This window comes from Acomys minous (genome assembly GCF_964271855.1).
Source record: "Acomys minous genome assembly, chromosome: 1".
Lineage (NCBI taxonomy): Eukaryota > Metazoa > Chordata > Mammalia > Rodentia > Muridae > Acomys > Acomys minous.
Window position 1 is genome coordinate 11,741,163 of NC_140483.1, and position 123,195 is coordinate 11,864,357.

Below are 123,195 nucleotides of genomic sequence, written 5' to 3' on the forward strand. Positions count from 1 at the left end.
TAATGGACAAAGATATGGGATTCCTAGAGAGTTCTGTAACTTTCCGAAGAGCTGAGGCCTGTTTAAAGAATTGATGCTGCCATATTTCTTGACTGTCAGTTTTAATAATAAAGCTCTCTTCTGTATATCCATCCGCCTAGAGAGCTAGCGTGGACCAAGCCACCAGGGCTTGCCTAGCATCACAATTACAGGCTGTCCTTGGAAGGGGGCTTTGCCGAACAGCAGAAATGAATGGAGCCGCAGTGTCAAGGTCAGTGATGGAAAACCCCATTTGCACAAGGGCTTCAATTTTACCTCAGACGACAGCAGGCTCCCTTTTCCATCTGCTCCTTCATGTACTGCTGTGTCTTTCCTCCTATAACTCAGGCCCCCACTCCCAGTGAGAGGTAAATAAATCAGTTACAGCTCTGCTGCCCCGGGCTCACAGTGTATGTGTGTCTATGTGTATGTGTGTGGATGTATGTGTATGTGTACACATATGTATGTGTAAGTGCATGTGTATGTGCACACGTGTGAGCATCTTCCACTTGTTTGCTGATGTCTGCAGAGGCCGGAAAAGGGCACATCAGAGCCCTTGGAGCTGGAGTTACAGGTGATCGTGAGCTACCCAGTGTGGGTGCTGGGAACCCAATTCAGGCCAACAACGCTCTGAACTGCTGAGTCAAGTCTTTAGCCTCCTGAGCTCATGATTCTCCACCCCCTCCCTGTTCCCAGCCTTGGCATAAACCATCCCAACATGGGGACCCCCAACTTCCAGCTTTTAATCTAATCCCTTCAGTGTAGAGAACAGTGACATTAGGGAACCTGACAGAAAAAAAAAACTGCTTCTGGGGACTGGAGTGTGAACCAGTAATAGAACACTTGCTTAACCAAGCACAGGGTCCTGAGTTCAAGCCACCGCACTGTAAAAGAAAAGCAAACCACGTCTACCCATCAGTGTTTTCAGTTTGTACTCAGGCTGCCTCCTTTTTTGTCTTCTTTCTTTCTTTGCTCACTCTGTCCATCAGGGTGTATGTATGCAAATGCAGCAGGTGGAAAGAAGAGTCCATAACTGATTCCCCCCAGGGGACAACCCTTAACTCCTGACTCAAGCCTGAAGAAAGAGAACTGCAGTATTCTAATCAAGGGCTCCAGGACAGCTCTTCTGTGCTGAACCACGACAGGAAGCAATTTGTTGGAGTCACCTGGGCCCCTTTTTGCCTTTCACACTGTCACTAGCTCAAACCCTATGAGCAAGGACAGATCACAGACACCGTGGGACCCCCTAAGTGCTGGATTCTGTTTTCACGTCATTTCTCACCTTCCTCTTGAGGAAGAACAAAGCTTGGCTGGGTGTTGCATGCGACACACCTGCCCTCCCACTCACCCAGGGAGGCTCTCCTAAAGCCTCATAAACAGAGACTGGACGCTGAAGAAAAGCGGGCAGAAAAAGAAACTCTACTGGTCACCGTTAAGGCATATCCAACCTGTGGCCCGCAGGCTATACGCACCCCCACAACATCTATGAGAGACTCTCAAAGCAAAATCAAAAATAGTATGGGAAATTTTCTGTAATTTTTAAAAACTCAATTGTGTAGTTCTCAAGTGTGAATTTCATCAATACCATGTCATGGTGTCAAAGGTGGTAGACACGTAGCTGTACATCACTAAAACCCCTAATGTGTCTACCTTGTGTTAGAAGTGGGAACAAACAGCAAAATCTTCCCTCAAACCTGCAGTTATACAGGCGAGCAGTTTAGAAGGGAGAGGGAAAGATGGGGAAAAAGGAAACTTTGCCTCATAAAACTACCACATCTGGTGGAAACCCAGGTGGATCTTTGCACAAGTTCCTGCCCGTACGCCTCCATCATAGCCTGGGGCTTTAATAAAGAGTCCTAAAAAAGAAAATGTACTGCCTTCTCCCCACACCTGGCATTCTGGAAGCTACCCTTCCCCTTACCCACTAGGGTCATACAATTTGAGCTCTGTACCCCTCTTTCCCACCTCCTGTCTGCCAGCCATGTGGTACCCCAGCTTCCTCCTTCTCTCCTGCCTCTAGTTCACAGCCTGTATGATCGCTGCCTCTATCCACCCAGCCTCAATCTGCTCCTCCCCACCAATGGCCTTGAGAACCACTGCTATTTAAATTGCATGAAACAGTTAGTCCATCAGGCTGCAGAGCTGCTGTGTGCGGACCTGGTCGCTGGCTCTCTTTGCAATACATTTTCCTATCGTTGTTCTAGAGAAACCCTGAAGAAAGTCATGGGATGATTAAGACAAATAAGAGAAAGTAAGCAAAACGCCCATGCCTCCTACACTGGAGACACAGGCTCCTTGCAGGCCAGGCTTCTCATATGACCACCAGAGCCTGGCCCAATTGGAAGGCCTTTGAAAGGCTGGGGATTTCGTAAGGCAAAGATGGATGAGGCCCCTGTGATCAGTTTGAAGGTCAGCGAGTCATGCTGTCCAGCTTTCAATCCATGGGGTGTGACATCTTGGCAGATATGGAAATCTCCATTATTTTCTTTTTGATAGCTACCCTGGACGGATTGCAGCCTACCTCGCTATATATATTCGGGTCCTGACAGTCCTGGAGAGTGCCTTTCCCTACACAATGGAGGCATTCTCCATCTCAGCCAGTGATCCAAAGCTGGGACAGGGCTGGCATTCAGGCACAGCAGGAAGGCACTCAACCATTGCTGGGGAAAGGGGGCACTTGTTCTGATCTGAAGGTTCAGGAGAAGCAAGCACCCTGCACCCTCTCTGTGCTGGCTGCTTCAGATGCTGGGCACTTTCAGAACTGCTGAGCTTCAGACACCAGCCCAACTGTGAATGACCAGACACACACACACACACACACACACACACACACACACACACACACACACCCATCGTCCCCTCCCTGGCTGTCACTCAGGGAAACAAAACTAAAGGCTGGACATGGTGGCATAAGCCCATAATTCCAGCGCTCCAGAAGAATGAGATAGAACGGTCACAGGTTCCAGGCCAGCGTGAGCTACAGAGGGAAATCTTGCCTGTGGAGAGAGGCCACAAAAAGAAGAAGAGGGAGGAAGGGGGAGATGGGACATAAATTCTAATCCACATTCCACACACAAAACCATGCACAGATTCTCTTCAAAAGATAATTAGCTCCCTACCGTGACCCCAGGTACCACGGATTGCACATAGGCAGCCGATGTGCTCAAGCTTTTTTCCATGTACTATGTACCCTTAGCTGACGGTCTTCCCCTCTCCTTTCCCACACATAGGCTGACCTCAAGGAGCTAGTAGCCACCACCCTCCCCACCCCCCATGCTCCCCACCCTCCCCAGGGGAAGCCCCTCCTGACTCAGCCTAGACTTAGAAACCTAACTGCTCTTGCCCACTACATCTGCCTGGGGTGTCCTTTCCCTGTCCTTGCCTTTTTACCCAACAAGAAATTCCCTCTGTGAGGTTGAGGCTGGACTAGTCTACAGAGCAAGTTCCAAGCCAGGCCCGACATAGTGAAGCCTTGTCTCCAAATAAATAAATATGAGAGAGAGGATGAGAGAGAGAGGAGGGAGAGAGAGAGAGGGGGGGGGAGGGAGAAGTAAAGAAGGAAGAGGAAGGAGGAAGGAAGGAAGGGAAGAAGGAAGGAAGGAAGGAAAAGAAGGGAAGAAGGAAGGGAGGGAAGGAAATGGGAAGGAAATATTAATTCCTGCTTCTGGCTGGAGAGATGACTCGGTGGGTGAGAACATGGGCTGTTCCTGCAGAGTTCAGTTCCCAGAAACCACACCCATTGGCTCTCAAGAGCCTGCACCTCCAATTCTAGAAGATCTGACACTCTCATCTGGCCTCCACGGGAAGAGTGCTCATGGGTACAAACCCACAGTTCACACACACACATACACACACACACACACACACACACACACACACACACACACACAAACACACACTTTTAAAAGCTTTACAAACTACTCCTTTAAAAGGCCACATGAAGGAAACCGTTGTCAACTGTGCTGCAAGGGCAGATTTGACAGGAAACACCTTTTTAACACAGGGAGTGTCAAGAATATGCAGAGAGGAACAGGGGTGAGCACAGTAGGGCTTCAGGTTCTGACTTCATGATGACGGTGCTGTCCTCAATTGTCTGGCCTCCATCTTCATCCTGAGGACCCAACCCTGTAGGCAGCGCTATTGAGCCCCAGACCAAGCCCTACCCCGCTGGCAACCCCTGGACAGAAACACCTCTAATATCACAATCTGGGGACCGGTGCCCGCAAAGCCCTTCGTCAGACATTTTCTCCCGTTGGGTTACAGTGGCACCCCAGTAGAGCACGGAATACGTTTCCTAGCCCTCCAGAGCTTCAACACACACAGAGGGGCAAGGACTTCCTCAAAGTGCGAGTGCCATAGCGAAGGCCATAGGCTCCCCTACCCCGTCTAAAAGTCACGACGCGCCAAGCCCAAGGACAGCCAACTCTTTCTCATAGTCACCTTTGAATTTATGGCTATGGGCCTGGCCGCTTTTCAAGCATTTCTCTTGGCAGAGACAGATCCCTGCAGGTAGATGATCTTACTGTGTCCATAGGAAAGAGGGTGCTAAACTTGCACCCGACTTGACTGAGCCCCTCTGTTTCACACCTCATTCGCTCCTGCTTATTGGTTGAAAATGGGAGAGGCAGACCAAGACTGAAGTATCAGAATCAGAACCACCATTTACTAACTCTGCATGCTTAAGCTTGACCTTGCTAAACTGCAATCCTTGATCTGAGAAACAGAGATTAAAAAAAAAAAAAAAAAAAAAAAAAAAAAGCATGTTGCTTGGAAAACTAATGCCCAGAAAGTTCTCTCTATAAGTGCCTGGCCAGGTTCCTGCAAAAGAGCTCAATTGTACATCTCGTTATTTAATTCAACTTCCCCAGATGTAGGTACTGTTTGTGTAAAAGAGAAAATTACAGTCAAGTTTTTAAAATCTTGGGTTAAGCTAATTGACGCCTGGTGTGACAGCAAAGTGCCTACAGGCCTAGCACTCTCTGAAGGTGGAGGCAGGGAAATTAGATAGCTCCGGCTGGCCTGGAACGCACAGGGACCTTGAGTGCTGAGATTAAATGCCTGCTCCATTGCACCCAGAAGAACTCAGAACTTTTAACTTGTCAATATATTATCTGTGATGCTCCAAGAAGTGTCCGTCTTCAGGCTATTTGGGCCACCGCCAGCACGGCCTAAGCACCACAGAGCATCACTAGGAGGCAGTGGATGATGACGGCCTTGAGAAAATGTTGCTTAAAATGAAGAATGTATCACTTCCGTGTCAGTTTCCCAGATGGCCTTTGCTCTGGAGTCTGCATGGCCCTTTTCCCCACCTTGAGAATAACCATCACCAAGAATTAAACCCAAATCACATCCCTGCTTCAAGACAAAAGGCCCGCTTACCCCTCTTCTTTCTAACATAGACCTCAGCATTACCCACGCCCGCTACCCTCACTCTTCTCATCGCTGAGAACAGGCACCTAAAAGAAGCAACGCAAAAAAGAAAGGGTGTCTTTGGGATCGTGGTATGAGTGGTGTGAGGCTAAAGCCCGTCACGGAGGCCGGCATGGCCGAATCGAGGCCTGGAGCTGCCGATGGGAGCATGAGGCTGCCTGTTCTGCGTCAGACCAGCAAATAGGAATAAAAGCGGAAATGGGTCCCCGGTAAGCTCAGGTCCGTCTCCCAGAAACCTGCCTCCCGCCGATAGGCTCCACCTCCCAAAAGGCCCACAACCTCCCAAAACAGCGCCACCATCTGGCAAGCAAATGTTTAGACATGTGAACCCGTGGGGGTCATTCCTGCTCAAAACCCAGCGGCCCACATCTCTGTTGATATTAACACTTGCTTTTCTGGAAAGACCTGAACCAAAAAATAAAATAAAATACGCGCGTAGGGAAGATTTGTTTGGCAGTCTATCAGATTTGTCTGCCTGCGTCTACGCACCCTCCAAATTTACGCTCAGTAGGGGTTCTTGTGCCTACTGTGGCTGTAGAACTTTCAAGCATTTTGACTAACTTCGCATGCTCCTCTAATGGGAGCAAACTGACGACTCCCATTGCTTTCTGCCAAAGAAAGAAACTGAGAACAAGGACATTCGAGCCAGAATAGAAACAACGGTCAGAGTTGTTCCTGGCCCCCCACCCCCCCTCACCCCCACCCCCACCCCCAGACTGAATCCTGTGATCGTGGCTTCACTTCCTCACGTCCTGGCAGACTGCAAAACAAGCTGATTCTGCTTGCAAGGGGTTTTCAGGCTGCCAAGGGAAGGGATTAACGGGCATAACGGGCATGGCCTGCAGTCCTTCCAACTCGACCTGGCGTGAGGAGCCACTACAGACACTTTTGCCCAACAAAGCCTCGCCTAGAGTCTTGCCTAGCAGCTCTGTGCTTCAGTTTGCGGATTAGATCCGAGGACAGTTTATCCCTGCATGCAGGTGAGGATGTCAGCGGACTCCCCTTCACGCCTGTCTCCTGGACCTGGTGGCACACTTAATCCTGCTGCTAAAGTCAAATGCAAAACACAGGGAGAGCAACTCAGAGGGGTGGCCGTGCTGGAGACAAGGAGCTGTGAGAGAAAGAATTAACTTGCCCTCGACTGTTCCCTGCTCCTTCCAGCTGCTGTCCTCGCCTCTTCGGAACACCTGGCTGCAGCCACCTGTCTCAGTGAGGCAGCTGGTTAGTGCTTCAGAGCAAAAAGCCATCTTCTGGTGGCTCAGAGGGTACATGCGTGTGCTTCCAGGTGTGGCCATTGGAGTTCGCTCCCCCAGACCCACGTGGTAGCAATAAATGACACCTGTGGGCTATCCTCTGACCTCCACGTGTGTGCTTTGTACCCACACATAAACTCACACAAATAAACAGATAAGTAAATAAATACATAAATGTAAAGAAATATTGTTTAATTTCTTTAAAGAACCACCTGCTGAGAGTCACACACTGAGAAGCTTGTGTGGGATATGACCTCACACCACCTCTGGGAATTGCAGCTTTCCATTGGCCAGAGATAAAAAACCAAGCCCGACAGGTTAAAACGTACCCAGGAATACCCAGGGACAGCACTCATCACCCAGGTGAGGCCAGAAGTGACTGAGAATGACACAGCTAACCTGAACTAGATGGCACAAGACTCAGTCATTGTCATGTCCAGAGCCTGTTATTTCACCGGACGTGAGAGGTGTGCTCCCGGCTCTGTCATGATCTTGCGTACCTAAATCCTCACTCGCAGACTGCTTCCTGGCACATAGCAAGCATTTGGATGACGAGAAGCAGTCTCTGTAAGACTCACAGGATTACGTTAGGCCTCTGTAGGAGCAGCAGACATGTGTATTGGTCACTTTTCTTTTTGCTGTGATAAAATCCCATGACCAAGGCAACTCATAGAAAGTTTATTTGGACTTAAAGTACCAGGGGCATAAGGAGACATGGTAGCAAGCAGCAGGCTTGGTGACAGGAACAGGAATCCGAGGGCTCACCTCTTCAAACCACAAGTGCAAAGCAGCAGAAAGCAAACTGGAAGTAGGCAAGGCAGTTTTCCTCTCAGAGCTCACTTCTAGTGTACTAATTCCTCCAACAGGCCACACCCCCTAAACCTTCTCAAACAGTTCCATCACCTGGAGATCAGGTCTTGAAATTTCTAAGCCTTTGAGGCACATTTTCATTCAAACCATATCTCGTCAACTGCCTCATATGTACATTAAACTAGACAGTCAGTCAAAGCCTCACATCCGGTCACTTTTCCCTAGCCAGGGCCTCTGGATAGCCAGGCCTTATCCTCAGACTCCACATCAGCGTTCCTGAGCATTCTTTGCCCATCTCTGACGTGTGAGTAATTCATTGCTACGTCTGTCTCCTCTGGTCAACAGGAACCGTCTGGACACGATGCAGGACTTAAGCTTCACGCTTCTCCAGCGCATCACATCCCTAGCCTACGGCTGGTCTGAACATCAGTGACCACTGTTAAAGGCCAATCATATAGCCAACTTGAACAGCATCGCCCGGATCTTCAACGTAAGCTGTTAAAATAGACATCAAAATATGTACAGCCATCTCCCTGCTTCCCTTAACACGAGGCCTTAGACGCAGCGCTCCAGGTCTCATTTCTTCCTCCCACTTATCTATTGACTTCACACGCCGTGGATGTACTGCAGGAAACTTAAGCCTCCATGTCGTCCCTGCATCTCTGGCTCCTGTGCCTCAGGTTCTGGGCTACGGATGCATGATAAAGCATCTTCATCCTGTGCTGCTTCCTATTAACGCAGACAGCCAGAGAGGCCTGCTCATCTCTGTGGGTGGAGAACTAGACATGAAAACAGAAAACTAGCTCCCAGCCCAGGAGGTTCCCGGGGCTCTGCACTACCCAAAGCACACTGCCATTCTGCCCATCCTGTGGTGTCCACAAAAATCTACGTTCAAAGCCGGAGAGAGGCGGGAGGTGAGGCCCAGAGCCACCACTGCTGCCGTTTGCTGTTCCGACTCAGTGCCCATGCCTGTACTGAGCAGTGCAGAAATTCCCTATGCTCCACAGGGATGCTGCGCAGGCTACCTAGTGCCACCCACAGGCCACGTGCAGCCTCGGGAAGAAGAGACTGGCCATCAAGTGGATGGTGTGGGCTGGGAGGATACAGGTGACAGTGAGCTGAGGTGGAGGCCAGAGCTGTAGGTACAGGCTGATGGTAGGGTATGAAACCCTAGAACTCCTTTATTTGCCCTTCCAGAAAGAGTAGGCAAGGCTCAAAGCGTAGCTCCCCTATTATAAGCTGTGAAACTTGAGACAGCTCCTTTACTCTCTCCAGCTCTTTCTTTATCTGTAACTGGAAGCTGGTGGCCCCTTGTCGCAGGACTGCCATGAGGATTAGGCTAACAAGTACACATACATGTGTTGGGGCAAGACCTAACACGATGTAGTAAAAATTTATTGTTGTTGTTGTTGTTGTTGTTGTTGTTGTTAATCTATAGACAATGGTCTTTCTGATCATCTGACCAGGGGACACACCACTCCATCCACCCTCATTCACCTGACTCTCAGCCATTTCTTCAGTGAACACCTGTTGTGTACACCTTGACCTCTGTGTGGCTCAAATCAAACTCTTTCACAGCCCCGCTGTGTCTTCTGTGAAGTCCTCCTGGCTGTCGCCCATCACCGGCAGGTATGCCCACCCCTCCTTAATCCCCAGAGCACTTCCTGCTTCCTCTCTTACAACATTCTATACTTTCTAACTCAAACCATTCTTCCAAGATCCCTCAAGAAAGAAGCAGTGGCTGAGCCATATTCGTGTTTCCCACAGCAGAGGGGAACCAGGAGAGGAGAGCCGGGCTGCTCACTAAAGCCTGCTTGAGAAAGACAGACAGGAGGCTCTCAGTCAGCAAGGCGTTGTGCTGTAGCAAAGATATTTACAAATGTTTTATAATGTGCATCTGTGTGCATGCGTGCGTGCGTGCGTGCGTGCGTAGGTCAGAAGACAACTTGTAGGCGCTGTTCTCTCTCTCCACCATGCGGTTCTAGGGACTAAACTCTCAAGCCATCAGTTTGCATCTTTACCTGCTAAATTATCTTGCCGCCCTCTAGAATTATTTTAGTCAAACAAGCAAACAAAAAACCCTGTCACTGTAAATACAATTGAAAGAAAGAGGAAGGCCCCAACCCCAGTACTCTCCTCGGCCTTGAAAACCTCTCTCCCACCTGTGATCCAGGGTAGGCAGGTGAATATAAGTCATCAAACCTCCAGAGAACACGCCTGCACCCAACTGCAGCCCTGAAGGGTCCTTCCTGCCGCATAAAGTCTCCGTTGTCCTCCTTAAAATGTCCCCAACACCACCAAAGCCAACCATCTCATCCCACACTTCACAGTGACCTGTGAGTGTTCTCACTTCCCCCCCACTCCACCCCCACTCTCTGCCCATCTGACACCTCAGGAGAGAGGCAGGCCCTGCCTTCCAAAGGCCAACTGTCCTGCCTCAGGACTATTCCTTTCAGACCTAGATCTGTTCATTTGATCTCTTCTACACTAATTAAGTTCAGTTGAGAAGAACTCGCTTCTCAGATCGTATGTGTGAGAGGGTCCATAGAGTAGAGGGCCTGGTTTCCTGAAGGCAGTGTCCCTACTTTTGGTCCTGCTCAGATGATCCTCGGTACCCTGAGGTAACATGGTGTAAAGTGGGTATCCACAGATGAGAGAAACATCAGAAAGATGATGGCAATGTCCCAGCATGTGGCACTCAAATGCCCACATGGATTTCACTTATTAGTTTATCTCTACATGAGAGTGGGCGACTTGGGCACTCCTCACTCAACCAGGCATAAAAAAAAGGAACTCTGATTTTTAGAACAGAGGTCTTTCGGGACCATGGCTAATGTGGCATGACCTGGAAAACAGCAGTCCATCCACGCATACCCCGCCCCACGTTCCTGGTAGCTACAGCTGGAGACTGCACTGTTGGGTGTAGCTGAGAGGCACAGGCATCATCAACTTGTACAGACTTGCATTATGATCATCCACGAGGCAGCACTTGTCACCCGCAGAACCTGAAATGTATGCTGTTGTGGAATGCAAATTTACTGATTCCATTATTCGGGTATATAAATCCCATTTATAGTTTGCTGTACTGACTTACTGCTTTCACTTGTCTGTGAGCAGTGGGTCTCTCCAGAGACTCCTGGGAACAGAGCATGGCACACACCCAAAGGTCATTCACATTTTTAAGGAGCAAACTTCTTTGTTTTGGAACACTGTCTTCTAGGCATAGCTCACAGCCGTTGTCATGACCTGCACAGGACAAGGCCATCAGCCTCTCAGGAGAGAAGAGAGCTCCAGAGGCCCAACTCCTCCCCAAGAAGCTATGAGCAGCTAATGGCTTCTGGGGTAGGGACAGTCTTTCTTCAGTGTACAGCCACTGCCAAGTTGCCTGTGCTCCAGCAAACAACCTTTCATCCACACTTCTGTAAGCAGTCCCAGTGAAAGGCACTAGGGCAACAGCAAGACATGAAAGTTCAGGGAGAATATATTGAGAAGAATGAGGGGACCAATAATGTTGAGAGGGAGACAAGAGAGGGTGAATATAGTCAAAATGCTTTAGATACATGTGTGGAAATATAATGAACCCCGTTACTATATAAAATTCATATATGCTAGTAAAAGTCATTAGTCATTTCCTACCGCCCTTCTGCCTACTTAGCCCACCATCTTTCTCCATACTTTTCTTTCAGTCAAATCTCTGCCACAGTGACCGCCACTGAGGCCAGTATTTAACACTTCCAAAATATCACATTCTGCTCAGCAGCATTTTCCAGCAACATAGCTCTCAATATTGGGGGGACTTTTTCTGAAGCATTTCAAACTGCTACCCAGCCCCTTTTTTTCTTGAGTCTTTTGCTCAGCTCCCAGGCAAGGAAGCACAGACCAACTATCAGAAACAACCCGATCATGTTACAACTGCACTTTGACAAAACAGCCACAAGCTAGAATCCCAGCCCCAGGACTGACAGGGAAAACAGGGGCCTGGGTGACAGGGTCATTCCATCTGAACCATCACTTCAGACAACAGTCACCTGGGCACCAGATGGCTCTGATTCACCTGTGAGGCCAGGCCTGCTGATTTAATTGTGTGTTTTGATCATTTGGAGTCTGCCCTCAGAGCCTCTGGCAGCAAACATCCTTTCCACCAGTTCAAGGGGGGAAAAATGGACCTGCTGTGGCCATGTTTGCTTCACTGGGCTGCTGGCTTATTTTAAGAACGAAACCTTTCCTGTCACTCTATTTTTCTCTCTCAGGAGTATGTGTACTTCAAGAGTGACAGGAATAATTTGTAGCCAGGGCAGGGATCCTTTTATGTGGTGATCTAGCGCCACCTAGTGACTACTCATTTAACAGCAGCCAAGAGGACAGCAGGATACTCTTGGGAAAACAGTTTTCTCTCCGGTAAGTTTCACATTAAGTTTTCTCTACTTATTCACCAGGCACACTTTGTCTGGCAGCCTTGTGCTTTTTATCTTTAATGTAAATAAACTAAGACTCATGTTACCAACAAGGAATCCTAGCGGGCTTTTTATTTTCCAGTCCTCCCTCACCCTTTCTCCTTGGCAGCTGTCATGACAGACAAGCTAATGCTGTCTCCAGGTGTCCCAAGCACAGATGTGAAGAAAGATGGCCCTCCCAAGGGGCCTGATGCAATCGTCTTGTCTTTATTTAACCTTTTAGACCAAAGTCTCTAAACTTGGAGTACAAGATTACCGTCTCGGTACCATGTGACCATAGCCTGTCACATCCAAGAGGTAGAAAATGTTTCCACGGTAGCCTAGAATAGATAGGCTGCCCCATGCACGAAGCACAAGCTGGTCGCCCTCATTTGCAGCTCCAGAGTCCCAGCCCCTGACAGACTTTTAGAAACTGGGATTTCTTGCCCTTGGCACCACCGAGTCAAAGCAGTCTGTGGGACTGACCATTCGCCTGTCGTCCACCCAGGAGATAACAGTAGCATCCCCTATCTCACCGCATGTGTGGAAGCAGTTTTGGCCACAGCAGTGGAACTATGGGCCGAAGTCCCATGGTCTCTCTCCCTTCCTGCGCCTTCTGTTGTCACTGTTTGTACAAGTGACCCTCCTCCAGCAGGACGGCTCCACCTACAGTTTGCAGGAACAACTAATAATAAAAGAATTTCACGACCCATGGTTCACTAGGACCTATACAAATGCCTCCATGAACATCTTCATCATCTTCCATCCAAAAGCATTTCGATTAGAGGGGACAGTGGAACACAGGTGGCATGAAAAGGTGCAATATAATAAGGGTTAAAGAGGTCAGGGAGTGAATTAGCCAGAAAGATAGGTACATAAAAACACCTTATGAAATCCCACTAATATAAAGATTATATACTTGTATATATATTTAAAATCTTTAAATTAGTGGGATTTCAAGTATATATATGAAGTACATATATATAATATATGTGTATGTATGTACATATGTGTATGTATATATAAATATATATGCATGTATATTATATATATAAAACAAACATACCCTGCATGAGTGAATAATGCAGCTCCCAGAAGACATAATTTATAAATGAAGGTCTCTGTTCCAGGCAGGCCATCCCTCCCTATGAGGTGTTGGCTAAAGAGGCCCCAGGGGCACCCAGAACAACACGGGCTAAGGCCATCGCTCTTGGCGACCTTGTTGCTGAAGACATCGTTCGATTTTGATGCAGAACGTAGAGAAGGCGACCTTGAGCTGACTGGGAAACTGTTAGCTAGCTTACACCGTGCCAGCGGTGCTATGCAGGCCTCAGGAGGAGAGATGTCACCAGAGATCTCATACAGCTGTGAACCTTGCAGGCAACAGCGCTGACCTGGTGGCCAATCGTGCCCACTGGAATATAACGGCACAATAGCTAAGCAGGTAACCAGCCACTTCCTGATTGGATGCAAGGCCTGCTCCACAAAGAGGAATTTCGTGCCTGATACCGTAAGGCTGGCCCAAAGCTCATGACTGAGGAGATCATAGGCCCTGTAGAGGGGTGGGGGTGGGGTACTCACTGTTGGGTATTTTGATTTGTTATGTTTTGCTAAATGGTCATACTCTCAAACTACCCTCTAAATGTGTTTATGCCCATAGATTTGTGCTGCTCTCAACTTTAGTCAGAGACGCCTCCTTTTGCAGCAGATCATGGTTCATGTAGAAACATGCAACAGGTCAAAGTGCCAAGTATAAATATCTGAGTGCTCAGCTGTGGACACATTATCTACACCAACCTCCTCCCATGAACCAGTGCTGGGGTGGGGGTGGGGCTTCGCAGAAGGGGCAGACAGAACGTAAGAGCTGGCCACTGGAAGGAGAGCTGTGCAGCATTGACTTTGAGGCACAGCGTGGCTGCTGCGTGCATCAAATCTCATTAGTTGTGATTACCTGTCCAAAATTAAGCCAGTCGAAATAACAGCATGGATAGGGGAGAGGTCCCCAAGGCCCCACCATCCATATGGGAGAGGTTATGGGGTAGCTGCTGAGAGAGGAGGCGTCATTCTCCTGGGGGACGTGGCCACTGACAGGTCACTCATGCCCTAGTGGATGGCCCCACCCCCACGTGCATACTGGCACTGCTAATTGGGTTCAAGGGGTAATCAATAACAAAAAATAAAAATAGAAGACTTGAAGCTGGCAGGGAGAATGGTCAAGGCACTGTATAGAGCTGGAGGCAGTAGGTGAGCGGGTGTAAGCAACAGTTGCATACGTGTATGAAACTCCCCGAGAACAATGTGTCGCTTAAAACAAATAAACAAACAAAATTTGCAACTGGAAAGGGATTCCTAAGATGTTAGCTAAACTGGGGGTGCTTCTAGAGAAATACACATGGTTGCCAGGCATCCTTGCTATGTTTTAGAAGTGGCTCGGGAAAAAGAAAAATCCTGGAATGCAACGAAAGCAAGAAGAGGGCAGGGGGCGGGGGTGGGGATTTACCGGTAAGCTAGGGAAAGTACTTGGCCTCTCTAGCAGCCCGGAGGTTTCCAGAGCTGCAGTTACGCGGATCGGCCGGTGAGAGGTGCTGTGGAGCCGCCCAACGGCGGCTGGGAGGAGGAGCCGCTGAGCCTCCCACACTCGGCCTTGGCCACGTGGCACCGGGACCCGGACACCGCCCTGCGCTGTGGCCGACACGTGGCAGTCTCAGTCGGCCAGCCCAGCCTTGGTCCAAAGTACTGTCCTCCTCAAGGGCCAAGGCGGGGGAGGGACTCCCGACTGCTTTCCCGGTTAGAGCCATTCTTATCCAGGATGCTAGAATTCTCTAGGAGCAGAGGCACTTGGGATAGAGGACCAAGAATCTTTCCTGAACTCATGAATTTTTACCCAGACTCTCGGGGCCAGGGCTTGATAATTGACTGTACTCCAGAGACACCGACTGAAGGCCACTTGAAGCATGACTGGACAGAATTGAGACGTGTACAAACACACCTCCGCTTAGAAAACTTAGACCCCCTCTCCCACCCAGATCTAGCCAATGGACAGGACATTCTCCACAGTTGAGTGGAGAGTGGGGTCTGACTTTCACACATACTCTGGTGCCTAATATTTGACCACGTCCCCTGAATAGGGAGACCTGGGGGCACTCAGAGGAAGGATAGCAGGCTACCAAGAAGAGACTTGATACCCTATGAGCATATACAGGGGGAGGAAGTCCCCCTCAGTCACAGCCATAGGGGAGGGGAGTAAGGGGAAAATGGGAGGGAGGGAGGGATGGGAGGATACAAGGAGGAGATAACCACTGAGATGTAATATGAATAAATTAATAAAGTAAAATTAAAAATAAAAAAATAAAAGATTTAAAAAAAAAGAAAATTTAGACCCAAAGAAGAAAAGGACTGTAAACCATATCGTCTGGAAGGTTTAACTTCTTAGTCTGTTTGAACATGCTGGATGAAATAAAAGTTATAACTATAATTAATTTCCCCTATTTCGTCAGTGCGGTTTTAGCTTGTCAGAATGTAATGCTATCCAAGGTGCCTCGGAAACTCTGTGAACCCTTCTACCAAACGGAGAAGAAAAAAAAGAAAGTTCCCAAGAACACTTTAACGCATTTTCAGGAGCCACGGCAATCGTGCGCACAGCTGTAACTGACACACCCGGGCACACCTCTCTTTCCCTTCTCTGGTTAGCACCAATGCTTTAATCTGTGATTAAAAACCTCTTGATAATAAACTCCAGCTCTAGGGTCTCTAACCAGAACTCCGCGAGGCTGCTGTGGGTGCAGCGGAGCCACCGTGCCCTACACCGGCATCACCGCAGCTGTCATGACCAGCTTTTCATTCTGCCGCCGCCCCGCCCCCACCTCACCCCACCCCCATCCCACCAGTTGGTCTGCAAGCACCTGTGCGCCTGTTTTCGTTTTCTTTCCTTTCTGAGCCTTTCAACTCCATAAATTACATGGAAGCTGGCCTCACTGTGCATTTTAGGCTTTTAACAGTCCTAAGACCTCCGTTCCATGAAAGCTCACTGCTTGGCTAGTTCATCCACAACTCTGGGCCAGGAGAACTCTTCTGTCCCTTCCCGTCCATCCCCCCCCCCCCGTCCCCCCCCCCCTTCCCAGAATTTCAGAGTACTCATTCACTCCTGCTCTCTAGACCCACCCACCATCCTGCCATTCAAAAGAATTCAGAACTGGGCTGCAAATGACCCAAGTTCAGTTGTCAGCACCTGTAACTCTGACAGCAGGGACTCCAAACGCCTCTTCTGGTGTCCATGGGCATTGTATTCAACACATACGGGTAGACACACATGCCCATAATTAAAAGCAAAAAATAATTTTTTTTAAAGTAGTTCAGAATGCCTTAAATCTGGTTAGTTTAAACACTACCAACCTAGACTTCTGCTTTGAACAGAGACTGCATGGGCAGGATAAAACAGCATCCGCTCAGATGTTCACTTCAGGGGTCTCAGCCAATTCTTCCGAACAGATCCAAGACCTTCAGCCATCTTCGAACCGAAGGGCACAGGGTTTGAATCCCTTCCATCTTTAAGAGGAAGTGGTCAGCAGGTGACTTGGTGCACGCCTGTAATTCTAGCGCTCTGGAGGCAGAGGCAGGCAGATCTCTGTGAGTTCAAGGCCAGCCTGGTCTACTAAGCAAGTTCAGAGCAGCCAAGGCTACACAGAGAAACCCTGTCTTGAAAAACCAAATAGGAAGAGGAGGAGGAGTGGGGAGGAAGAGGAATAGGAGGCTGTCATCTGAAAATTAAGAAGTTTGAGGACTCAGAGCTACACCCTAAAGTTTGCAGAGGGGGTGGGGACAAACCTATGGTGGGGGAGAGGGGACAAACAACCTCTGAAAATAGACTTCCAGAACTGATGGGTCATACTGTGAATCTTCCATAAAGATGAAACAGCAAGAATCAGAGAGGCTCAAGGGTGTAGATCAAGTGAGTGTACCTACAGAAAAGAAAAGCGCAATGTGTTTCTGTCAGGGGGGAAAAAAAAACCTGGGCAGTGCACATTCCGCCTCAGTAGAGAAGTGCCCACTTCACTCCCAGAGCCCTTCGCTGCCCCAGTGGCTTTGCTTTGTTCTCTTTACACACCCACAGTGTGCTGGAACTTACTCATGACTTGGAGAACCGTCAGAACCTCATTTCCTCTCTAGGATTTGTTGTTGTTGTTGTTGTTGTTTTTAATGGCTATGGGTATTTTGCTGGCATGTATGTATATGTACCACACCTGTACCTGATCCTCAGAACTGGAGTTATAGGCAGTTGTAAGCTGCTTTGTGGGTGCTGGGAACTGAACCCAGGTCCTCTCGAAGAGCGGCAAGTGCTCTTGGTTTCTGAGCTACCTCTGAGCACCACCATCACCCCTACACATTCACACTTTTAGTTCTTAACTCCTCCTGTGGGTCAGAAGCCACAGCCCTTCGCTGAGGCCCCTGCAGGGGCAGGTGAGATGGAGCACTGGTTGGCTGGCTGGGCCATTTCCTCACCGCCAAGTCGGGTCAAGGAAACCTCACCTTCCTTATCTTCCACAGAGTTGTACAGCAAGGCTACGAAACAAGGCCAGGAGATTGCAAGACGGAGCATACAGAGGTGGTAAATGGAGGGCCAGATGGAGTGTAGTTGTGTTTGTTAGCCATTTGCTGAGCTTGGAGTGTAGTTGTGTTTGTTAGCCATTTGCTGAGCTTGGAGTGTAGTTGTGTTTGTTAGCCATTTGCTGAGCTGAAGTAACAGGTGCTGGGGATCAGAGCTGAGCCTGCTTGTCTTCAGTTCCTGGGCTTCTGTCTGGGGGAAAGGGGCCATGCATCTCCATCATCCAGAGCTCATTAGCAGCGTACAGGCAGGAGTGCAGAGTGGGCTGCCGAAGCAAGCTGCCTGAAGCATGCTAGAGTCCCCAACATGCTAGATTGCCAAACAGTGAGATCAAAGGATACATCGGTGTAAGCCAAAGGTGATTTATTGCCCCGGATTGAAGAGATGTCAAATGAGATTCCTGGCAGGTATGCACATTAGAGCGTGTCATAAGCCAGGTGTGGGGTCGTGCAGGCTGTGGTCTCCCCCACAGAAACGCTGCCCACAGACCAGGCTCGTATTTCTTCAGTAGACAGCAAGATTTCCCAGAAAGAGAAAGACCACACACGTGGAAGTTAAGCTCGGCCCGCCCTGCCCCCACCACCCAGGCTTCCTGCTGATCCAATAGCCGATTCTGTGAGGTCTTCCCCTATCTCAGGTCTTATTGGTCAACTCCACCAACCGGTCATGGGCGACTTCTGCCTGGCGACTTCCGTGCTGCCTGCCCTATCCCACCGCGGCGTCTGTCGAGAGTCGGCTTCCGCTTGCCATGGGGCCCTGGGAACCACACTCTGCCTTTCTTCTTGCTACCAGGCCCTCGCAATGTTTTCTTGCTGCTTGTGGGAGAAGCTGGCTTCTCGGAGGAGCCCTTCTGAGATGCAACCCGGCCTGAGCTAGAAGCTAAAGTTGCATTGGATGATCTTCGAGCCGCCGCTTTCTGTGATTCCTCCTTAAGCAAGTCCAAGACCGTGGCTGGAAGGTAAGTTTAGTTCAGTGAGAAACCTACACCCACGAGGAAGCTGTGAAAGAGCGCTAAGGAGCCTCACAGCCTTCTAAGAGATGCAGCCCGCCAGAGTTCTCCCGGTTGACCTCCAACTCTCTGGCTCAAGCAATCTCCCTGCCTCAGCCTCCTGAGGAGCTGGTACCTTAAGTGCCACCACATCCAGCTTGCCATGAGGGTTCTGCGATATCAATTCTTTTTATTGATATTATTTTAATGTCCCGCTCTGGCTTTGCAGTAAATGCCTTCCTTTGTGCATTGGAATCAGTCTGGAGGTAAGTGGTACTGGGACATCTGCCTAAGGCAGTATCCATCCTCTTAGAAGCCTTCTGTGACTCCCGTTTTACCATGGAAAGGAATTTCTCACCTTAGGCTCCCTCGCAGTGCCCTGCATGTCCTCTGTACCAGAACCTTATAGCTATACTGTTTCTCTCTGTCCTCTCCTCCCCGCCATGTGACTTGGGATTTGTATAGGTCAGAGGTGTTGAGCACTCGTTGCTGCATCCCCAGGCTTAGTACAGAACCTCCCACAAAGTAAGTGCTAACTAATTATCGCCAAATGAAAGAATACACAAACAATCACATGAATGGATGGATGAGTGAAGAGAAAACAACAGATCAAGGTAGAAGCAGTATCTGTCCCGTTAATTCTGGTCTGCAGAAAAGCTGTATGCACTGAGCTGCAAGTTAATAACCCTCATAACTCTTAAGAGAGAAACTGTGAGCCTTGGAGCTCAAGACGGCTCAGCCATTAAGAGCACTAGCTGCAATCGCTGAAGAGCCAGGTTCAGTTCCCAGGACCCACACAGTGACTCAAAACTAGCAGGAACTCCAGTCACAGGGGATCTGAAGCCTCATTCTGGGCTCTGTAGTCTCCTGCATGCGCGCGCGCGCGCGCACACACACACACACACATATGCTGGGTATTGCCGTCTATTTGCTAAGGATGTGGCTGCACCAATGACTAACCCATAGCTCAGGAAGGGACTCACTGGCAAGTGGCCGGAACCGGATCTTCTTGCTCTTGGTTTTCACCGGCACTGGCTTGTATTTGCACTTGCCTGGCGGGGCTCGCCTATAAACATGGGCAGAAAGGGAGATGACACAAGACTGGGAAGACACAGTCAGGAAACCAACTCGGGGTGTATATTTATAAGAACTGGGGTTGGTCCTCTCTTGTCCACAGGGCTGGGTAGCTGTGGTAGGAATGTAGTCAGTGGAGAGGAGAGAGGGCACCCAGTGCCTTCAGGAGGCAGTGAAGAAGGATGTTAGCACGGCCTTGGTCTTCTGTCTTCTTGGTACTCTCTGTCAGCCTGTGTGTGCATAATGCTCCCTATGGTCCCTGGCACACAGCGATAATAATGACATCATGAAAATAGGTGGAAAAAAGAAAGCCCAGCTTTGTTACTCACACCTATAATCCCAGCACTCAGGACACTGAGGCAGGAGGACTACCTTGAGTTTAAGACTACATAATCATAATGAGTTCCAAGCCAAGATAGACTATAATATGAGACTCCCCTCTCAAGAAAAGCAACCACAAAAGTTTACCACTGGTTTCTGGTTCTGTCTGGTCTCTCAGGGCTGTTCTTGGGAAAGAGGGGGCTCAGGTCACTTCTTAGCCAAACTAATCATAAAAGTACCAAAGGATTGTGGGCTGGAGAGATGGTTCAGAGGTTGAGGGCCCTGACTGCTCCTCCAGAGGTTCTGAATTCAATCCTCAGCAACCACATGGTGGCTCACAACCACCTATAATGAAATCTTGATGCCCTCATCTGGCGTGCAGGTGTACATGCAGGCAGAGCCCTCATACATAAAATAAATCTTTAAATGTACCAAAGCAGAGAACTCCATCTCCAGGCATATTATCACCCCACCCAGTGTGCTCTAAAGGCTGGACTGCACCAGGCCGGAGGACAAGAGCTGTGCACGGCAACAGAGTGCAGTGGAGGCGGCCCAGACCAGGCTCACCCTGTGCCAATCCACACGCTACCCTAAGGTACAGCCTTGGGGGCCAACTAAGCCTCTCCCAGGAACTTCTGAGACCACACAGACAGACGGCCCAGTTGTCAAGTGAAGCAATGGCTAGGCCTATTTGTCACACATCCACTGACTGCCGCCCCAGATTGGGAAGCAGCCTCAGAGGGAAGCACCACTCTGTAAGTCCATCTGTGAGCTAATTCCTGAGAAGAAAATGACACCAAATCTCACCTTGAGGGGTCGACAAATTTGTAAATCGATCCATGTGGTGCATAGGCACTTGGGTAGGAGGTGGCCAGGAAATACAGCTCCCCTAAGGAAACAGAAGTTAGGAACAGGAACACCATATCATCAGAACTGAGGCACGGCTGGACACACAGAAAACAGTGGAATGAAGTGATGGCGGCCCTAAAACACTGTGAGCACAAAGGACTCCTGACAGACAGACAGCACCTCCCTGGCCTGCGGGCTTCTTGAGGGGAAAGTTCACCTTTGAACCCCCAAAGACTATCTCAGACAAGGCCCAGTGGAGGCCACTCCACACGTGTGCTGCTGGACCCAGCAAGCTTTTCTCTATCACCTCAGTGAAGCTCCGCTTCATATATGTGACATGCACATGTATAGATCAGCACGCAGAGGCCACAGGTTGATTTTGAATGTCTCTATTTTTTGAGACAGGTTCCGGCTAGGCTGGCTAGGTCCACCTGCCTCTGCCTCTGCAGCACTGAGGTTACAGCTACGCACCACTGCACTCAGTTTTTACCTGAGTGTTGGGGAACTGAACTCAGGTCTTCATGCTTGCTTACATGGCAGGCACCTGACTGAGCCATCTCCCCATTCTTTCTTGTCTCTGGTGCAAGCACCTCCTCAGCTTTGTCAACCTGACCCAGTGCTAGCAGGTTACACTCTAGTAAATTCACTTATACAGCTTACATGACTTCCTGTCAGCTTTATGGAAGACAGTCATGAAGTTGCAAAAGTGATGGTTCCACAGCCTTATGCAACAGCTTTTGTCCTCAGATCTGTGGAGATTAGTGGCCATACATTTCTCTGCAGAGTGTGAGGATCTTGGGCTGCCCAGCATGACAAGTATTGAAGACACCATGGCTTCATATACTGATAAAATGTGTTTATAACTGTTCTGGATTCAACTGTACTATCTGATTGGAAACACCAAACACCATCCAACATCATCAGATAAATGATCTGTGAATGCAAGCTACCATTGGCAGGGACCCTCCAAACCACACAGAAGCCCTAAAGTTGGGGATGGGGATGGGATGGTAGGATGAAAAGTAGATTATTGAATCTACTAGTCTCGGATATTATACATCGATATAGTTTACTGTACATTGATAGAAACTTAAGATTATTTTGTTCAGCTCTTGCTTAATGTATTGTACATATGCAGCTCATCTGAAAATATGATGTAAAGTTCTAATCTTATGAAAGCTAACTATTGCAAACTGTTCAATGTGATTAGAAATACAAGTTAGAAGTTAGTCACCTATAGGTAATCTTATTTGTAGTCTTGATAAATACTAGTTGAGTTAATTACAGAAATAAGCTTTATTTAGTCTCTTGTGTATGTTTTCAAGGTTAGGCAGATAGTACATAGCTAGAAACAGGCAATGTTTGTCTATTTAGATACGCCAAGATAGACAGGTGGTCTTCAAACACTTCAGAGATCTGCAGAATACGGCATTTAAAGATGCTTTAATAACAAAAGGCTTTTCTGACAGAGACGCGTCTGCACCTGGCAGCACCCCTAGTATACTTCAAAGAAGGTGATGGGCATCAAGAAACAAGTGTGGCAAGATAGCCACTGGACAAAAAAAAAAAAGTTCTTACTTCAACTGCTGACAGTGGCTATCTGTCCAAACTGTGAACAAGCAGGACACTGGGAAATTGACTGTCCAACTTTGCAGAGTCAAGGTAGGCCAGTTAAAAATTCCTGCTTCGCAGAAAAGTCTGTCAGATACTCGGCTGGTGCGCTAAAGATTGGATGCCTCAATGACACAGAGAGACCTCTGATGGCTGTCTGGGCAGTCAGATGTCTCTGTCACTTCTATGGTTCTGGAAACTGTTTGCTCTATGTGTCCTACATACTTAGCTAATATTATTTCCTTCTCAAGCCTTTGATAGGGTTGAAGACCAGACAGTCATTAGTCTTACTACAATTAAGCTCAGTTGTTTGGGAACTGAGACAATGTTATAGGTCTAAAAAGATGTTTCTAGGTTGATAAATGCAAGTTACAAAAAAGTGATTTAGGTATAGAACTTTGGACTCACCAGGATAGGACAGATAGGAGAATACGTTCTAAGATTGCCAATCACACAGGGACTGAACACTGTAAATGCAATTCTTACCTGATAATTCTCATAGTTAATCTTATTGTATATAGCTTATTGATGTTAAAGAAAAAGCCATTATTTTTAATAAAAAGGGGGACATGTAGTAGAATTTTCAGTTTCTTTAAAAAAACTCAGTTATATTATGTAAACAGATAGTTGTTTTTAGTCCCAAGTGTGGGATATGGGACTGACTTAGTTTGTCCACCGCTGGTCATTGCCTTGTGCTGCTCAGAGAGGGCCGTGGTCTTGGCCAGCTGTGGTTGCTTTAATTCTGAGGGCTCTGAGAGGGTATAAATATCAGAGCCCAGAGAGGGGAAGGATGCTTCAAGGAGGCAGATGGAGAGAGAAGAAGGCTGCTGCTTCTGCTGGACACTGCACATCCTCATGACAGAGACTGGTATGTACCCAAAGAACTTGACAGCCCTAACCAGCCAGAACTGAATCTAAAGATGTCTGTGTCCGCCTTTCCTTCTAACCTTCTTTCACTTCTACCTAGGGTTGAGGGTTTGGAAGGGAGGTAGAGGCATAAGATACCCAAATAAAATAGAGTTTAAAAAAGTAACACCTACAGGTGGGGCTGTCTTACTTTACATGACTACAGCTTGTGTGATATGTATGTTTGAAGATGCCATAGACTTCCGGTTCTATATTTAGGAGGAAAATACAAAAGGAAAATTTTATCTGATCCCCAGCTAACATTCTGAGTATCTGATTTACATCTTACTTGTATGAGAGAAGTGTGTATGCCACAGCACATATGTGGAAGTTGGGGGACAAGCTGCAGGAATCATTCTCTCCTTGGGTCCCTGGATGGAACTCAGGTTGTCAGGCTTAGTGACACCTTTACCATCTTTCCATCCCCTTAATATCTATTTCATGAGAAAGATAGCTCTCCTGCAGTGGGACTTACTTGCTGCAAGCATCCTTGCTTAGGCCAGCCCTTACTTGGGTCAGCCAGCAAACTGGGCCATGGATAAAGCTCTGGGCCAGCCATTCACTCAGCCTTGCTTCAATAACACCAAAAGTCACGTCTAAGAGCTCCACTACTAATATGTGGCAAGAGCCAAGGCAGTCTCATTCCAGTGGAAAATAGTGTGTTCAGAGCTGATGGAGGAAACAGTATTCTTATCTGGAAGAGTCCCTGTGGGACAGAATAGCAAAGAACACAATGTGGAGCCTGCTTTGCTTTGTTTTTTTGTTTTTTGTTTTTTTTTGTTTTTCGAGACAGGGTCTCTCTGTGTTAGCCTTGGCTGTCCTGGACTCACTTTGTAGACCAGGCTGGCCTCGAACTCACAGCGATCCGCCTGCCTCTGCCTCCCGAGTGCTGGGATTAAAGGCGTGTGCCACCACGCCCAGCTGAGCCTGCTTTGCTAAGGCACAAGAGGAAGGAGCTTACCTGGGGCAGCTCCTCTGCCTCAGGGCAAAGCCTTGGCCAAGTCCCTCTTCCCAGAATTCACCCAGGGATACTAGCTTTGTTGACTAGGAGTGGCTGTTTTCCCTTCTGACAGATGCCTATAGGCTCTGCAGCCAAACCTCCAAAGCCAGGGATCTAAGCTCTGCTGCAGAGAAGCAAGCCGCAGAGATGTGCCCCTCTAGGCGGGCCAGGTCTGCGCTTTCCAGCTCTATCTACCTTTTTTGGGGGGGGGGCGTCCAGCAGAGGAGCCCCATCGGGGTGCACGAATAGCTTGCCCTGCTCCATCCTTCTTCCCTGAGCAGCCTCTTGGCAGCCTGGGGCTTCTCTGCTTCTTTATGTGTTTGGATTCCCAACTTGCAACTCACAGACCTTTTCTATTTAAGATTCTTGAATTTTCCAAAATAACCCTCTGCTCATATAGAATGTTCCTCTCAAAGTGTCTATCCAGCAGCGAGCTGAGAGGAAAAGAAAGGGAGCAGAGTGGATTTCTTTATTATATACTCCTGGGCAGCCACCTGGAGGCTCTGAGTGGAAAAGCCTAAAGTCAGGGACTCACCCAGCCCTGGCTTCACACCTATAGAGAATCTCAGGTGTCTGGGAGACTCAGATACTGGGTTTTGCTCTTTTTCACTCTTTCTGTCTCTGTCTCTCTGTCTCTCTGTTTGTCTCTCTCTCTCTCTCTCTCTCTCTCTCTCTCTCTCTCTCTCTCTCTCTCTCTCTCTCTGTGTGTGTGTGTGTGTGTGTGTGTGTGTGTGTGTGTGTGCATGCCTGTATGTTGTGTTGTGTTTTGAGATAAGGTCTCATATAACCAGATCAGTCTCCCCTAGACCAATGATGCCCTTGAATTTCGGATTCTCCTACATCCTCTCCTAAATATTGGCACTACAGGTCTGTACTGAGGGTCCTAGGTACTCTAGCAACTGAGCTACATCCCCAGCCCAAGACATCATCTTATTACTTTTTGCCACTTAAAAGCATGACTAGACAAAACGATCCTATGCATACTTAGGTAAACAAAATGGAATTTCTTTAAAATTTGAAACTTTAACCTTTCAAAACAAAGCATTAATTAATGGGATTCTGATATTTAAGATGAATCCTCTGGCTACATCATTTTAGGGCCATACGTGTTCCTCAAACATGAGTACATGCCTTGGCTTCAATGGTCAATGCTACCCTTAGCATGTACCTGGTGTCTTCTGTTAAGTAATCATTTGCCTTGTTGCATACCCCCTGCCTACCCCAACCCATACTCCTTTACATCCACGTCTCTTTCCTCACAAACTCTTGGCAGAGTCAGGAAGACCCTAACCCAATCAGTGACCACACACCTCTTCCCAAACCACCAAAGAGCCTGAATGTTTAGTCTGCCCCCTGGGGCTCTGCTCACACTCTCATCATTGTTTTAGAATAAAATCAGCACTCGGGGAGGACATGAGCCACTCCGAAGTCAGAGACGAGAGCACAGACCTTGAGGTGCCCCTCACAAGGCCAAGTGCTCTTTCACCACGGCAGGGTGAAATCAATAACCAATGTTTCCTCCCTTGTGACACTGGAAATATGGCTGCATCACTTGGGCACTGTGGTTACTAATTACCCCATGTGTTATGAAACTCAGCTCAAGGATCACCGTGAGAGAAGTGACAGTGGCTGTTTAAGTGGCGAGAAGTGTGTCGCCAATGCCCTCGTGGTTATGGAAGAGCAGCCAAACAGGGCTCGCACACGTTACCTGCTTCGTCTTCAGCAAAGGAGATGATGAACTTGTTGTATGCGCTGATCAGCCCAGGGAAGGCACAGGACGCGTTGCCCAGGCAGATGTCTTGTTTCATCCATTTGTTGGTTTTCCTGTCTTCCTGCAAAGCCATAAGTCGGCTAGATGAAAAAGAAAACCTTATGTTGTAGGAATCTGAATTTCCACTCCACAGATTATTTTCCCACCTACAATCAGGGATCCTTGAGTACGAGCACTGAGCCTTAACTGAGCGTAGTGAGGTACACCTCTAAGAGGCAAGGGGATCACCACAAGTTTGCGGCCATTCTGTTCCACATAGAAAGCTGCAGGTCAGTCAGGATCAGCAGTACCCTGTCTCAAAAACAAGCAACCACTTCCTTACCCGCTCATGAAGTCCCCGAAGATGTAAAGGCCATTGAGATTGGGAGATTCACACCCACGGTAGACATACCCTCCAGTGACCGACTTCCCCACAGCATGGCCATAAGCATAGATGGGCAGAATGTCATCTGTGGGGACCAAGGAAAAAAGAGTGACAATCATGACCCGAGTGGAGAGTTCTAAGGAATCAGACATGGACTTATTAACTCAGTTGTCTGATTTAGCTTTTTTTGTTTGGTTTTGGTTTTGGGGTTTTTTGTTGTTGTTGTTTGTTTTGTTTTGTTTTTCGAAACAGGGTTTCTCTGTGTAGCCTTGGCTGTCCTGGATTTGCTTTGTAGACCAGGCTGGCCTCGAACTCACGGCGATCCGCCTGCCTCTGTCTCCCCAATGCTGGGATTAAAGGCGTGCGCCACCACGCCCGGCTTGATTTAGCTTTTAAACCCTTTTTCTCAACAGACTAGCCACAGTATGCAAGCTTCCCATTAGACCCCCAAGTCCCCCAAATCCCCTCCCTGACACCAGGCTCATCTGCCCCTCTCAGGACAGATACTCAGGTGTTATTGTCTTGAGACTCAGGTGGAGGCAGAAGAGTCAATGAGCATAAAGCCATCCTGGGTTATGTGATACCCCATCTCAGGAGGGGGAGGGGGAGGGGGAGGAATAGGTGGAAGAGGAGAAGGAGGAGGAAGAGGGGAGGGGGAGGAGGACAAAGAGAAGGAGGAGGAGGGGTAGGGATAGGAGGAGGAAGAGGAGGGGCGGGGGAGGGAGGGGAAGGAGGTGACCGACAGTGCTCAACTTTGAAGCAGGTGGAGCTCTTCAATACTCCTTGATTGTTGATTTTCAGAAACTGCTTTCCCCTTCTTGCATATGTGGAATACCATTTTAGTGGACTGTTCCAACTGGGTGACTGTTTTTAAAGCCTGAGCAGCCACCAAGTTTGCTTGCCCAGTGATTCTTAAAATAGTATGCCTAAAAGCCACTCAAGGAACTTCTTTAAAGTCCTAGTTAGTCTCTGTGCCCCAGATTGCCCAAAATGTAAATGCATTATGTCTGGCATACACCATATAAGTCAATCTTTAAATATAAATATAAATAAATAAATATATAAATAAATATATATATTGCATTTATTTGTGAGCATTTGTGAGAATGGCTTTTGGGAATTGGTTCAAGTTTTCCACCACGTAGGTCCCAGGATCAACTCAGGTCATCACGTTTGGCATCCAGCACCTTTGTAGTCTGAGCCATCTCACTGGCCCCAAATCAATATCAATTGCCTTTATTTTCTATTCCGGAGTTGGTCAACATTCCATCCCATAAAGCAGGACAAGTGTTCCAGTGCTCCAAGCAAAGGAGGTCGCTATAGGGAGAAGGGTTTTGTGAAAACAGAAAAGGCTGGGTGTTCCCAGCAGTCATTTGGCTGAGGCTGGAGGATCATGGGCTCAAAGTCAAGGTCAACTTAGGCGTGTTCAGACACTGTCTTAAGAAGCAGAAACAAAAATGAGGCACACAGTAGCAGTCAAAGCTCCTGTCGCTGTAAGGCAGCCCCAGAGAGATAGAAAACAGCTGACCCGCTAACCTTAGGGAGCTACTCCCCGCCCCCTGCAGGGTACGCACTGGCCTTGAACCACTTATGGAGCCCAGGTTGGCTCTGAATTCACATTTTTCAGCCTCTGCCTCCAGTACTGGGATTCTAGCCAAGTACTACCATGCCCAGTGGGGATCAACTTTCAAACAAGCATCGCCCAAGTGTCTTTGGTGTGACTGTCTGGGGCAGTATAGGGGTACCATCCCATAGCCCACCAACAAGCCACCATGGAGACAACCTTCAGGACACTCAGTTTGGCTTTCCCTATCTCCACCCAGACAGCGTCTTACTTACCCAAGGAAGCATTTTGACAAAGTTTCTTGTCATAACAGGCAAACCCTTCCTTTGCCCTCCAGCCATAGTTCCCGCCTTTAACGATGAGGTCAACTTCTTCAAACTTGTTCTGCCCCACGTCTCCACAGAACATCCGACCTCGGCCCTGCCGTGTGATGGGGTCCCCTCGGTCCACAGCACAGCGCCACATGTTTCTGACCCCGTAGGCATAGACGGCAGGGTGGGCGCCCCGCTTAGAAATAAAAGGATTGTCCAGGGGCACTCGGTACCGTTGGCCACCCATGCCTGCCCCATTCACATCAATCCTTAACACTTTTCCCAGCAGAGAACTTCTGGAAGACAAAAGGCCAAGAAATAGGCCCAGGTGAGCGAGGGCACAAGTAAGAAAGGCAAAGGGCCAGAAAAGAGAACCAGGAAGGCCACTGTGAGCTGATGCCAGGAGTCAGCTAGGAATCCCACAGGGCGAAGTAACCCACTTGGTCCTTTTAGAAATGTACAAGATGTTTAAGAGTTCCTCATCTCTGGCTCAAGAGGGTCTACTAGCAAATGTGACATGATCCTGTACCATGTGACCCTGAGTAATTTGAAGCTTTTGTTTTCTATTTTAATGATGGGTGGTCTCCAATTTGGTCTAATGTTATAAATCTGGAAGTAAATAATGGTTTTCTTTTTCCCCAGATAGCAGTGTGTTCTGGAAAAAGAACAGACTTTTTTTTTTTGAGAGGCCCTCCAGTGGGTTTGACTGCTGGGCTGTGATGCTGCTGCGACAATACATTTTAATGAGCTGTTATGTGCTCAGTGACATCCCTGAATGAGAGCATCCAGCAGATACTAGCTTAGTGTGACAAGAGTTAATATTTTACTCCTAGGAATAGTGAGAACAAGTGCTCCCAAGAGCAAAGGGGAAAAGGAGCCCGTGACCCTGACAGGCAGCACAGATGGCATCGATGGCCTCTGATGCCAGCGTCCAAGTCCCAGGCTCTGCCACTTACCTACTGTGCCCTTTTCCCAGCTTTAAATGGAAACCATGATCCCTATACTTCATAGAAGAGAGATAATTAAAACAGATTAAAATTGTCTTGCCCTTTCAGTGTGCCATACATTCTCAAGTATAGGATAAGCGGCAGGCACTGTCAACACGACAGGCACTCAGTTTATATCAGCTCTCATTAGCTGACTTCTCATGTGTCTCTGGGCCTAACATAGAGACTAGGATGTGCCCGTTTACTCAAATTTAATGGCTGTTGTTGTAGAGCGTCCTGCTAACATACACTTAACTTTTAAGTTTTTCTCTACACCGCACTGTGACAGTAATAATAAGCATTTCTTTGTTTATCTATTTATTGAGACAGAGTCTCACTCTGTAGCCCTGGCTGCCCTGGAACTCACTATGAAGACCAAGCTGGTCTCAAATATGCAGAGATCTGCCTGCCTCTGCTTCCTAAATGCTGGGATTAAAGGTGTGTATGACCAAGCCTGGCCACATTAATTGTTTGTTTGTTTGTTTGTTTGTTTTATGTATCTGGGTACTTTGTCTGCATGTTCATCTGCACACCAAAAGATGGCATCAGACAGTTGTGAGCTGTTTTGTGGGTGCTGAGAATTGAACTCAGGACCTTTGGAAGAGCAGTAAGTGCTCTTGACCATGGAGCCATCTCTCCAGCCCATTAAGCATTTATATTAGCTAACACATTGATCTGTATGTGTTTTGATAGGACAGTAATCCAAAGGCTCCTCTCATTGGCTCCAGGGGAGGGATTAGATCCTCTACATTTGACTCCGTGAAGAACAGTGTACCAGAGATGCTCTCAAAAGAACAGAGAGGGGTGCAGCCTCTACCCAGCTTACAAATTCTGCGCATTTCCAAACTTGCCGAAGGGATCCCCAGCCTGGCCTCCATCCCCAGTGAATATATACAGATAGCCATCCAGGCCAAAGAGAAGCTGTCCACCATTGTGGTTTGAGGCTGGTTCATCTATCTCCAAGATGACCCTGGAAGAGAAAAGGAAACCCCACATTGGCTTTGGCATGGCTGAAGCTGCATGTTCTTGAGACACCCAGAAGTTGCTGATCCTGCCACCAAGGTCTGCAAAGCTAACCAAGTTGGGCTTCAGTCTCCAAGGACTACAAAGTAGGAGGTTTGGGGCTCTGAGGGGGCCCCAGGTTTCTTGGTGTCATTCTTTTTTTTTTTAATTTACCTTTATTTTATGTGCACTGGTGTTTTGCCTGCATGTATGTCTATATGAGAGTGTCAGATCTTGGACTTAACAGTTGTGAGCTGCTGTGTGGGTGCTGGGATTTGAACCCAGGTCTTCTGGAAGAACAGCCAGTGCCTTAACCACTAAGCCACCTCTCCCACCCTCTTGGTGTAGTTCTTGTGTGAATCTTTATTTCTTTTAGTAGTGGGGATTGAACCTAGTGCCTTTTCACATGGCAGGCAAGCAGTCTACCACTGAGCCACATCTCCAGCCCTTTGTGGATCTTTCTCCTTTTGTACCATGAGCTCACAAGCTGAGTTAGGGCCAGGGTAACAGCCACCCCTCTCTACGGTTTGCCTTTACCCTCTGTCCCGCCAGAACTCCACGTTCCTTCCTTACCAGTCCTTTAGCCTTTCTGTGATTGTGTGGTGATTTGAATAAAATGGCCCCATAGCTCCATAGCAAGTGTGACTGTTAGCTACTAGGAGGCGTGGCCTTGGTGGGGTAGGTGTGGCCTTGTTGGAGGAAGTGAGTGACTGGGGGTGGGCTTTGAGGTCTCAGAAACTCAAGTCTGGTCAGTGTGTCTCAGTCTACCTTCCTGTTGCCTTCAGATCAAGATGTAGAGCTCTCAGCTCCTTCCCCAGCACCCTGTCTGCCTGCACACTGCCATGCTTTCCTGCCATGACAACACTGGATTAAACCTCTGAAACTGTAAACCAGCCCCAGTTCAATGTTGTCCTTTATAAGAGCTACCATGGCCATTGTGTCTCTTCACAGCAATAGAAACCCTAGCTAAGGCAGATGAGAAAAGAGCCAGGACCAGAAAAAGGGGAGAAGGCAGAGTGAGAGAAAGACAAAGGATGCTCTTGGAGCCAGCTAGAAAGCTAGCGCCTCATCTGTCCTGGTGATCAGCTTGACACAGTCTAGAGTCATCCGAGTGGAGAGTCTCATTTGAGGGACTGACTCCTTGGATTGCCTTGTGGGCGTGTTTGGAAGGGACTATCTAGATTGTTAGTTGATGTGGGAGAGCACAGCCCACTGTGGACAGACCATCCTTAGACGGATGGTCCTGGGCTCTATCTGGAAGCTTGCTGAGTTATAACCCAGCTATGGAGCAGCGTCCACTGTTGTTCCTGCTGGACCTACTGCCTATGAAATGAGTTCCTCGGCTGGAGGTAACGCTGTATGCAACAACAAGCAGGCCTGCCTTTAAGTTCCTGCCCTGCTTTCCCTCAGTAATGGACTGTGGCCTGAAGTATAAGCCAAGTAAAGGCTTCCCTCCTCTGACTTGTTTTGGTCACAGCCTCTGTCACAGCAACAGAATGAAGCTACAGCGCCATACACCAGCACTGTATGGTCTTGTGCCATTGCTCCTGTGCGGTGAGAAATCCCACGCGCACCTAGTGGCCACACAATTAATTAGGGGCCAGTACTGTATTTAATATATGATCTATACTCACTTTTAAATCCCCTTAGGCTGCCAGCCCTGGCTTCTCTTTTGTAAACACAACAAGCGTGACTCTACCTAGGCGAGGTAAAGTGAGAACTATACTCATAGCAAAGCTTTATTATAGAGCTATCCAGGTTGTCCTCATTCATCAGAAGTGACTCTTTCCTCAACGTTTTTTACATGTATTAGTTTTTTTCCTGTAAGTAATGTATATGCACTACCTGCATGCAGTACCTGTAGATGCCAGAAGGGGAGCCATATCCCTGGGACTGGAATTAGAAAGGGTGAGCTACTGTGTGGTGCTGGGGACTGAATACCAGTCCTCTGCAAGAACAGCCACTGCTGTTAGCCCCTGAGCCATCTGTCCAGCTTGTTTTCTTACCATTTTAGGCAAGTGTTCCAACACCAGGCCCATCCCTTTTTTACCACCCCAGTAGATGGGCATCATTGGGGAGCACAGTTCCAGGTTCTCATAAGATTGCCTCACCTCTCTGATTTGGGGTCTGCTTTGTTAGGGTCAGAGAGGGAAACCTTCATCTCACTAATCCGGATTTTCTCCACCTTCCTCTTGCCCAGGCATGAATAATAAATATAGAACTTGCGGTTGTGGCGGAATTTGGGATGAAAAGCCAGCCCCAAAAAGCCTCTCTCATCCCCGATCCACGGTGTGGTCAGCACCATGCTCTTGAGATCCAGGAAGGGCTGTTCCAGGCGGCTCCCGTCAGGGAGGTAAACCCACACCACTCCTACTTGTTCCGCAACAAAGAAGCTGTGGGTGCCATCCCCAGCGTGGACCATGGACACAGGGTTCCTCAGCCCATTGGCCACCTCGGCCAGGCAGAGCTGCAGGCAGCCCTGGTGGTCCTCGGCCACCACTCCCAGGTTACGGTTGAGCTGATCGTTCCTCAGCACATTGGGGAAGCAGTAGTCCTCATCAGGAAGGTTGAGGAGGTGGCAGAAGCGAGCGCCATCTTTTTCATGGGACCCCTGGAGGCCGCGGTCGCTGGTTAGCAGGGAGATGGCAGAATGGCAGTTGTGATGGAAGGCAGAGCAGTAGTCAGAGCAGAGACCAGGAAGGTTCCGGAGCGGTGTCTGGGGGTTCTCGGCGTCGTAGAGATGGGCTGCATAGGGAGAGCACTCCTGGAGAAAGAACAGAAAGCTTGGTCTCAATTCGAGCAAGGGGAAAAAGAAAAAAGCAAAAAATGATCTTAGAGATTTTTCTGGAGACTTGCGTACAAATTGCTGTTAATCATTTCTCTAGAACCCAAATTTTTGATATAGTTAATGCGCCTGGAGAAAAATCCTCGCATATTCACTACACTGTGTCTAGCATTTCAATAACTTAGTTCTTTTTCAAAATGTGTATTGGCATACGTTAAGCCGTATGTAATGATGGGTTTCATCATGACATTTTGTGTCATATTTTTGTCATAATTCATCAGATGACCTCTCCTGTTCCCTTCCCATTCTCACTGATCTTTCCAACTAGCACCCCATCTACTGTCGTGTGTGTATATATGTATGTGTGTGTGTGTGTGTGTGTGTGTGTGTGTGTGTGTGTGTGTGTAAGAGAGGGGGGAAGGAGGGCAAGGAGTTTTATTAGCTCTGTATGCAGAGAATGGGCAAGGGCTGGTGTATAGGAACAAGACACCTTGTTAGTGATTACACCACTGAAGAAAATGCTTCTCCCTCTATGACCAGCCATTAGCCAGATATGAATCCTCAGGGGCTGGAGTCCCCTGAGTCCATCTCTGTTCCACAACAGGCTGTTAGATCTTGTGTAAGTATCACAACTGTCAATAGCTTTGTTCTTGACACTTAAAATTATATTAAATGATAGATGAATATTTTTAATGATTTACTTTTATGTATGTATGTGTGTGAATGCCTGAGTGAGTTTTACATGCACCATCTGTGTTCAGGCATCTACAGAGGCCAACAGAGCACATCAGATCCCCTGAAACAGCTCTGAATCACCATGTGGGTGCTGGGAACCAAACCGTGGTCCTCTATGAGAACAGCCAGTTCTCTTAACACCTGAAGTGCCTCTCCATCCCTGGAAATACATTTTTTTAAAGACAATATCACATTTTTCAGTCCTCCCTTTTCTCAAGGGGAAGCAACATGGCATGTTCCATGTCTATTAAACCTGCATACCTAGTATTAATAGTTCATATTCTATGCTTCTTCATGCTTAAAATATTTAACAATTCAACCTTATATAATCAAAATGGCTATTTGATGTGCTGCTCCCAGAGGCTAAAATGCTTAGCAACTTCTTCATATATTAAATATTTGTGCTTGGTGCAGGCAAAGCACTATGCTGGATGCTGTAGGTTTCTCTTTCAATTTTGGCTTTTCAGTAATGAGATTGTACTATACAAAAGTATATAAGGATTAAATGTCCAAAAGAGTGTATGTTATCTGACCTCCTGGACCATAGCAATTTCAGGAGACAACAGAATTCTTGGGCCAAACCTCAGCTCCCTGCAGTGTTGACAGGCAGGCTACTGAGACTTGAAAAGTAAAATGAACAGTTGTGAGTTGGATGAGAATGGCTCCCAGTCATATATTTGAATATTTGGCCTTCGGTTGGTGGGACTATTTAGGAAGGACTATGACCTTGTTGGAAGATGTATGCTACTGGGGGTGGTCTCTCCCTCCCTCCCTCTCTCCCTCCCTTCTCCCTTTCCTTCTTCCTCTCCCTCCCCACCCTCTCTGTCTGCCTTGTGGTTGTGGATCAGGAGGTGAGCTCTCAGCTGGTCCTTCACTCCACCATGATGGACTCTAAGCCTCTGAAACCATAAGCCAAATTAAATGTCTTCTACTGTAAGTGGCCTTGGCCATGGTGCTTTATCACAGCAGTAGAAAAGCAACTAAGGCCTCGTGTTTAAAGGACAGAATTTGGAGCATTAGGGAAGATGTGAGTCTGTCAGCCAAGCACCTCAGACCGCTGAAGCTCTCCCAGATAAGCAGCCTGTGTGACTGGACCAGCAGCACTTTTTGTGTATATTAGAGTCTCACTGCTGTCACGTCCCCTTGTTGGACACTATAGAGCAAGCCCTTGGTTACCAGGCTAAGGGGAAACAAAGAAACCCAGAGATGGAAAGCATCTTCTCCCAGACTGTCTGGCTCAACTGAGGCTATGTATCAGAGGAGCTACTACAAAGCAAGATGGCCCACTTGCCTGAGTGTCAGCTCACCCCTGTATGAAAGAAAGGAAGCGGGGAGAGATAATGGTGAAATAATTAAATACTTGGGGACAGAAGCTGGGAGCAGAAGTATGACCGTCACCCTGGAACACTCTCAGGCAGCCGTTCCAAGCTTGCAAAGTTGTTTTGGCTCAGCTCAGGAACTGAGCCAGTGTTTCTCCAGAGGAGAGATTTGGACCCAGAAAGGGTTCTGCTGTATGACTGCCCCATTGCACCTCTCCTGTGTGCAAGCCCCACGAGCAAAGGGCACACTCAAGTCCTCATGGAGCTCACAATTCCCAGAGTTCAGAAAACAATTACAGAAATGGGTCAGACACGATGCTGTACTTTACTCTGGTGTGATGTACTCAAGTCGTCCTGAGACCTGGAGCCAACACACGATTCCAGAAGGGTGAGGGCCATAACAGCTGGCAGAGCCATCTCAGGTATAACCACACACAGTGGGGGGAATGGCCTTGTATAGTTTAACACATAAACACAGCTAGGTTATATTAGTCTTCAAGTCCATGGTACAAGAGAGCAGCTGAATGTCGCTTTTTGAATCCAAGAGGAGGTGGGGAGGGAGGGAGATCATCAGGACAGGACATCTCAGAAAGAACGTTCCCATGTTACTTGTAAAAGCCCAACTTCTGGGCCTGAGGAGATGGCTCAAATACTAAAGTGCTTGCTTGCAAACATGAGGACCTGTATTTGGACTGCAGCCTGGTATTGCACTCTAATTCCAGCACTGGGGCAAAGACAGACTCTCCGGAGCTCACTAGCTAGCCATCCTACCTGAATCAGGGGGTTCCAATTTCATAAAATCCTGTCCCCCAAAACATATGGTGAAGAGAAAAAGAGGAAGATGACTGGCAGTGACCTCCAGCCAATACACACACACACACACACACACACACACACACTCACACACACACACACACCATGCTCATTTCAGAGTCAAACCTCCAGGAAACAGCTAGGGGGATGGTGCCCTAGCATGAGAGCAGAGCCCTAGAGCAATGCCACCCAGGTGTCTGTCCTCTGTGTCATATTATACTGATTCCTGCCTGGGCAGTCTGTGCCCATACATAGAGCTGAGGAGGCCACGCTACTTGGGAACAGTGGCCATGGTGGGAAAAGATGCCCCAGGACAGCCACACAATAGCACTAGGATGCCCTGGAAGGTGTCAGGTTAAAATCAGCCTGGACTGATCCAAGAGTGCTGCTTTCTTGCTGTGGCTTCTCTCATTGGACCCCTCTTCCCACAGATTGGTGTGTGTATGTGCAGCTTGTACCTTTGGGGCTTCAAGCCCAGCTCAACTAAGGTGATGCCTCCTACATGTTGATTTTGGCTGCCAGTGAGCCTGGAGATGAGAAATTCTGAGTCATTGCTTCCCAGCAACTTGAGGCTCTCTCCATCCAGCTCAGGAGCTCTGCAGACAAGACCCCAATCCATGCTGCCACCACTGTCACAAGAGACACCCCCTTGGCAAAGCACCCACTCTGGCAGGTGTTACCACCCCCTCCCTTGCATGACGCATAAATGCCACAGGAATACTGTGCCCAGCTCTCTGGTCCTTGTAAGGATGGAGCCGCTGCACTGAGAACTCCATGAAGACCTCTTTGCTGTCTGGGGGGTGGGGGGGACCCCAGAGGGAAGAGTACAGGGAACCACTGTACACCCTCTCGTCCAGCTCTCCAGGAAGACATCTGGCAGGAATATCTCACCCCAGGATCTGCCATTCAGCCAGCATCTAAAGCTTTTCCAACCTAGGCCCCTCTCCTCCTCATAAAACAATACTCAGACCCACCTGGCAAAGGATGTCTTTAATGTAACCTCCACACAGTTCGTGACCCTTCAGGTCAAAGTAGTTCATGATGTCCCAGTACCGGGCAGCGATGCGGTGGTCCTTGCGCCGATCGCAACAGCCAAAGGAGTCATAGTCAGAGCAAAACTCCAGGTGGAGAGAAGGACGGAAGGGTGGTCCATAATCCAAGCACTGGGGGTGTCCCTGCAGCAGGCCCACCCAGACCGACAAGAATGTGAGGCCCAGGCAGGAAAGGCCAGGAGAGAGCCATGGGGCCCGATGACGACCAGGAACTGTGTGTGGGCTGGTATGTTTTCCCAGCATTTGGGCCTTGAGGATTCTCTGCTGCTGCCTTCCTGGGTTGGTCTGGCCAGTCTGCCCAAGTTCCCTCCCCCTGCTCCCAATTTCTCTTCCTTCTTTCTCTCCCTCACATCCTGCTTCATGTTCACCGAGGTGGTTGGTCAGTGAAGTCCGTTCTCTGGGCCGGTGGCTAAGTGTACCTAGTGACATCTGTGAGAGGTGCCCTTGCCTGTCTGTCAGTCCTGACTAAAAGCAAACTGGAGCAAGTCTCAATACTAGTGCCAAGTGGTTGGGAACCATGGGTGCTTAGCCAAAAGGTGTGATGGCACCAATGACTGCGGTGCTATGATTCCTCAAACTCCACAGAATCCCCGCCATGTTGGGAGCAGGCCAGGAACTTCCCGCTTGTTTACTGTTTCTCTGCAGGCTGGGCAGCACACATAGAGTCCCCACAGCAGACTGTGCGAGGCAAGCGTCCAGGTTCCTGCAGTGCAGAAGGGCACGGAGAGCATCTGGGAACATGTCAGGGAGGGCTGTCCTGTGTGTATTTGGATGGCCCCGGTGGGAGGAAATTTCATGACTCTTGCATCTACAGCAAGAAAAAACAGGCAGTAAAGGAGAGGAAGGGTATCTCAGTCACAAACGGGGATGTGCCCTGCTTGGCAGAGTGTTTGCCCAGTGTACATAAGGTCCTGGGTTTCTTCCTCAGCCCCTCACAAACCAGGTTGTGCTGTGTTCAGCTGTCATGTTAATACTTAGGAGGTGGAGACAGGAAGATCAAAAGTATAAGGTCATCCTTGTCTACAAAGCAAGTTTGAGGCCAGTCTGGGCTACGTGAGACCCTATCTCAAAAGCACATAAAGAAAACACAAATACCATAGACTGGTTAGCTTATAAATAGTATTATAAACTTATCTCTCAGTTTAGAGACTGAAAAATTCAAAGTCAAGAATCCAGCAAGTCCAGTGTCTGGTGAGGAACCTTCGTAGCCATGTCCTCACAGTGAGAGACAGGACACACGTACCCTCTGAAGCCCCCTCCCAGACACCCCAATCTCCCACTAGTATGCCAGGGGGTGGGTACGTGGAGACTGAACCCAGGGTCTCTCACACATACAGAGCATACCCTACTAGAGACCTGTATCCCTCAGCTGTGGTAGCTTAGGTAGGGACTGTTCTCTAAAATGCGTACATTGAAAACTCAGCCTCCAACCTGTGGCACCATTGGGATGCTCTGGACCCTCTAGAGACAAGGCCTTGTGGAAAGAAATTAGGTAGGGAGATAAGCAGCTTTGCTCCACCACAGTCCCCACCATGGTGAGAGGTTGCACCACAGGCCCAAGAGCAATGAATGAGTGCAGAGCCATGGGCTCAAACTCGCCTTTCTTCTGATCATCCTAGACACTTTTATGGTCATGGAAAAGCTAGCTAGCCCTTTAGCCTGAAGCCTTAATGCCCACACCTTGACGGGTTTCAACATACAAAATTTTCATGAACAGAGTCATTGTGTCCCAGGGGCACAGGCCAGGAAGCATGGCACTCATGATTTCCTTCTTGCCAGACCTATGGCCGCTATGACTTTATTGTGCCTATTTAGTGTGTGTCTTTGTGGGGGTGGGGGAGTCAAGGGCACACCACAGTATGTGTGGGAGTCAGGACAACCGTCAGGAGCATATTTTCTCTCTCTACTACACTAGACCCACGGATGGAGCTCAGGTTGTCAGGCTCGGTGGCAGGTAGCTTTACCTGCTAAGGCACCCACAGACTCTGCTTTAGAGGCAGTCTCGCTCCTCGAACATTCCATCAGTATTGAGGGTTATTTTGCTTCGTATATGTCTCTGCCACCCAACAGGTTTTGGGTTTGTTTGTTTTTCTTAAGACCGGCGTCTCACTAAATAGGCTTTGGCTGGCCTGGAACTCCCATGTAGATCACAGTGGCCTCGAATTCAGTGATGCCTACCAAGGGCCGGGATTAAAGGTGTGTGCCACTATACCACCTGGCTTTTAATTAGCTTTTGAGTGGCTGAATATGGAATCCCAAAACCCCAAATCCAGAGGCGTGAGCAAGGGGGTGGACTCATGCAGATATTTAGTACCTGAGCATTTCCTGTGATCTCAGCCTATTGGAACGGTCAGAAATCTTTGATATGCCCTGCTGGCCTTGCCTTCAAAGGAGGACTGCCCAGGCAGCTTTCCCACTGACCACAGAGCAGCCATTGCCAGAAGAGCATTAAGAGTGTGAGCCTAGTGTAGCCAAGGCTGCACTCATAGTGCTCTGACTTTTAAAAGCCCCACAATATTTAAGATACAAATAAAAACCCCAAAACACAGGAAGTCAGAAGTGGGTAATCAGGATGACTGTCAATGCAGCCCAGCTTTCCAGTTCGTTCAACACACCTGTGGCTTTACCTGCTGGCCTGTTGGCAGAGCTGAGAACAGAACCAGGTTCTCACACACACTAGGGAAACGCACGGTCATTGAGCCACACGCTCAGCCTCTGCTTCTGCAAACATAGGCGGGAGTCAGAGTCGCTGGTGACTGCGCCATTCCCACAGGGCTGGTTACTCACAGGTCCGTGTCTGTCGTTGCTGTGGAAGCCTTGGGTGGGATGAGGAACCCACAATGCCACGTCAGGCCGTGAACTCACAGCCACCACTGCCTGGCCTGAGAAGAGTGCATCTCCCACCCGGGAGACAATTTCTTGACCCTTTATTAGCATTTATGTCTTGATCTTTTTCCTTTGGCCACAAAAACCCATGGAACTTTTCCTGTTTGAGGCAAATGTCCTTGCAGAGATTAGTAGGGAAAGATCAGCAGCCCACTGGGCACTCTGACACAAGCTCCTGATTAAAAGGTCACATTTCAGATATAAATATATAAGACAACTGTTTCCAATATGCTCTGAGAAGAAAGGGTAAGCTGGGCGTGGTGCAGCAGATACCTGTGACAAGTACCTGGGAAGATGAGGCAGGAGGGTCAGCAGTTTGAGGCTAAGCTGGACAATACAGGAGGATGGAGGAAGAGGAGGAAGGCATAAAACAGGGTCCAATAATGGAAGACAGATTATAGTAATGGAGAGGAAGGTCAGTGCCATGGAGCATTCACAGGAAGGAATGGGGGCTTGAGAGCAGGGAAAAAAGAACAGGAAGTGTCCAGTAAACCTGGGACCACAGGGCTCAATCACTAGAACAGACTGAGCTTGGGAACTGTCTGAACCTATCCACTACACCCAGATGGAGAGCTGAAGTTAGCACCCATCTTTGAAATACACATTTGTAAATTACCGTTAGTTTGCCTGCACTGCTGTCCAAAGCACACAAACCAGAAGGTTTTCATGACAGACTTACTGTCTCTCTGATTCTGAGGTCATGGTGTGGGTTGGGCTTCAGAGGGCTGTGAGGAGAATCAGTTCTGGGTGTCAGTCCCAGCTTCTGGTGGTTCAAAAGCAACTTTCGGCAGACATAGCTTAGAGCTGCACTACCCCAACGATGCCATTTTTCCTGTATGCATGTCTGTGTCCAACAGCCCCCCCTTTTTTTTTTTAAATGAAAACACAAGTCATATTAGATTAGGGCCATAATGGCCTCAGTTCCATTTATTAATTTTGAGCAGACACCTGCAAACGAGGATGTCTCTCTGCAGCCCACCTTCGAGCCATGTTCCCTCCGGAAGCCTGCAGGTGAGCGGTGCCCCTGCCGATGGAAAGCAGCTCCCATGTGAGGACTGCGCACCGAGTCTACAGAGCATCTTCCCACACCTCAGTTCTCAGAGGTGGAAAGACACACGCCCCATTACCAGCATGTGGACAATCTGTGGGGTCACAGGGGTTCGGGGAGATAAGAAGATCCCACCAGTCAAATGGCAATGAAGTCCAGGATTGCGAGTTTACAGCTTGGCTTTACCAAACTCAGCAATGACTTTAAATTATTCTTTGTGTCAAAAAACTGCCATCAGCCGCAGCTGGTAAAGCCACTTTCCACATATCTTGCGAGGACTCTCATGTTGTAGTCTATCACTTCTAATATTACCCCTTACTGAGAGAAGTCATGAGCAGGCCCCATGCTGCCCACTTAGTCGCTCGCACTGTCACATCACCCACTGCCACACAACACAGGGACAGCTCCATTAGACTAGGCGTTTTAGACATGCTGAGGTTTGAGAGCCAACAGGTCTTCCTGACTCCATGGTATTTTGGGGTGGTTTGGGAAGATTCAAGTACAATCATCTGATATGGAATATTCAGAATGTATAAGGCGACTGAAACTGCCATTAACCTGATTTTAAAGATGAGCCAAGTCCTAAGTAGATGCTTTTCAAGGGAAGACATTAAAATGACTCACAGTGGCACAGAATGCTGCTCATGGTTCCAGACTTCAGAGAAAAAGAACTTAAGACAAGGAGGTATTAAGGAAAAGGCAAGCGTTGGATATGGGGAAAGAAGCCTTGTGTACTACTGATGGTCTTTATTATACTGTTGTTGCTGCTTTGTGGTGGTGGTGGTGTTCGTGGTGGAGGTGGTGGTGGTGGTGGTGGTGGAAGTGGTGGTGGAGGAGGAGGAGGTTGTGGTGGTGATGGTGGTGGTGGATGAGGTGGAGGTGGTGGAGGAGGAGGTGGTGGAGAAGGTGGAGGTGGTGGTAGAGGTGGTGGAGGAGGAGGTGGTGGAGGAGGTGGTGGAGGTGGTAGAGGTGGTAGTGGTATTGCTAGTGCTTGAGCTCTTGCTGGAAAGTCGATTGCTGCCATCTACCCTATTGCCACCAGAGGTGTGGCAATGTGGACTGAAGACCAGCCACTCTCCCGAGATCTGCCACGTCTTCAGTGCTGGGAGGGAACTGGCTCCTGGACTGAACAGCTAGAACAGGGTTCTCAGCTTCCCTAGCGCGCAGACAACCAATGTTGGGCTCCTCAGGCCATCTGATTAGTAAGTCCACTTTGTGTTTTATTTTCAGTCTATGGCGTCTTCTCGTCTGGACAGCCCCGATACAGTAACCACACACAGGTAACAGACTGCTTACCTTGCTCACACCAATCCTTTTACAGTGTGTACACCTTCCAAGCTATCAAGTTGTATACCTCAGAGACATACATTCAAAGGTTTCTAGGAAGAAGCAAGAGACTTAAAGTTCTTTCAGTTCCTGTTCTTTAAAGGGTCATCATGTAATCAGGATGGATACTGAGCAGTAAACTCGACCTACCATTAACTACTATCCTAGGCAGCAAACTAAATTAAGTCAATGTTAAAAGAGAGAGAATGTTTGGCAATGTTGCCAAATAAGTCACATACACTCAAATGAAAAAGCCAGAGCTGGGTGCAGTGAACATACCTTTAATCCCAGCACTCCAAAAATAAGACAGGCAGCTCTGTCTGTAAGTTCAAGGTCAGAGCTACATAGTGAAAGTCTATCTCAGAAACAAAACAATAAAATCCAGGATTCTAACATGGTGGTTTAAATAATGGTCCTCACAGGCTCATATACTTGAATGTTTGGTTTAGGACTGTTTACGATGGGTTAGGAGGTGTGGACTTCCTGGAGGAGGTGCCACTGGGGGTGGGCTTTGAGATTTCAAAAGTTCATATCAGGCCCAATTCATTCTTTCCCCTCTCCCCCATGTCTGTCTGTTGGTTTTGTTGTTGTTTTTCAAGACAGGGTTTCTCTGTGCAGTCCCAGGCTGGCCTCGAACTCACAGCGACCCACCTGCCTCTTCCTCTTGAGTGCTAGGATTAAAGGCGTGTGCCACCATGGCCGGCTCAACTCTCTCTCGATCTCTGGCTCTCTGCTACGTGTTTATGGACCAGATGTCAGCTCTCAGCTACTGCTCCAGCACCATGCCTGCCGGTCTGCCACGTGACTCCTGCCTCGATGATTATGGGCTAACTCTCTGAAACCCCTAATTAAACACTTGCTTTTATAAGCTGCCTTGGCCATGGTGTGTCTTCACAGCAACAGAACCGCAGGACACTAGCCCAGCCGATTCCCAAGGCTCTACGCTGGGCAAAGCTTGCTAAGGTGCCTTCCAGGCGGTGGACACCCTCAGTCACCCTCATACCTTTGCATTTACTTCAACTCAACGATTATCTACTAAACAAGTCACTGTTAGTGGTAGAACTATAAAGATGCTTACATATCAATAACATACTGAGAAAGGCAAGCCCTACAAAAGCAATTCAATGCTAGTTTGCTAAGAAGCAGTACAGGGGTTCCTAGCACACAAAGTGGGGAGCCTACCAAAAGCCTGGGAGAGAGATTAGACCTAGTTTGCTGGAGCCAATGGCCTCGGGTCTGTGAATCCTCCCTCTCCTGATCCTAGCCTCCCAGCTCAGGGCATCACACGGGGCTCGGAGACAATAGGGGCAGGGTCTGTGTGGTACCTCAGAACCACTCTGATGTGGTTAAGGACTGACCCTGGAGAGGAACTCATCTCTGAGGGCAACTTTACCTTCTACGTCAGAAGGGACATCACAGAGGTGTGACAGTATGACAAAACAGAGGTTCAAAGTGCCCACCAAAGCCTGGCCAGGGTCACTATCCATGAACCGGGCTTTAGGTTTAGCAGACCCAAAATAATTTCCACAGGGGTTAGAACACAGTGCTCTAGATGAATATGTGATTCAGAAATTCTGGTAAAGGAGAAACTAGACGTGGTAGCATGTACATGTGCCAGCTGCGGCAGAGGATAGCGAGTTTAAGGCCGACCTTGCTTAGAGAAAATAAAGATTCTAAAAAAGTAAAGCTTTGGGGAACCATAGCTACTCAGCTCCCCTCGGTGCTCTCAGAAAGCGTCAGAACACACAAACCCTAACTTAGGATTCCAGGAGCGGGCGCCCTGAGGTTTCTCTGGCTACGGTATTGCTCTTACACACAGAACTCCCATAAGTCCAACCACCCACGCTCAGTGAAGCGGGTCCTTTTAGTGTGGTAACTCCAACTTTTCTTACAGTGGTGCTATGGAACATCCATTTGTCTCGTTTGTCTACTATGAAGTTATTTGTTAATAGCCTCCCCCGACCCCAAGTATAAAAAACTACTGAGAAAAAAAATATTGACAAAGCATAACTTGCCCAAGTTCATTGTACATTTATTAAAACTGGTAGGGCTATAAGCCAATGGGGAAATGTGTGGTTTGTCACCTGAACGCTCGTAAGCCTTCCTGGAACCCAAATACCAGTCACTTCAACAATAATTGCACGAGAGCCAAGATCATTTTGAAGAAGCATTTACCAGCACAATACACTACAGAGCCCAGTTTATGTTCCTGGAATGTGTCATTGGCTTCTGGTCAAGCTGTCCCACTAGGCTTACTTTGTACCAGAGGGACATTTCTGAGAGAGAAAGGAGAGGGAACATCTGAGTTCTAAGGCTTATCCTAGCCCACCATGCCCCTTTAGGCCAGGCCACGGCCTCTTCTACCACGCTGACTTGAATCAGTCCCCTAGAGTCGCTGGAGAGTCACGCGCCCCTCCTAGTGTCTCCACAGCCGCTCATCGCTGGCGTGTCCTTCATGCTGGTGAACGTCACCCGGGCAGTTAGAATCTGGAAGGGTGTGTGCTCACAACAGCATGGGCAGGCCATCTGCAAAAAGTAACTATTCTAATAGAGCCATGTTCTCCATTAAACAAACACATTCTTCTGTTTAAAAAAGAAACATTCATTTAATCACTCATCCAATCAAGTATAAGAATCATCCTTTAAAATGTAGGTGTAATGCTATAAAAAAGAAAAACATAGGTATATACATTTACAAACAGCAAAGGCAGTAAGATTATTTCCTAGCTATAACTGACAGTAAAATGAAATATAAAAAAATACAGAAATAAAGGGCTGGATAAATAGCTTAGTAAGCCAGAGTTTGAGCCGCAGCACCCACATAAAGAGGGCTGACAAAATGATACTGTGGATAGAGTCACTTGTCACTCTGATGACCAGAGTTCAATCCCTAGGACCCACATGGTGGAAGGTGAGAACCAACTCCTGCAAGCTGTCCCTCCACCATGACATGGCAAGTCATGTGCACATGTGTGCATACATGTAAACACATACACATATAAACAAACAAATGTATGAATGAATGAATAAATAAATAAATTAGAACATGAAAATCTGAGCATGGTAGCCCACAATTATAATCCTAGACTAAGAAGCATCCCTAGGGGACAATGGAGTGGCAAGTCTTATAGCAGAGCCCCAGGTTTCAATGAGAGACCTGTCTCAAAGCAAGGCTCCTGAGGAATGGCACAGCTGACCAGCAGCCTCTACATACACATGTATACACAGAGACAAAAAATTTTAAATAATTTAAACAACCTTCTTATAATATGAAACAAAAAACACACTCAATAACCACTGAGCCACTAAATAACTTAAAAATCTAGGTGCAAACACCTGGATTTACAATACTGTATTTTTTCACAGACTTCTTCATCTGTTTAATTTTCTTCTTCAAGGTTTCATGATCTTGTTTTAAAATATACCGAAAATATCTGCAACCTAAAAAATGAGACAAAAATAAGAGAAAGTGTTAATATTTATCAATCTGAGTATACTTAATATTTAAAACTCTTGCTTCAGTCTTAGTCCACTAATGATTATAAAAGTAGACTTATTTGTGTCACATAAGCCAATGTGACTTAGGCATCCTGTAAAAGATTCGCCAGTGAGAGCAAGCATTGCCTGCAAAGGCATGTCTCACCCATAATTAAAGCAAACACCTCAACTCCTTTTCCACCCTTCCTCCTAAGCTCAGCCGTGGTGATGTCACATTACATACACCCACTTATTACACAAGCCTCCCAAAAGCTAATTTGTCCTAACCCAGCTTCCCTCTGAATGCCAGCTTGTAAATCAGCTACAGTGGCACCTAGGACAGTAAGAAGGTTCCCTGTAGGAAACAGGGATGTGGAGGATTAGAATAAACATATTATAGATTAGAAATGAGCAAACACGGTCCCTTCTACCCTTCTAGCAAGCAGTGGACGGAGAGCACACTCTGACCAAGGCTCTACTGCTCCCGCGGAGGTCTACCTGCTCTTCAGTCTTATGGCACTTTGAAGTGTTTCAGAGAAGTCAATTTGTAGACTGGTGACTGATCCTATGGCCTTGCACGTGCTAGCAAGCGCTTCTGTCCCTGAGCTGTAACCCCACACCTTTTACTTCCGATTTTCAGGATTTTTTAAATTGATGTATGTTTGTGTGATGTGCGCACGTCACATATTCGTGGGTGCCTGTAGAGGCCAGGAGAGGTACTGAAGTTCAGGCAGTTGTCCACCGCCCAATGTGGGTGCTGAGAACTGAACTTGGGTCTTTTTTGAGAACATCAAAGCATTGTTAACCACCAAGCCATCTCTCCAGTACCTGCCACTGGCCTCTTTTTTAACTTTTTAATCTTAAGAAAGAGTCCCACTAAGTTAGCTACCCAAGCTGGCCTTGAACTTACTATGTAACGCAGGCAAACTTTTAAACTTGCAATTCTCCTGTCTCAACTTCTCAAGTAATTGGGACCACTGGCCTATACTACCAGGCCTAGCTGTGATTACTTATATAAGGTAAAACAATCACAAATCATATGAAAAATTAACTTTATTATATCCTCTACTTACATAAATCTATCTGCCTAAGAAAACGCTAGGTTATACGCCATAACTGCAGCACCCTCTCTATCATCCTTGAAGACACCATGCTGGTGGGCAACATTTTGCTGGTGGAGGCTGTAGTACCCTTAGTGTTACTAAAATAAATTGTGGTGTTTCTTTTGAGACAGGATCTAGCTGTGTTGTTCTTGGGCTCAAATGATCCTCCCACCAGCCTCCTGAGGGCGTGGAAGACAGGTGCTGGTCTGTTTCCATAAACACTCCATACCACTCTACAGCGGAAAGGAAACACAGTTTCTGCTTTTACCTATATAGAAAATTGGAAGGAATGTCACCTTTAGCTTGAAGAGAGCTAAAGGAGGAAGGCAACAGGGATGCTAGCTGTGAGGAAAGGTCTCTCGAGAGAGGAAGGGACTTGCTTTGCTCTTCACACAACATGGAAGAAAGGACAGCTGTCAACCCCATCCTAAGAAAAAGCAGAGCCAACCAAGACTGTGAGGATGAGATGACGTGGCCAGAGCAAGAAGCAAACTCAGCTCATGCTAGAACCCCGACAGAAGAAAAGTGCCCGTTCTCAACAGACAAGTGTCTCTAAGTGACAAGTAAGAGGACTGAAAACTACTGGGCCTTCAGACTCTGCTCAGACCTGGCTGCCTTAACCTGCCTGTGTGGGCGGGGCTCAGTGCTCAGGAAATAGAGCGTCGCAGGTGAGCCCATCTCTGTTCATCACCAGTGTTTTAGAAGTGGCACTTTGTTTGCGTTCATCCCCCTGTCTTACAGAACCAACCTTTTCCTAACCTTGCTCACTATGTGAAACACACATAGATTCTCACTCCATGAGATGCCCTCTTAGTGCAGCAGACAGTGCTGGCCTCAGGATCTCACTGAACAGTAATACCAACCACAAAGGGGAGCTCAGGCTCCTGAGCACAGGGCTCCCTAGTGCTCACTGAAGCACTCCTTTTATATTTCTGGACATACCTCATGGCAGTTTGTTTTGTTTTATTTTGGGGTTTTTTGAGACAGAGTCTCTCTGTATTAGCCTTGGCTGTCCTGGACTCAATTTGTAGACCAGGCTGGCCTCGAACTCACAGCAATCTGCCTGTCTCTGCCTCTCGAGTGCTGGGATTAAAGGCGTGCACCACCACACCCGGCCCAATGGCAGTTTTATTGTAGTGTGCTCCACTGCACATGTGTTAGTGGTATAAAGCAGGTAAGCATTTTACTGGCCAAAATATCCCATAATAAAAGACAAGTTTCCTTTTTTTAGAAGACTTTTTTAATAGGTGGTATTCTTTCTCTTAAGAGGAGAAAATGTTCCTCACCCAACAGGTGAGTGAATATAAAATGGAGCTAAGAAGATTTTTGAGGTCAATTAAGAACATTTATCCAGCCGGGTGTGGTGGTGCACACCTTTAATCCCAGCACTGGGAGGCAGAGGCAGGCAGATTGCTGTGAGTTCAAGGCCAGCCTGGTCTACGAAGTGAGTCCAGGACAGCCAAGGCTACATAGAGAAACCCTGACTGGAAATCCCTCCCCCCTCAAAAAAGAACATCCATCCAAAATAAAAAAGAGTGAGCTGTGTGTGGTGACACACACCTTTAATCCCAGCACTTGGGAGGCAAAGGCAGGTGGATGGCTGTGAGTTCGAGACCAGCCTGGTCTATAAAGCAAGTCCTGGACAGCCAAGATAACACAGAGAACCCCTGTCTTGGAGAGAGAAAAAAAAAAAAAAAAAAAAACATCCTTGTATTTTCTGTGACCTTCTGCACAGCAAGGTCTGCACTGTGTATCTGATGTCCTGAGTCGGGACATGGAAGCCAGCCACACAGGACTCCTCATAAGACCTCATGAGGGCCCTGCTCAGGCTCCCACGCCCACTCCAGTCACTTCTCAAGCACCTAAGACCCCTGGGTATCACAAAGATGAGCCAGGGCCCACTTTCTAGCATCAGAATCGGCTAAGTCTACATCCAAATAAACAGAAAACAAAACCACCAACCTTTCCCTAAAAGGATGCCAGCTACATACGCTTTCTCACAAGCCAAGCCAGCATCTGCCTTCCAGTCACTCTTTGCCCAAAAGAAGCTGAAGTGAAAGGCTGGCCACCAGTTTCTCCTAGGTTTCCACTCTTCTTCAACCCAAGCAGAATGTCTTCTGAAAGAAACACAAGAAAAGGGAAGGTCGGAGAAGTGACAGAGCTGTGGTCAGATCGGAATGTGAGCAGTTGATGAAGACGGACTATATGTGTGCTCACTGCTCTAGCTAGTGACATGAACCTGGGCGATGGGCCCCAAGAACATGGCAGACTAATGTCTCACGCAATAACCAACTCAATTCAGCACATCAGTTTATACTCTGAGGGTTAAGAAGAGTCATCCGAGTAAAGTGTGCAATTGCAAGGACAAGCCACACGTGGCAAAAACATGTTTTCCTTAGAGGCCCATGACTAACAACAGCTAAAGTACAGTCACTCCTAATCTGCTACGCTTGTGAGCACACATAAAGTCAGCTCTAAAGCCTGAAGCTAGCATTCTCAAACACAGGATTTCCTTGCAGCCAAAATGGATATGACACTGAAGTGAAGCTTCACTCCAGGAAGCCTCCCTTCTCACACAGAGAACACAGGGAACAGACATTCTCACCCAGGATGTGGTGCTGACAATGCACACGTCAGACGCAGCAGCAGCCATGACCTTACAACTCACACACTTTAAGATGCAGTATCAATTTTGCTGACATGAAGTATATACACAGAATTTCTGTGTGTTAGGCTTATGGGTTTTTCCCCTTAGCTTCTGCTACTCAGAAAAAAGAACTAAAGATCCTTTACAGGAATTCAAAAATATCAAGGGTAAAACTTTAAAAGCAACAGCTAAAATGTGGGACTATTACTTATGGTGAACTAGTGATAAACTTACTCCATTAATATCTGCTTCAGATACTTTGCCAGGTATTTCCAGGCAGTTATGTTCTTAGTACATCCAGAGAAATCCAGAACTTCAAATAGCACGGCCAAGCCCAGTTTCCGGTGTTCTTTTGTCTCTGCAAGAGTCACAACAGTCCAAGCTTACAGAGGTACCAGAGAAGGGCACAGAGCTAAGAAGGGCGTCCAGCTACTGGAGCGTTGTCCACTGCGAGCCTTCTGGTCGGCTATTTAAAACAATTCATTGTGCTCACCATCCTGTGATGGCAAGACCGTGAGCTATACCCTCTGTTGAAATACCACCTGCCCTACTTGGCATTTTGGGTATTTATAGGTTGAGACCTACAGACTTAGTAGCAACTGGCTCAGGCAAGCCCACTTCCTCCTAAGATACACGTTCTCTCCTGCACTGCATTGAAGCCCTCAAGGGATTGACTAGAGGCAAGTCACACAAGCAAGCGAAAGGCATCTGTCCTCCTATTTCCCGAGGCTCTCTCCTGGGACCAGACAGCAAGCATTTTAAGCTCTGTGAGCTATGGAGGCAGAATCTCCATGCCAGCTGCAGGCTCTACAGTCATAATGCAAAACCATCCACCGGCCTTGAAGGGGGTGGGGTGCAAGTGAACATGGCGGGTGCAGAGAAGCCATGAGTAGATGTGGCCCTGAGTCATAGGTGGCTGGTCCATCATCTGGTCTAGATGCACAAAGGAGTATAAAACACAGCTTTACCTGATTTTCTAAGCAGCGTATGGAATTCTAACATTAGTGTATGGGATGGCACAATCTTATGCAGAATCTGAAAGAAAAAACAGTCTAGTGATTTACACACTATAAAGGCATTTCTCAAATTCTACTTTACTTCCATGTAAAGTTCTTACTGGCTAATATGCTCTCAGTAAATGAATTAAGGACTTAAAAGGTACTTTGCTTTATCCAGTTTTGATCTGAGCATAGGAAGGTATCCTCTGCTAAGTTATTTTAGAAACAAAATTCCAGGAGATGGTCCAGAGGGTAAGGTGCTCACTCTGCAAGCGTGAGGACTCAAGTTCAGATTGCCAGTATCACGTAAAAAGCCCGTTGTCGCAGCATGCACCCATGGTCCCCGCTCAGGGTGAGACAGGAAGATCGGGGAGGTAACCCACTGTCCTGGTCACATAGCCCATTGGTGATGTTTCAGTTCAGGGACTGACCCTGCGTCAAAAAAAGGTAGAGGGGTTGCCGGGTGGCGCACGCCTTTAATCCCAGCACTCGAGAAGCAGAGGCAGGTGGATCGCTGTGAGTTCAAGGCCAGCCTGGTCTACAAAGCGAGTCTAGGACAGCCAAGGCTACAGAGAAATCCTGCCTCAAAAAACAAAACAACAACAACAACAAAAAAAAAATAACAAAAATCAAACAAAAAAAAAAAAGGCAGAGGGGCTAGAGAGACAGCTAAGTGATTAAGAGCACATAGCAGCTCATTGCCGTCTGCACCTCCAGTCCAGGAGGATCCAACACTCTTTTCTGCATGCAAGCAAAACATTCATGCACATGAAATAAAAATAAAGGGAGAAAGTAGATAACAAGGTGGAAAACAACACAGGAAGACCCTAGCAGACACCTAGTCCCCACATGTGCATGTGTAGGGAGGTTGGAACATGCCCACACAACTCCCGTGTGCTCTGGGGACACTTCTCAGTCATCAACTGTTAGTCTAGTCAGCTCAGTGACATCAGTCTAATCCCTAGAACCCTGGCACGCCTCAAGGCTCAGCACTGCAGAAGCAGAGACAGGTGGATCCCTGTGGTTTGCTGACTGACCAGCCAGCCTAGACTACTTGGGGAGTTACAGTCAGAGACCAGGCTTCATGAAACAAGACAGGCCAGGTGTGGTGATGCACACACCTCTACTTCCAGCACTCAGGAGGCAGAGGACGGTGAATCTGTTACTTTAAGGCCACCATGGTCCACACAGAGGGCTCCAGGCCAGCCAGGGTTACACAAGGTACTGTCTGAACCAAAAAAAAAAAATTTTTTTTAAGGAAACAAACAAGGTAGATAGCTCTTGAAAAAGAACACCTGAGGTTGACCGCTGGTGTGTTCTGTCTCCCCGGCCGCCCCCTGCCTGGCTGCCTGCCTCTTCCCTCCCTCCCTCCCTCCCTCCCTCTCTCTCACACACACACATTCGTTTATATTCTCCCTCCCTCCGCCTCTCAAAATTACTGCTAAGAAAACGGCAAGGTTTACTGGAAGAAATAGATCAAGTAAACAGACTTTTTATTTGAATAGTGCACATGCCTATTCTGCTTGCTATAGTTAAAAACTTAAAAGATCTTACTTTTAGAAAGAATAGAAGAAGAAAAATTAGGAAGCCAGGTATAGTGGCCTAGGCTGGTAATCCCAGTGCTCAGGAGGTAGAGACAGGACAGACAGGAGCTTGAGCCCAGCCCAGGCTGCAGAACAAATGTGAGGCCAGCCTCTCCGCTACATGACAGAGCATTTTAAGAGAACACAAAGAACTCACATAGAAAATACCACAGAATAGTTAGATGAAATAAAAACCCTAAAGGGAAAAGAACAATTTTAGAGAATATACTCAAACAAAGCACAGTAAAAAGAATGGGAATATTTTAACAGTTCTTTTGTAAAAAATGGGAAGAAAAAAATATTTTATTTCTTAAGACTATAATGACTATGGAACAAAGAGGATTTGAAGTAAATTCTCACTTTGAAACATTAAAAATGCATTTGAGCCAGCAGGAGGACTCACTTGGTAAAGGTGCTTGCTGCCAAACTGGCAACCCGAGTGTGATCCCCAGGGAGCACCAGGTAGAAAGAGACCAGCTCCCACCAACTGTCCTCTGAGCTCTCCAAGTGCATCATGACACATGTACAGACACTTGGCACACAGGCAAAAATTAATTTTTTAAATGAATTTGTTCTGTTTCCTGGGATACTTGGACTTTATTTTCAACAGAACAAAAAGCAAATTTTACTAGTTTCTCTTAGTTTTATAAAAGGTCAATAAAGCAAAGGTCAGAAATAAATACCAACACACCTATTACAGCAGTTATTAAAACTTGGTTCCTATAGTGACATTTTTCATGATTTATCAATTTATACCTCAACTCAATTTTTACTGAAATGCATGTACTGTTATGGCAAACAAGTACTGTTTGACAGTCAACGTGTTCTCATAAAGTTGAACACATTCATGTAACTGCCACCCAGATCAAGTAATCACCAGAGTCCAGAACCTTCTGGTGAGATTTAGGAAGCTCTCAGCTACTCGATCCTCAAGGGCTGCCTGGCTGTTCCGCTTGCTTTTGTGCCATTCCTCCTTCTCTTCCTGTACTCCAACCCCACACACGGCCTCCCCAGCAAGCCCTGACACAGACCCTCTAGTCAAACACTAGGAAACCTGCATACCGTAAGAACGCTGATCAGCTTCGCTGTTGGTGCCTTCTCTCTCTTGAGAAATTCATATAAGTAGACATGAGCGTTGGGGTTTGATGGGAACTTTTCATCATACGCATAATTGGTGAGTATCTCTCGGGCCCCATCTTGATCACCATAGAATTCTAGCATCTGTATAAAATAAAAGTATGTCTTAGATTAATTCTGTAAAATAACTCCACAGAAAGAAGATACAAGCTTACTGTTGAGAACAGCAAAAATAAATAAATATCACACAAGTGGCAAATACAGTATAGTGGGCGACAGCAACACGACTCTTGCTTTCCCAGCATTCCTACGACTTCTATAAAACAAGATCAAAGGTCCACATGTAGTCTCATTTTTCCCTGTATTTGTTCCTGAAAAACGTAAAACCTCAATGTAAGAACTGTTCTGTAAGAAACACAAGTTCCCAAAGCAGAGAACACTATAATGCCCAAGAGAGTAATCAACTATGTTAGCACCCTGCTAGCTTCAGCCCCCAAGCAGTACATTGTAACTAGAGCTCCAGTCTCTGAAGTCACTCACAGGTGAACAAAATGGGTACTTCAGGACTCAGTTCTCACAAAGCAGCACCCAAGCCCTCGGTCCTTCTGCAGCGACTCCAAGACACCGGGACAGCTCTACAAACTGCCTAACAGCCATTGTGTTCCTCACCCCACTTTGTGATTTAGGTGATTTTTACCCACCTCTTTCTACATGCTACCATGTCTTTAGCAACTATCCTGCTTTTTCTTTATGTTCAACAATAAAACACGGATTTTCCATTGACAGTTACAGTGCTAAGCATTTTATAGGTGTCTGGCATGACAGGTGTTAGTTACCTTTCTTGTCAGTGCCACCAAGAACTTAACCAAGGCGCTAAAAGGAGGAAGGATTTAGCTAAGCAGTGGTGGTGCATGCCGCTAATCCCAGCACTCAGGAGGCAAAGGCAGGGGATCTCTGAGTTCAAGGCCAGCCTGGTCTACAAAATGAGTTCCAGGATTGGGGGTGGGGAGGGAGAAAAAAGAAGAGGAGGAGGAAGAGGAGGGATTTTTTCTGAATGTATCATTCAGAGAGCTAGAATCCATCAAAACAGAAGACATGGGTGCAGCTTAGCCCCTAAAAGCATGCAGCACCCACTTGTCACATGACACTGAACAGGAAGAGGTCAAGAGCTGGACCCTCCAGTGGCCCACTTTCCTCCAGCTAGGCCTACCACATAAAGGTTCCACTGTCTCACAAAGCAAGTGACTGAGCATTCCACATGAGTCTTTGTGGGACATTTTACATTCAAACCATAAAAAAATTACAGGGGTAATACTAAACAAGACAAACCTACACAGCATGTTAATAAAATAAGCAGAAATTATTTACACTAAAAAAGAAAAAATTAAGCATTTTCTGTTTCCTTCTGACTAGATAACAAAAATCAAACTGATACAATCCTGTATTTGTTTCTTGAGACAGAGTTGTACTATGAATGCAGCCCAGGCTAGCCTTAAAATCACTTTATACCTCAAGCTGACCTCAAACTTGCTGCAGTCCTGCCTTGGGCTTCTCAGTGCTGGGACCAGGGCATCACCACCCCAGTCTATGCAATCAACAGCTTACCTCCACATAACTCTTCACAAAAGGGTCCCACACCCCAGGAATTTTAATCAGTGCACAGATATTTGCAGATGTCTTGCAGCTCTGGCTGAGCATTTTTTGGGATTTCACAGTGTAAACACAATCATCCTTATCTGCTGAGAAATAAGAGATTGGGAAATTCATCTTAGAGAAGCCATGAGCAGAGCTCCAGTGGGTAGGTCACTGAGCCGTGACAAGTGTAAGGAGGACACGTGCTACTATGGACACAGCAACATCAGGGTCTTGGCAAACTCAGTCTACGCACCCATAAAAAGCAATGATACACCACACCCAAGACTAGCATAGCAGCTGACTATCAATTAGTGCAAGACCCACCCTCTAAACCAAATCAACAGTCATCTCGACAGAGGCAGAAAAAGACAAAGTTCAGTCGCTCTTTATGTGATACAACAGTCACCAGTCTAGGAACTCGAGGCCTCAGCCTGCATCAGTGCTCTTAGCCACTGAGTCACCTCCAGCCCCACAGCTCGAAGAGCTCTTAATGAATTTTTTTTTTTTTTTAGGTATTCTGTGTTCCAGGATCATGTCATCTGTATAGGAATGGTTGCATTTTCCTGCTTTGTTGCCCTGACGAAAACCTAGTGTAGTGAAAAGAAGTAATGAAAAGGGATGCCTGGTCATTTTCTCAGGTTTCATTAGCTATTTTGTAAATTAAATTTTAAAAAATAAATAATTCAGATAGATATATCACACTCAAACTATAATCTAAGTGATTATTAATTACAGAAGGCATAACTGCTGTATATATCATACTGTAAGATTTTTACTATGGTAAAACTGAATAAACTAGAAATATTCAATGATACATGTGTCTGAAAACTAATGTTGAGCAAAACATGTGAGGCCCAAAATACAGTACAGTATGAGTCCAAGTATAAACTATTCAGACTCATCCACAATGGACTGCTCCCCCTCCCCCAACAATCACTACTTAAGGAAATGCCCTGCAGGTTTGCCCTCAGCCCACTCACATGGAGGCATTTTTTCAACTAAGGTTCCCTCTTCTCTAGTGACTCCAACTTGTGTCAAGTTGACAGAAAACTGGCCAGCACAGGAGTGATTACAAGTTAGGTGCAGAAGAGAGGAAGAAGACCGGCACACTGGCAACCAGCAGGCTAAGGTGAGAGCAGTGACCGGTTCCTTAACCTGTGTGGTGGTGATGGAGACAGGAATTGTACTCTTTAAACTCCATAAGAGCCTAGAAGCAAAGGTAGTCTTTCAAAAGCAAGAGCTAACAGAAGCACAGAGGATACTGCAAAGCAAAAAGGCGCACTGGTATTCTTTCCCCAGTGGCTGGATAAGTGTTAGTCTGTGCTTAGGAATGAGACCTGGAAAGCAGATTAATGATATGGAAGTAAATGTAAGAAAAAAACAGCCAAGCGTGGTGGCGCACGCCTTTAATCCCAGCACTCAGGAGGCAGAAGCAGGTGGATCACTGTGAGTTCGAGGCTAGCCTGGTCTACAAAGTGAGCCTAGGACAGCCAAGACTACACAGAGAGACCCTGTCTTGAAAAACAAACAAACAAAAACAATAAAAGAAAGACAGAAAGACAGAAAGAAAGAACAAAACCCAGATCCCTAGCATTCCTTAGATTTAAAGGAGGAGCTCGTCAATGAGCAAGCTCATTAAACCGGACAGACACACAGTCAGCTGTGGCGGGTGCAGGTCCTCAGCCACATCCTCAGAAGGCTAGAGAAACTAGTGTTTTCATCTCTCTGACTAGTGGCTTTGTTGTTGTTGTTTTTGAAATTGGGGTCTCACTATATAGTCCTGGCTGGCCTGGAACTCACTCTGTAGACCAGGCTGGACTCAAACTCAGAGCTCTGCTTTGCCTCTGCCTCCAGAGTACTGGGCTTAAAGGTGGTTACCTTTGATAAAATTACATTAAAGTACCAAAGACTCTAAAATAGCCACCACTCAACCACCTATTATATGGGCAGGAATGGTTTTCAGGTTTTTTTTGTTTTGTTTTGTCTTCTTCATTAAAGACACATGAGGCTAAAGATCTTCTGAAAGCTCCCCCTCAATCATACTGCAGAATGAGCCACCAATTGCATGCAAAAAAAGAAATGTACAAGGTTACCCGTCTACAAGAGTAGTAAACATCACAGCCCAAACAGTCACCAAATAACGTGAGTTCTAGTGCCACATGGAAGAAGAGTAGATAACGATGTAGATGCTTTTTCCGCCCCCCACCCCCTTTTTTACGACAGGGTTTCTCTATGTCGCACTAGCTGTCCTGGTCTCGATTTGTGGACCAAGCTGAACTCGAACTTACAGAAATCCACCTGCCTCTGCCTCTGCCTCCCCAAGTGCTGAGATTAAAGACATGCACCACCACACCCATCTATAGGTGCTATTTTTTTTAACTCTATTTTATTTGGCTTCCTTAACATCTCTACTTCCCTTCCAGCCCCCAACTGTAGGTAGGAAAGAAAGAAGGTTAGAAGGGACACGGGGCAGAGTTCTCTTTAACTACTTCCGGCTGGTCAGGGTGGGTGGGTTCTTTGGGGCAACACCAATCTCAGTTGTCAGGATCTCCAGGAGCAGCAGCCCCCTTCCTTCTCCGACCATCTCCTCCTCCCACCCCCTCCCACCCTGGAGCATCCCTGGAAGCAGCTCTCATTTTTTTTTCCCAAAGTGCAGCCCCTGTCTCTGGATTCTGGTATTTATACCATTTCAAGAGTCCTCTGAATACAACTAACTGCAGGTGGCCCAGACCCCTCCATTCCACATGAGGCATTCTCAGCTGGGGATAAACTAAAAGCTGTTCCATATCTCACACCTGGGATTAAAACAAAAACCTGTTTATGTAACATAAGTGAGTTTCTAAAGAAATAAAAACTTCCACTACATAACAACTTTAAAACTCACCTATCAGTTTTTACTAGTAAGTATTGTTAGCTTGCTTGAATTTTTGAGACAAGATCTGGTAATATAAGCCAGTCTGACCTCAAACTCCAGATAGCTTCTGCCTCCCAAGAGCATATCTATATAGGAATTTTTGTTTTTGTTTTTGTTTTGTTGTTGTTTTGTTTTTCAAGACAGGGTTTCTCTATGTAGCCTTGGCTGTCCTGGACTCACTTTGTAGACCAGACTGGCCTCAAATTCACAGCGATCTACCTGCCTCTGCCTCCCAAGATTAAAGGTGTGCACCACACCATGCCTGGTGTCTGTACAGAAATTTTAATCCAGAAACACGTCTGCTGTGGCAAAGGATCACATCCAAAGACCTAGGTCTGTGTGTCCTGGCTGGAACCACAGGAGACAGGGGCAAGCAGATCTCTGAGTTCAAGGCCAGCCTGCCACAGAACAAGTTTCAGGTAAAGAAAAGCTTAGGTCCAGGCATAGTGGTGCAGGCCTCAAATCCCAGCACTCAGAAGACAGAGACTTGCAGAGCTCTGAGTTCTAGTCAGTGCCGCTCAGGCAGCTGGGCTGAGTCTGGGAGTTGAAAAGAAGGTGAGCTGATCTGTGGCAATTCAGAAGCAGTATTACCAGGAGAGTTTTAGAGACAGGTTGAAGAGACAAGGAGCCAGAGAATGAAAAGCCAGAAGATTAGAACATATTGCTAAAGTTAGAATGTGGCCAAGCAGAGCAATTCAGTCAGAAGCTGAGAAAAGCCAGATTGAATCGGCAGAGAGGAGTTTGAGCCGGACAACTGAGTTCGGAAAGAGCTAGAAAGGGTGAGCTTCCTCAGAAGTAAGTCTCAGAGGCTGAAAACATTCTAGTCCTAGACTAGATTGTACGGAGGCTAGAAGCCTCCAGAACGCAGTAAGCCTCCAGGATGACAAATTAGCCAAATAAAAGTTACTTTTACACAAATCTCTTTCTGTGGCATCTGGATGAGCTCAGTGCTCTGTGTGATCCTCGCTCCCCAGCAGCCCCTTCACCATAGAGAGCTGGCTGTGCTCACTCACCAAGCTCTGACAACTCCATCTTCTCTCTGGACCAAGTGTAGTGCTGTAAAAGCCCTTTGTAGGCCTGAACAAGGTTGATTAACACTTTCTGAGAAGATGACTTTTCACCGTATCTCCATGTCTCTGCATCACTCAGATTTCTGTGTGCATCCTCCAGCATCCCGTGATGTAAAAGATACAGTGCGTGTTGTAAGGAGATCTGCACCAATAAGAAAAACCCACTGTGGCTCAAGTCATTACAGGACGATTAGCCAGAAAACTCAGGAAGGACAGAACATGCCGGCCAGAATCTTCATATAAAACTGAAATCTCAACCAGGCACACGCCTTTAATCCCAGCACTCAGGAGGCGGAGGCAGGGGACTCTCTGAGTTCAAGGGCAGCCTGTTCTACAGAGCAAGTTCCAGGACAGCTAGAGCTACACAGAAAAACCCTGCCTCAAAAAACAGAACAAAAAAAAAGGTAAAAGCTCACACAGTGGTATAGTCCATACTCTGTCATGTACACTTTTCAATCAAGCAAAGAAAGACATATGAAACAACTAACACTAAGTAATTGAGAGTAAAATTATATATACAGAATACAGTGCAACACCAAGAGAAAACTGGGCACAAAACCCTTATTTATTATAAGCTCAACTAGTTAGTCACTCAATGCTTCCCCTCCAGCCTTCGGGGGGACCTGAAGCAGTCTTCTCATGCGCCTAATGCCTGCTGGATCTACAGCCTAACACTTCATCCGCGTCAGATACACTCAAACTCATCCTGCCGAGGAGTGTTGAAGAATGGATTTAGTTCAGGCAGGAAAGAGTATCCCAACACCAGAAAGCCTGGACTACCTAGGAAGGCCCTGTCTCAAAAAGGGTGATTAGAGTCAGGGGATGTGGAGCGAGGAAGAGGTGTCAGTGGATAAACTATTCTGAGAAAGCAGTCCATGAATCCCTAGAACCCACCAATCAAGTCGGGTGCGCATAGGGTGGACAGAGGACAGAGCAAACTGCCTAGCCAGACTAGGTAGCCGGAGCTAGTTAGCAAAAACCTGCCTCAATAGGTAAGGAAGATAGGTAATAGATCAGAAAGACTCCCAGTGTCAACCTCCAGCCTACACACACACACACACACACACACACACACACACACACACACACACACACCAGAAAGCTGAACAAGAAAAAACAAAACCATGTGCCAAGAATGCAAGCTTTAAGCTTTGCAGGCCATATGGCTATGGCTAGCTTCTTCTACACCTTTATGGTCAGGAAAAAAATAACAATCAATTATTTACAAAAGTACTAAAGAGCAGTGCTCTTTTACTTAGGAGTCTACACAGAGAAGGGACTATACTGTGCAATGGTCTCGGTCCCTTCTGCAGAAAGCTATTATTAAAAAACAGGAATTTGAGAGAAGGTTCTATTCAAACATCAGAAACGTTACAACATTTGAACATATTTAAGTTCCTAACTTGTTCCATGGTTTTTTGTTTTTTGTTTTTGTTTTGTTTTGTTTTGTTTTTTCAAAAATGCCAGCTCACTCAAGTAACTTCAGCAAACACATGAGGGTCTGGTCTGTGTACACAGTGATGTGCAGCCTCATCTCTCAAGGACCGCACCTGACAGCCAGAGGCGGGACCACAGGGCTCCATTAGACCGCACGAAAGGTGGCTGAACTCGCGGACGTGAGCAGTCCACACACAGAAGGGGCCTCCTGCTTCTCCTTTACCTGAAGCGCTTATCTGTTTTCCATGATTTTCTTCTCAGCATTGATACAAGCAATTATAAACAATCACACATAGAAAATATAAACTTACAAATCTACATTCTCACCTTTAAATAATTCAAGACACCAATATTCTTCATCCGGTCAGCAAAGCTACTGAAAGTCTCCACACTGCTTTTGGGGTGATAAAATAGAATTTCACTTCCAAGCTTCCAAATGATCTATCAAAGCAGAAATAGTGAAATAATAAATCCTTACCTTATCCGGTTTCTTCCTACAGGACTTTGGATTTCCTGGTTATAACGTTTAAAAGCAACTTGCACTCCCACTCCATGGAGACCAGCGCTGCCAGCCCTTCCCACATTTCAGATAGTGAACCAGCACTCCTAACTAGGTGATCACTGCTACCTCCCAAAGGCCAGCATACTGGTGACACTTCGGTTGCTGTGGTAACACCACAACCACAGCACCACTTAGAAAAAGAGTGTACCAGAGGGCTAGTCCATGACGGCAGGAGCAAGCAACTCACATCCCAAATGACAAGCACAAAGCAGGGAGCGCACTAGAAATGGTGGGAATCTTTAAACTCTGCAAGCCTGCCTCCAGGGACAGGCATACTTCTTCCAGCAAGGCTGTGCCTCCAAACCCCACAAGCAGTGCCACAAAAGAGACTAGTATTCAAAGGCCAGAGCCTGTGTGGCATTCTCATCCAAACCATCACACCAGGTAAGAATAATAGTCCCATTATTAAATTAGTACTCTTTAAAAGGCACCATTAAGATGCATACTAAATATGAACTTTAAAAAAACAGTATAAAATGGCTAAGTTGGAAAGTAGGTTCCTACAGTGCTGGCTCCCTGGTACCATCTCAATCTCATCTAAATGCAGAAACAGACATGCCCACGTTCCCGGGCACGACATCCATACTGAGTATACGTGCAGTACATTTAGGGTGTCAATCTAAGAAAATTTATTAGGAAAGACAAGTTTTAATGAAATATTGTTCTCAGATCACATTTGGTGACAGAGCTTGAGCTCTGCTTCTCTCAAGGGAGCAAATGTCTATTTCTCTATCAACCTAAAGTAGATTAATAAAATCGTGTGTCTTTAAAAATAATTTTTAGAAGGTTGGCTCTGCCTCTGCCTCCCCTTGCTGGAGCTACAGGTGTGCACCTCCACATCAGGAGTGCTGGGTAAAAAGCACAGGCAGGTATGAGAGTGAAGTCACTTAACGGGGCCTTGAAGAGGTTGGCAATGGCTGAAGACAGATCCTTCCGAGCAAAGGAAATTACAGGTGAGTATGGCTGGTCTGCTCCATGAAAAGCAAGGGCAGTGAGGCTAGAGAAGAGAACCCAGGCTAGAGGGAAGAGGTCAGGGACAGATGAGGAAGAGAAGACGCACAGCCTGAAGGAGCCCATAGCAGTCAGGGCACTGCGGCTGCTGCTCTAGAGAAGTGTGGGGAGGCCATTGGTGTTTTCAGTTGGAGAGGAACATGGTCAAGTGTTTGAGGACCTCAGTCTACACCATTAGTCAGTAGGGAAATACAAATCATGACAAGGAGACTGACCACACAACCTCATGTATCTGAAGAAGAGGAGGAGGAGGAAGAGGAAGAGGAGGAGGAGGAAGAAGAATGTCAATAAGAATGTGGAGAAGTTAGAACACTAAATGTTGCTGGTATAAATATAAAATGGTAAAGCCACTTGGATAAGAAGTCTGGTAGAACCTTAGGAGATTAAAAATACTGTCGTCACAAGCCCTACAACAATTCCAACTGCTAGGTATATACCAAAGAGAAATTAAAGAAAAGACCATGTGAAAACACATGCATGAATGTTCAGGGAAACCGCTGATAAATGGATGCATAGGATGTGGCAGACCATACAATGGAAGCTGACAATAACAGGCATGGTGGCGGCATGCCTGTAATTCTGACACTCAGCGAAGGCAGGAGGATCAGAAGGCTTCTGTGGGTGGAGCTGGATGTGAGACTGCCAGCAAGTGGCTGTGCCTCCAGCAGCGTCACGCTCTCGTGTACCTCAGGGGCAGCCTGCTTCTTGTAGGTGTCTGAGTCCTCCAGGGTCTGTAGGTAGCTGTGCATGCACTCCGCTGCTTGCTGCCACTGGTGCTTCAGCAGGGCTTCTTGGATCAGGCTTAGACAAGCACTCGTAGTCTGGGCAAAGTCCTTCTTCCTCTTCCCACCAGTCACTGTAACAACGGACAGAATTCCTCTGGGTCAGGATTCAACAGACACAAGCTTTAACAAGGGGCTGCTGACCACCTAGCCCACCCCGGGAGCAACCACTAACTTCCACAAACCCTGCCACACAATATTAGCTCTAGTGGCTTCCCCAACCCATGATGAATGTCAATAGGTAGCTGGGGGCAGGTTTCATGCAAGTAGTCATTGCTGCAATACATAACACTCTTTCCATACTCTTGCGATTAACTGACATAGATAAATCAAAGGAGAATTTAAAAACCAAGCTGGACATGAGGGCACATCACAGTAACTTAAGTACCACAGAGGCTGGCAGGACCAAGTCCAAAGACAGCCTGCACTACATAAGAAAAGTCTGTCTCAAAACCAAACAATTCAAGCATCCTAAATATTAGATATCCCTGTGCTACCAGGCTCCCTATATCTTATATATATGACCATTCTTTTACTAAATAATTTGGAGAGAACCTTCCAAAAGCACAGGTCCTAGTATTTAAAATGGGAAAAAGTCATCAATGCTATCCTAGTGAAATATGGTCTTTATGACCTACTGTGTTCAGAGAACTCAAAGTGAACCTTTTAAGATCAAGTTTCCAGTAATTCAGTGATAGGAAATGCATAAAGATTAAAGCAGCTGTAAACATTAGCACCTGTTAGGTCTATACAGTACTGACAATCTCCATGTTAAGAGTACTTGGGCTTAGTCGCACTATTATAAGAGACATAGGTTGTACTGAGACTCTTTTTCCCTTCTAACAGATTCTGTTTAGCTAGAAGGGATATTTTTGGTTTTGTTTTGTTTCTGGTCTCCTGGGACTCAGAGGGTCCAGGCTGACCTCAAGCTCACTAGGCAGCCAAGTATACTTTGGATTCCTTCTGCCTTCTCATAGATGCTGGGATTGGAGGTGTGCACAACCATGCCCGGCTCTGGGCTCTAGTTGTCCAGCTAAATTCCCTTACTCAAGCAAGTAATTAGAGACCAACAGGAACTAGGCAAAGGTACTTTGAACACAATGTAGGCGGGTGCTGGAGAGATGGCACCGAGGTTAAGATCATGTGCTGCTCTGTAAGAGGACCTGAGAATTCAGTTCCTAGCACCCACATCAGGCAGCTCACAGCACCTATGACTCCAGATCAGGGAATCTGACACCCTCTTCTGGCCTCTGTGGGTACTACATACATGGTACACACACATACATAAATGCTCATACACATAAAAACCAAAATAAATTTAACATAATAAAATAAAATAAAAATTAAACAGTCAGAGCAGAGGCTATAGGTCAGTGGCAGTAGAGGCTATGTGCAAGACTCTGAATTGAACCCCAACATGCTCAAAACAAACAAAAAGAGCACAACCAACGTGCATATCCATATCTGCTCCTTCCTGACACTGACCTTCTAGAGAGCTCTGCCTGTGGTCAGGGCCTTACAGCCAGAATGTACAGAATAGCTGAGGCAAAAGATGGGGCTGGCAAAGGGAAGGCTTCTAACGCTGCCCTTCGTTTGATTGCCAAAATCCGTCTGTCAAAACTGCAGAGACACTGGTCATTTTTCCCCCCTGGAACTCAGAGATCTGCCTGTCTCTGCCTCCGAGAGGTAGGATTAAAGGTGTGCACCACCACACCCAGCTTTGACACTGGTAAACTTTAAGAGCTCATCACAGAACTTCAGATATACTGTTTAAACTCCTTTTTTTACCACTAGTCACTTCCTCTTGTGTCTCACTGTATCTCCAAACTTACTTACAGAAACTGAAACAAACATAACAGAATTGATACTGAATCTTTCTTCCATAGAGAAAAAAAAATAGAGGCCAGGCAAACTGTGTGGCGCACACCTCTAATTCTATCCTGGCTAGAGAACCAAGTCTGCGGTCTACCTGGCCAAGAGCAAGATTCTGCCCAAAAATCAGATGTGCGTGTTGGAGAGAGGGGATAAATACATGACAATTACCATGGACTTATAAACTAACTAGGAAAAAGTGAAACCCTATCTATTTTGTGGAGATAAAATACAAATTAAGGTTTACTCTGATTTAAGTCCCAACAATCCTTTTGTTCTTTTGTTATTTTGTCTGTACACAACCAATAGGTTATAGTCATGTCTCAACCCAAAAGAAATTTTACTATTTACAATACACAAGACATTAAGAGTGCATATGTAGTGACATACACTTAGTGCAAAAAGCACTATTCTAAAACTTCCATGTAGCCGAGTGTGGTGGTGCAATCTTTTGATCTCAGTACTCAAGAGGCAGGGGAAAGTGGATCTCTGAGTTCAAGACCAGCCTAGTCTACACTGCAAGTTCCAGGACAGCCAGGGCTACACAGAGAAACTTGCCTTGAAAAAAAAAAAATAATAAATAACAAATAACCTTCCGTCCATTAAAAGCCTTTTTACTCATCTTCTGAGACTTGGTAGCATAATATATTACTTTGTGATTCAGATTCCACCAGATCTATGTTGAAAGTAACATAATTTCATTTTGAAATCCATCATGTGGTGAAAATGTTTTCGTTGCAACTATTAAACTTGATATTGCCAAGACAAAATGAGAGCTGAATTCTAGGAGCCAAGAAAAGCGTCAAGAGTAGTAAGGAAAGTGTGGGTGGAGGTGTACATGTAGATCTGTCTGACACAGAGCAGCCAGCTCCTTTATAGTCTCACAGAAGTTAACCCATTATGAACCCTCTCTGCTTGGGGCACAGTGGCACACCCCTGTCATGCCAGCACTCAGGTAAGATCGCTGTGAGTTCGAGGCCAGCCTGGTCTTCAAAGTAAGTCCAGGACAGCCAAGGCTACACAGATAGGCCCTGTCTTGAAGAAAAAAAAAAATCTTGTCTGAATCTACATTAGGTTAAAAACAAAAATAAATAGATATTTCTTCTATGTGTTCCTTGATAAGAGATCATATTTTGTTCATCTGCAAACCCCAATATTTTGCCAATGCCAAAGATATATAAGTGCTCAGTAAAAAAGAACTAAAAATATAAAAATAAATATATATCTACCATAATATAGACTGTGTATTATTAAATGCAAAAAAACTAAAAGAAAAAATTATTTCTTATAATTTCATTTTTGTCTACAGCTATAAGGAAGAAAAGAAAAACTGCCCATCTATTCTTACGAAGATAATCAGGCATCATGGTTCACACCTGCGATCCCAGCACCGGGAGGCTGAGGTAAAAGAACCACCATGAGCTCTAAACCAGCCTGAGCTACATAAGTGAGCTCAAGGCAAGCCAGGGATAAATAGCACAAGCCTGTCTCAACAACAACAAATGAAAATACAAAATAAAATAAAACGAATGAAAAAAAGGAATAAGATGAAGAGCAAACTAGCAACTAGCTTGGTTATTCATTTTTGTGTCTGTGTTTAATCTTAGCACACGCTGGCATTACAGTGAAAGCCTTCACTGCTGGTCCACGTACCTACAGTTTCCATATGCTTCTGACGCCATGGGAAATGCATTCCCGTTTCAGACAGCACAGAAGTTTCTCTGTTCTGCTCTGCCACAGCAAGCTCTGCCAGTTCTTCACTGAAATAGCTCATATCTATTCCAAACTGAGAGTGACAGTTAGTTTCGGTACATGTTAGTCCCCAGGCAACTGAATTGTACAGAAAAGTAGCCATCTTTCCAACTAATAAATATCATTTGAGCAACAAAACCCATCGTATCTGACAGTTCTTTTAAAGTAAAGGTTGAATCTGTTTATGTCAACAACAGCCAAAACTAAAGTTCCACTTTTAAACAAAACAAGAGTCAACACTGGAGAGATAGCTCAGTGGTTAGGAACACGTGCTGCCCTTCTAGAGGACCTGGGTTCAGTTCCCAGCACCCACACAGCAGTTCATAATCTTCTGGAAGCCCAGTTCCAGGGCATCCAACAATCTCAAAATGCATATATGTACTGTACATATATGAGGGAAACACTCATACACAGAAGATAAAATAAAATAAAAATAATTGTTTAAATCCATAAAAAATAAGTACTGCAAAGCTCTGTATCAAGTACATACAAAAACATCCTTAACTGCAAAGTAAAAAAACTCAAGCTGCAGAAAGACTCTGAAGAATACATAACACAATAATAGCAGCAGCTAGTATTTACAGGAACTTAACTACATACCTAGCCCATAAATTAGCTAAGAAATCATCACAGCAATCTTATTTCCTTCCATGTTAGGACTGAAAAACTGGCACTTAGACAAACTATGCAACTTGATGAAAAGGAAAAAAAATGAAGACAAGGGTCTAGGAAACACAGAGCACACAGACTAGCTGATATGACAAAAATGGCTAGGAAGTGGGCAGGCGACCATGGCAAATAAATGACTCTACAAAAGCAGCCATATGCCAGAGCTTGGATTTAATTGTCAAAATGCTCAGGCCCTCTGTTCTGTGTATCTATCAATTACTGAAGCACCTGGGTCTATGACTTAGAATTCCACGAAATTTCCCTCCTTTTCTGCAATCCTACAATATTACCCTAGCTCGGCACACCCTAGCCTTGTCCGGATTAGTGCATCGGCGTTGCTTTTTTGTTTTCTGCGGTGCGGGAGACCGAACCTGGAGCCTGCTGACAAACGATTTCTTTTTCTAACATTACACTTTGTTTATGGGTGGGAGTAAGCCACCGCGCACGTGTGGAGATCAGAGGATAGCTTACATGGGTCCTTCCACCATGTAGATCCCGGGGCTCGAACTCCCCGGGCTTGACGGCAATCGCTATTACCTGCAGAGCTATCTCCCAAGAGTTGGCCAGCCTCAAATTTGGTCCTCTGCCTTAAATCCGGATTAAGCTCTTTAAATATCAACCTCAACCGTTCGGCAAAATTTGAAATACCTGGTTTTGAAATTCGACCCACCACACACGATAAGCGCATCTAACGCAAACACTTCAAAGGTTCAAACTGGCGTGGTGGAGGTTGCCACGGTAACCAAAATTTAGCGGTCTCTAACTCACGGTCTCAGAACCCAGGATTACAGGAAGAGGAAACGGTAGGGAAAAAAAAAAAGTAGACGGGTCATACCTCTTCCGGTTCCACTGGAGACGCAGGGCGCACAGACCACGCGAGTAGCTAAACACCCGCTTCAGAGTTTGCCGGTCTCGACACTGTGGATCGCCACAGAAAATCCTCTCCGGAAGCAGGGTTAATGAGCGCTTCCTGTGAGTTCGCGCGTATCCAGCCTGGCGGGCGTTCGAGTAGCGCGCAGGCGTGGCTCCGCCCCTCTCTTGTGCACTGCCTATGGGAATGCTTCTCCGGCTCTGAAGAGGACTATGAAAATAAACCGGAAGTGAAAGTTGATTTCCGCCTTCACCTTGATTTGGCTTAGGTTTACATCCTAGTCTGTGCCGTTACGAAATTGGAAGATTTCCATCGCGGAGGTTTAGGGAAAATGACCGTAGAGAATGACCAGAGATGCAAAAATGCTATTTGAAGAACTGATCTGTTAAATGGACAGACTAGCACCAGAGATGGGAACGAGCGTTAATGAGTAAAAGCTAAAGGGTATAAATGCGTAAGTGGACGCATATATGTACATGTTTAATAATATAATGCATAAATAAAGCACAAAAGCAACTTTACAGTTAATGGGAGAAAAGAAATGTGCATAATGAAGGCTGCATAAATGATGGCATAGACTCCTCCAATACTCTGGATTTACTGCTCAGGGATGGAGCTCAGTATCGTGGAAATCAAAGGGTCTGTGAAAAGAGTTTGTAGAAAGACTGGGTTTTTTTTTATGCTACAGATAGTTTATCCTATGTTTTCTATATAAACAAATATGCAGAAGCCATAAGCATTAGAGAAAAGTTCTTTATACTGTTCTTTGTGTCATTGGTGCTTGCCCCTAAGCCTGTTTTGATGTTGTTGTTGTTGTTGTTGTTGTTGCTGTTTTTGTTTTATTTTTGTTTTGGTTTTCTAAGACTGAGTCTCAATATAGAGCAGGTATCCTGGAATTCACTCTGTAGACCAGGCTAGCCTCAAACTGATAGATCCACCTGCCTCTGTCTCTCCCTCCTAAGTGCTGGGATTAAACCTGAACTCTTAACTACAGGCAAAGCTAAACTAACTGATGATGTAGCCAAGGAGAGGTGGTCACACACACACTAAGATGGTGATTAGATTGTCATCTGGAAGCTTGGTTCATCAAAATGACTCAACTGACTTTTGTTTGTTTGTTCATGCTCATAAAAATAGGGGGAAATACTAGGCAGTGGTGGCCATCCTGGTCTGCAAAGTACACAGAGAAACCCTGTCTCAAAAAAAAGGGGGGAGGGCATGTTTTGATATCAAAATTTTCAAACATCTCTTGACATTAGGAATAAAAGTGATAAAATTCTGGGATAACAATTGAGATGTCATATGAATAAATTAATAAAATATATTTAAAAAGTGATAAAATTCATTCTCTCTATATTTCTTACCACTCCCCTTCCCCACAGTACAATTTTGGGTGAAAATGTGTTGAGAAGGAGCGTACACAAACCCTTTTCAGACCCCAACCTAAAAGAATGTGTGCTTCAATGAAGAGGAAAATACAAATGCTTTTCACTAAAGGAGCAACTTAACAATGGTGGTGAACTACATTTTCTAAAAGCTTTGATTATGTCTTGTAAAATATTATCCCCATCGACCTTTTCTGTAATAAAAAAAAAAAAAACTTCACACAACCAAGCAATTGAAAACATCACAAATAGCCTACCCTCCAATATAAAAGTATGAGTTAAAAGGAAATATGGCAAAAATAAAAGCATAGAGACAGAGCCAACCTGCATGGCAACGTAGAGAAAAATTTTATCCAACCATAGTTTTCCTGAAATACATGGGCTAGGATTCTACCCCACGCTGAGACTTGAGGAAAATCTGCTCTAAATGACACAGCTTCACTTTTCCCTCCTTGTTTGGTACCCTGACCCACGATGGAAAGAAACCCACGCTGGCCTTCTGGAGAAAGAGTCTGGATGGATAAAGAGCTCCTGGCATATTAGCACCATGTGGAGAGCACAGCCATCATCCCGCGCCTTGGTTCCAGACTCATAAGATAAAAAGGCGATGATCTCAGACCTTAGAACATTCCTTGACAAAATGCAGCTATGTGAGTGGTTCCAGTAGACAACAGGTCTAGCCAGAGTGAGCTAGGTAGGCCTGACACAAACTTCCGGTTCAACCCCTGAATGACAAATGGTGGTTAGCTTTAGGCGCTAAGTTTGGTAGTGTTGACTAAGGAGCTATGAGCAAATGTATTCTATCTGTTCTCGCCCTGGCCTTTAAGATATACCTTTGGCTTTTGTTGTAAAGGAGTACTCCTGTCCACAAGTTTAGGATACATGACTAGGTAATTTAACTGAGGGGTAGGTCTATTCCAATCAGTGTAGCCACCACAAAACAGCCACCAGACAATGGAAGGAGGCCATTTTAACCCAGCTCATGTGAAGGAAGTCCTGTGAATGAGTCCAGCCATAGATTCACAGAAGACCATTCAGCTAAGTCCAGACATAAAGTAAGGAGAAATAAATGATTTTTATATTTAAAATAATTAAATTCATTACATAGTAAGTATAAAATAAGTGTTGATCTGTTTCCACATGGCGAGTCAGTTTTAATTCTGGGGTTCCCTTTAGAATTTCCAGTAGCGAAGTCTTATTGCTATTGTCCTTGTTTTCGTTTCAGTTTTGAAGAGTATTTATACTGGGCTGGCAGGTTTTTTTCCTTCCAGCTCTTTAAACATTCCCATTGACTTTTAGTCTGACTTCTGATGAGATTAAACTTCAACTGTTTTTACTGATTGGTGGTGTGTGCCACTTGTCTCTGGCTGCTTTCATTTTTCTCTCTTCTTGATTATTTATTGGTAGTGGTATACCGATCTAGGTTGAATTTTTTTATTAGACTTTATACACATCAAGTCTCCTGCACCCATAAGTTGCTTGTTTGTTAATTTGAAAATCTTTGTAAACATTTTTATTTGCTTCAGATTAATTTCTGTTTAATCATGTCCCTGCTTTCAAACAACTCCCAATTATATATGTGTAATGCCACCTAGTAGTAAGAGATTGTAATAGAATCTCGGCTCAGTTTTTTCTTTATGACTATTAGACCTGATAATTCCTGTTGGTCTATCTTCAGATTAATCCTTGGTTGGTTGGCAGTGTAAAATCTGATAAGCCTGCACCATTATTTTTTAAACTTAAAATATTATGTTATTTATTAAATAACTTATGTTATGTGCATTGGTGTTTTGCCTATATGTACATCCATGAGATGGTGCCAGAGCCCCTGGAACTGGAGTTAAAGGCAGTTGTGAACTGCTGCGAGTTGAACGCAGGTTCTTCGAATGAGAAGCCTGTGTTCTTAACCACTGAGCCAGCTCTCCAGGCCCAAAATATTGTTACTTCTGTATTAGATTTTTTTTTCAAAAAAATTTCACTTATATGCTGATATGCCCTATTTGTTCACCATACCTATGTTTTCCACTAAGTCTTTGGACTAATTTAATTTTTTTTCAAGACAAGCTCTCACTATGTAGCCATGGCTGTCCTGCAACTCACTAGGCAGACCAGGCTAGCCTCAAACTCACAGAGATCCACCTACATCTGCCTCCAGAGTTCTGTTATTAAAGGCATGTGCCACTACACCCAGTCAACAGAGTAATTAAAATTTTATTTCAACCAATTCTAACATGTGCCATCTCACAGATGTCTTATTATTCATGGCTTCTTTTCCTTTGAAAGTTTCATTTTTCTTTTCTTTTTTTTATTGCAATCTGATAAGGTTGAATACTATAGTGAACATTTATAGATTATAGCAAGTTTATATTGTCTGTTTCTAAATTGTAATGGTTAATGTTAATTCTCAGTCTGTGTGCCCTAAAATGCCTAGACAGAGAGTGTATCTGATGGCGTTTCCAGAGACAGAAGATCATCAGGGCTCTCAACTAATCAGTGGCTGGAACGGATGCCTAGTATTACCATTCTAAAAGTAGGAGGCAGGGCCCAGAGGTAGACCCCATGCCTCCAGCCCCTAGTTATTTTTTTCCCAGTTTTTGGAGACAGGGTCTCTCTGTGTAGCCTTGGCTGTCCTTGACTAGCTTTGTAGACCAGGCTGGCCTCGAACTCAGAGTGATCTGCGTGCCCTTGCCTCCCAAGTGCTGGGATTAAAGGCGTGCACCACCACCGCTCAGGCCTAAAGTTAATTTTTAATAATCATGTGCTAGTGCTATGGCCATAATTAAATATGCCTAATCTGAACTGAGATACTTTGTAAGGTTAAAGTAAATATTGGCATCCAGAGATTTCATAAGAAGTAAAGAATGTAGAGTGGCTCATTAATCGTTTTACACCTATTTCAGCTTGAATATGCCATGTTGGATAGATGGAGTTAAATAAAAGGTATCGATTAAGCCGGGCGTGGTGGTGCACGCCTTTAATCCCAGCACTCGGGAGGCAGAGGCAGGCAGATCGCTGTGAGTTCAAGGCCAGCCTGGTCTATAAAGCGGGTCCAGGACAGCCAAGGCTACACAGAGAAACCCTGTCTCAAAAAACAAACAAACAAACAAAAAAAGGTATCGCTTAAATGGAGCTAACCTGCTCTAGCAGATCTAACCTGCAGCGGCAGCAGGAAGGACAGTGAAGCAGCACAGAAGAGCCTACAACCTATATACTCCACTTCCATCAGTGACTCCAGCAACGTGACAGCTATCTGTTTTTGTTGAGAATCTGATAGGTAAGAAACAGTCACCTCGGAAGTCCAACTGTGCTGTGTCATCTCTTCCCATTGGGTCTTGTACTAATTACTTTTCTTTTTGTTTTTTGTTTGTTTTGTTTTGGTTTTGGTTTTTTCAAGACAGGGTTTCTCTGTGTAGCCTTGGCTGTCCTGGACTCGCTTTGTAGACCAGGCTGGCCTCGAACTCACAGCGATCCACCTGCCTCTGCTTCCCTAGTGGGATTAAAGGGATGTTACAAAATACCGAACAGGCAGGATGGAGAAATGTCTCAGAAGTTACTATCACTTGCTGCTCTTCCAGAGCAGCAGAGTTTGGATCCCAGCACCCACACTGTGTGGCTCATAACCAGCTGCAAGTCCAACTCTGTGAGGATGGAACATACACCCTCTCCAGGCCTCCAAAGTCGTTGCATGTATGTGGTATACATGCCCACACACGTACAACACATATATAAATAAAAATTAAAACAACAAAAGCAACTGGAGCTAGGAAGAACTTGTTTTGGCTGACAGTTTGATGGGACGGTTCATTTTAGTGGGGAACTTGTGGTGGTAAGGGTGTGAAACAGCTGGTCTCATTTCTTTCAACACTCTAGGATCATGGACACATTTATTCTGGCTTGCTTTCTCTTTTTATTCAGTCCAGGACCTGGACCAATAAAATAATGCTACCCAAATTCAGGGTGGGTCTTCCCTTCTCTGTTAAATTCTGGAGATGCCCTCATAGACATACCCAGAAATGTAGTTGTGGCAATTCTAATTCTCACCACGTTGATAGCCAAGATTAACCATCACAGATTCCTTGGACATCTTCTGAAGTACCGAGGATGACCAATCACAGAAAGCCCAGCTTCCGCCACACCCAGTTTGACAAGCTCACTTACACCTAGATCCCATCTGCTTCCTACAGCCAGCGCATCAGATCTCTTTTGCTCAGGTTATGGTTTTGTTTTAGCGTTTTAATAGATATACTTTGTTCTTTTTTTTTTTTCCGAGATAGAGTTTCTCTGTGTAGACCAGGCTGGCCTCAAACTCACAGCAGTCCGCCTGCCTCTGCCTCCCGAGTGCTGGGATTAGAGGCGTGCGCCACCACGCCCAGCTATTTTGTTCTTTTTTTAATATAGATTTTTGGTTTGTGTTTTGGGTGTTTTGTTTGATTCGTTGTGTTTTGTTTGGGTTTTGGGGGGCCCGTCTTTTTAAAAACATTTTTAAATGTACATCGGTGTTTTTGCCTGCATGTATGTCTGTGTGAGGGTGTCAACTCACTTTAAGCTGGATGGATTACTGACAGTTGTGAGCTGCCGTGTGCGTGCTGGGAGTTGAACTTGGGTCCTCTGGAAGAGCAGCCAGTGCTCTTAACTACTTAAGCCATCTTTCCAGCTCCTTTTTGGAGGGTTTTCAAGACAAAGTTCTCTCTGTGTAGCTCTGACTTTCCTAGAACTTTCTATGTAGACCAGGATAGCCGCAGACTCAGAGATCTGACTGACTCTGCCTCCTAAGTGCTAGGGTTAAAGGCATGCACCACCACCGACAAGATACACATGAAGACAAGTGCCAGAGAAACTACACTAATCTATTGGTGGTTCAGAATCCAAGCCGGGCGTGGTGCCGCACGCCTATAATCCCAGCACTCAGAAGGCAGAAGCAGGTGGATTGCTGTGAGTTCAAGGCCAGCCTGGTCTACAAAGCTGGTCCAGGACAGCCAAGGCTACACAGAGAGACCCTTTCTCAAAACAAAAAACAAACAAACAAACAAAAAAAGAGTGCATAATTCTTGAAAAGTTATTTACTTTTTTTTTTGAGATAAGGTCTTAGTATATAGCCCTAGCTGGCCCTTAGCCTCTGCCTCTGCCTCATTGCTGAGATTAAAAGTGTGTGCCACCATACCGAGCTTCGTTTACAGCAATATTATCATAGCCAACCATGAGCAAAGAAGACAACCAGATCTCCAGATCAACAAGGCACCTTTAAAGACTTGCCCTAAAAATACCCTGGTAACTGCTGTCTGGAGATTTCCTTCCTAGAGGAAGGCTCATGAGAGTCAGAAAGTAACGATTTACACATTTCTAAGGAAGCTGAAACTTCAGGATTCACAGAGCCCCTCCCCACTCCCCGCTCCACAAGGATATAGAGACGATGTGGGAGGATAGAGCGGCCTAGAGGAGACTTTCTGCCCTAGTGTGGTGCCCGCAAGGTATGTAAAGAACTCCAAGGCCGAGGCTTCAGGAGCTATCACTCTAGTCGAAGAGGGCTTTTCAGCAATGTAACTAACTGCCTGTGAGTCATCCAATAAAACTCATTGGCTCACCAACGCGGACTTTGGTACGATTGTCACTTTGGGCTGTTATCCGGTCCCGACATGAGGTTGTGTTTCTGTCTAGGGTAAATAAACATTTGTGACTCGTCACTCACAGTAACACGCTACCTCTCCTTATGCTTATAGCATTCTTTTCCTGAGTCCAGGATGTTGCACCTGGACCTCTTTCTGGCTACCCTAGCTCTGGACCTGACCTGTCAGCTCCTTTAGGCAGCAAAAATAAGAAAATTAGAGCCACATCACAGCTCTAGGAACTTGAAAAAGAAACATGTCTCTATGGTTACTCAGGTGATAATTAATACCTTGGAGGTTGGATTCAGGGAAAATTTAAGTGTAGAAGCTGTTGCAGGGCAGACATAAAGTAACTAAAACAACACATCGCAGTGTTGAGCAAGATGTTGTTGGAACTCGCTTTGAAACTCATTTTATTTTGTTTTCAGGATGGGACTCTTGCTATGTTGACCAGGCTGGCCGCCTACCTTGGCCTCCTGAGTGTTGGGAGTGTAGGTGTGTGTGTCCCCAAGGCCAGCGCACACAACCTGCACTTAGTAAGCCTGTGGTGCGGGAACTGAGTCAGCAAAGGAGGAGCGATCAAGGCTAAGATGAACAAGATGCTCTACAGGACTGAAGGAAAAGAAATGGGAAACCGGAAATGGAGGGAGGCAGAGAAGGAAAGAAGGAAGGAAGGAAGGAAGGAAGGAAGGAAGGATTTCCCTCATGATAGGACAGAGATCTCATTAGAAGATTTACCATGCAAATTCTACAGCTCCAGGGAAAACAAGTAAGAGGGCCGTCAGCTAGCTCAGCAGGTAAAAACGGGCATCACCAAAACCTAATAACCTAAGTTTGATCCCTGGAACCCTTAGAAGGAGAGAATCAAGTCCCAAAAGTTGCCCTCTGGCTATGTGTGTGTGTGTGCACGCACTTGTACATATGCACATACATTTGTGTAATACAATAATTATAAAATCATTTTTTAAAAAAGAAATAAAACATGAAACTTAATAGACCATGCAAGATGATAGAGTGGTGTCTGTCACACTAGGAACACCTTCCATTGGACAAAGCTGAAAACTCTAGAAAATAGCATATCCGCTTACATTTTGCTTTTATACTTGAAAAATCATCATGGGAATACAACGGCAAATAAGGTTCTATATAGACACTAAACATATCTAATTACTGAGATAAATATGAAGCCTTATGAGAAAAAGCTAAGTTAACCTTTAAACTTTCTAGTATGACTTGTAAATTTTTAAGTTATACTTGCAATTGGTAACTATATTTTCATCGGACACTGTGTTCTGGGGAACCGGAAACAAGGGCAGTAGCTGGCCACTCACGGAGCCTGTCTTGAAGCCATTGGAGCTTCACGTACTCTGACCCATTTCACTTCCCATGGGGGTTCGGATAGGAATGGCCTTTCACACTGAGTCACAGAAAACTCTTACTTTTCCTGTGCACAGTTGCTTATCGTTCAGTCTCCGTAAGGGACGTACAGTCCTATTTATAATTTTATGTGCAAGTACCAGTTGAAATGCAAAAGCCCCCAAGGCATCATCATGTCCCTTTGTCCCTGTCACTCAGCTGTATCTTACCCTCAAGAGTGTATTTTCTCAGGGTTGGAGAGATGGCTCGGGAGTTAAGAACACAAACTGATTCTGTTGAGGACCAGAGTTCAGTTCAGACCCACATCAGGTGGCTCACAACTTCCTAGAACTCCAGCTCCAAGGGGTCCGATGCTCTAGACTGGCCTTCATGAATATATATATTCACATGCATATACTCAAACATGGAGACAAGCACACATACACATAATTAAAAATAAACCTTTTTTTAAAAATGTGTTTCCTCTTTCTTGGCTCTGCATGCCTCCTCCACAAAAGCACCTTTGGTCTTCTCAAAGTAACTGTTTGCTAAGACATGTTGCAGCATCCACCAACACTACTGCCTTAGCAGTCTGGGATTTTGCTGTCTGGTTATTTAATCAGCACAAATTAGTTCCTTTTTTTTTTTTTGCCTATTTAAAAATCACTGTAAAATTTTAACCTTAATCCCAATTTTATAAAGAATCCGAGACTTTAAAAAATTAATGGCTCATCATGGTTAACTGACTCCTAGCCCAGGCCTTCAGCTGGCTAGCCCAGGCCTTCAGCTAGTTATATCCCCTGCCTCTGAGGCTGCTGCTCTGCCAAGGAAGTAGTGTGTATCTGGAAATGAAACGGACAAAGCCAGGCAGTCTGCTCTGTGGAGCCTAGGCTGCACAGGCCACACCCTGAAATCTGTTCTGCATTTGTTGCAAAACACCAAATATTTGACTTCAGTGAAAATGGTGCCAAGGTAAATTCGGCCCAGCCTGAAACAGGAATCCACGTATGCACCTGTGTGTTGGTGGCAATTGCAGATGTTTGAGGTTCTTTCTTTGTATGATAGAAAGTAGAATAATATTTGTCAGAGCTGAACAAATAGTGCGCGCTGGCAGGAAATATGACCTTGTATCTGATTCGCTCCCATAGAGGGAGCACAGTGATGGGGCTTTCTTAGCTGTGAGGATGGAGTCAGACCGAGACAAACCCCTATTCTTTATGTTCTTCAGAACAGGAGGCTTCCTTGCACCCACCTCTGTCATTGGGTCCCTTTACTTGCAGCGCCATAGCTGTCTGTGTTTCTGCTAAGTCTATACCCTTGTGTTGGTTTTTAAGGACATTCATAACCTGTCTCCTGCTCCCCACCTGGTCTGTCTCCCGTCACTGTCTACAAGCCTTCACTGCAGTCAGATGATGTCTCCTCACTTTCCTTTAAGCACGTTGCTCTCTGTCTTTATGCCCAGCACTTGGGAAGCAGACACAGGTGGCTCTCTGTGAGTTCCAGGCCAGCATGGTCTACGTAGTGAGTTCAAGGATAGCCAGGGATCTGTAGAGAGACACTGTCTCAAAAAAAATTAAAACCAAACCAAACCAAAACAAGACAAAAAAAAAACCAAACCCTCAAAAAGTTTCCAGTCTTCCTAAAACAAGCACAGTACTTTTGATTTTCAAAATATTTTTAAATTATGTGTATTTGCATGTGTGTTTGTGTGCAGGTTTGTGCACATGGGCATGGGTCACAGGATAGTGTTGGGTACCCTGCAGCTGGAGTACAGGCAGTTGTGAGCCACCCAGCGTTGGTGCTAGCAAATGAGTTTAGGTCCTCTGCAAGAGCAGTGTGTGCTCTTGAGTGCTAAGCCATGTGGTGCTTTTGGCCGTTAGACTTCGAAAGTAGTGTAGATCAGTCCTGCTGGCTAGGAAAATAGTTTCTGATCTATTAACTGAAAAGCATTGTGACAGACTAGAGTAACCGGCATTCTGCAAAATTCTGCCTTGATTATTTCTGAGGCGAGCTGTTACAGGGCTCCCATGTCAGGAGGTGTGGTCATCAGACCTTGCAGGAAAAGTGAGATGTGCACTGGTGGCCCCCCCCCCCCACGTCCAGCAGATAGTAATCCCAAAGCTGGTCCCCACATCATTTATTTTTCTACTGTCTGCCCTCACTTTAGCCTGTGCCCTACTTGTGCACTGTGTTGTCCTACTGTGCTTCAGCCTCAGTAAGCTCTTGATCCTCGTAGGGCCGGGAATGAGTTTGTTTTTTCCTTTAGACTTTTATGAGATAGTTTCCTTCATGGAGGTTTGTTCACTTTGTTGTGTTTCTTTGCTGTAGATTAAGAACAAGCACTTAACAACTGGAATTATAGCTTCATAGCAAGTTCAAGGCCAGGCCGGGATATATAAAACTCTGTTGTTTTTTTTAAAGGAAAAAATAAAGAAAACAGGGCTAGAGAAATGGGTCAGTGATTAAGAGCACTGGCTGCTCTTCCAGAAGACACAGGGTTCAATTGCCTCCCAAAACCATGTATAACTGCAGTTCTAGGGATCTGCCTCCCTCTTCTGGCCTCTATTGGTACTGCATACATGTAGGGCACAGACATGCTTGCAGGTAAGATACCCATATGCATAATATAAAAAAACAAAACAAAACAAAACAAAAACACTTTAAAGAGAAAACAACAGAAAGCCAGAAATGGCCCTGCTATAAAAGTATCAAAATATGTAAGTTCTTTACTGAAATCTAAAAACAAAACCTAAAACTAAAAACTAAGGGTTTGTTATACAGAGAACCTCTGATCCCTAATGGATAGAGGAGGGCACTGTGAGTAGAAAAGAGATGAACCATAATGGATTAGGAGTTACAGCCTTGCCTGGGCAGGAAGGTTGCCTCTAGAACCAGCACTGCAGTCTGGTAAAGCCATTGCACATTACTTGGAAATACAGAGTTATAGGGAGGCTTAAGGAGAGGACAGACACAGCTGGATTTATCTTTACAGATGTCGCTAGAGCTGCAGTTGAGACAGTAGCTATTGGCAACATGAGGGCATTCTGATGAACTATGAATGTTGGCAAAGGAGATGGAAATTGAACACATTGGTGCTAAATGACTTCTTCCTTTATGGACAGAGACAGGAATCTCAAAATCTTGGGCAGAGGACACTGTCCATCAACCCTCTCTTTAAAGAGTGCCACTTTCTAATTAAAATTTCACTCACTATTCCATCAACATTTAAAAGACGATCATGTGACAGAAGCCCCAAAGAAGCCCCATGGAGTTTGAAGTGGGTGGGGGTATGTGCCTGTATCAGTTGCTCACTGTGGCCAGTCCTGTGCGGGACTTGTCGGTTCACAACTAAGAATTGTAGTTGGAGGAAGAGATGAAGAGGAATGGCTGTTTAGCATGGACCGAAGATGAAGGAGGAAGGCAGAACCTGTTAGGTTGGCGTAGAGCTGCGGAGTGACGAGCCCGGTGACGCGGAAGGTCGTTTGTGAGGTCACTGGATCTGAGGCCGGCGATTGGGCGAGGGGAAGGTGCCTGCGGTGGTTGTCAAGGTAGCAGTTCGGGAGGGACACCAAGGCCTCCTCCAAGTCAGAGCGCATTCCGAGCTGAGTCCCTGCAGACGTGTTACTCTCAGCTGCCTGCCTCCCGGGTACCACCCCCTGCCCCGCCCGCCCCGGCACCGCCCCGGCACCGCCCCCAGCACCGCCTGCCGGCGGCCTCCGCGTCACCCGCGGTGGCCACAACATGGCTGCGGCGCCGGGGCTGCTCCTCTGGCTGCTCTTGCTCGGGTCGCCCCGGTGGGTCCCGGGCCAGCCGGACGCCAGCCCCGGCCGGCGCTTCTCGGACTTCAAAGTGTGCGCAGACGAAGAGTGCAGCAGTGAGTGCGGGGCGACGGGGCGGCGGGACGGCGGGGCGGGTGGTTCCCGGTGGCGGCGGTGGCCGCGCGGGTCGGAGTCCCACAGCCCTCCCCAGGCCTAGGGGGGTCGCAGGCCCGCGGACCGCGCGCGGGTGTGCTCTACTCGGCAATCGCCCGGGGTAGCCTTGCCTTAGAGGCCATGCCTACCACTTGTTGCCAGGGTTGCTCTCTGCTGCTCTGACTTGGCTGTGGGGTGGGGGGCGCCGCAGACCCAGACTGGTTTCCAGGGGTCAGCTCCCTGCTTCCTGATCCCCGATCTCCGCCTGGGTCCCGGAGTGATGGGGTGGCGCGCCCCCGCATCCCGGGCGCCCCATGCAGCAGCCAAGAGCGTCTCAACGCCGGCCTCGGGGACTTGGGTCCACACAAGATCGAGATGCACGCGCTTAGGAAGCTGGGGCGCAATCCGAGTGGCTGATTGCCGGCAGGGTTCCTCCAGAAGGCAGCCCGGCTCTGCCTTTACGCCGCCCTCTTGGCTGCATTGGGACCACCAGCTCGCATCACCTTTGGAACCAGAGGAACTGGAGTTTAGGTTTGGGATGAGCCCCCGAGGCCAGGCACACTGTATATTCCGAGGTCTTCCCGGTACTCTGCCTCAGTGCTGTGTCGCTCTTTTGCACAGAAGCTTCTTCTTGCTAGCTGCCAAGTGAGGCTGCGAGAAGGTCAAAATCTTTCACTCTTGAAGAGGCCAAGTTGCTGCACCTGTCACCACCTGAGAACCGCAGCCTTCTCCTTTGTGCGCAGTTGCGACCTGGTCCTAGGTTGGAGGAGCCCGGGTTGGAGGTGGGCCCTGTGGAAGGATAGGATTAGAAGAGGCCTATTACTGTAATGACGATAAAAAATACTAGAAGGATCTCAGAAGTAGTCCAGTCTTTTCCTTAGTCCCCTATGTTGCTGGGACCCATTCCTGTCCCAAATAATTCATAAGATTTCCAGGTTGGGCTCCAGCAACTGTGTAACTCACTGCGGACATCCTTCATAAATCACAAGCAATACTTACAGAATACTATTCATTCTAAAAGACTAAAAATAAAAAAATGCAGGTTAGCCATTTATATTTCAACTGATATTATAAAAAAAAACCCACAGTTCATAATTCAAATAGTTTGCACCAATACCATTAAAAAAAAAAAAAGGAGATAGCTGTAATTTATATCACCAAGACTCTAGGTCCTAGAGGTAACCCAGGGCTGATATAAACAAACGCTGCAAAGGCAGAGCCACCAATGTGAATTTTCCCTTTCATTTTCGATTGTCCCTTGGCTGTTGAAGATTGACAAGCCTTTTCTGTTCTTTGCTGTCCAAGAGCTGTCTTACCTGAGTTCCTCAAAACCCCAGAGAGAGGACCATATCATCACTGCTGCCTCAGAACTGAGACTTGTGCTTGTTAGGAGTTCTGGGCTACAATATAATTTGAGAAGTGGCCTGTGTCCAAACAAATGTAACCAAATACAACAGACAATGATAGATAATCCTGCCTATAGGAAGTGCTTGTGGTGAGAGGGTGTCAGGTGTTAGTAAAGGTGTCCCTCAGTGTCCCTGTCACTCATAAGCAATAGGCAGTACATAAAGACATAGGCTATCCTTGATATACTACTGTACATCCTCAGGAAGCTAAGGAGGGAACTGGAAATTGGTTTCCAATTTGAGTAGAATTCCCCAGCCTCAAATTTCTTTAGTGTGGCCTCTTGCTCCATCTCATCTGAATTAGGATGCTGACATATCTGAAAATAATCTTATTTTAGCTTTAAAAACCAAGTTACCCCCTCCAAATCTGTATTCTTATCCCTTGAATATGTAGTTTAAAAACATGTCTTTGTGTACTGTTGCTAATTGGCTTTTAGACACATTGCAATCACTTCCATGGCTCTGCCCTTTAATGCACTGTTAATCTCATTTGGCAATTACTGCTTCTGTTGGTGTGGCTGAAGTTCTGTATTTATATTTATTATTTATTCATTTGGGACAGAGTCTCACTATGCAGCCCTGCTTAGCCTGGAATGCACTTAAAGACGAGGCTGGTCCAAAACTCACAGAACTCTCACCTGCCTCCTGTCCCCCAGTGCTGGGATTAAAGACACATGCCACCTTGCCTGGCCACAGTTCTGCACTTTAAGTCAGAAAATAACTTCTGACTTAGTCTCATAGTTTTGTTTGGCTCCTGACAAATGAGATATCCATCTTGAACTTTGTTTTTAGGGGAAAAAAATGTTTTGAAAGCTTTCTTAGGTTTTTTTGCTTTTTTGTTTGTGCAGTACTGGGGTGCCAAGCCCCAGGGCCCTGTCTATATCACACAAGCATCAGGCATCCCACTATTGAGGTATATCCTCAGTCCTCTTTATACTTAGTTACCTAGGCTGCCATTGAACTCCCTCTGTACTCCAGTTGGGCCTTGAACTTGTGATCCCCCTGCCTCAGCTTCCTGAACATTGGAATTGCAGGTCTCCATCACCAGACCTGGTTAGAAACCTTCTTAATGCTGATGCATCAATGTTTGCTTTTCGAAAACACTGCCTTGTGATTGATTGGATTCCTAATAGGGTGTGATAATATGCCTTCCTGTTAACTCATCCAGTCACTGTGCAGAGACAACAACTTGGCCACAAATGGAACCGACAGTGTTTACTGCCGCAGAGAGGCAGTTGCAACCACTTACAGGTAGGGCCTGTTAGTGGTTGGTTCAGGTTAATTGACCCCTTGGGGGTTCCTGGGAGTTCTTCTTGCCTCCCTGTTATCTGCACAGCTAGCTGTGTTTAAACCAGTCAGCACCTGCACCTGCATTTACACATCCACAAAATGAAGACTTTTATGATAATGAAACAGGGGAAAAAAAAAAAGGAGGAAGGGGCTAGAGGATGAGAGAGGAAAACAAAGGGCCGACTTCAGAGCAGCCAGCAGGCACACTGTTTTTGGTTCTCAGAGTTAGCCAGAGAGAAAAGTAGACACTTTCCCTCATCTGATTATAGGGATGACGTGACTTACAGCAATGAGGCTCTGGGATTTTTAGACACTTGGAGGTCGTGAACTGAAATCACTTCCAGAAGAGTACTGGGAAGGCTTTGGGATTGTTTCTAACAGGATTCTTAGATTTCCTGGCACATCTCTAAGAGGTGGTAACGCTTGCCTAACATGCAGAAAACCCTGGCTCTGGTTTCCAGCATGTGCCTGCAATCTTACCACTGAGAGGTAAAGGCCGGAGGCTGAGGAGCTCTGGGCTATCTTTGGCTACCAAAACAGTTTAAGGCCAACCTGGGATACTTGCAACCCCATCTTTAACAAAAGAAAAATTAAAAAGTATTGGGGAGGCTGTGAAAAGGCAAATCCTAACGTTCTTTTCTTCTTTTCTTTCTGTGTACAGTGTTAATGTACCGCGGTGAGGCTCTTAAAGACTTCACCGGGCCCGATTGTCGTTTTGTGAATTTTAAAAAAGGTGACCATGTATATGTCTACTACAAACTTGCAGGGGGGTCCCGTGAAGTTTGGGCCGGAAGTGTAAGTAAAACTGCAAAAAAAGCTTTGTTTTCTTATTTTTGTTGGATTTTTGTAGCACTGCAGATTTAAATGACTTTGGTTGAGGTTGTTGATGGTATCTTTCCCAGACTGTAAACAGGAGGCAGCCTTGTGGTCCTAGCAGGCCTCAAGCCTGGCACACAGTAGGGGTGAGACAGCTCTGTGGTCCTACTCCTGGCAGTCCTCAGGCCTGACACACAGTAGGGGTGAGACAGCTTAAGGGTCCTAGCAGGCCTCAGGCCTTGATACACAGTAGGGGTAAGGCTGAGGTTTCTGAAACAGAACTGAACTGGTTCTGGCTTTTGCTCTACAGCTAGTCAGAAAGCTGAACGTACAATACAAGTCAAACGGCAGAGACCTGGAAATCTTTCATTGCTTCAAGAAGGAAGTATCTGTGGCTATTAGATTTAATGTTGTAAGCTATATGCTTAGACAGGACCTGAGTTTGATTCCCCAGAACTGACTTTAAAAGTCAGGCTTTGTGGGGTGTACTTATAATGCCAGAGCCAGGGAGGAGCTGGACAGGCGGACCCGAGGATTCCCACGGCTGAGGAGCATATGAGAGTTGGCTTGTCTCTTGGAAGAGGGCTGGTTCATAAAGGGTCTATAATGGCCCACGAGATTGTCCCAGCTTAGAAACGCCCCCCACTCCTGACTGCAAGCCAAAACACAGAACAAGGTTGTCGTCCCCCTAGGGAGGGAAATGTTTTTTCAGGATACATCTTCCTCTGGAAGGCTTTTAAAGCACTGGGTGGTGGGGCAGAGCCCTCTTACTTAGCACCCCAGTGGCTGCTCCCGGGCTTCCTTATGGATAAGAGGAGGAGTCTGTGCTGGTGTCTGGTGTCTGCGACTGGGCATCTGCTTTCCAAGCATTTGCGCTGGGTTTCCTCACACACTGGTGATGAGCCTTCTGCCTTCCCAGCCTTTGGGCTTTTGGATAAATAAGCTGGCTTTGTTTTCCTCTGGCCTGTTAGCTTCCTGCTGGGCCACTTTGCTTTTTTAATTTTTCCCCCTAGTGGCAGGGTCTCCTGCATCCATCCAGGCTAGCCTTCAGCTTCTGGTCCTTCTTCCTCGCCCTCCTCCACGCTGGTATTACAGGTATGCACCATTCGGATCAAACCAAGACTTTATACACAACAGGCAAGCACTGTCACCCTACCTCCTTAAGAAACCCTGCTTTCAGCATCCAACCAGAAAGCCATCTTTGCCGGTAGATACATGTTAGGGTGGGACTCTGTTTGCCCTGCTCCTGTGACAGTCATTTTGCTGCTTTGCTTGTCAGCCAGTTGGTGGCTCAGCTCACTGTCAAGTCAAAAGCCTTATCTGCCTTCATTTTGAGTATTTCCTTACAGGGCAATATAGCACTTTAATTACATTTGTTCTCCTAGTAGCTTGGGCAGAATTGGCCTCTTGAGGCAGATGCTATCTTGCCCATCTCCAAATCAAATGAGCAGTGCTTTCACAAAGATGATACACAGAAGCAAAGTTAGATGTAGGAATTGCTTCTGGGTCTGTGATTCTGTGAGACCATAGGGAAGGGCAGCACCAAGAGTCTGACCATGGAGCTGTGTGTGAGCTATAGTCTCAGTTGGCAGATTAATATGGAGCCCCGCCTTCCTTTGTCACATAACTCTGGATTCCTTCACTTTTCTAGGTCCAGCCCCGGTAGACTTTTCTGCAGAAGGGAAATGTATTTCTGCCCAGTTCCCCCCTCTCATTTCATGAACCTCATTATTTGCAGAATTAACAATTCTCCTTAGTTTTCAGAATACCTTCTCTTAGTACCTTAAGTCTCACTCTTAACAGTCTTTTTTGGTTTCCTAGTGTTTCAAGGGTTAGCTGCCAGTCTTGTAGCTTTTATACCCCCATCTTATCTAATCTTCAGGGCTTTATTCTATTACTAGCATGGCCTCCAGATGGCTTCTAGATAAACCAAGAACACTGGCGAGTACAGATGTTTTAGAGTTAGTGATAAGGAGGCCTTTTTCATCTGCTGCCTATCCGCACATCCATCAGTCTGCTTCTTGGTTGGGTGGGATAGGTCTCTGCTTCCTCTAAGACTGTGGCTGGTGAAGGACAGTTTCTCAAACAGAGCTGCTGCACACTGCATGCACACTTTACGTATCTTCGCGATGTGTGCTGGGAAAGGCTGGGCTTAATTTCTGCAGATTTGTTTTACACGGAACCGAAGCCTGAGAGGTAGGGAAGTAAGCATTACATCATACTTTTATTTAATCTCCTCAAATACTTCTAAATGCTGCTTTTTTGGGGGGAAAAAATCTATCACAGCGTTTGGTATCAGCAGATACTGTTTCTGGTAGCAGCACACATGTCAGGAGTCTCGTTTGCTTCCACTTATTTCCACGGCTGCTGTGAATTGAAGGGGGCCTTGTAAGGAGTGGCTTAGGATGATGCTATCAAGGGCTCAAGTAAATTCCAGACCACTTGATAGAACCGTGTTTCTATCAGCTTTCGTTTGCCAAGTCTTCACCATATGGTCTCCAGGAAGTGTCTCCTATACAGATCTCTAATTACTTCTAACTCTAACGTTATGTGCTGATATATGAAGGAACATGTCCACTGCTTAGAGACCTGTTGGTTTAACAACATTAATTTTCATTGGCACAAACGTTGCAGCTTAATTATTAACAGCAACTATCTATTTCTCTGGGTTTTATCTTGGCTGCCTATGTATTTCTTCTCCCCGCTGAAAGTCTCCCCATTGTATTTCTTATACAGACGTTGACTAGCATTTCTTCCCTCTGCCCATTATTTCACATAGGTTGGCCACTTATTTGGATATTTTCCGAAAGATTTGATCAAGGTGCTTTACAAATACACAGAAGAAGAGCTACACGTCCCAGCGGATGTAAGTTGTTCCCAGCTACAAACTGGCTTATGTGTTCATCAGTTGTAGTCAGTTAAAACTGCTGCTGCTGGTGGAGGTAGTGGTAGTTCAAAATTGTTTTAGGCAAGACAGCTCTTATAAAGTACAATTATCTCTTCTCAAAGTCTTCAACCATGCTTAGACAGGGGGAAAACAAGCCAACATTTTCAAATCAGATTATAATTTGGGATCAGACTAACTAAAAAAGAAGAAACATTTAAAAAGCTTTTATAGGAGATTATGTATTCTGATACTTATCTAATATGTTTAAGTTGATGTTCTTATAGGAGGTTGTAGACTGATATATAAGGTTTTTCTCTGCCCCCCCTTTTTTTTAGTATGTGAAAGTTAAGATTTAATAATATCTCAGCCAAGTGTACCTACTTACAATCCTAGTACTTGGGAGGTGGAGGCAGTAGGAGCCTGAACTATTCAAGACCTTGTCTCAAAAAACCAAAAATGAAAAAGAAAAGTCTTTGTTCTTAGTTATCAAAGAGGTAAATATTTCTATTTTTTCAAGCAGAAGGAGGAATCTCAGTTTGAACCCTAACTTACACTGAACCTTGTTTTCAAGTTGTTCCAGTAATAATAAAAGTGGGGAGTCCCCCCACCCCCAACACCATTCCTTATCCCTTTAAATCAGTGGTGGTCAGCCTTCCTAATACTGTGACCCTTTAATGCAGTTCATGTTGTGGTGACTCTACCCATAAAGTTATTTTCATACCTGTAATTTTGCTACTGTTACAAATTGGAGTGGACATATCTGATATGCAGGATATCTGACATGCAACCTGTATGAAAGGGTCATTTGCCCCTCAAAGTGTTTGACACCCATAGGTTGAGAACCACTGCTTTAAATTCTCATTCTGTTTCAATAAGATACCTTTTAAGCTGATACATATTTCCAAGTCCAAGGAAAATATGTTTCTAACATCCATGTAGACTTAGAACATGACAGCTAGGTAAGTCTGCCTGACTCTAGATGGATGGGCCGAGATGCATGGCGTAGAGGACACTGGGGTAGAGAGCTGCGTGGTCCAGCAGCTCCCCAGAGAGATGATTAGGAGTTGAGCATCCTGGTCATCAGGCATCACTACTAGAAATGGGAGACTGAGTATAGGACCCCCTCTCTCCCCTCTGTTGCTACATTAGTTACTATTCTTATTGGCTCTGGGGGACACTTGGCAAAAGAAGTTTAAGGAAATAAGTGTTTCTTCTGGCTCATAACTCGAGGTATAGTTCATCACGGCGGGAAAGTCCTGTCTGCAGAAGCATGAGGCAGCTGCTCATGGTGCCTCTGTAGCTAGGAAACTGGGAGAGGTGTGTTCTCTGTCTCACATCATGCGGGACCTCAACCTATGAAAGGCTGCTGCCCACATTTAAGGTGGGCCCTCCCTTCTCAGTTAACCAGAGACTTGTCTCTGTCTCCTGGGCAATTATAAATACTGTCAAGCTGGCAATAAAACTCATTGTCACCAAGTATTCAGAACACACTGAGAAATGCAGAAGCCATGTAGAGAGAGAATAACATGTCTCCATTTGTTTACTCACTGTGCATTTTAGAGAATATGACCCAGCTTTTTTTTTTTCCCCTAATACAGAAATAATTGCAGTGTAGAATAAGACAGATTTACCCAGCCAGAGCTGGCCAACTGGGAGCCTCCAACTGTTCCCATAAAACTGACAGCATGGGGAAACAGATTATTTTCTGAACAGAAACCAGGGATGGGGGCCAAGCAAACTCATGAGCCATTCTTCTCCTGAGGACAGGAGAATGAAAATAGGTTCTAGCTGATCTCCTTGTACTGGCCCAACAGTGGTTCAAAGCCTTCTTAGAGCCAGGCTGAACCCAGAGTTCCCTCCATCGCTGGTATGGGTGGGAGTTGCTCTTGGGACACTTGGTTGCTGAAATGCTAATGTTTTTGTTTTCTCCACGCAGGAGACAGACTTTGTGTGCTTTGAAGGAGGAAGAGATGATTTTGATAGTTATAAAGTAGAAGAACTTTTAGAGTATTTGGGACTTGATGATCCTGCGCCTGCAGAGGCTGAAAAAGCTGAAGAAGTCTCTCAGCACAGAGAGAAATCTCCTGAAGTGTCTCAGGAGGGTGAACTTGATGCTCCCCCTGAGCCTGATCCAGTCAGAGCTGAGTCAGGGGATCCAGATGGAGCTTTCTCAGAGAGCAGTGAGGAACTGCAGGAACGGTCCTCAGCTCGGGAGAGCCTCCCTCATGCCAACAGTCCAGCGGACACCACTCAGGGAATGCAGTCTTCACTGGACACCTTTGAAGAAATGCTGCATGATAAATTAAAAGTGCCAGCAAGTGAAAACAGAACCAGCAATAGTTCCCCTGTCTCAGTGGAGCAGGAGAAGATAGATGCTTACAAAGTCCTGAAAACAGAAGTGACCCTGAACTTGAAAACCAAGTTTGGCTCCACCGCTGATGCACTTGTGTCTGATGATGAGGCAACCAGGTTGGTCACTTCATTAGAAGATGATTTCGATGAAAAACTGGATGCTGAGTATTACCCAGTGGAGGCTGAAAAAGAGGAGAATGCAGAAAGCTTTGATGAGCTACCCTTACTAACCTTTACAGATGAAGATGAGAAAGCTCCTGGGAAGCCCGTGATAGAGAAATATCCAAGAGATAAGAATCCGAACTTGAGTGAAAAGGATAAAGTTGAACCCACTCTGCCTCCTAGCATCAAAAATGACAATAAAGATTTATTGGCAACCTTGGGGGATACTTTCCTCTCCATTGTCACAGGAGGTGAAGAAAAAGAAGGTGTGGTGGATTTAGAGAGTTCTAACTCGGAGGAAGATGAGGCGGAGGAGGAGGAGGAGGAGGAGGAGGAGGAGGAAGATGTGTTGGTTTCAGCTAGCCATCGGAAGGAGCCGCAGTCAACGGCTGGCCATGTGGACCATGAGGGTCAAGGAGATGATCTTTTTGTAGAAGACTCCAAAACAGAGCCAGAATTTGTCATCACAGGAGAAGAGAAGGAAATAGAGGAATCCAGGAGAGGCCCGGGACAGTACGAGTCAGAGGCAGACTCAGAGGAGGAAGTGAAGTCAGAACCAGTGAAAGTGAGTGCTTATCATCCTCAGAATAGCAAGCTCAACGCCCCGCCAGCTGCTGAAGAGGGCAAAGAATTTACACTAAAAGCAGTCTTTGAAAAAAAAGAAAATGGCCTAAAAGAACCAGTTATCCATATCTCAAAGGAAATACTCCACAGGGAAAAGACCAGAGAGATCCAGAGAGGCAGCTTAGAGAGCGGATCAGTACACAGAGCTGTGGGGAGTCCGGTGATGGAAACTAACAGTAAACAGGAATCCTTGGGTGCTGCGCCACCCTCAGGAGATAAGCCTCATGCATCCAAGGACAGTGCAGAGGTCACAGGCCCTTCCGCTAGTGGAGCAAAAGCAGGCCAGCAGGACGGATATCTAGAGCCAGGATTTAGAACTGAGAATCAGCCTAGATTTGCCTCTCCAGAGGAAACTGGTCTTTCAAGAGAACAGAGGGGAAAAGTTTCTACTCAGGGAAGAAATCTGTCTTGGCAGCAAGAGGGTGATGTAGCTGCTGTAGTCAGTAAGGGTGTGAATGAGAAGACAGGGCTTCCAGAGGAAGAGAGCAAGGAGGACCCTACAGAGGCAGGAGCACCTCACCCCACGGCCATACAAGGGACACAGAGGGCTGACAGCCAGGAAGTGCTGAGTGTCCAACCTGGACAGTGGGAAGCAGAGGATGATGATTTTCCTGAGGAACTGCTGGAGGATGAAAACGCCGCGAGTGCACGGCAGTCTAAAGAAAACTACCCCAGTGTTCATGAAGGGAAGTCAGGCATGACTTCTCAAGTTTTTGAAAAAGTACTTTTGGGGACCCTTAATCTTGACACTAAGGAAAAGAAACAAGCAACTAGTATGATTTTGGAGGTTGGAAAAAAGAGTGAAACGACACCCAAAGAGGCAGGTGGTACTGGCAAGGAGTCAGGTGGTGTGATGGACACAGAAGACGTGAGAGCCCAAGGGCCACCTGAAGTCAATGGCCTCCGTGAGAAAACAGCAGCTCAGCCCCCAGGCTTCATGGAAGCCATTCAGAGTAAAGACTCTAATGACCCGCAAAAAGACAACCCTGAGGAACTAGCCAACACCTTGGGACTTGAGAGCCCTGGGGAAGAAGAAATATCAGAAGAAGAGCCTGAGGCTACCGAGAAGCTTGGAGGCTCAGAAAGCCACCGGGATGCTGAAGGCCTCAGGGATGGCGCATCTCAGCGAGGCACACCAGAAATTCCCGACATAGTGCTGAAGACTGTAAGGGAAGACCTGCCTATCATAAACAGCTTCTTCAAGGAAGACCAGCAGTCCCTGTTTCGTTTCCTGAAGTACTTTGATGTCCACGAGGTGGAGGACATGCTGCAAGATATGTCCATAAGGCTCAAGTCAGCGTATCGGGACAGCCTGCCCTACAACGTGGAAAAAGTCCTAGATAAAGTCTTCCGTGCCTCTGAGTCACGAATTCTAAGTGTGACAGAGGCAATGCTTGATACTCAAGTGACCAAAATCAGAGATCTGGGGTTAAAAGAGAACAACGTGTTGGAAGAAGCTGCGGTGTTGGATGACATACAAGACCTCATCTTTTTTGTCAGGTACCAATACTCTGGAGTGGAGACTGCCCCACTGGCCACACCTCCACCTCTGGATGAAGGCTGGGCTGGACCAGGAGAAGGTAAAGGACCTGCCTATATGACCCCTGGGGCTAGGCTGAAGGAGCCCCGGGGTGGGGAGAGGATGCATGGGGACGGGGGACATACTGAAGCCCTTCCTTTCCTGTTGTGTTCCCATGTGTCTAAAGGGGAGGTTCCAGACCTAGAGCTTCTTCTGCCAGCTTTCCTTTAGGTTGAACATAAAGACAGATTATTCCCCTCCACCCCCCCCCCCCATAGCAATTTTCCTCCATAGGACAGCTGAAATTGGTTTTCATTTGCGGAAGGAAACTTGAAATAATTTTGGAAATAATTCACAAATTAAAACGCTTAACAAAGTATAGTGCTCATGTAAGGCTCTAAAAGGGGCTTTACTGAACTTAATTTCTTCATTTATTTATTTACAGTGGCACACACTCAGCACTGTGCTGCTTTCATAACACTGCGGATACGCAGTGTACTTCAAGCATGTCCCTTCTCTACCATGCCACCCTCCCTCGTCTCGTCCCTCGCCACCCAGTTAGCCTTCTTTGTCCCCCTAGACAGGTGCATTCCACTTTCATGTCATATATACATGTATGATTCCATGTACCCATATGAATGCTGAGATCCAGAAGTGAGAGGAAATGCCATGTCTGTGCTTTGGAGACAGATGTAATTCACGTCATATGATGATAGCCGGCCACATCCATCCTCCTGAAAACGATATAACTTCATTCTTCCTCATGACTGCAAATATTGTACCATGTATCTGTTGCACATTTTCTGTGTCTGTCCCTCTGCTGTTGGGCACCCAGTTGTCTCCATGACTCCGTAGTTGTGCCTAGGCTTGCAGTGAGTATTGATGTGCGCGCATCTGTGCGTCACGTTGTCTTGGCGTCCACTGGATGAATGCGCAGGGGTGGGGAAGCTGCGTCACCTGGTAGATTTAGTTGTCGCTTCTTGATTTCCACCATGGCTGGGCTAGCAGTATGCATCTTGTGTGGGTATCCTGCTAGTTCCTGCTTCACAGGGACGGCAGCTTACTCCAGTTGTGCCTCAGATACTAGTTGAACCGACCTCAGGATACCCTGACCAGCTCCCAATTCCTAGTTCATGCTGTATTTTGTTATCCATGCTTTGCAAATGGTAGTAGCTGCACTGGAAGTCAACAGTAGTGGGCATAAAGTTCTAGGAGCATCTGTCTTCCTAGAGTGCTAATTTTCCTGGGAATTTGGGGAAGCTTTTTTTTTTAATTAAAGTTTTGGTTAAGAATAGAAAACTCAGGCTGGAGAGCTGATGCAGTGGTTAAGAGCACTGGCTGCTCTTGCAGAGGTCCAGGGATGTTTTCAGCACCTCCACGACAGCTCACAATTGTCAAGTCTCCAGTCCTAGGGAATCTGATGCCATCTTTCTGGCCTCTATGGGTACTGCATATACACGGTACAACACACACATACACATAAAATAAGTCTTTTTAAAAAATTGAAAACTCAAATAATTTTTAGTGGTAAAATATGAGGCTGCAAAGAAATAATTGCTCTCGTGGATCATAATATGCTGTGCATGCAGGCTCACAGGGAAGGGGATGGGCCCACTCCTTATCGCTAAGAAGTACTTTGAAAGTGTTCGAGAGACACATTAGCAAGTGGCCCATGGGCTGAATGCTCTTCTCTGTATGGGCTCTGTGAGCCCAGCTGCCTGTGCACGAAGGAGATTATGTTCTTTAAGTTGATTCTGGGTTCTGTGCAGGACTGGAATTCTCTTCTGTATGTCTTTCTGGGCATATGCTGGCTTGCTGTAGCAAGTCAATGAAGCCTCTATTGTGAATGCATTTATGAAAATGCTTTGAAGAGAAGGGTTTCTTTGTAAATCTGTGACTTCAGTCATTGTTAATTTGAAGGAAAAAAATTAAAACCCTCGCTTCTCTTTTTACTTGTGCACATGGGATCTAGGACATTGGGCTGTGATGTGGGAGTGCTGGTCAGTTGGATGAACCAAAGTTGATGTCTGACCAAGTTCTCCCTGTGTTCTTCTCCAGAGAAACAGCCACCAAAGCAGGACAAATTGCCACAAGAAAATACACAAGATCTCAGTGTGCAGCTTCCGGAGGAGTCTAGTCTCTTGGATCAACCTGAGACTGGGCACACCAGTGCCTCAGAGTTGTCACAAAAGCCAAATACTGAGAAAGACACAGATCCAGGTAAATTTTATCATTTTTCTCTACAGAGTAGAGGTGTTTGTAAAGAAGGCCGGCTAGAATATTTATTCTCAGGGGCTGGAAAGACAGAACAATTCAGGTGTGTACAAGTCTTAAAAATGTCTCAGGAGTAACAAGGGAAAAGCAACAGTTCAGATGCATAGAGATCAAAAGTAGGAAGAAGCCAGGGGCCGGTCACTAACTTGCAAGCCAGTGTTTGGCTGTGCCCAGCCACTGTAAATCATCTCAGTATGAAACTAAGCTCGTGTCCTTCAAAGGCCATGTTCTCAAGCAGAGCTTTCCATTACTCAACGGCACAGGAAGTGCTGGCCTGGGGACAGCAATCTGTATGAAATCAGCCCCAGAAAGGCCGATGGGTGTCACCTCCCTGAGCTTACAGGCCCTTGTTTTTCCTCTTCATGTCCGCTCCTCTCAATGTGTAATTCTGTTGTTGTTTGTGACTCCTTGCTTCAGTGGAGGCAAATTCAGCTTTTTAGAGATGCTAGGAGGAGCCCAGGTGTCTTTCTATGGTATATTTTTTAGGAAACACTAAAGGGATGACAGTCTGAATCAGGCTGATATTTGGAGTTGCAGAACAATTCAGGTGTGTGTAAGCTTTCCTGTATATAATACAGGAAATACTGCTGGGAGATAAAAAGGTCTTCTTGTTTTTGTTCTTAAACATCTCAATAATGATATTAATGGTTTTCTAATTGTTGTGTAGCTCACTCTCAATTCACTAGTAAACAAGATACTCTCATTGTGTTATTTTGCCATCCAATATGGTACCATGAGGATGTCATTACTGGGATTTCTTTTGTGTATGTGTGTGGGCTTTTTGTTTGTTTGTTTTGTTTCTGTTTTTGTTTTTCTCTCAGTGCTGGGGATCACACTCAGGGCCTTCTACATACTAGGCTAGTGTTACTACTGACTGCCAGCTCCAGCACTGTGTGTGTGTGTGTGTGTGTGTGTGTGTGTGTGTGTGTGTGTGTGTGTATGTGTGTATGCACGCACGCATGTGCGCGGGAAGCATAGCTGCATCAGTCTGTAGAAATGAAGGGTTCGGTGTCAATAAGGTAATGTCCCGTGCTCTCCAGGGAAGACACAAAGTGTATCTTCACAGTTGTGTTTAGCTGAGCCAAGAAGGAATGATGAATCAGGGGCCTCTCATGTTCCAGAGGACGTTGCAGCGAGTGTAACATTTTCCAAGTTCTTCCTAATTCAGAAAGGTCCTGTGTACTGAAAACAAGTCAGCAACCATTGAGATCAGTGGCTCTTTGGCTCAAAACCTTCAGGGTTAGGAAAGTTGTGCTTACAGAACTAGGAACAGAATCTTTGCTTTTGATTCTCCAACACAATGCCTAGCTACCTTTCCAGGCAAGTCTTTCATGTGTCACTGCATCTACCTCAGGTGCTAGGACGCTGATCCAACTGGGAAAATGTCACCCACTGTCAGTCATAGGTCAATAGTGAGCTGAACTTTATGGCTGGAGAGACCCAGAGAGGGTCCAGTCCCGCCTTTCACGAACTGCTGTTGACAACGTGTGCCAGGCTCATTGTAACTCGAGCTGAAATCTAACCCCCCACCCCTTACACTTCTTTGTGTGGAACCCTCTCAGGTATAGCTGGATTTTCTTTCTTTAACAAAGCCTCTCTGCCAGTTCCCAGTCTACCAGTAATTCTTTTCATCATTCCTGGCATTTACCCTATTTTATGTAGTTATCACCTGTCCATACAGTTAAAAATTAAGTACTTGCTACATGCCAGCCATGCTAAGCTTTAGTGTATTCTGTCTGCAAGACTTTTTTTTTTTTCCATTTTTAGTTAGTGTGTTTGCACCATGGTGCACATGTGAAGAGACAACTTTCAGGAGTCAGACTTCTCCTACTGCAGGGACCAAACTCGGGTCATTTAGCATTGCAGCAGGCACACTGACTCACCGAGCCATCCTGCTGGGCCCTGCACATCATGTTCTGGAACTCTCCTAACGTTTCTACCACAGCACTCTGCCATCACCAAGTCAGAGTTGCTGGCCGTGACTGTGTCTATATGGCTTTGTTTGAAGGTGCTGGTGGCTGTAGACCAGGCTGGCCTTGAACTCATGGAGATCCTCCTGCCTCTGCTTCCTGGGCACAGGGATTAAAAGTATTCACTACCCTGCTTGGCAATTTTGTCTATATGAAGAAGGCATACAAATTTGGGTTTGGTTTTCAGTTTCCTGAATAGACAAGGGACACGATGGGAATATCTAGTCAGCGGCTAGAGATAATTTTTATTTTTATAATTAAAGGGTCTTATGTGTCTAGTTCAGATCCTGGAGGCTTTGCTTTTCTCTTAGGAGACTTGAATGTTCTGTGCTTTGTGACTAATCTCAGAGGGCACTCAGTGAACATTTAAATGAAAAGAAACCATTTTTATTCTAAAGCATAAAAGAAAATATGGTGTTTGTCGCCCCCTTTAGGTTTCTTTGTAAGTGAAAGTTCTCCTGCTGGGGCTGGTGATGCACAAAATCAACTAGAGACAGGAGCAGAGGAGCCAGCGGACGTCCCAGCTCTGGAGACAGGAGCAGAGGAGCCAGCGAATGTCCCACCTCTGGAGACAGGTGCAGAGGAGCCAGAGGACGTCCCAGCTCTGGAGACAGGTGCAGAGGAGCCAGACGATGTCCCACCTCCGGAAAATGCACTTGGTTCCCTGTATTCCTTCATTCTTTATTTAAGTAAGATGGTAAGTCTGATACGGTTTCTTCAGCTAGAATGTTGATTAATACAGGGATGTTTTGCAGGGAGGAAGTGTGCATGAGGGCTGACACAGGTCTTATGTAGGCCAGGCTAGCCTCAAACTCTCTATGCAAGCCAAGGCTAACCTTGAACTCCTGATCCTCCGTGTAACATCTCCCAAGTGCTGATGCTATTGACTTGGGCTGCCACCTTGGCTTGATTTGCAGCAGGTTTTAAGTTGTATCTGAGCCTGGGGTGAATTTTTAAAATATCTTTATAAACTCTGCTTCTGATCCTCTAAAGGTGACGCCCTAAATGAGCCGCAGGTGCATGGCTTTAATTAGGGGTTCTTAGTTTAGCACACAGGAGTTTATTACTTGGCAGGGCTGGGCATGTATACACATAAAGCATGGTTCACCCCCTGGAGACCTTTCAGCACCCCAGGGAGCTGAAGACATTCACTTGAAACAGAAGAAGGTACGGTGTTTGTCATGGTTGGTAGAGAAACAAGGCTAGGAGTTAGCTGAGATGTGCTTTAAGAATCACACGGAATGCGTGGTATAGTTTGTTGTTGAATAGAATGGATGGGGGAAGGGTGATGGGACAACAGGGACAGCAGAGACAACATGTTAGAGAAAGGGAAACATGAAGAAAAGGGGATGTCGGGAGCCTAGGAGCCGTGGTGTGTCTGGAGGGAGGTGGCTCAACTCACAAAGGAAGTGTGTGTGCCGTGAGGAGTTCTGTTAAGCTGTCAGTGTTGGGTACCCATTGAAGGTCTGAGAAAGGGAAGTGGCTGGCCAGATCTATTTCCTAGAAAGAGCTACGGTGGCAAAATGTTTATTCAAGCTAATCTTTCTGAAGAGAGTAAGGGTTAAGACATTTAACATTATCTGGACACTTAGCCAAGTTTGTAGGATATAGCTCCACCTTGTGGTGCATGTGGGTATTGGAGATTTTTCTAGGTAAATTGGAAGAGGCCTGAGGCCAAAATGATGCCAGGACTGCAAAGTGTCACCTTGGTCACAATGGTATCCTGTAGGGCCTGTAATTCTGAGGCTTGTGTAATAGAGTTTTGCTGTTGATATTTTCTGTCCAAAGGTTTTGAGTAAGGGAGATCTGGTTTCAAATTCCAGTTTAAAGTTTGCAAATTACTAAACCTTGCTTAATTGAAGCATAGTAACTGTACATCTTTATGGTGTGGGTCATGGTACTTGATAGATATGTGTATTATGTAACAATAGATCAGGGTAAGAATCAGGGCAACGATAATCATTTCTATGGTTTCTTTCTTTTTTTAAAAATTAATTTATTTATTGTATATGAGTGCTTTATCTGCAGAAGATGGCATCAGATCACATTATAGATGGTTGTGAGCCACCATGTGGTTGCTGGGAATTGAACTCAGGACCTCTAGAAGAGCAGGTGGGACTCTTAACCACTGAGCCATCTCTCCAGCCCCTCTTTCTTTCTTTATTTCTTTTGGATTTTCGAGACAGGGTTTCTCTGTGTAGCCCTTGGCTGTCCTGGACTCACTTTGTAGGCCAGGCTGGCCTTGAACTCACAGGGATCCACCTGCCTCTGCCTCCTGAGTGCTGGGATTAGTGTGCCACTGTGCCTGGCTGGTTTCTCTTATTTTCAAAAATGTTCTTACATTTATTTATTTAATGTTCATGTGTGAGCGTATGCATATGTATGTGGGAGGCAGTCAGAGGACGGCCTGCAGGAATCAGTTCTTTCCTTCTACATGTGGGTTCTGGGAACCAAACCCAGGTCATCAGCGTTGGTGCAAGCACCTTCGCCTGCTCAGCCATCTCTCCAGTCCACTCTTAATCATTTGATAACATATCACAGGCTATTATAATCCATAAACTGTGGTACAGAAAATGCGTAGCTAGTACCTCTGTGTTTTTCTGCCTCATTCGATTCCTTTCTGTCCTCCCCTTCCCATCTCTGCTGACCACTGTAACATTCCTTTTCTCCATGACAGACAGCACACAACTAAACTCTGAATCTCAGCCCCCTTATCTGAAAAGTACAAATAAAGACTCCTTGCTGCAACAACCAAGTGAGCTGACAGTGTAAAGTGTCTGGGGAGGTGTCTGGCATTTTATGGGATTTTCCTCCCACTCCTGATTTTTATGTCTGGTCAGAATAATCAGCTAATTGAGAGGAGAGGCTGCCTGGGTGAGAAGATGGACAGAGTAATCCATCTTCAGTTTTCTTCATGGTTGCTCGTGCTGGTGGCAGCTGTCTGGCAAAGGGGTGATAGCGCTGAGCTCTTACAGTCAGGATGCTCCCAGTGGCTGAGCCGACTCAAGAGGAGCCTCTGAGCATCACAAGGAGTCAGTGGTTGGATGTGGGAGGAAGCCTGTCTTCCTCACATTTTTAGGTATGTACAGGACTCTTTTTGGTCTGAGTTAGACCCAGATATGATACAGGATATGGCGCACACTTGTAGGGTGACAGAGGAGACCCGGTCATAAAAGGCAAGAAGGGACATGGTGCTAAAGATTCTGGCTCTAATGGCATGCTCCATAAAGGATTTTAATGGCTCAGTATGCACAAGGCATCTGCTAGGAATCAAAGATGCTAATATGGGGGCCAGCAAAATAGTTCAGGAGGTAAAGGCACTTGCTGTCACATCTGAGTCCCTGAGTTCAGTGCCACATCCCACGTTGTAGGAGAGAACCAGTAACTACAAGTTATCATCTGCCCTCCACATGTGCCCCATGCCATGCATAAAGACCAACAAATAAACAAACATAATAAAAAAGATTCGAATATGGGCCAAGCATAGTCCTGACTTTTGAAAGGCTTGTGAGGCGAGGATTCCATGTGAAAACTGAGGCAGGAGCATGGCTACTTGATGAGTTTGTTCTGATTCGGGGAACTGCATCACCACAGGTGAGCTTCAAGGTCAACTGCTGGCTGATACTTGGAGTCTTACTTAGAAGGGACTTTGGAAGGTGACTGCCCCAGTGTCTCACTAGTTACAGTGACTTCCTGCCATTTCATTATGAGGCCTGTGGTGATTAGTAATTCTTAGTAATTAATTAGTAGTTATCATTAGCACTTCTTTTAATTTTATTTATTTTCAAGGTTTTATACAAGTACTGTGTACTCAACATCTCCCATCACCACTCCGCTCACCCTTTCTCACCCCTCTGCTTTTCTTGTCCCTTTAGTCTTCTGGACACTCCTACTTCTGTTCTCATGTCATACATGCATGCATGCGTTCATGTATCTCTTTAAACTTTAGGAACTGTAAATGATTTTTAAAAAACGTATTTGTCTTTCTGAGACTGGCTGAATCCGCTTAATATGAGCATCTCCAGTTGGATCTTCTGTCCTGCGTGCATCATTAATTTAGCTGAGCTACCTGGCTTTCAGGGCCACATGTTTTTCTGTGGCTATGTCATTTTTATCTTGACTAAATTTCTTTCTATATGAAACTCTGTGAGATGTAATTCCTTTTTTATACAGTAATTCTTTGAATATGTGAAGCTTGTTGAAATATTATTGGTGTTTAGTATTGATTTATAATTTTAATGAATCAGCAGTTACTCTCTCAGCAGCTTTATATCCAAATATCCATCCAGAGAGACTAGGATCTATTTAATTAACCTGGAGCACAATGCTGCACAGTAACCACTCCATCCTAAACCTCCAAGCCAGCGTAGCTTCCTCCTATTCAGATTTCCCACATTATACTTGCCCTTTACTCAGATCCTAGGCCCAGCTCACTTCCCCCAGTTTCTTGGTCCTCTCTATTTGCATCCCTCCTGTCCTTCCTGCTCTTCCTCCTCTTCTCACTCCCCAGGATGTCCCATCCTATTCTCTGTTATTGTTCAGCATTGGCTAGTTGGTTTTTATAGCAATATAGTGAACAAATGGTGACATGTTTACACAAGCTTGAGACGGGAGATACTTAGGAAAATATTACAATACAATGTCCTGATTGAAATCAGATAGCGGGGTAGAGAAATCAGCAATTGAATGAACAAGGGTAAACTGTACACAGTCCACAAGAACACTGTGCCAACAGAAGCTGTACCCTGTTTTAAATTTTTAGCCTTTGTTTTGTTGTTGTTGTTTCTTTGAGACAAGGTATCTCTACATAGTCCTGGTTGTCCTAGAGCTCGCCATAGAGACCAGGCTGGCTTCAAACTCAAAAAGATCTGTCTGGCTCTGCCTCCCGAGTACTGGGATTAAAGGTGTGAGCCACCATGCCCAGCTTTTTAATATTCTGATGTGGACATTTTCAAATACAAGCAGAGAGACTAACTAGGTGATCAACATTAGATAGCAACAATGCAGCGATCATTTAAACCTTGAAGGAGCTCTGAAAGAATCTGCCATATAGAAATGAAAAGTAGGGGGCTGGAGAGATGGCTCAGTGGTTAAGAGCACTGCCTGCTCTTCCAAAGGTCCTGAGTTCAATTCCCAGCAACCACATGGTAGTTCACAACCATCTGTAATGTAACATCATATGATGCCCTCTTCTGGCCTGGAGTTGTGCATGCAGACAGAACACTGTATACATAATAATAAATAAATCTTAAAGAAAGAAAGAAAGAAAGAAAGAAAGAAAGAAAGAAAGAAAGAAAGAGAGAGAGAAAGGAAAGAAATGAAAAGTGAAGCCGGGTGTGGTGGCAACACACGCCTTTAATCCCAGCACTTGGGAGGCAGAGGCAGACGGATCGCTGTGAGTTCGGGACCAGTCTGGTCTACAAAGCAAATCCAGGATAGTCAAGGCTACACAGAGAAACCCTGTCTTGAAACAGCCCCCCCCCTCCAAAAAAAAAAAAGTGCCTGAGACAGGCCCAAGTCTGTAGACTGTTTATGAAAGATGAATCTTAGGCCAGCTACTTTGCCGATTTTTTTTCTAAGAGTTAGATGTCCATGCCTTAAACATATTTAGTTCTTAATCTTATTCCCAGTGGTCAGTATCTTATTTTCCCTTCTTGTCTGTTTCATGGACTTTGGAAACCATATCCTAGCACCAAATACAATTGCTATTGATGTTTGTGTTTTGAGACAGGGTTTTACTCTGTGGCCTATAAGGCCTTGGAAGTCACTTCTGTAGCACAGGCTACCCCTGAAGCTGTAGCCATCTAACTGCCTTGACTTCCCAAGTGCCACGTTTGCAAGTGTGGGCCACCACTTCTATCTTATTTTCTGTTTATTTTTTTTAAATTTTATGTATATAGGGGTTTTTGTTTGTTTTCCTGCATGTGTGTCTGTATACCTCATGTATGCCTGTGCACAATGCACATGACTGGTGTGCACAATGCACATGACTGGTGTGCATGGAGGCCAGAAGAGGGCATCGAATCCCCTGGGACTGAAGTTACTGACAGTTGGAAGTCACCATTTGGATGGTGGGGACTGAATCCCAGGTCCTCTGAAAGAGCAGCCAGTGTTCTTAACTGAGCTAACCATTGAGCCATCTCTCCAGCCCCTAATTTTTTTTTAATGTGTCTGTGTGTATCTATGTGGGGATATGTGCATATCATTGCAATTGTATGTGGAGGTAAGAAGAGGGGCTTGTGTCCCCTGAAGCTGGAGTTACAAGGCAGTGTGAGCCACCCCAACAGGCGACTGGGAACCTAACCCAGTCATCCTCCAGAGCAGTTTGAGTTCCTAGAGCTAAGGCATCCGTCCTGCTTCTTATTTCTTTTCATTGTCTATGCTAGGGCCTTTGTAGGCCAGTAAACCCCTGCTGTAGCCCACATCAGTCACAAAACCACAGCAGTCTTCCGGCTTCAACCCTCAGCCTCCTGTGTGGGGAGATTTCTGGGTTTTCTCTTTTGTTCTACGGTCAGTATACCCGGGTTAGAACTGAGCCTGCCTTCTCGCACTATATTCTTCCACTGTTCTTTCATGGCCTTTTCATGTTTGGTTGGTCTTCTGCAACTCTGGACCTCACATTTAGGAATGCTCCTCCCTCCTCCCCGTCCCCCCCCCCCCCCACGCAATTAAATATCCCATTGCCTTCAACTTTAAGAACTTTATTCCCGGGCTATTTATTACCCGTGTCCATTTCCACAACGCGCGTAACCTTAAAAGGAGAGACCCCAAAAAGAGGATTTGGGGGCAGAACTGGTAATAATGGGATTCCTCCATAAAGGTGTTTGTAGGCAAGTTTGTAGGTGTTTGTAGCTCAGGAGGCTAATCCTAAAAGGACTAGGGTGGGCAGGAAGGAAGGCCTTACCCAGAAGTCAGTCTGATCCATGACCCTTCAGAGGGGATCCGGAGATACCTGGTGTTGATGGGGCTTCTAGAACCATCCTGTCTGTGTCTTAGCACCTCACGACAGGTCCAGTTCTGGCCAGCCCTGGCTTTCTCTTTTACCGGGCTCCACCCATAATCCCCATCTTGACAGCTCTTGTGCCCTGTTGACCCCAAGTCTTTGGAGCAGGTGCACTTCCTTCATCTGGAGTGTGCTTCACTGAATCAGTTTGCGGTCCAGCCCCTCCTCCTTCCTCAATGGACTCTTCCGCCCAGCTCTATGTGTTTATACTCCCTTCCTCCTCTACTTTCTCCGGCTTCATCTCTGCGCTTCTCTCCCCTCCCCAGCCGCCTCCCTCACTTGGACTCTTCCAGTCACCTCCGTACCCTTCCCTGTCACGTGGACTAGTCTCCGCACTAGTCCCGCCCCTTCACCCCTGCTTCCTGGGTGCGCTGACGTCGGCGTCTGATGACGTGTTCTACCGGAGGCCTAGTGCGGAAGGTGCCGCGGCTGGCCCGGGAAGGCGAAGTTCTTTCCCAGTGTCCGCCCCCCTGAGCCGGTCCCCTCGCGAGGCGGAAGCGGTGAAAGTCGGCTTGGTGCTGTCCGCAGGAAGCGTCGCCTCCGTGCAGCTGCCCGCACGCGATGGACTCAGTGCCTGCCACTGTGCCTGCTGTCACTGCCTCCCCGGGGGACCCCGAGCTGCTGGGCCCCCTGTCGGTGCTCTACGCAGCCCTCATAGCCAAGCTCCTGGAGGTGACTGTCCCCACTTCCAGGGAGGCGGGTGGAGCAGTGCTGGGCAGAGGTGTGGGACGCTGCTGTGTCAGTTGCTCGCTGAGTTTTCATACAGCACTGCCAAAGTGACAGGCACTGTGTTATGGGTTGGAGTCCCTTCCTTGGGGCACTGTTGGGGGTGGGGCCAGTATTATAATTTGTAGGCAGTGAAAGTGTGGAGTGGGCAGGTGCATAATAATACTTACTGCCTTTGAGGAAACGTTTAGAGCTAAGGCTCTGCGTCTTGTAGATGACGTTTGAGAGGCTGACCTCTAAACTGGTTATCAAGAGCTGTCTGAACTTACCCAACACTTGTCATTGTTTATGTAAGAATGGAGCCAATAACTTAAAACAGTAGGAGAATAATATATTATCACAGTGAATTTATTTGCACCCACAGAAGTTGATTACTTATATATTTAGAGCTTTTATGTTGTGTTTTTTAAAGTAATAAAATTCAAATTAGCCAAAAGTATGATCCAGGGAATTTCTGACTATATATTAGACTACACAATATGGCAGAGCCTATTAGAAACTGGAAATATATTGGGCAGTGGTGGCACATGCCTTTAATCCCAGGGCTCAGTAGGCAGAGGCAGGTGCTCTGGTCTACAAAGAGAGTCCAGGACAGCCAGGGCTCTGTGTAATAGAGAAACCCTGTTTTGAAAAATGGGAAAAAAGGAAAAGAAAAGAAGAAGGAAGGAAGAGAAGAAAGAAAGTGGAGATATATGCCCAATTTAAAGGTGTTTAGACTCTCTGCCTGAGACCATTATAAGTCAAAGAAATACGACACTGACATACCCTGTATTTCTGAAGGAGGAGTTTGTGAAGATGTTTGGGAGTGCTTACCTGATGGAGACTGGATTAGAGTTTCTATGAGGACTCTTTGTGAATGTTTTATTGTAAGATTTTTCAAGGTTTTTCATTTCTAATGTGTCCATTTCAGCTAATTGCCACGTTGCCTGATACCGTTCAGCCTGGCCCTGACTTTTATGGACTACCGTGGCAGCCTGTGATCGTAACTGCGGTTTTGGGAATTGTTTCATTTGCAGTTTTCTCCTGGACATCTATTCTTGTTGTAAGTAAATTAAGTTATCGTATCATTGGACCCAAAAGTACATGAAATATTTTGTAATCACTGGCCCTTTTACTTATTTATTTTTAATTACCAACATGAATGCAAATTAGTGGTTATAATTCTATCTAATTTTGTCTAATAATTTAGTGTAATCAATCTTTGTATTGATAAAGACTTAAGAGAACAAGATAACATTTTAAATTTTGATAGAGAAACTTTGATTTAAAAAAAAACTATACCATTGGGTAGATCTATGTACACTGTAAGTAGAACTGGGCATTCTTAAAGCCATCCTAAAAGTAATTTCATAATATGTATCAGAAACTTTAAAAATGGGGTAGGATGGATAATAGTTATCTTCTTAAATACTATGATATCTTGTCTAGTAATCTATCTGAAAGAAATAACTTATCAATCATACATTAAAGATCTTATACAAGAATGTTCAATGAAGACAGTCTTTATTTTTAGTTAGTTATTAGCTGTGTGTGTGTGTGTGTGTGTGTGTGTGTGTGTTCTGCATGTGTGTGTTCTGCATGTGCACCTGCACACATGCCATGGACAGTGTGTGGAGGTCAGAGTACAGTTTTGTGGAACTGGTTCTCATCTCGTACCATTGGGGGTTGGCAGACCATGCCATAACGTTCTACCTTTACATGGATTCCAGGGATTTAACCCGTCGTCACAAGGCCATCATCCGGCAGCAGGCTCTTTACCTGCTAACGTGGGCTTGCCAGCCCCAGAAGAGTACTTATTGGGGTGGGACCTTGCAACAAGCTAATATATATTCATACAGTGGGATATTTGATGATTACAGACATGGGGATGCAGCTTGTGACTTAGTGTGAAGTGGAATGAATCACAAACGGCGACTTGAAAGTGATATCAAGCTGCACATATCACAAACGCACGCATACACCCTGCAAAATAGTGCTGCACAGTGGCGCACACACACAGCTAGCAGATGAGGTCATTTCCGCCTCTTTTCGTTATGTATTGCATGGATATGCATGTGTGCGGATGTGCATGTGAATGTGGACGGCGGAGGGACCCAGGAGAGTGTGTCAGACCCACTGCAGCTGGAGTTTCAGGTGGTTGTGGGCCTCCCAACACGAGTGCGGGGAGCCAGACTCCATCCTCTGCAGGAGAAGCAGGTGCCCTGCATCTTACAGCCATCTCTCAAGCCTTAGTCTTTTTTTATTCATGTTTCCCAGCTTTTCTGGTTTGATCATATGCTATGGTGATCCAAAAATATTCTCTCTTTTGGAGTTACAGGTTACATGGTATCCAAAGACACGTTATTACATTTTAATTCCTTTTGTGTTTTTTTTCTTTGTTTGTTTTTTGTTTCTTTCTGAGCAGAATTTGTGTTTCAGATATACACATTTTTGGAATCTTGGTCCTTTTCCTGGTATGCCTGGGTTTTGCTTCTTCCTACTTACCTGTTCTTATTAGTTTGGATGAAATGGGAAAAGTGAAACATATTGTTTGATCGGCAAGGCTATGGCATTAGAGGAAGTCATTCATTTCCCTATGTTGGAAGGTTTTTGTTTGTTTTGTCTTGGGCTGGAGTTACAGACAGTTTTGATCTGCATGTTGGTGCTGGGAATTGACCCCAGATCCCCTTTTAAGTACTGAGCCATCTTTCCAGCCACTGAATGCATTTTCTTACAACATGTTTCATGTTGATAAAGAGTGACATTCCACAGGTGGCTTGTAGATGGCTCTGAATATCATCCCCACCTAAACAATAGTAACATTTGAGGGGCTAAGGTGATGACAGCGCCATGGGTTAGTACTTGTGGCTCTTGCAGAGGACCCAGGCTTGATTCCTAGCACCTACTTGGAGGCACACAGCCATCTATAATTCCAGAGGAGCCAATGCCCACTTGTAGCTTCCAGAGCCACTAGACATGTGTGAGGTACACATACTTATGCATGTAAAACACTGAAGCATATATAATAAATAAATCTAAAAAAAATTAATAGCATTTGAAAGGAGAAAATACTTTGATTTTTGTTTTTTAATAAATTATTTAATTTTATTTTATGTGCATAGTTGTGAGGGTGCTAGACCCCCTGTAACTGGAGTCACAGAGAGCTGTGAGCTTCCATGTGGGTGCTGGGAATTGAATATGGGACTTCTGGAAGAACAGCCAGTGCTCTTAACCACAGAGACATCTCTCTAGCTCCTGAAAGGAGAAATATATTTTGAGTCAGAAAGTAATTTATTGGGTCAGGAAGATGGCTCAGTGGGTAAAGGTGCCTGCAGCCAAGACTTAACAACCTCATATGATCCCAAGACCCACATGGTTGAAGGCAAGAACCAACTTCCACAAGTTGTTTTCTGACCTCCATATGTACATATGTATGCCCTGGAATGTGCATATCCCTATACATAACACACAAACAAATAAATGTAATTTTAAAAAAAGAAAAGAAATTTGGGCTAGGTGTGGCATAAACCTATAACCCCAGTACTTGGGAGGCACGTGACTACAAGGCTAACCTGGTCTACAAAGAGAGTTCCAGACTAGCCTGAGCTACAGAGTGAGACCATATTTCACAAGAAAAAATAAATAAATTTAGCAATTCTTTCTGTACCAGTTACTGCCTCAACTTTATTGCCCTAGAAGTCATTGCTCTCCTCATGAGAAGAACGGTTTGCTCTGTCAGCTATCTTGTGTGTCTCCTCTGCAAATGGAGTCCTTTTTAGGATAGTACTATGCACCACTGTTAGTAATCTTGGAGTCAGATGACTTGCTCCATCAGATTCCTAATTGGTTTTTAGTTTTTGTGTATGTCCATGGTGTTTGTGACCATGCATGTGTGTGACCGTGCATGTGCAGAGGTCAAAGGCCAACCCCAGGTGTCAGACTTAGCCTTCCTCTTTTTATTTTGTTCATCACCATATATGGCAGGCTGCTGGCTTCCGGGATTCTGGGAGTCTCCTATTGACACCTCCCATCTCACCGTAGGAGCGCTGGGATTACAAATAAATACTACCATCCCTATGGACTCTGGGGATCTGAACTCGAGTCCTCACACTTTCATGGCAAGTGCTTTATCCACTGTCCCAATCCCAACAGATTTTTTCTAAATTCAGCAGAGAGACAATTTGAATAGGAGTTCTAGGATATTTTCTGGTGAGTGAAAGATGCATATCTAAAGACAAAAGATTTCCCTTTAATTTCATTTCTTTGACATCTTTCCAAACATTCATTTTTAGGCTTAAGCTATTCAGAGTTGTCAGATGACATCAAGTAAATAAAACATTGATATGTTTATTACTAAGCAAGTAGCCATTTGTGTTATTAAGCATCAGCGCTCATATCTTTTAATAGATGCACAAACATACTTCTAGCTGCAAAACAAGATACATGTCTTAGTGGTTTTTTTTAATCTACTGAGCCTTTATGAAGTGTTAGCACCAATTACATTTGAGATACCTTTTACCTTTGTCTTTTTCAATTTTTCAAGATTACATTTACTATTTATTTGCATGCATTTGAGCCATGGTGCATGTGGGCAGATCAGAGCACAACTTGCATTTTTTCTCTTTGCACCATGTGGGTCCTGGGATGGAATTCAGAATGCCAGGTTAGTGACAAGCACCTTAGCCTGCTGAGCCATCGTGCCAGCTCAACCTTTCCTTATTTTGTAATACAATGGATCTATTATCCTGAACCAAGTTGTTACTAAATTCTCATTTGTTTATGTTTTTTTCTTCTGTACTAGGAACAATATGCTAATTGTGTGTTTGACAACTTAATTTTTGTTTTTCTTTTCTTCTAGGTAAAGAGTAGAGTATATCAAGGTAAATCTTTAGGGTCATTTCCCCTGTTATCAACCCTCTGCATTGGGGTTTGAAGTGAGTTTCCTGTAAGCTAGACATAGATACCATGACTCCCAATGTCTGATTGCTTTATTAATTCCTAGAAAGTTTCCTGTCTCTAGGCCACCAGCTTGACTGATAGAACAGTGATGATGCCAACTGAGCTAGGCAACAGAGAGCAGCAAGCAGAGGGAGTGGGCAGAGCAGCGTTAGTTAACGGGCAGATCAACTTTGAATGTTGATGCAGTGCAAATTTCTTATATGTGACAAATACATATGAATATACATTAAACCCATACTGAGTAGATGACGTGCAGGGCGTTGCACTGAGCTGGCCCTTTCTATTCCTCAGTCTCTCTTTGCAGATGACATTTGAAGGAATCCCATCTTCTGAAATGGGATCAAGTTACAGCATTTGCTTACATTTTGTATTTCTAAAATGTAAAGTCTGCATACTGTCCTTTTTAGGGTTTGCTATCCTTACACCCTTGTTGTCCTTACTACAGACGGCCTTTAAGGGCAGAGTGGTCATGCAAAGCATGGCTCCCCTCTCTTAGCTCCAGGCAACACACTAGGGCTTTTGGCTTCACCTTGGGCTCACAAACTTACAGATTTTCCTTCTTTTTAGTTTCTGAGAAGCAAATTTCTGAAAAGTTGAAGAATATCAAGAAAGAAAATGCAGAACTTATGCAAAAATTGACAAACTATGAACAAAAGGTATAATTATTCTTTTAGCTTCCTCTCCCAACTCCAGCTTGAATATTTATATCTTAACATTCCACTTAGAATTTTCAAAAGATTCATATTTCACTTCATCATTTCCTGTGAGCCATCCAAGATGTCAGCAGTCCGTGTCTGTAGGAGGTTGCCCACTTGGAAAAGACTTTGGTAACACTATCATTTGTAGTTAATTCCAAGTTATAACATAATCCTAAATATCTTGTTTTATATAGATTAAAGAGTCAAAGAAATATGTTCAAGAGACCAAGAAACAAAATATTGTTCTCACTGATGAAGCTATTAAATATAAGGTAAAATCTCTCTGGGGAGGAACTGCATTCTAAAAGTGAAAGTAAACAGAACCAGTGATTCTTAATAACCTTAGTATCTTTTTTTGTTTGTCTTTTGTTAAGGATAAAATCAAGGTACTTGAAGAAACGAATGAAACTCTGGCTGACAAAGCCAAAAGTCTCCGTCTAGAGTTAGAGTCTGAAAGAGAGCAGAACAGCAAGCAGCAGGACTTGGTAAGGCTGGCTGCTTGCTGCCCGCGTGACGGAGGCTACGTGAGCCGCTTCCCCACGCTGTTAACGGAAGTGAAAGTGGACCCAGGGAAGGGTGTCCTGCTGTGGCTGTCTTATAGCATTTTAACTTGTAACCCAGCGGGTTACTCTTATGAGCACAGGAGAGGATTTTTGTTCTAAACACTGAATAACTGTCAGATGGTTTGGCCCCGCCCTCCGAACAGGTACACCAGCTATGAATTCTAGCCTTACTAAATGGTCCTTAGATCTTTTTTTTTTTTCTTTTCAGTAAACTTATTTCAGTTTTATATAACAGGTACAAAAAAATATAGAGGCTTCACACTATATCCTACCCCAGCCGAGCTATCCTCCAGCTGAGAACGTGCTCCCCACATTTCCCTGATGTTAAATTATTCTTTTCTGCTCTCTGTTTACTGTCTTCTTTAGAAATCATTGTGCATGGCTCCCAGTTAGAGGAAGAATTATATTCTCCATCCCTTTGAGGAGCTGGTGTCTTCATACATTTTTGGAATTCTTTTGTATGAGATTTGTCTATTTTCCTCCAAATTCTACTGTTTTCAATTTAGGCAATGGGTTCCCTACCCCATCCTCACCCCCTAGTCCCCACCCTCACCCCCCAGCCCCCACCCTCCTACCCCCCCACCCTCCGTACTCTGGGATTTTGACCCTAGTGTCTCACACAGGGTAAGTGGGTGTTCTAACACTGAGCTCTGGCACTATCCCTTCTCTGCTTTTTAATTTTGAGACACTCTCCACTAAGTTGCCCATGCTGGCTTTGAACTCTGTCTGTAGCCAAGATAGGTCTTGCACTCACGAGCCTTTCTCTTCAGCCTACTAAATTAGTCTACGTTAGCAGGCGTGGCTAGGCAAAGAATGTTTTTAGTTTTCCTCTACCACTAGGAGGAGTTGGGGATGGAGCACAGCCATGACATCAATTTGAATTGGCTTACTTGAAAGATTTTGTATTTTCTTTCACCTTGTTATGTGGTCATCTGTTGCATTATGTCATACCTAAGGTTGTATTATTATTACATTGATTTTTCCCTCCCTTAGGCCAAAACTGGATCCCTTACTTTTACCAAAACCATCAGCTGTTATAGGTGTTGATTAGTGTCTCTTCCTTTAGCATTTGTGTTAGTTACTGTTATGTCAACTTAACACAGAATGAAGTTCAGTTGAAAAAAAAATGCTCTGACTAGATTGGCTGTGGGAAAGCCTGTGGTGCACTGTATTAGTTGGTGACTCATGTGGGAAGGCTCAGTTCCCTGTGGGCAGTGCTGCCTCTGGACTGGTGGTCCTACCAACTACAAGAAAGTGGGCTGAGTAAGCCATGGGGAGCAAGCCAGTAAGAAGTATTCCTCTGTGGCCTCTGCATCAGCTCCTGCCTCCAGGTTCCTGTGCTGACTTCTTAGATGGTGGTCTGTCAGCTGTAAGCAGAAAATAAACCCTTTCCTCCCCAAGTTGCTTTTGGGCAGAGTTTATCACAAGTAGAGAACAAATGAAGTCAGCGTGTGTGTGCACTAGTGATGCTGCTGAGACCTGAGGCTTTGTGTTGTGCTTTCCTGGGTCAGATACTGGAAAACAAGAAGTCTATTGAGAAGTTGAAAGATGTCATTTCGATGAATGCATCAGAACTTTCAGAGGTGAGTCTGCCTGTCTGTCCTACATAAGAAATAGCACTGTCTTAGTCTGCTTGAGCAAAAGTTGGAGGTGTGCTAAACCCTGTAAAAGATGAAACCGAAATGATGTTTGGCTGAGAAAATATAACTTTTTCCTTTGGATTAATTTATTAATTGGGAGTGTTTTACATTAGGTTCAAATTGCCCTTAATGAAGCCAAGCTCAGTGAAGAGAATGTAAAATTTGAATGCCATCGGGTTCAAGAAGAAAATGCCAAGCTTAAGAAGAAGAAAAAGCAGGTGAGGCAGGTTACATGTAAGAGGTGAGGCACTTCCTCCCAGTGGTCTTCCCTCAGACCTGTTGTGAGGAGGGGCTGCGCTCAGGCTGGGTGCTGGGAAGTGTGAACTGTGCTTCCCGGACTGAGCCGATGATGTCTGTGTACGGTTAGCCGGAGCTCAGGCTGTTTACTCTGTATCTTATTAATGCCAGTCAGTTGTTAACTTGAGTAGCCTCAAAACAGTAGTTAGGATTTTTATATCCAAGAATTAAACATTTTATAAGCAATTTTTAGTAACTCTTTCTTTACTGACTAAGAGAAGGTTATATGGCCAGGATCTGGATTGAGGAGTCTGTGAGGTGTGCCTCCCTGTTCAGACTGGAAGTCAGCTGAATTAGCAACAGTTTTCTGAAGGCTGAAACAGTTGGGGTCAGCCTTCTTGCCATACGGATGTTCTTCCCTCAAGCTCTGAGGGTTGGAATCATTCTCCCTCTTTCTTTAACTGAGATTTTAGCTCCTAGTGACAAGCCAAGGAGAAGCTCCTTGCCCCCTACCCCCATCTCACACAGGTCAGGTGTCTCCTGTACACCTCTGCACCGTAGGGATTCATCCATTTTGACTTCTCAGATGCAGCAGCAGATTGAAGAATGGAGTAGATCCCACGCTGAGCTCACTGAGAAGATCAAGTCGTTTGAGAAGTCCCAGGCAGACTTAGAAGTAGCTCTTACTCATAAGGACGACAATATTAGTGTAAGTTTATTCTCACGAGTACACACTAATCCCGTGAGTTCTGTTTACAGTCAAGAAGCTTCTACACCCATTTGCTCCTTTTCTAGGCTTTGACTAATTGCATTACACAGCTGAATCGGTTAGAATGTGAGCTTGCATCTGAGGATCCAAATAAAGAAGGCGACGAGTCAGATGAGCTGGCCAATGGAGAAGTGGGAGGTAAGAGCTGTCTCAAGGAGGTTGGGCCTATTTTCACCCTCTTCAGTTTCCATTCACTGAGGCTGCTTTTCGGCTGCGGTAAGTTAGAGCTGTGGGCTCACACTGATGGACTTGTAGCTGTGTATGTCTGTGTTGAGCCAGGTGGGTTACTCAGGTGTAGTGTAGCCATGCAAAGAACACTGACTTTTTAAAAAAATGTTTTTTTGGGACAGGGTTTCTCTGTGTAGCCTGGCTGTCCTGGAACTCATGCAGTAGGCCAGGCTGGCCTTGAACTCACAGAGATCTGCCTGCCTCTGCCTCTGCCTCCCTGAGTACTGGGATCACAGGCATGCGCCACCGTGTCCAGCTGAACACTGACATTTTTTTATCCGTTGAGAATAAGTTGTGTACTGTGGACTTCCTTCATCTCTTGTCTCTAAGTATTAAAAACTGCACCGGGGAGACTGTCTCATCTTTATGACGGTGGTCTCAGTAGCTCTGGGTCTTAAGGCCTGTAGCTTGTTTTCAGAGGCGTAAGTGGTTGGACTCACAGCTCAGACTGCAGGATAAGAAGCTGGAGTTACATAGCCAGCTGCTAGAGGGTAGATGCTAACTGATAAAGAGTTGTCTCTGGATGTCTCCCAAGTTGAATGTTCAGGGCTCTTTAGCACTGTGGGTGCTTTGAATCATACCTGGCAGCGGATTCAAGGGAGAACAAAGGCCTGAATATCTTTAGGAGATGTGTGTCCAGGGGGAACTGACTGAGAGGTTAAAGCACTCTATCTTGGAGCAAGAATGACATTTTTTATTGCACAAACTGATATTTAACTTTGTGCATCTAAATTTCAGTTCCTAATCAGTTCTCTTAGTTGTTTTGTGTTTTTATTGCACTGTCTGAATATGATCATTGTTTATGGGAAGTCATGAAAATGTCATTAAGAAGCAACTGAAGCCTTTTCTCTTGTAGATGACAGAAGCGAGAAGATGAAGAGTAGAATTAAGCAAATGATGGACGTCTCTCGGGTACCGCTCTATTTGTAGTCCCAGATGCACCCGGGAGTCCTTCCTATGGCTCGCTTTTAAGACTAGATCTTTCTTCTGTAATTTTTAGACACAAACTGCAGTCTCAATAGTTGAAGAGGATCTAAAACTTCTACAAGTTAGGCTAAGAACATCAATGTCCACTAAATGTAACCTGGAAGGTAGGTTCTTGTGGACACGAAGTTGCCATATATTGGAACAGTTTAAAGTTTGCCTGGAGAGGTAACCAGGGCCCCGCCTTCATGCTCCTGGTGTCTCAACACTGACCCCGCAAGCCTCTGCCCCCACACGGAGAAAACCTTTTTATCCCTTACAGACCAAATCAAGAAATTGGACGACGACCGCAACTCGCTGCAGACTGCAAAAGCTGGGCTAGAAGATGAGTGCAAAGCTCTGAGGCAGAAAGTGGAGATCCTGAATGAACTCTACCAGGAGAAGGAGATGGCTCTGCAGAAGTAGGTCTCCGCTACCCTCCTGGCTGTGCCCACTTCACCTTTGCTGACGTTTACGTACATTTTTTCCATTTATAATTAGCAGACTTGAGTTTTTCTTTGTTAACTTGCCTTTTTTTTTTTGCATGTATGTTTGTGGTTAGGTGTTGGTTTTGTGTCTATGTGTGCATACTATATGTATTTGATTATGTATGTTTGTGCAGAGGTCAGAGGTCAAAGTTGGGTATCTTTTTTTTTCCTTTAATGTCCACCTTTATTTTTTGAGACATGTCTTTTTTTTTTTTGACGAGAAGAACATCCATTCCATTAGCCTGGCTGGCCAGTGAGCTTCAGGGATCTGCCTGCCGCCCCCAGGTCCCCATTACAGGCGTACACCTCCACACCTGGCTGTTTATACAGCGGTTCTTCCAGGACAAGATAAAAAAGTAATTAGTACCTTCTCCAGGGCAGAAAGAAGTATTTTCCCTGCTTTAGTGCGTTCGATTGCAGCTTTCCACAGGGCAGGAAGGAGCTTTCATTACTGATAGTATGACTTATCAGAGCACACTGCTTTTTGTGTAGGAAATTATGGGGCACACTTAAAGTGCAGCTGGCTTACCAAGATGTCACAGTTTGATTTCCTAGATGTCAGGAAATTAAAAAAAATTTTTTGCATGATTTCATGTGTCAGTATTAAGAGGAAAATAGGAAGTCTGGCGCTAGTGGTGCACGCCTTTAATCTCAGGGGGCAGAGACAGGTGGGTTTCTGAGTTCAAGGGCAGCCTGGTCTACAGAATGAGTTCCAGGACGGCCAGAGCTCTACAGAGAAACCCAGTCTTGGAAAATAAACAAAAATAACAGAGGCGGATAGGAGCTGACAGCTGACTAGCGAGCAGGCTGCTGGCAGGAAAGACGTTCACTTAACTGGCTTTTATCCAGGAAACTGAGTCAGGAGGAGCACGAGCGGCTAGACAGGGAGCAGAGACTATCGGCGGCGGACGGAAAGGTGGTCGTGGCTGCGGAGGAAGTAAAAACTTACAAGTAAGTTCAGGCTCTGCACAGGAGCTGCACCTTCTTTTAAAAGTGTTAGGTACAAGAAAATAGCACAGACATGTGAGGAGGGGCTATGAGTCCATTCACTGACAGGGGGACCGATTTAACAAATGAAAATGTGAGCATGAACTCATTTAGCTGGCACACTGATGGGAATGTGGTGGCCTTTGTTCGTGCAGATGCCTCTAGGGCAGCAGGATGGGGAGGAACTTTACACGGTCCTCCACCCTCCTAATGCCGCAGCTCTTTAATGCCACTCCTCAGGTTGTGGTGACCCCAACCATAAAATTATTTTTGTTCTTCATAACTGTAATTTTGCTACTGTTATGAATTGTAATGTAAATATTTTTGGAGAGAGAGGTTTGCAAAATGGTTCACAAACCCCAGGTTGAGAACTACTGTATTAGTGTCAATTCTTTAAAGAAAGCAGTTTGCTGTGTGACTTCAGAAACCACTGCTGTGGTTATGCCATTTGATAGGTCAGTAGCCATTGGCCTGTTTAATTTCCTATTGATAGAAGAAATTAGAAGAGTTGTGTCATTGTGTAGAAGCAACTATCTTCTATATTGAAGACCATTGAGGAAATGATGATCTAAGAATGTGAGAGCTGGGGCTGGAACTCAGGGTCTTTGGAAGAGCAGGCAGCATTCTTAACTTCTGAGCCAGCTCTCCAGCTATGACAGTCTAAGAATGTCTAGCCATGAAATGATAGGAAAACTAATTTGTTTTCATTATATTGTACTTTGGATAAATCTATATAAAGCATGTTTTTGTATGTCTGATGATATCTTTAATACTGTAAGCTATTCAGAATCAATGGAATATTGTTAGATTGTTGCAAATTTTATCAAGTTGTGCTTTAATTGGTAATGCCAATGGTAATTCTTAGGCTACGAATTAAAGAAATGGAAGAAGAATTACAGAAAACAGAGCGCTCATTTAAAAACCAGGTAAAAACTATATTGGTCTACACTAGCTGCATTTCTTTCTTTCTTTCTTTCTTTCTTTCTTTCTTCCTTCCTTCCTTTCTTTTTTTCTTTTGGATATATGTTAAAATATGTTAAAATGGCATTATAAAGAACCTTGACCGTGTGTATTTGATGTCTTGTCTTTTCAGATTGCTGTTCAGGAGAAGAAAGCTCATGATAACTGGGTGAGGATTCTTTCCTTTTTTAAAAATTTTGCGCACAGCCTATCACATCTGAATCACAACACCTTCTTCTTCAATAGCTCAAAGCTCGTGCTGCAGAGAGAGCCCTGGCAGAGGAGAAGAGAGAAGCCGCAAACTTAAGGCACAAGTATGCAATGTTGATACCTGTTTTTCAGTGCTTTTGCAGTGTTTGATGTTAGGTGGTATCTAATAAGGAACTGATTGCTATTTCATTTCAAGTCCACTCTTTCTCAATATTTAAGATTACTGGAAATGGCCCAAAAGATGGCGATGAGGCAGGATGAGCCTGTGATTGTAACGCCACTGCCAGGAAGACCGAATGCACAAAACCCTCCGAGGCGAGGTAGGGAGCACTTGTACGTGGCAGCAGGATTTTGGTGTGGAATGTGTGTAAATTAAATTTTATTCTGTAATAGGTATGATGCCCTAGAAAGACTCCTGGGCTTACTGCAGGGAACGGGGCTGTCATGAGTGGTAACGAGGCATTGCTGTCTTCAGGTGTGCTGAGCCAGAATGGCTCCTTTGACCCATCCCCTGTGAGTGGTGGAGAATGTTCTCCTCCCCTACCTGCAGAGCCACCTGGGAGACCTCTCTCTGCCACACTCAGTCGAAGAGATGTGCCTAGAAGTGAATTTGGTGAGCACTGATACACTCCTGCCCCACATGACATGCCTTAGTCTGTTGTTGCAGAGAGATGGGTCACTGTAAGCTCCATGCAAGACAGGATGGCTTATATTCTAGAGGGCCCTGCGTTGCTTTCTAAGAATAAGATTAAGAATAAGATGTACTTTCTAGTTGAACTGTGAGTATGAAATGTCATCTTACTCTAAGTGTCTGTGACACTTAGGAAGATGAGAAGTCAGACTGGAAAAATGCCAGCCAGTACAGTGCTATCAAATCTCTAGCTTGAAGCACCAATACTCTTAATATAAAGTGTGTTGCTTATCTTTAAAACTAAGGTGATTCCTAGAGCTGGAGAGGTGGCTTAGTGGTTAGCAGCACTCGCTGCTCTTCCAGAGGACCTGAGTTCAAGTCTCAGCACCCACACAGCAGCTCACAGCAGCCTATAACTCCAGTCCCAGATCTGACTCCCTGTTCTGGCCTCCCTGGGTACTGCACACATGTGGTACACACACATACATGCAGGCAAAATACCCATGTATATAAAATAGAGGAAAATGATTTAAAAATAGACTTACAAAAAATAAGGCAATTCTTGTTTTAATACTGGAAGTCTGCATAGATTGTGACTCGTATATTGAGATTAAAGGGAATCTCAAGGTAGCCTGTGCTACCTTACCTAGGAGGAGTTCTGTTCGTAGTGCTGTTTTGTAGTTAAGTGTTGAGCCCTATCCACAGCAGGTTTACTCTCTCTAAAAACAACATGTCAATGGCTCTGTTGCTTCCTTCTCAAGGGTCGTTGGACAGATATTTACCTCGCCCTCGGTGGCCATCAGAGGCATCTGGGAAGCAGTCTGCTTCTGGTAAGGGGCCTGAGTGGGTTCTGAGTCTCCCGCATGCTGGGCTGCGGCTCTTCTCAGAGTGCTTACTTCAGGGGAGCCTAAGTCTGTTCTCTGGCCTCTCCCAGACCCAGGTCCAGCTCCCGCAGTGAACAGCGGCTCCAGGAGCTCCTCTCCTGCTAAGACCATGGATGAGGGCAAGGTAAGCTCTCCAGCGTACTGGCAGATGAGCACTTCCTACTGGTCTCTGCCTCATCTCCTGTTTACTTGTCTGTTTGTCTCTTTAAAAGCAAACTGTTCCCCAAGAGCCTGAAGGCCCCCCAGTTTCCAGCATGGCCCCTTTAGCTGAGCATCCAGTAGCAGTAAGTGTGTAGAGATGGAGGGCTGGAGTGCCTTTGGTTTTGCTTAGTGTGTCCTTAGGAAGCTTATAAAGGCATGCCACTCATTTTGTTCACCTTGTTGAGTGACAGCATCGCTCCTCTGCTCCTTGGTTCTGGAGTGTCACTGAGTTAGAATGGTTGGTGGTGGTTGTTCTTTTTCCTGTTATGGTTAAATTACTAACCAGCTTAGGTCATTTGCTGTAGCTATTACTTACATAGTGAAAAATCAGTAAACCTATGCTGTGTGCTGTGTTCTGCTCAAAGCTCTGAGTGAAATAAATGTTAAACCATATGATTCATTGTCATTGTGCATTTAGAACTGCTACTGAAAAATCCCTGCATTTGTGTACCTGGCAAACTGTTTTGAATGTGTGAAATTGGACTGTTTACAAACAGAAATGTGTATAACATCCTGTATAATGGTCCTGAGCAGTGGCCAGACTTATTCAGTGTTCACATAAATGTGTGCTCTTGAGACACATGTGGCTGTTGTAGTTGCTGAGCCCTCTGCACTACATTACCACAATAAGGATATTCCTGCCTGTAGTGTGCAGTGTTGCCAGCCAGTGATGCTCATTACTGGAGCTTGGTCTCCCTAATTCTGTATGTAAACTGTCACTGTGACGTTCCAGTGCAGGATTCCAGGGATGTGCATCTCTTGAGAAGTCTTTTCTATCCAAGACCAGTCTGGAGGAGTCCCAGCACCTTTCCAGAGGACTTCAGAGGCTGGAGGCTTAAGTTACGGAGGGTTGGGGTTGGGGTAGGGCGCAGGCAGAGCCTTGGAGTAGAGCCTGGTGTTTGAGTTCCAGCTTGCCCTCTTACAGTATGACCTCCAGAGAGTCAGCTCACCTCCTCTTGCCTTCGCTCACTCATGATTAAGGCAGGGCACTTGCACTCACAGATTGAAAGATCTGAAAATGTGGATAATGTACCGAAGGCATCATGAGCCCTGAGTGGGTGCTGTTACTGCTCCTGTAGAAAATGTATTTTCTCTGTTCTCTGTGTCCATTTTTAAAATTCTAGTTATAGTTGTTTCTTTTTTAAATTTTAATTTTTATATGCATTACAATCCAATGTTCCCTGTATTCTAAATATGTACATGTGGAGTTACAGTGATGAGAGATTTGAGAGTATTCCTTTTGATACACACATACAGCAGTGTGTATGGCTTGACCTGTGTCAGTCACTTCTTACAAAGCTGACAGTCCTCTCACTTTTCCCTTTCCTGTGCAGATAACAAGCATTAATCTGAGTCACTGCTCACAGCATCCTTCTAACCTCTCTGAGTTGTCATTGGCAACATGGGGTGAGGTGGTGTGTTACACTGACTGTTCTTTGGACAGGTGCCAGCTTACTAGTCTTGGCACTTTGTCATGTGAAAGCATTTCCAAACTTTAATTGCTTCTCTTCTGCAGGTTAACATGGCTCCCAAAGGGCCCCCTCCATTTCCAAGGGTACCACCTTTCTTGGGAGGCCCTGTGCCTTCACCCATTCGTTATGGACCACCTCCTCCGCTCTGTGGGCCTTTTGGGCCTCGGCCACTCCCTCCACCATTTGGTATGATGTTCTGAATAGTATTAACTTACATGTAAAACATATTTATCTTTTCTGTTCCTTGCTAAAGTAGTTGCTATCTTAGAGCTTTCCAGATGAGGCCAAAACTGAGCATACGCTGTAACCTATCTTTAACTTTCTGAGCATATGTGGGCACTATCTAATCTCCCTCAGCTGACTTGGGCATGGCGAGGCAAGGAAAGGGGTCATTTAGGAAAGCCAGTAATGGTCCCTCTTCAGGGGCACTTGAACACCAGTGGCTACATATTATGTATGGAAAAGATGGATGATTTATGCTATGACATTCTGTAGGTCACAGATACATATGTCCTATAAATAGAAAGTTTGATATCATTTATAAGAGAAGTATAAGCCACTGGCACAGCATATAGATGGGAAAGCTAAACACTCCCTTCTCAGTGGGACTAGACAGAGAGGTGTTACAGACAACACAACAGCAACCTAGTGGATGTGTATCAATTTGAGCCCAGCTCCCTGACATAGTCAGGCACATGACCTTTCAGTTGACAAGTGGTAGGCAGTAATATTTCCTTTGCCAACTTTGTTGCAATGATACTGTGTTTCACAACTACCCTCTCCACATGACTGTTACTCTGAATGAAGGTGTTCTGAGATGCAGAATTGCAGAGTGAAAAGAAAACTTGGAATTAACCAGAGCCATGTTTAAACCTGCCTATACCTTAGTGCCCTCAAATTGTAATTTAAATTTGCTAAGCCTCATTTGTCTTATCTTAAGTCAGGGAGCCACACTTGATTTTCTAGGGCTGAGAAATTAACAAATATGTTACTTTGCTTGGAATGATTTCCTATTAAATATGTTGCTTGATATTTATGACTTATTTTCCAGTTCCAGTTCCAAGCATGCGCCCACCAATAGGTGTAAGAGAATATGCACCAGGTGTTCTGCCTGGGAAACAGGACCTGCCTGTTGACCCTCGGGAATTTTTACCAGGACATACACCATTTAGACCTCCGGGTTCACTTGGTCCAAGAGAGTTCTTTAGTCCTGGCACCCGATTACCACCTCCAGCGCATGGTCCTCAGGACTACCGACTGCCATCACCTGCTGTAAGAGACTCACTACCTTCAGGCCCAAGAGAGGAAGCTCCACCTGCCTCTCCAGGCGATGTCCAGGACCGCTCACAGGCTTCAAAACCCAGCCCCTAACCTTTCCTCTGTCACTGAGTCAGAGGAACTGGACAGTGCATTATTCATTAAAGCAAAGGATTTCATTGGCTTTAAAACCTAAAAGTTGGGTTTTATAAAGTTTTAGTACTAAGCTGCCTTGGCAGTGTGCATTTTTGAGCCAAATAAAAAATATTTTCCCTTCTAAGTAAGTAAAATCACCTCTTAAGCTATAGCGCATCCTTCCAACTTTGAAATGTGCAATAAAGAATACCTGTGTTTAGTTCATGTAGCATATGTAATGATTGCTAAATGATTTAGAATATCATACAGTATGAACATTTCCTGTGGAAATGCTTTAAGATCATGTATTTCCATGGCCTTGGTTTAGTGTGTTTACAGCTCCATCTGTGTCTCAAAGACTGTTACACTAAAAGTTTACTCAAGGATCATAAACCCCGTTGCTAAAGTTCTTTGTAGTAATAATAGTTCATAAACTTTGTTTATTAATATTTCCCAGTGTCTGCTGATTCTTTGGGTTGAGACACACATCGTTTGGGAAACCTGACAACTGGGCTTCTCAGCTGCAGCGGTGCAACAATACTAAGTTACTAAGTCACTAATGAGCTCTACAAAGAATTTCTTCCTATTTCAAATAAGCCAGAGACCCCACTTACTCTACATTTCTGCACTTTCTTGGTACTCACTGCCTGAGAATGATTTTCTGAATATGAGTTTGCATTAGTATCAAGAATTATCTGGGGCTGTGTGTTGGTGGCGCACACCTTTAATCCTAGTACCTAGGAGGCAGAGGAGGGTAGATCTCGGATTTCTATGACTGCCAGGGCTATGTAGAGCTTGTCTCAAAAACCAAGAACAAACATTTGGGCTAGTGAGACGGCTCAGCAGGTGACGCTTACTGCCAAGCCTGACAGCTTGAGTTTGATTCCTGAACCCACACAGAAGAACCAGCTCCCACAAGTTGTCCTCTGACCTCCATCCACACATGCCTTGGCACATGTTGGGGAGATTTTTATTAAATTATTTGACCTAATATTTTGTTGCTTTCAAAACCATTCTTACACTAAGGGTGGACAACAAGATAAAAGCAATCATGTGCCACAACTAAGATCATTTGTTCTTACAAATGTCTGTCTATTCTCATATTACCTTGCAGCTGATTTTCAAGGAGCATGACAAAAAATCAGGAAGGTGACTGAGTGAGGAGGAATGACTGTAAACTAGAAAACTAATGTATGTCTTCAGTCCACATCTGTGGGATGAACTCAATTCAATTACATGGTGATTTGAGACCCAATCTGGCCACAGACTCCCAGTGATCCCCGTCTCAGCTGCTTTAGTGGCTAGTATTCAGGCTTGAGTTACCATGCCTACCTCAATTCTTTTCTTTCTTTCTCTTTCCCTCTCTCTCCCGTTCTTTCTCTTTTTTGGCTTTTCAAGACAGGGTTTCTGTGTAGCCCTTGCTGGCCTGGACTCTTTGTAGACCAGGCCTTCCTCAAACTCACAGAGATCTCCCTACCACAGTCTCCCACGTGCTGGGATTAAAGGCATGCACTACCACATCTGGTTTTTTTTTAGCAGATAATACTCAGAAATTAGTACTCAAGCTTTTATTTATAAATCAGGTAAGTCTAATAGTCTGGTATTGTGTCATACTTAAAAGTCTTGCACCCTCTTTACACTGTCTTTAAAACAACTAGTTCAGACAATTTATTTTCAGTAACTAGCAGCATACCATATAAGAGCTACAATATTTAAAACTAGAAAAGGTGAAAATTGCTTTCTGTGACACTGCTCTCTGTGAAGTAATGACTGAAATGTAGGGCAAATCATGCCAGTGGTGCAATGTTAAATCCTCTGGGGACTTTGGAAAATGAGCAAAGCTTCAATGTGAAATGAAACTTCAATGATTGAAGACATACAAAGACAGGGTCTTTTTTTTTTTTTTTTTTGGTTTTTCGAGACAGAGTCTCTCTGTATAACCTTGGCTGTCCTGGACTCACTTTGTAGACCAGGCTGGCCTCGAACTCACAGTGATCCGCCCGCCTCTGCCTCCCGAGTGCTGGGATTAAAGGCGTGAGCCACCACGCCCGGCTAAAGACAGGGTCTTTTAATGCAGAAGTTCCAAGGGAGCCTGTAAATCCTCCAGTAAGAATCCAACCTGCCCGGCCCCAATCTGGAATTACAGATTTTATGTCTATAAGAAAATGCCACAGGATAGTGCATGCCATTAAAAAAATTTTTTTTTATTCTATGCATATGTGTTTTGCCTGCATATGTGTACATGCAACACGTGTATGTCTGGTGCCCATGGGGCCAGAAGAGGGCACTAGATCTCCTGTAATGAGTTAGCAGGCAGTTAAGAGCCACTACCTGGGTGCTAGGAACTGAACCTTGGTTCTCTGCAAATACAGTAAATGCTCCTGAACCATCTAAGCTCACAGCACATAGCATCTTTTAACCATATTAAAAAAATAAATAAATTGCGAACACAAGTCGAATGTATCTGGCAACCTCCTCAAGACAAAAGTGAAAATTTCTAATTTTTGCCTTTCTTTTTAAAAATAGGATCTCATCTATGTAGTCTAGGCTTGTTCAAACTTGCTATCCTACTGCCTCAGCTATCTTGGCTACCTAAGTTTAGATGGCATATAAATATTATACCAGCTAAGAGGATAAATAGTAAAGGTAAGGTAAACCTTTTTCCGTTTTAATGCAAAATTAGGGTATTTCCCTCTAAAGCCCTTTGGTTATCCTGTCGTATATCATAAAAATCATCAGGAAGTTGTAGAGAAACCCTCCCCCCCCACCCCCGTAGCACATCTGGGCCCTTCCTCAGCCCCGTCTGATCATATACCAAGTGCTACAGAAGCCCAAGCTGTCAGTCTACAGATGGCACAGAGGACATCACACCTCAGGTAAACAGACTGTGGTTTCAGAAGGCCCCTCAGTTAACTGTGTTTGGGTTGAGTGGT

At 45.6% G+C, this 123,195-nt stretch overlaps 3 protein-coding genes and 1 long non-coding RNA gene across 14 annotated transcripts; 2 read left to right on the top strand and 2 right to left on the bottom strand.

The window, feature by feature from the left end:
* Positions 1-18,150: 18,150 nt before the first annotated feature.
* HHIPL2 (HHIP like 2) lies at positions 18,151-37,240 on the bottom strand (the record flags this gene model as incomplete). The annotated part of the gene is made up of 9 exons (XM_084800125.1): positions 18,151-18,497; positions 19,518-19,600; positions 20,737-20,818; positions 26,004-26,146; positions 26,389-26,515; positions 28,270-28,601; positions 30,118-30,261; positions 32,405-33,057; positions 36,920-37,240. The coding sequence occupies 9 exons, from the start codon at positions 37,238-37,240 to the stop codon at positions 18,211-18,213; spliced, it is 2,172 nt and encodes a 723-aa protein (XP_084656251.1). The 3' UTR covers positions 18,151-18,210.
* Positions 37,241-44,411: 7,171 nt separating this feature from the next.
* TAF1A (TATA-box binding protein associated factor, RNA polymerase I subunit A) lies at positions 44,412-68,902 on the bottom strand. Of its 7 annotated transcripts, none has more exons than XM_084763612.1 (11): positions 67,682-68,902; positions 66,079-66,211; positions 62,458-62,627; positions 60,526-60,639; positions 58,705-58,903; positions 54,748-54,881; positions 53,128-53,286; positions 50,453-50,519; positions 49,719-49,842; positions 48,800-48,954; positions 44,412-45,698 (listed from the first exon to the last, which is right to left on the bottom strand). In XM_084763612.1, the coding sequence occupies exons 2-11, from the start codon at positions 66,197-66,199 to the stop codon at positions 45,580-45,582; spliced, it is 1,362 nt and encodes a 453-aa protein (XP_084619738.1). In that variant the 5' UTR covers positions 66,200-66,211; positions 67,682-68,902; the 3' UTR covers positions 44,412-45,579. The 7 variants fall into 7 exon arrangements, with proteins under 7 accessions (XP_084619738.1, XP_084619741.1, XP_084619736.1 ...); XM_084763615.1 differs by having other exon boundaries at positions 66,079-66,201; positions 67,682-67,921; XM_084763610.1 differs by lacking the exon at positions 67,682-68,902 and adding an exon at positions 67,495-67,660 and having other exon boundaries at positions 66,079-66,201.
* Positions 68,903-72,180: 3,278 nt separating this feature from the next.
* LOC311591055 lies at positions 72,181-75,703 on the top strand. The gene is made up of 2 exons (XR_014777018.1): positions 72,181-72,376; positions 75,134-75,703. It is a non-coding gene; the product is annotated as an uncharacterized lncRNA (long non-coding RNA).
* A 3,910-nt stretch (positions 75,704-79,613) lies between these two features.
* Positions 79,614-120,711, top strand: MIA3 (MIA SH3 domain ER export factor 3). 5 transcript variants are annotated; one of them, XM_084796326.1, is made up of 30 exons: positions 79,616-79,935; positions 83,330-83,463; positions 86,264-86,350; positions 88,308-91,089; positions 93,087-93,248; positions 95,707-95,847; positions 95,887-95,969; positions 103,912-104,043; positions 107,839-107,860; positions 108,507-108,595; positions 108,832-108,909; positions 109,012-109,122; positions 110,712-110,783; positions 110,954-111,058; positions 111,664-111,786; positions 111,873-111,984; positions 112,931-112,986; positions 113,075-113,165; positions 113,321-113,459; positions 114,375-114,476; positions 115,378-115,438; positions 115,606-115,641; positions 115,719-115,786; positions 115,902-116,002; positions 116,158-116,295; positions 117,075-117,143; positions 117,248-117,321; positions 117,410-117,481; positions 118,915-119,056; positions 119,922-120,711. In XM_084796326.1, exons 1-30 carry the CDS (start codon positions 79,803-79,805, stop codon positions 120,239-120,241), a joined length of 5,835 nt encoding a protein of 1,944 aa, XP_084652452.1. In that variant the 5' UTR covers positions 79,616-79,802; the 3' UTR covers positions 120,242-120,711. The 5 variants fall into 5 exon arrangements, with proteins under 5 accessions (XP_084652454.1, XP_084652452.1, XP_084652451.1 ...); XM_084796325.1 differs by having other exon boundaries at positions 79,617-79,935; positions 95,707-95,969; XM_084796328.1 differs by lacking the exon at positions 116,158-116,295 and having other exon boundaries at positions 79,614-79,935; positions 95,707-95,969.
* The last annotated feature ends 2,484 nt before the right edge of the window (positions 120,712-123,195 follow it).

Bases quoted from the DNA above. Each gene is read 5' to 3' on its own strand.
- MIA3 (XM_084796325.1), top strand. From the start codon at position 79,803: ATGGCTGCGGCGCCGGGGCTGCTCCTCTGGCTGCTCTTGCTCGGGTCG. The intron at 114,477-115,377 runs GTAAGTTCAGGC...GGTAATTCTTAG, and splicing joins GAGGAAGTAAAAACTTACAA to GCTACGAATTAAAGAAATGG. The intron at 116,003-116,157 runs GTAGGGAGCACT...TGCTGTCTTCAG, and splicing joins ACAAAACCCTCCGAGGCGAG to GTGTGCTGAGCCAGAATGGC.
- TAF1A (XM_084763610.1), bottom strand. From the start codon at position 67,534: ATGCGCTTATCGTGTGTGGTGGGTCGAATTTCAAAACCAG. The intron at 66,202-67,494 runs GTATTTCAAATT...AGTTTGGAATAG, and splicing joins GGGTCGAATTTCAAAACCAG to ATATGAGCTATTTCAGTGAA. The intron at 50,520-53,127 runs GTATGCAGGTTT...TTTTTCTTTCAG, and splicing joins AGCTGATCAGCGTTCTTACG to ATTCTGCATAAGATTGTGCC.